Source organism: Chamaea fasciata, unplaced genomic scaffold (assembly GCF_029207755.1).
Source record: "Chamaea fasciata isolate MVZ Bird 193981 ecotype frontalis unplaced genomic scaffold, bChaFas1.0.hap1 SCAF_6, whole genome shotgun sequence".
Lineage (NCBI taxonomy): Eukaryota > Metazoa > Chordata > Aves > Passeriformes > Sylviidae > Chamaea > Chamaea fasciata.
In genome coordinates, this window is record NW_027094091.1 from 43,690,073 (window position 1) to 43,832,210 (window position 142,138).

General features: G+C 43.6%; 6 protein-coding genes and 2 non-coding genes across 12 annotated transcripts in view; 3 read left to right on the top strand and 5 right to left on the bottom strand.

Moving 5' to 3' along the window:
* Positions 1-2,838: 2,838 nt before the first annotated feature.
* Positions 2,839-87,336, top strand: SH3D19 (SH3 domain containing 19). Of its 3 annotated transcripts, none has more exons than XM_066186152.1 (20): positions 2,839-3,010; positions 21,715-21,754; positions 44,489-44,529; positions 51,550-51,592; positions 52,788-52,935; positions 53,161-53,362; positions 53,967-54,968; positions 65,815-65,922; positions 69,295-69,407; positions 71,593-71,651; positions 73,676-73,940; positions 75,139-75,207; positions 76,545-76,617; positions 76,933-77,063; positions 79,377-79,435; positions 81,039-81,226; positions 81,498-81,550; positions 82,047-82,233; positions 82,823-82,920; positions 84,207-87,336. In XM_066186152.1, the coding sequence occupies exons 1-20, from the start codon at positions 2,893-2,895 to the stop codon at positions 84,321-84,323; spliced, it is 3,114 nt and encodes a 1,037-aa protein (XP_066042249.1). In that variant the 5' UTR covers positions 2,839-2,892; the 3' UTR covers positions 84,324-87,336. The 3 variants fall into 3 exon arrangements, with proteins under 3 accessions (XP_066042249.1, XP_066042250.1, XP_066042251.1); XM_066186153.1 differs by having other exon boundaries at positions 53,970-54,968; XM_066186154.1 differs by lacking the exon at positions 2,839-3,010 and adding an exon at positions 50,627-50,667 and having other exon boundaries at positions 21,466-21,754.
* A 1,946-nt stretch (positions 87,337-89,282) lies between these two features.
* RPS3A (ribosomal protein S3A) lies at positions 89,283-92,862 on the bottom strand. Its single transcript, XM_066186155.1, has 6 exons — positions 92,755-92,862; positions 92,406-92,509; positions 91,088-91,275; positions 90,715-90,923; positions 90,029-90,138; positions 89,283-89,446 (listed from the first exon to the last, which is right to left on the bottom strand). Exons 1-6 carry the CDS (start codon positions 92,814-92,816, stop codon positions 89,325-89,327), a joined length of 795 nt encoding a protein of 264 aa, XP_066042252.1. The 5' UTR covers positions 92,817-92,862; the 3' UTR covers positions 89,283-89,324.
* Positions 89,715-89,784, bottom strand: LOC136291566 (small nucleolar RNA SNORD73). Its single transcript, XR_010721630.1, has one exon. It is a non-coding gene; the product is annotated as a small nucleolar RNA SNORD73 (small nucleolar RNA).
* Positions 92,863-94,990: 2,128 nt separating the features above from the next.
* On the top strand, positions 94,991-96,028 carry LOC136290653 (ribonuclease CL2-like). Of its 2 annotated transcripts, none has more exons than XM_066184995.1 (2): positions 94,991-95,085; positions 95,481-96,028. In XM_066184995.1, exon 2 carries the CDS (start codon positions 95,487-95,489, stop codon positions 95,907-95,909), a length of 423 nt encoding a protein of 140 aa, XP_066041092.1. In that variant the 5' UTR covers positions 94,991-95,085; positions 95,481-95,486; the 3' UTR covers positions 95,910-96,028. The 2 variants fall into 2 exon arrangements, with proteins under 2 accessions (XP_066041092.1, XP_066041091.1); XM_066184994.1 differs by having other exon boundaries at positions 95,005-95,091.
* A 12,715-nt stretch (positions 96,029-108,743) lies between these two features.
* Positions 108,744-111,746, bottom strand: LOC136290777 (small ribosomal subunit protein eS1-like). The gene is made up of 5 exons (XM_066185084.1): positions 111,266-111,746; positions 110,549-110,787; positions 110,176-110,384; positions 109,490-109,599; positions 108,744-108,907 (listed from the first exon to the last, which is right to left on the bottom strand). The coding sequence occupies exons 1-5, from the start codon at positions 111,744-111,746 to the stop codon at positions 108,786-108,788; spliced, it is 1,161 nt and encodes a 386-aa protein (XP_066041181.1). The 3' UTR covers positions 108,744-108,785.
* LOC136291567 (small nucleolar RNA SNORD73) lies at positions 109,176-109,245 on the bottom strand. Its single transcript, XR_010721631.1, has one exon. It is a non-coding gene; the product is annotated as a small nucleolar RNA SNORD73 (small nucleolar RNA).
* A 1,707-nt stretch (positions 111,747-113,453) lies between the features above and the next one.
* Positions 113,454-114,497, top strand: LOC136291255 (ribonuclease CL2-like). Of its 2 annotated transcripts, none has more exons than XM_066186158.1 (2): positions 113,454-113,554; positions 113,944-114,497. In XM_066186158.1, exon 2 carries the CDS (start codon positions 113,950-113,952, stop codon positions 114,370-114,372), a length of 423 nt encoding a protein of 140 aa, XP_066042255.1. In that variant the 5' UTR covers positions 113,454-113,554; positions 113,944-113,949; the 3' UTR covers positions 114,373-114,497. The 2 variants fall into 2 exon arrangements, with proteins under 2 accessions (XP_066042255.1, XP_066042256.1); XM_066186159.1 differs by having other exon boundaries at positions 113,494-113,548.
* Positions 114,498-120,201: 5,704 nt separating this feature from the next.
* PRAG1 (PEAK1 related, kinase-activating pseudokinase 1) overlaps positions 120,202-142,138 on the bottom strand; it is a 22,632-nt gene continuing 695 nt past the window's right edge. Inside the window, exons 2-6 of the mRNA XM_066186156.1 lie at positions 139,881-140,273; positions 136,920-138,745; positions 128,870-129,027; positions 124,839-125,572; positions 120,202-121,527 (exon numbers count right to left, since the gene is read on the bottom strand). Of these exons, the coding sequence (XP_066042253.1) occupies positions 120,490-121,527; positions 124,839-125,572; positions 128,870-129,027; positions 136,920-138,745; positions 139,881-140,237 (4,113 nt within the window). The 5' untranslated portion in view covers positions 140,238-140,273 and the 3' untranslated portion in view covers positions 120,202-120,489. The remainder of the gene's footprint in view (positions 121,528-124,838; positions 125,573-128,869; positions 129,028-136,919; positions 138,746-139,880; positions 140,274-142,138) is intronic.

Consider the following 142,138-nt stretch of genomic DNA (forward strand, 5'->3'; position numbering starts at 1 on the left):
GTTCTATTACTGGTACATCGGCAGTGTGAGTATGCCTATACATAATTACCCTGAAGAATTCTACCTACTAGTAAGGGGATGCCATTCAATCTCCTTTTAAGGGGATTGAGGATTATTTAATATTTTTTGCAAAAATTTCAGAAATAGGATCCAAGTATTTCATTGAATGCTGCCTTGCATTTTAATTTTGTTGAAATGGTGTGAAATTTTCTTGTTTCCAGGAGTACTGATGGGGAATTGTTTCCAGTACTGTTTACAGTAATATGTTGGTTACTGCTACCTGAATGTTATATCCACATATGAATTGTATCTTAGTTTGATCACTTCCTTTCTGGTGAAATCCATCTTCAAACAGTTACAGGTATTTTTTGAATGGCTCCTCTAGCCCTAAACACAGTCACTGTCCTGTGTGCATTTCCAGCTGGCAGAGCTTGATACATGGCCAAGTGGTTGTTTCAGGGACTTAATCACTTTCTAGAATTTGGTTATTGCACTTCCATTTTTAAATTGGACTTTCACGGTGATCGCTAAAGAACTCTTGATGATTGTCAACGTTAAGCACTCATGATCACTCTATACTGTATTACATAATATTTTTTGGGAATTTTTTCTTAGTAAGAGCTGGAGCTACTCCATTCAGCATGATTTTCTTAGGCCTAAGTTTTGTCCAAATGTATTTTTCAATTTTATATGCTTGGAAGCCTCTGTGTCAATTTCATCAACAGCAACAAAAGAAGCAAAAAAATCCAGTTTTTGAGGGCTCTTAGAATTTGTGTTATGTTCTATGGTTTATTTCTGGGTTTCCCTTCCTTATAATTTTACATTATACCAAGTTTCCTTTCTGCCGAACAGTAATGTAACACATAGTATAAAAAGGAGATATCGGGGAAGTGGAAAGTGAATGGTCCTTTTTGTTCTTTGTGGTTAGTGGAGTTTTTAGGACCTGAATACAGGTGCTGCATTTTGGCTTCACAGTAGAGAACCAGAATACAAACAGCACACAGTTTATTTTATGTGGAAGAGCCTCTTTTGTCTCTCACACATGCACATACCAGCAGCATGTACCTGTGACAGCAGAGCTCCACTGAAGAGCTTTGTATCCACACTAGATCACATACAAGCCATGTTGATCTTGCACTGAAATTTCTAAGGTATTTCCTTGGACTACCATGCAATCTATCCATGCAGAGGTCATCCAAAACATGAGGCTTTTGAGAACACATACCTGTAGTGGAAGGTTTCATTTGTCTGTTATACAGTCCTGCTGTACATTCAGTTTTATTCCTGGTCTTATATCTTTTTACAGTATAAAGCTTTATGTCCTTCAAAGCATAACTATTATACCACTTGAACACCAAGAGGTGCAGTGGAAAAAAGCTTCTGTTAAGGAACAATGATTATAAAGTCAAGCACTGAAACACTAAAAAATGCACAGACAATCATTTGTATTCATGCATTATATATTTTTCAGTTTTGTGACGACTTTTTTTCAACCTATACAATATGCTTTATTCACTATGAGCATAGAAGGTGCTCAGTGTGTCAGCACAGATATTGCTTAACATTAGGATTACTCACTGTTTAGTGGTATCTTCCTGTTCTAATTTGCGGTCATATACTTTATTGGTTTACAGTCCCTTATTCCATTGCTCTAAAGCTATATTTATCTTCCTTATATCCTGTTTTAGTACTATCTACGATGGAATAATATGTAAAAACATTTATGATTTGGTTTTACAGCTACCATATGAAGTGAAGAAACAATATAGTTTCTATTTAGATACCGGGCAACTGAGGTCCGGGGGGGGGGGAGTGGGGAAAAATTAGAGGTAAAACCACACACGTGTCTGACTTAAAACATGGCCATATTTTTCATATCACTTTAGTTATTACAGTGTTAAGTGTGTACCTCACTGGTTTCAAGTAGGTCCTAAGATAACTTCTTAAGTAGTTCAAACCACGGTAATGAACTCGGGCCAAGACACACATCCTCCTAGCAGTGAACCACAGCTGCTGCCGGTCAAAAGCCTGCCTGCCCTCAGCCAATATCGGGGCCACAATCTGCTGCACCTACAATTCCCACCGCTCCCAGGGCTCCCGACTTTCCGGCCACGCACAGCAGCTGCTCGTCTAACCTCGCAGAATCACACAATTGTTAGGAGGTCATCTAGTCCAACCCCCCCCTGCCCAGGCAGGGTCACCTAGAGCAGGTGACATAGGAACGTGTCCAGGTGGGTTTTGAGTGCCTGCAGAGAGGGAGACTCCACGAGAGCCTTGGGCAACCTGGTCCAGTGCTCTGCCACCCTCAACGCAAAGACGTTCGTCTTCATGTGGAGGTGGAACTTCTTGTGTTTTAGTTTACGACCATTGCTCCTTGTTCTGTCGCTGGGTACCACTGAAGAGTCTGGCACCATCCTCCTCTTGGCATCCTCTTGCTCGTCACGAGGTGAGGCAGACCTCGCACCCTCTCGCCGCCAGCCCCTTCTCCGCTTTAGCAGGAGGCCGCCGGGTCCGCACACGCCGCTCGCTGCCGGGCGGTGCCGCCCCGGGTCTCGCTCACGGGCCCGTCCCCGCCCGGTGCCCGGCGGAGCCGCCCGGCGGAGCGCGGCTGCCCAGCGGCGGCAGCCAGGTACCTCCCCCCGCCACCGCCTCCTCCGCCCCCTTTTGTGGCGGTGCCAGGCGGCCGCCGGGTTTCCTGCTGACGCCGGAGATCCGCGGATGGTCAGGAAAGGCCGCCTCTCCTCCCGCCTCGCTCCGCCGGCAGCAGCGCGGAGCGGTCTCCGGGAGAAGCGCGGCGGAGAGGGCGCAGGTGCGGGGCGGGCCCGGCGGCCGCGAGGGCCGGGCGGCCGCGCCGAGGAGAGGGCGCCGGCCATGGCGGCCCCCGCTTCTTGAATGCTGCCAGCCGCCCCTCCGCCGCCGATGGCCGAAGCCTGGAGGCTGGAGGAGGACGAGGAGGAGCTGCGGGAGCTCGGCAGGAGGCACCGGAGGGTCGCGCTGAGCTCGGCGGCAGGTGAGCGGCGAGGGCGCGGCGGGCCGTGGCGTCGCTTCCTTTGGGCTGGCCCTGGCCCGCTCCCCGTGTCTGGATTCCTGTCGGGGGCAGGGCGGCATTGGCGGTGCCGCCCCGAGGTGTGCCGGCCTCGGCGGCCTCGCCCCGCGGCAGCTCAGGTGCATCCGAGCCGCAGGCGTGTGCCGCGGGCCGCTCCCAGAGCCCGCTCCGAGCTGAACATAGTCATACAGTGGTTTAAGTTAGAAGGAGACTTAAAGATCACCTGGTTCCAACCCCCCTGCCGTGGGCAAGGACGCCTTCGACTAGACCGGGTTGCTCAGAGTCCCATCCAACCTGTCCTCGCTCAGGCATAGGGCATCCACAACTTCTCTGGGCAACCTGTTCCACTGTTTCACCACCCTGAAGCTAACACGGGCGCGTGCTGACAAGCACAGACACGTCCAGGTGCGTAGGGTGCCCTATCAGGAAATTAAATGCCCATTTTTTTCAAAGTACCAAGGTAGAGGAATATCTGGATAGCAAAGTTGTTCACATTTAGCCATTTCTGTGTATGTATGGACAGCAGGCCCTGGTGAATGGGCAAGAACCAGTGCATGTGAGAAGGAATGGAGCAAGGGAGTGATCAGAGGGATATGTCTTTGTAGAGAGACCTGGAGAACAACAAGCTTTTGTTTGAAATTTCAAAATCGAGTGGACCCTGGCGGCAGCTGAAATTATTTAATTTAGACATCATTGTTAATTAGGGTCAACATGCGTGTCACTGTCCTGTAGTCACTGAGGTGTGAATGCAGCATTTCTTTTTCTGTCAGTGTAAAATCTCTTCCAGAATGAATCATTTTCATAAGGTCTGTTTCCAGGTAAAATCTCAGCCATGCTACATAGATGAAGTTGAATTCCAAATATTCTGATTTTTAATAATTATGATACAATTGTAGCAATATAGCACTTTCTGCAGTTCATGTGAGTTTTCATCCATCTGAGCAACAAGAAATTGAGCATCCCTTTGTAGTTGACAAAAACACAGCAACATGGGGGATCCTAGAGGAAAACTTGCAACTGGCAGGCCCTGTGGCCTTCAGTGGCTCAAGTTATGTCAATGCCTATCTATGCAGGTGGAGGATTAGCAGGACCCTATTTAACCACTGTGGTTTGGCAAGGTCATCTGCAGGGTCCCGCCTTGTCTGGGGTAGAGTGCAAAAAAACCAGTGTTGGTTCCTGTATGGTTTCCTCAACAGCAAAATGTTTGTGCTGCTGGTTACGTCTGTTTTCTAAAGGTGTTTCTTCTAAACATTTTTACTGGCGGAAAACATGGAATTGGTTCTACAGTTTTTACAGGTATATAACCTTTGTCACCTTCTTGTGGAACAAAGCTTGTTCCCAGAATTTGTCATTGGCTGGCACAGTGCTATTAACCAATAATGAAAGGTGTTTTTTCAAATTTTACTAGTGTTTTTTTCCTGACAGCCACCCTTTGAAATGGGGCCAGCACTGTTTGTTTACCTTACTGGTGTAAAGCATTTGTGAATGAACAGCGTTCTACTTGAGCTGTCTCGCCTTCTTTCCATCTGTTTGCAAGTCTCTACGCTGGAAAACACCACTAAGACTCCCAGCGGAGTATTCTTAAGACATCAGTGGAGAATATCATCCAAAGTAGATGAGTTTTCTGCTCTTCCCTTACTTGACCTTTATTTACATACTTTTATTTATAAACCTATTGAAAATGAGTGGGGCTTTTTTGCATGTAATGTGCGGTTACACTGCCAAAATGGTAATATAAATAGGTGTTAAATAAGCCTGTGAGATATTTTGTTGTAAGGTTTAAAAATGTAGTGGCACCTTAGCAGACTGTCAATTTAAGTATTTCAGTCTGTTAAACTAATTGTGAATGCAAGCAGCTTTAATTTCTGCTATGTTCAGCCTGTGCATGGAAGTGCACGAGGGCAGTTGATCACCTTTGTCCTGCTGGTGCAAGGCATGTATGCAATGTGGGAGTGAAAGGTGAAGGTTCACAAGTGCTTCGAACTTACTGAACACTCAGACGCAGTTAGGAGTGGTTTATTGGAGAAGCAGAGCATAGGAGGCTCTGGAATGAAGAAATAGTATTTTCCCTTGAGGCCAGTCACAGTTGTCCTGCACCATGTAGTGTAGGATGAAGCCAGCTAGAGTAAACTAGCAGCTTGCTGCTGCTCTGGAGGTGTGATCTCCTTTGGGGATTTGCAATTTTGCTCTCTCTTGTGTGTCAGCTCTGCTGCTTGTCCAACCTGTTGGTGAGTGAATTCACTGGAGTTGTGGTTTGGAGGTAGCCTGGGCTGATGTACTGGGTGGCTGCCTCACTTGGAGCCCTTGTGCTGGCTAGAACCTGCACCAGCCTGTTCTGGTGCATTGTCTAAGCAGAGGGATATTTTTCTAGTTCTCTTCAGTGATTGGGAGTCTTCTGATTCAGCTCACTGAAATGGTTTTGGGTGAATGTTGAAGCTGGCACAAGGGAAAGATTAGGAACATGCAGACAGAGGGAGGTAAGTGCCTGTGCCAATCAGAAGTTGGTTTGGCTTAGATTGCTGTGAAACTGCAGCCTGAGAGCTGCTAGAGACCTACCAGTGGTTTGTTTGGTTTGTTCTTTTTTTAATTTGATTCACTGCAGGGTTGATTTATTTTTTTGCTGTATTGAGTTGAGGGCTTTTTTGCTGGTTTAATGAGCTGGAGATACTTACTTAAGCACTAGACTACCAGAGCAGATGTTGAAGCGGGGAAACTAGAAGGAATGAGATAGGCAGAACCATTTGTGTCCATGGGGTAGTTGTGGATAGCTCAGGTGACTTGTCTGACTGCCTGTGTGTACCACACTGCATGTCATGATCCCGTGTCATGGCATTATTTTCTCTGAATTCAAGGAAGTTTTTATTTGGCATGTTCTGGAAAACCTGTGAGAAGATATTAAATAAACCAATTTGAAACTCTTCTAAAAAAAATTATTTTCCCTTTGAGAAAATGCTGATTGAAAAAAAAATATATATGTTTTTTAGGTAATAGGGAGAAGAACTACAACACATTCTTTAAAAACTGAGAACAATGAAAGTAGCTGCATAGGTTCATTAAAACTGAATCATCTGGTCACCTGCTGTGGGGAAGGAAGCCACTTTCATTGGAAATTTTTAAGGTTTTTTACTGCGATATAAATAATGTGATAGATTTTTACCTCCCTTGTTGCTTACTTCTGTCACATGCATTGTTGTTCTGGAAAGTTATAGAGACCACAGGATCTTTACTGGATTTTTTTGTTTAGAATGTTAGTATTTTTACTTAGTTTGTTTTCAATAAAGTGGAAACAAAAAAATTCCAAACAAACCAGAACAATCTCGCTAAAATGCTATTTCTCCATAGACTTACAGGTTCTCTCCAGTCTAACTCTGGGCCTTGATCTGGTGTGCTTTCCTATTTTCACTACCTTTTTATTCTGTGACTACTGACTAAAGTGGACTTGCAGGAAATTTGATAGTGACTATAGTAAATTTTAGTTATAAACTGCATTGGTTAATTATCTGTCCTTGCTGTCACATTGGGGCTGGGTACCGCAGTATTCTGATATTATCTAAAGCACACAAGAAATTTTTAGCATATTCAGTATCTGCATTATTTCACTTTAAATTCTGGCCAGTGTTCCCTGAGAAAGAATAGCCAATTACGGATGTGGCAGAAATTTTCTTACTTAAAAATAAAATGAAATTACCAAATCTGGAAGCCAGTTATGAAATTTATTTGAGTTGATTGTGATTTTTAATTTAATGTGTGATTAAAAGTACAGGAGATCAAGGCATTGGTTTAATTTAAAATTATTCTGTTTTACTTATCACAGATGCATGTATGTGGTTTGTTCTCATACACTAGCTGTAAATTTTGCACATGAGTTTTGCTGTGCTGATTGAAACATCTCTGGGTTAAATTTTGTTGGGGTTTTTCCCCTTCCCCTATTTCTGTTTCTCCACAGTAGTTCAGAGTTTCCTGGAACTTTTTCAACTTTAGTGAGCAGTTTTAGATTATGGGTGAAATCATCTATTTTTGATTGGTTGGTTGATTGACTGAGTGCTTTGAGGTTTTTATGCCAAAACAAGATTTAGTTCAGAGTTGGATCAATTCATTATGCTCCCACAACTCCCGCATCAAACTGGCACTGACTTGTTTTCGAAGCCGAGAACAATGAGCTGTATCCAGTATAACAAATTAAGGTTGAATATTTCACTGCTCAACATGCTGAGAAGTTATGGGGGTACATTTCTGTAGTGTGTCTGATGAAGTTCAGTGAACATTAATTTGCAGGCATCATGGACTTTTTACAGATAAATGAAGAATTTAACACAACATTGCTCAGCAGTTGTTCCCATGTTATTGCAAAACTACGTATTTGGCCTTAAGAAGTAAAGAATAAGATGGTCTGAAATTCTTGGGTCTGAGACTGTTTTGTTGGTGATGTCCTTTAAGGTTCACTGGATCATAACAAGAACAGCTCAAGCTTAGTCCTTCCCAAGGGGTGCCAGCAACCCTGGAGCTGGGAGGGAAGCATGATGAGGAAAAGGGTAATTCGAAGACTTAGTTACTTAACCAACTCTTACATTTAAGAGCATTGTTCAGCTGGAAACTTCTTTGTCTGCATGCCTGTGTCCTTCAGTGCTGATCTGGAAATTGTTCTTGCTTGTCCATAGCAAGTGTAACTATTTATCCTCTTTTATTAAGAGAAGTGAAAAAAAAAATCCCTATGAAGTAGATCCCTTGTTTTAAATAAATTCATAAATCTGCCTATGATCTGCTGATCTGCCTATGTGTACACAGGAAGCCCTTAAAAAGAGGACTGAGAGGAGCATTCAGGGTAGGGAAGTAGGTGCCATTATTTTATTTATTTCTATGTTTAGTCAGTTGGCTCACAAACTCAAGAAGCAGTGGAGCTGAACATCGCGTTCCTCTTTTCCTTGGGATTCAGTCTGTTCTGTTTTGATAGCCCTGATGAAGATTTAGGAGCTTCAGTTTTAATAACTGCTTCAGGCTGCACCACAGTAAAACACTTAAAAGAGAAAGAGCACAAATAATGTAATTCTCCTGTAATAATCTCTGGCTGATGCTGATATGTTGTATCTTGTAAGTATTAAGAAGAGTACATGATTAGGCATTTTTCATAGCCCATTGTAAGTTACTGCTCACATTTCTGCTGTATTTCATAGTCTTTGACTGCAGCTTGCTTGAGGTAAATATAAAAACTAACTAAAGCCTTTCTGGAAGTTAAATAATATAGCCTATATGTGGAAACTCTCCAACGTATCTTGAAAATCAAGTTAGTGACAAGAAAAAACCCACTTGCAGTTATTTGGCCAGGTGTGTAGACTGAACCCCAAAGAATGTTGTGCTCTCTGAAGAAACAATGCTTATAAAAATGAAGGCTGGTCTTAGGAAAATAATTAAATAACTTCTGTCAGTGGGGTAATTTCCTAGCCAAGGAAACTGAAAAAGGGCAAATAATGAGTATCATTATTAAGTAATTAAATGGACCTTCTTCATTTAGGTTAGAGCCAAAGCAAGGCACAGAAGAATATAATTGCTTGAGGAGAGGTGAGCTTGTAGCCAGAGAATGACCCATAGATCTATGATTGCCCAAAGACCTTGCTATTACCTGTGTTGTAAGCAATCATTTCCTGTCAGGGCAACAAATGATAAGTCTGGGCTGTTGCATAAAGAATGGGGATAGACAGCAAGTGTAAAATGTGTCATAACCTCATTGCAAGAAGCTTTTACCATAGTGGTTGTTGTTTACAGATGGAAAAAAATGTAATATGTAAATATAAATAAATTTGTTAATATTTGCTTTTGAGAGTATAGCCTTTGCTGTCCCAAAATGGGTTCCTTCACCCAGTCTGCAAGAGGCCAGTCCACACAGAGTCAAGGTATTTGAGGTATTTAGTTCAGCTCAGAAGGGGGTCCTAACTGGCAAATTCACAAAGCCAATACTCCGATTATCCAAACTTTTCATTATTTATACATTTTGTCAAGCAAAGGCATTAATGTTTACTGTCTGTAATTTATGCAGTTCTCTTATTAATTAGTATTTCATTTCTGTTAGTTAAATTACTTTCTTGCTTCTTCGGCTAATCAGCCCACATGCTCAGTCTTCTTTTGAGTATGTGGGTTTCTTGAGTTGATAGCTGAAAGTCAGTGATTGTGGTCTTCCCCTGCCAGAATTGCCTTTTGCCTATTAGTTAGCACATTAGTTTGTTGAGTTGGCTTTGTTTATTCCTTCTTATCTGGTTCCAGCTGGCCTTATCTTGGACATTCTGCCCAGTGTCCTTGCAGTCTATCAGTTCAGCATTCTGTTGTGATTCTGTTTCTCAAGTTTTGTACTCTGAAGTTCTCCTTTTTTTTTTTTTTTTCCTTCTCTATAGCTGCAGTTACTGAGGCATGTCAAGCTGCAATTACTGAGACGTTAAATATAATTTATCTGTTTGGAAGCTGTGCATCACCTTGATTTAAAATCTGGAAACAACAGGGTGGTGGTGTTGATGCTCTCTATTAAAAGTTGATGTAGTTCTGTGTGTTTTGTTTCAATAAGCATCTCACATATGTGCCACATGAAATTTTATTTAGATAGCACTGAAGGAATTTGCCATGAACTTCTTTTCTTGACGTTAATTGTCTATAGTGAAATACAGTGCTTTAGCATTCTTTAGTTTCTTTGCTTTGCTGACTTCGATTTTGTGGCCATGGAAGTGTTGTCTGGAAGGGAGCTCTGGGGTCACCTAGTCCAGCCTCTGTCTTGAAGCAGGCCTGTTGCCAAGGCTAGATCAGTCCAGCCAAGACCTTGTGTCTTGAAGTCTCCCAAAAGAGAGGGATTTACAGCCTCTGCAGGCAATCTGTTTTTGTGCTTTACTTATTCCTATTGGAAGAACTTTTGCTCATCTACAGCCTCAACCTCCCAAGCTACATTTATGACCATTGCCCCGTTCAGTATTGTCCACTAACACCAGGAAGTGTTTGCTTTTGTGGTCTTGGTTGCTGCCCTACAAGGATTATGTACTGTAGCTAAATAGCTTATTTGCCTTCTCTTTTCTGAGGTAAAGGAGTTTGGTCCTGTCAGCCTTCTCATTGCACTGTCTTGCCTTGCCTTTTCAGATCCTCAGACTGTACAAAAAATGTAGTGGAATTGTTGTTTTCATTGCTGGCCAGGATTTTTTACTCTGCCCTTGAAAAACAGTATGCACAAAAGGCACTGAAACGTTCCAAGAGCAGATTTGGGTACACAGTATATCATCTGTTGATCTGTGGTTTATGCTTGGCAAACATCCTTCCCTTTAGAGAAGGACGCAAATAAGTTTTGTGGGAAAGCGTAGATTTAGTGGTTGATAGCACATACCAAGAAAAATTCCCATTTTTTTCCCTCAACGTTGTATAAATTTTGACGGACACAGGGTCTTATGTGTATCAGTATTTTTAAATTGACCACTTGATGTACTGCTGGTACACTAATTGCTTCAGGTGATGTTTTAAATCTGTATAAATTTGTATTGATTCTATGTATTATTCTAAAAACATCAATTTGACATTGCTACTTGAGAATCTAGAATCTTCTGACAGAAGTTAATGGAATGCTAAATAAGATGCTTCAGAGATGAACCTAGCTGGTTTAGAAATTCTTGCATGTGTTAATCTGTCCCAACTTTCCAGCTTTCTATGGCTGTATTTGGGTCCAGCCTGAAGGGCTGGATGACACCAAGGCTGAAAGTTTCACACTGGAGTAGAAGCTGAATGCAACAAATTTTACTGTTGATTTTTTTTTTCTTTTCCTTAAGATTTTAAAGAGGTTATAGCATTTATTTTGTGTGTGTGTTGCAACCTCAGCCTGCTTCTTCAGGCTTTTGAAGAAAATATGGTTGGATCGAAACATGCTAAAGGTTTCAAATGCTTGACATCATCATTACTCCTGTGGTTAATAGTGGGCACACACTCAGCCTTTCAGAGCTGTGCTATGCTTGTGTCCCTGCACACAAGCTGAAAAAACAAATGTCTTCAGGAAAGTATGCAAGAAACACCTCCTAGGATTCAATTCTTACTTCCAAGAGAGATTCCTTTCCCTTTGCAGTCAATTTCCTAGCAACTTCTGGGAGGCTCCATATGAAACACCCTGCTGAATTGCTGCCAATGGATTTATCTTTCACAAATTCAATTCCTTTTTTGAATCCACTTAGACTTTTAGTCTTCAGATCTTACATGGTAATAAGGAACACAGTCATTCAATACATGAAATCAGTTACTGCCTTTTACGTCCTAGTTGGTATTTCTGCTAGGTACTTACTGGTTCTTGAATTATGATGATAAATTTCTTATCTATATTCTGCTTTTTAATGTGGTCTTGATCATGGTGATTTAGCTCCGTAAAAACTTAGGTAAATTTTCAAACACTGTGTTTCCTACAAAAGGGTTTCTGATCCATTCTCCTTCTAGACAGAATATTGTATGCATAAAAGAAGCTGTTTGATTTTTTTCTTTAGTTATATCATTTAGATTCTATTTATAAGAGATAAGCTAAAATTAATATAATTTGTTTTCTTAAGGCGATAGTTTTGTATTCATCATGAATTCCTTCTTGCATTAAAACCCGAATGCTTGGTATCACAGATCTCTACATGAAAATTGGTTCAGGTTGTGCACATTTGTGCTAATTAATTTGCAAGTATTTTTGAGTGTACAGTGTGCTGTGATCTTATTTGTTATTAAAATACTGTTGGTTCATCCTGTTGGAGAGATGAGACTTAAGTTTCTGGAAACAAGCTCAGCATTTCAGTAACTTTCTCATAATAAATTACTCCATTGGTGTGCTGTATTCATTTTATAACTGCCTGCACTGTAAATGTAGGGTACAAAACTAATAGAAATGTGGGACTTGGGTTCAAAGTAGAAGTTTTATAAGAAGTCTCTCTCCTTCCACTAGTACTTGTAGAACAGCATCGTCAGGAGCCACAGTTCAACTGATGGCAAGTACACTTTGTCATTTGTCTTAAGCTTTCCATTCTTCACAAATATGTCTCACACAATGCCCAGCAAACTCCAAACTGGGATGATGAAGTTCACCTAAAAATAGAGTTCCTGAGGCTGGGCATGTGCCACGTCCTGCCTGGACAATGTAACACATTCATTGTTTAAGCAGGTCAAGTCCGTGCCTGGACAAGTCACTGCCAGCCTGGAACAAGTATCACTGAATGATGAGGTGGGATAATGCTGCAGACCTCATGTATTCAGCACTTATCGGCCTAACTTTATGTAAAAAATGAGGTTTTTTGTATTCTACTGTGGAAAGCTTGCTTGAGATCACCAATGTCATCTCTGGGAAATGCATGGTAGCAGCTGTCGTGACATCAGGCACATTTCATTCCTGTAATTGATGTCCACTAGCTTGATGTTTGTGGATCCATTATCTATAACTATTTGAAGTGTGTCATTATGGTATTTTGGCACCATAGCAATGCAGAGGTACTTATTAGTGTATTTACAGAGGCTGAATGCATCTGACAGGATCTGTCGGCCTTTTGGTGAGTGCACAAAATTGAGGAGAGGTCTAGGAGTACATGGGAGGGTAGTTATTTCCTCCAAGGTACCAAACAATTGGACCTGCTTCTGCCAGCATTACCAGAGTGTCCAGAAAAGCTGTGTTTATCTGTGGTAAGCACAGGATTCTTTGTTTGGAGGTTTTCTGAATGCTTAATAGCTTTACCATCCTTTTGTTTGGTCATTTTAAATTGTCATATGATTTTTGAAGCCTCTCATTGAATTGTAGGCAAAACTGCTTTGTGCTACCTTGAGTAGCAACTGAATGGATGAAATTTGCATTTAGAAGACTGAGAACAAGATGTAGTAGCCTCATGTCAAGCGTAGAAGCAAGTAGAGAATTACTTTTATAATAGCTGCTTTTTCTACTGTGTGTTTTTGAGGGGCTGGGAGGAGGAGAAAATACAATTGTCAAACATCTGGAAAAAACATATGAGGAGGCTTTGTGAAATACTGTAATGTTCCCAGAAATAAATACAGCAGTCAGCTTTGTCTATAGTACGAAGGCCATATGTGAAAAATGAAAGGAGTATATATCTGAGTGGTTGTTCAGAACACATTTCCTATAATTGTGACTTACAGCTTTCATTTTGTACACAGAGAGCTCTGGTATTTTTATTGTGATTTGAATATATTTTGTAAATTTTACTGTGTTTTCAATTTTTAAATAAAAAATAATACACCAAACCCTGTGTTGTGAGCCATACTTACTTTTGCTGAGCATGCTTGAACTTGCTACCAAGTGGTATAAAAGCCCTGTGCTTTTAGAAAACCCCAGGAAGGGTTGCCTACCACTGTTTTCATCATAGCTGGTGTATTTCTAATCAGTGAGTTGCTATCTCCTTGCCTGTTCTCCTGTCTTCCCTCTTCATAAAACATTATCTTCTTCTCTATTGGAGCTTGGGAGAGTATGTTTCACATTGGTTAGGCAAGTGGGCCTGTCTTAAGAAGGTCATGGCAATGGTGTCCAGTGACTGCATCTTTCTGTCCTCATCAAAGACACTGAGGACCTGTGGGCTTCCTCAGTATTCCTCTCCTGTTTGGCTCTCTTACCAATTAGTCAGGACTTTCAGTGTGCTCCCACTGTTGGAATTGACTTTCCATTTTGAATTCTCAAGTTGTAGTAAGATCCTAATTTAGTGTTGCTCAGCTAGGTCTGCACCCCTTCATTTTCCCATGGTCATAAAAGATGTGGCTACAGAGGGATCAGGTGGACAGCGCACATGGGCCTTCTGCACACGGTGACATTATGGTGCAAGGAATCCAGCTGTACGTACTGACTACTGGTCAGGATGGTCTTCCAGGACCAAAGAGCACATTTATGCAGATTTACATGCACATGTTAGGCCAGTAAAGAAGGACTCTGAGGTACCTTAAAGGGGATTTGGTAGATGTTTAACACTTACCTTGGAGCAGATGTGAATTAATTCAGTGCACACCTCAGTAAAATGTCTTCAGAATGCCAGGTGATTCATTTTTAAAAATTGGATGCCAATCACTACATTATTAAATAATATGCCTTAAAACATTACTTGCTTTAATAACAGCAAAGTGCTGGGCTTCCTGTTCTGCGGAATAGTGACAGAGAGTTGCTCAACTTTTAAGTGTGTGCTCAAAGCTGATGGATGAGGGTTATCTCAGGGTACAACAATTTATTTGTATATGCCACTATCATTAAATAAATCCATTGTTTGCACCTTCACATTAATCCCTTTTATGATGTGTCTAGGTCTTGTAATCTTTGCTTGATGATAAAGTACAAGAGTCCTTTTTGGGAATAATCCATTCTATGGTACTTCAGAAGAATCCAGTACACATGAGAAGCAATTGTTACGTTCAGTTTCCCAGATTTTTTTTATTTCTGTGTTGGGTAGAATTACCAATGTTACTGGAGGGAAAATATTTTGTTAATAGGCTAATTTCAATTGCACTTCCCTAGAAAATTAGTAGTTGTAACAAAATCAGTGAGATTTAAGACTGTTCTCGTTAGGTGAACTGGGTAAACATCTTGGGGATTCTTTAATCATAAATAGTGACAAAGGACCGCAAAATATTGCAAGAACAAGCTATGGAGTATTTCAGTGGTATCTCAGGAAAAAGAAATACTTTCATTTGCCTGGTACATGTCTTCTATTTTTAGAGATACTGCTTGCTTTTTTTTTTATGATTGAGTGTATTACAGTCCTTTCTCTTCATACATTATTTTCTTTCTTTCTGTGTCATTTCATCTCCCCAGTCTCCAAATTCCTCCCACAGTGCAAACCTATGCACTTACTTGCTCTCACTATCTTGCACTCACTATCATGTCTGATACCTAAATTGGAAACAATGTCACCTTTATTCTGTCAGTGGCTTCACAGGATGCAATAGTCAAGAAGGAAATTACTTCTTTGTTTTAAAGCCAAATTAGTTTCCCAAAATACAGGAGGGCGAATATCTTCTGAATTTCTCTTCAGCACTTTATTGTGAATCCATGTCTTGTCCACATTGAATATGACTTAGCTTCCAAATGCTTGATCCGTAAGATTATACTGGGGACTTTTGTTGTTGAGGTTTACCATCTCAACAGTATGTTGTGTCAGATGAACGTACCTCCATGCAGGTGTTCAAAGCTGAAGGCGCTTTTGGTGCTGGGTGTTCTGGTTCTCAAGCAGGGCAAGTTCCTGAGAAGGAAAAGAATAGAATAAATTCGGATCTTGCATACTGTGTATGAATATTTATAAGATAGTGTGTTAATACAGTCAGAAGAGCAAGTTTATTCACAGGTCTATTGCATTTATTGCATATTAGCAGTCTGTGACAGGCAGGTATAGGTAGGACTGAATGAGCTCTGTGGGCTAGCTGAGGAATATGCAGAATCTCTGCAGGCATGCTAAATCTCTGATTTGGGAAGAAAAAGGTAGTACAGTGGTCTTGAAAGATAATTTCCTTTTAATGGCAATGCTAGCAACATCAGAGAATTATTTTTCAGAAATGTGGATTTAACATTTCTGAAATGCCTAGAGAGGAATGTGTTTTGTGGTTTTAAGTCTTGTGTTCATCAAAATGTTGAGTCAATTGATACTTTCCTTATTAAAGTATAAAAAAATTAAGTAGTAGGGCTCATCTAGAGAAACTCCCGCTGTGATTCTGCTGGTGTACTGATACCTGTGTCTAGTTATACCTGAAGTACATAATCTAAGAATTACATTGCACTGCTCAGCTGGTATATCTTTCATGAAGATGTGGGGCTTTGTACTTTCAGGAGTTGCTAATTTTTTGCAAAAGAGCTTTAGAAGCAGCTGTATCCTAAATTTCCTTCTTAAACAACTGTGGTAGAAGGCAAAAGTGTGGTAACATATATATGTAGTGGGTGTATTTGATTGCTTATATTCTTCATTTATCATTTATGGCTTAAGAGCAAGCCCAGTTCCCAATGCTGAGTTTGGTCTAGGTTCTAACAGTGTGAACCTTTTAGAGAAATGATGAGAGCTTACACAGTCTGTTTCCTTTCTCTTTTATTTTCTGCGTCAGCCCCCACTTTTGCTAGCACATATGCTCACACTGATGCACACACACTTTCCCTGTTGCACTGCAGGAGAAATGTAGGAGCAAGAATGAGGGGGTGGAACTTCAAAGTCACAAAAACAAATCAACAGCAAATGAAGCATTGGCAAATGTGGCCTCTGCTGTCCAGTAAAATCCTTTTTTCACTTTCATGTTGTGCACTTAAAAGTGCACTAAATGCTTTAAATGTGATTATAATTTATTTTAAACCTTTTTAGCAAGGTAAAGATACTATAACTTAAAATCGTGGGATAATTACACGCTTTATGGTGGTCAGTAGGTTTCAAAATTAAATACTCTACTGCAGAGGTTCAGTATGTTCTCAGCTATGTGTTGGGGTCTGTTCCCAGCCATCCATCAGTTGTTTTTAAGAGTGGGGGGGGAAGGCATTACTACAAGTATAAAAAACTGCAGGAATGCGTTGTGCTTACAGACTCAGTTACTGTTTAGCACTAAAACTGACAGACTACTATAATTTCATTGTGGGGAGTGTTACAATGTTGTTTTCTTCCTGGCAGTGTACTGCTCTGGAAGTCAACAGCATACTGTAGAATTTAAAGTAAGTATAAAAATGGTCTGCCTTTACAATTAAAAACTCTGAGCATGTCCTGATTTTGTAGCCTTTAAAGCTATACATAAAATAAATTTTAGAAGTTTCTTCCAAGCCTCTCATTAATCTCTGCTTGAGGCTTCAGCCTTTTAAACAACTGATAAGGGACTCTGCTGTTAGAATGTTAAAATACATAAACAAATGTTCGGTTTTATGGGTTTTGTTGTATGACTGTTCCTAACAAAATTGACCAAAATTTATAGTGGATTCTACATAGTGGAATCAATTTGCATTGCTCTGATTCCCAACCTGAGGGAAGTGCTAAAAAGAAGGAAGGGTGGCTTTGAGCCACAATATTGCCTTAACAACAAAAAGGTGGCAGTATCAGTGGCAGTTATTGCTTGTCTCAGTGCAAATAAAGCAACTGGCATTGAAAATCCTGCACAAATGCAGATCTTTTTCCCAGAAAGTGTGCAATTCGTTTGAGTGAGGGCCCCATCTACACTGGCAATTAGAAATGAAAATTTGGGGTTCTTGGTGCCGCTGGCTGGCAGGGACTAGTGCACCATTTAGCTATGATCACCTGGGTCTAGATGTAAATGACTAAAATAGTGGCAGGAGCCATCACATTTCTGCACGATGCTTTGTAAAGCTGCTGTACTGGTCTTAGCATCTGGGTTTGTTAAGGCCTGACAGCCTTCAAAGCTCATTGAGGATTGATGCATTCCGATGCATCATCAGATGAAAGTTTTACCGCCTCTTCCAATAATTTGCTTATCTTGAAAACATCACTTCTCTCTATATTTTGATGTTGCCAGCACTGTATAAAAGCCCATGATTGGTTCCCACTGCTTGGTTTATCTGGAGGTTTGCCATTTTTACAGTAGCATGTCATGCTTTCTTTCCTTGTGAAGCCACTGCTGGGGCCATCGGGGGCTAAAAACTGCTGGGATTGAGACTGCTGGAATCGTCTTCCTGAAGTGTTCATGTCCTGCCTCTTCTGCTGACTGGTCAATTCAACAGGCATAGTTAAACTCGAAGATATAATATTTCTCAGGAATGGGAATGGTATGTGCTCCCCTTTCCTCCTTTCAGCTTTTAAGAGATCAAGCTGTGGAATGGGGTAAAAATTGGGAAGTTACCAGTCTCAGGAGGTAATTGCATTGGAGGTTCCCCAGTAGCTTTGCAGTTTGATGCGGCAGAATGTGTGTTAACTTTCCACTCATTTTTCAACCACATTTTATGTTTATACTTGAATTTTTTTCTAGTGAGAGCAAACTTTTCAGTTGAAGTCACTCTTAGCAACAAGATGCTTTGAAGAAGCTTGCAAAATAAACAGAGGAAAATAATAGCTGTACTTAGTGTGAGTTGCCTTTTTCCTTTTCTTTGCTTGTCTTCCAGAAACAAGAGTGATTGCCTTAAAAGATACTGTTTTCTGCATTGGTGGTCTTTTTGGCAAAAGCTTAAACTCTTCTGGGTTTGTGGAGCAATTTAAATGATGTTGACCCAGTTACTTTTCTCTTGACTGTTACGTTTATATTTTCCATGAGAAGAAAAACTGTTCTATCATATTAAAAGGAAACAACAAAAGAAGCTAATTTTCCCGAACTTGGAGTGTTAGAGAATCACCTTTTTTTTCTGAAAGCAACTGGAACATGTCATTTCTGTCTGCCACTCAACCTTTGAATGCTGAAAAAAGGCATAAAGTGTCCATACTACTGCTGTAATACACAGAGCACAATTTCGTAGATCAACACTAGATTTGCCAGACAGTTGTGATATGAAGAGCAGATCTTTTGTGCCCTGATGTTTTCCTTGATTCTGCTGTGCTCAGAACTGGGCAGCAGTCTTCCCAACTTCAGCCAGGAGTCTCTGACTTCTTCCACCTCGTCTACTCCACCTGCTAGCTGCTTGGCTTCTTGCACTATATCCTTATCCTGCTGCTGAACAAGGCTAATATATTTCTCTTGTATGGCTGTAATTTTATGAGGACAGCAGAGGTTTTGTGAATAGTAGATGTGAGTATGAAATGGAGAAAAATTTGAAGTATGGTCTGTAGAGGGTTGGAGTATGGTCAGTTCTTACAGACTGAGAGACTGCAGATCTCTGGCTATGCAAATTGTGGGTTGGAGGACAGGCAGAAAGCACTTCATTAACTAAAATAAACTCAGGATCCTACAATCTGGTTCTGTAGCTTGTGACTACTAGCTGCTTATGAATTCCTAACATATTTTACTATAGCTACATACACAGTAAGCAATTTTGTTACTTCTAGCAACAGAAGGATAGGGAGGACAGTACTGGTGTCTTGTGTCTGGAAGGTGGTATCTGTCACTGGAAGTGGCATTTTTTCCTGCTTGTTTCCCATGCCAGAGTGCAGACTGGTCTGTTTGTTCATTGTAGGTGCTAGTCCAGCAGCATTCAATGTTTGCTCTGATCCGACATGTGGTTTTGGCTTCCAGAGTTTAGAATTGAAGAATGTACAGTTTTCTGCTAGAAGGACATCATATCCTGTAGTGTTTTATAGCAATTTATATCTTTGATATAGCAGAAAATCTGTAGTGCAGGATTTAATTTTAAGATCTTTGTAACTATACAGTCTTCTTGCTTATTTCTGTTAGAAAAGATTACAAAGAGATCTCTCTGCTGTTGAGGTAACATGTATAGAGAAAAGAGAATCAGTTGTGGGCATGCACTTTTGAGACTCAGCTTTTTCAAGTCAAGGGTTTGCCTACAGAATGGAGAAATAATATCTGCATGTGTGTGCGCGTGTATTTAAAAAAAATTGTCTGTTTTTTCTAGGCTTTCGTATTCTCGTGTTTCTAGAGGTGTGTCATTATTTGAATTGATGCTTGTACCTAATGTCAAAACAGCATTTAAAAATTCACAGAATCAATTGGGTTGAAAAAGACTTCTGAGATTGGGTCCAACCTATGACCACGTCACCTTGTCAATCGGACCATGGCACCAAGTGCCATGTCCAATCTTTCCTTAAACACCTCCAGGGACAGTGACTTCACCACCTAATTGACTCCAAGCACCTAACGCAAAGATTGAGCTCTTTGAGTCTCTCATTACACTTGAAACTAAAACAAATTTAAAAGGTTAAGGTCACAGCAAACTTAATATGGTGAAGATTTTAGTTCTATTTTAAAATGTTGGCTCTTTGCTTGTAAGATTACAAATCCTGCTTTTCAAGAGGATTAATATGCATGTGGATGGTGTGCTCTCACTAAGTTTTTTAGAAAATAAAATGTGCGAAACCAAATGTAGTATTGAAATGTTGAAACAGGAATGAAAATAAAAGGGAAAAGGGAATCACATTGATTTCCTGAATGGGCAGGTTGCAGCTGTGTGGGCGGGCAGTGGTGGATCTGCTGACTGGACATGGGCTATGTGGGAGAGCTCCCAGATGTGCTTGCATGTGCTCTGACTCGGTGTCTTCCTTCTCACTGGTTTATTCACACCATCGTTTTAGCAGTGGGAGGGCTTTGTCTTAATACTCTTAGATTGTGCCTGCATACAGAGCAGGAGACACTGATAACAAGCAACAGATGGCCAGCAGATTTCAGTAGGAAGTCCGGTCTCATTTTTTTCAGTGCTCACAGGTAAGGCGGTTACATGCTAAGGATGGAAGGAGTGTGTGTTTGAAGAACTGCTGCTGCAACTCTGGATTGAGCTATTCCAGAGCTATACCATGCTGCTTCTGCTAGCAGAGTTGAATGCAGTGTGATGAAATGGAGATCGCTGTGAGTCAGGAAGACAATAAATTATAACTGTGTGGCTGTGACAGCTCAGTAGGAGCACCTATGGATGGAAAAAGCATTACATACTTCTAAGCACTGTTGACATGAGACAATTTTTTACCACTTTTCAATCAAATGAGCACATAAAGATTGGAGAGGAAAATACTTGTTTTTTACAGAAGATAAAACTGTACAAAACAAATGTGTGCTGTCAACAGAACAAATTTTATTTCAAATGTAGAGCATTAAGATTGAAAATACAATCTGTGAATGTGAATTTTTTTTTTTAGGAAGACTCTTCTGTATAGACGAGCTTTTCACTGAAGTGTTTATTAACACACAAAAAATAGCTTTCTGTTTTAAAATACACTCAGATCAAATTAGAAGCAAAATTGCCATGGTCAGTGGAGATTATGTGTAGCTGTAGGAATTACCTCCTGCTTGTAGAGTGGATCTTTCTGCATTAAAACATTAAAGCCCCTCTAATTTTAGAATATATACATTTTAGGTGGAGAAGAGTGTCAAGTTTTCAGGTAGTTCAAAAGTCATGCAGTGAAAGATATTCTGGACTTAAAATATAAATGATAATACATGAATTCTAATATCATAACACTGTGGTTGTTTTGTAGTGTTTGTATGATAATCTTAACTCTTGAGAGAGGTATTTTATATTTTCTTTGCATACTGGAGATGTATGTTTAGATTTTTGTGGGTCAATCTCATTACACCAAATAAGCTACTTGAAATACTTACAGGATAAACAAAACCCTTCCTAAAACCAGAAAAATCCAGTATTTGGAACCCCCAGAAGCTGAAGAGTTAATGGTGGGGTTGCACTGGATTCAGTGTATTTGCAGATGTTGCTGCAACCAACTGCTGATTTTTCTCCCATCCTGTAAGGGAACTCTGCCAGCCATGATTCATGGAATGATTTTTTTGCGCTGAGTAATCTGTGGTTTTTCTTTTTTCCTCTTCCCTCTCCCTTATTTTTGTCCTGAACTAAAGCACGATTCATTTCAGCTAAAGGGAGGAGAAGCTTCCAAAGCGTTAATACAAAACATTAAATACACTGTGTTTTGAGTGGAAGAGTTGTAACAAATGTTAAACTTGCAGTAATTTTACTTGGTCTTAGGCAGTCTAGTCCAGTGTGGGAAAACAGTTTTAGAACAGAATCAGCTTTTGGTTTTGCTAGTCATATGGTTTCACAGTTCTCTTAAAGACTTCTGTACTAGTATTGCTAAAGAACATTCAACTTCTGTGCTGATGTTATGCCTCCTTTCTCACAGATCGCTCAGAAAGAAATAAACCAGACTGCCGCTCTTCAGGGTAAGAACTGTATTTCTCTATTTATTCTTCCCTTCACTTTCTTTTTTTTTTTTTCCTTCCTTTTTTTTTTTTCTTTTATTGGGTGAACTAGGAAATTGGCCAGAAATATAAAAATGTCATTCTTCTGCTTCTCTGTTTTGGTAACCAAAATAATTTTCTGTTAAAAATGATTGGTTTATATTCTTTATGGGCAATTTTTTTTCAAGAAATTAATAGCATTTGCTACATTGTAATTGTGTACACTTGAACTGCAAATGCTTGTTTTTGTATTGTGCACAGAGTTGTTTGGTAAAACTGTGGTTTAAAGCAAGAAACCCCTCATGACTTTTGCTATTTTGAACAGTTTGCTTCCATAGCAAGGAAAATAATTCTTGGTTCAGTCAAAAATAGCAACATTTTATTATTTATTCCATTAACTCTGATCCCATCATACCTAAGGTTTCACAAGAAGCAAATTAAAGTGTTTTAGACAAAACACACATGCACACACACCAACACATTGTGTTTATTTAGAATTTCCATCAGAACTTTCATGATCTTCTAGGCTATTGATTTGCAAGGCCGTATTTTCCCTTAAGCTTCTGAATATTCTGTAGTTCTTCTTGTGCTCTGATTTTTAAATAATCTCTTTCTCTATTGCCTCATTTTCAAACTCTCTCTCTTTCAGTTCTCCACTGGGGAATAGGATTTTGTCCATGTCATGTGGTAGATAGTGGAGTTTTAATGAACTAAAGTGATAGAGGAGACCAGCGAACACTGGCTGTCCCATTCCTTTCTGAAAAGTCCTTCCAAAAATGCCCCTGGTGTCCAGGCTTTTGACATGACCTGACCTTTTCATTTGATTTTTACAGTCTACATTTTTTCCTTTTTGGTACATTTTTACAGTACAGTGGGCTAGCATTTATAGCTGGAAGAAGAGTGTAGCATTTTCTTACAGAACACTTGATGTGTTTTATCTGTTGTGTGATGCAATGGGAGAGGATGTTTTTCGCTTCCCTCCCCCATCACCACTGTAGCTGATTCCAGCAGTGTGATTAAGTTGCATTGCCTTTGTCTTTGAATACTTTCATCTGCTTAAAAGCTCAATCACTGCATGTGCTGATTTCCTTTCATACTTAAAAATACTAAACTTCTTTGTTTTCTTAAAATGATGTGGTTACAGTCTAAATGTTAGCACTTTCATTACATCATGTCATATTGCAATAATGTCACATAAATCCAAACCATTATCAAAAGGAAATCTAATTTTATCAAAATGTTTAGTTTAAGGTTGAAACACCTTCAATCTCTTCCTCTTTCTTCTCTCTAGTTGTTCTCACATTCCTTTTTGCTCTGGAATGTGTTTTAGAAGCTTGAATTTGGATCAAAAGCAAAGTAAAACTTGGGATTTTTTTCCATGGAATTGGAAAGTCAGATGTAGACCAGCTTTGGCAATAAAACACTTCCCTAAGTTGCCTGGACTACAGTCTCCAAATTCTCATGTGGAAAGCACAGAGTAATTAACAGTATAATGCTGATTGCTCATAATGTTGAGAGAAACGCAGCTTTCAGTAGTCTTTCATTCCTGTCAGTAGTGCACGTGCTTTCTGACCGTATCTATGTATCTTCTACTCCCTTCGCAGTCTCACTGGCCATTGTGTCATGAGCTGCAAGGAAGAAAAGCCACCATTTAAAGGGTGGCTTTTAATGGCATTTAATGTTTTGTGCATGTCTCACTGCTGTTCCTAGACTGGAACAGGAGCAGCCTGCCTTACTTAAATGATGTACTCTGCTAATTGATATTGCTACACTCAGTGGTTCATCTCTCATTATAATGGGAAGCATTATTCTGTGGTGACAGATTGCTGGACGAGATTCTAATCCCGAGTCTGGCCACATCATGCCCAGAGAAAGACCTGCAGTTGCATCAAGGCCAGAGCCCCTTGATAGAAGAACTGAGGGAAAACTGAACTATGACATATGCAAGGCTAAAATTGAAGTGCAAAGCACCCTTCTCTTGTTACATGGGCAGAATTTCCGAGCTGCTTGAATTCTACTGGGAACGGTTTAATGCCATTTTATGATGAGCTACTGCACTTAGGACACTGTCCTCTCTGGGAGCAGTTCATGACAAGGGAAGAAGAAAATACAATGGTTCAGAGGCATCTTGGCTACTTAGTCCTTAAACTGCGTGTTGAGGGATGCATATTTTAAAAAACACAATATACTGTCCCTCTCATGATCTCAAGTGGAACAAAAATGACACTGCAGCTCTTGAACTCAAGGTCTAGAAACAAGAGTTTTTGCACTAGAATTCCTATGAAATATTGGAGGTGGACATGGGGAGACCAGCTGACAAGATGAAGGAATAAGCAGTGAGCCTTAAGAAAGGTAGGTAACCTAAGATTAAATAGCAGATGCAGATGTTTCCAAGAGAGAGCCAGAGAAGTAGTTTATTGTTTCAGACAAAACTCTGGTGAGATCTTGCCCAGAAGTCTGTGAACTCTAAACACATACATGGAACACTGGGATAAGAAGAGACCAAAAGAAGGCCCAGATAACCACCACCAACTCTTCCTCCTGCATTATAAGGTTAGGTTTTGGTCTGGAACAACATCATTGTAATAATAAAAAAATCAGATAATATTATTTCTTGTGATTTCAAGGGTCTAAAGCTTGCCCATTCCAACCTCCTTTTCTTATGTATTTCTCGACCTGTGTATTTCTAGATGTGTTTCAAGTTTGTGCTTGAGTCTTTGCAGTATTAGGGATGAAAATTTTATATGCAGTGAGACAGGATCAGTTTTAAAACATACCTTGGACATAGTTCATTTGCAATGAAAGACATATTAAAAAAACCTGTTCTAGGTAGAGCAGTATATAAATGGTCATTCATGTAGTTACTTTATTATAGGGTGATGCCTTTTAGAAGAATTTTCACAGCAGTGTCAGGAACTCTGACAAATACTCTGGTTTGGTTATTAGCCCATCAGATGTTTAACATGGGAGAAATGCTACAGAAAGAGGGAGTATTCTGAGGATAATACAGGGATCTAGCACGGCATGGGGAAGAAATCTAGAGAGCCAATGAACCAAAGACCGTAGATAATTATTTAAAGGGAGGGAAACGGATATTAGATAACATTTACAAAGTGTGCATTATTATATTATCTTCTGTCTCTTTTGGTATGTTAGGAACCATCTGATATTCAGGAGAGTTTAGATACAGCAAGGAGTAGCAGAACAGGGCCCGTGTATCTGTTTTGTGTATTGCTCTGCACTTGTATTTTTTAAATATAGCACATTAGTAAGATCAAAATAAATGTTCACTGAATCCAAATAATACCTATTGCTATGTTAAATTTTCATCAAGAGACATTTAGTTTCATGACCTAATAGCCATCCTTCAATTGTTACGTTTCAGACACTATTAAAATATGTCTCTACTGGTAACAGTGGTCTGTAATTATAATTCTTGATTTTACTGTCAGGTCATGCTTGTACTGTTGTCTCTGATAGCCTCAGGTCATGCACTGCTGTAACACAGGTCAATTAGGTCAAAAGAAGTAGATCTTTATTCCTCTAAATGTTTTCAAACTGAAAATTATACGATAGCAATAGAACAGAAGATTTCAGGCGTCTGCATATTTGCAGTTAATCACTGAACATGAGTAAAGCTTGTAGAAGGAACTGGATTTTTTTTTTTTCTTCTTTTGGTTAAGGATTATGGATCAAAAAAATCCTGAAACACTGTCCTGTAATTTGATATAATTCATTGTAGTTGCCTTGATCTTGGAGATGAGAAGATGAAGGTAGCTAACAACTGCAGCAATTTATTGAGAGATTTAGTGTAGAGTATCAATCGCTTGAAGTCAAGTAAGAAATCTTGGTTTTTAGAATATCAGTGTCAACTGTGAAAAGTGGGGAGGGGGATGAAAATAATTAGTTCCTTTCTAGAAACAGATCCTAGGTTTTACTGCATATGGTCTGCATGCTGACCGTAATGTGCTTAAGTTCTTTTACAGCTGGTTGCCTTCATTTGATTGCGGTAAATTGAGCTTTTTTATTTAAAATGCATTAAGTCAACAATACAAATAGACAAAAGTCGTCTTTTGTTCCTTTATAAACAAGCATTTGTAGTGGCTGATCAAAGGGGCTACTGATCCCTTTAGTGAAGCTCTGGTAAATCAAGTGATCATTTTTATGAATGGTATTTTGTATCCAACTTTGGTTTTAGTTGTTCGGGTTTGTTTTTAATGTAGCAGAATTCCATTAGTGAAAGCTTCTCTGCATTTCTGTTTCTTCTGCTATATAGTGTTGATTTGGTGAAATTGTGTTTAAGAAATACCACAATAACAGTCTGACTATATCTTAAGAATGTGTTTTCTCAGATCATCTGTAAAGCTTGAAAAGACACTCTTAAATGAAGATCTTAAGCATTTAACAGAGCCTGAAGGGGAATCTTAAGGCACTGGCTTGAGAATGTGGTGGAACTGTCCCCACTTTATAAATAAATGAGATGGTTTTACAAACCAATATGCTTTTGAGGTCTTTAGAAAACAGACAGTAACAGCGTTCTCTATGTTGTAACCATTACAGTCGGTCATTTAATAGCTTCACAGGTTCATAGAATATCCTGAGTTGGAAAGCACCCACAGGGATCATTGAAATCCAGCTCCTGGCCCAGCACACAACCATCCCCAAGAGTCACACCATGGACCTGAGAGCATTGTCCAAAAGCTTCTTGAACTCTGTCAGCTTTGGTGCTGTGACCACTTCCCTGGGGAGCCTGTTCCAGAGCCCAACCATCCTCTGGGTGAAGAACCTTTTCCTAATATCAAACCTAAACCTCCCCTGACACAACTTCAGGCCATTCCCTCAGGTCCTGTCATTGGTCACCACAGAGAAGAGATCAGTGTCTGCCCCTTCTCTTCCCCTCACCAGGAAGGTGCAGACTGCAATGAGGTCTGCCCTCACTTTCCTCTTCTCCAGGCTGAACAGACCAAGTGACCTCGGCCACTCCTCACACAGCTTCCCCTCAAGGCCCTTCACCATCCTTGTTGCCCTCCTCTGGACACTCTCTAACAGCTCAATGTCATTTTTTTTTGTTGTGACACCCAGAACTGCCTGCAGCACTCGAGGTGAGGCCACCTCAGTGCAGAGCAGAGCAGGACAATCCTCTCCCTTCCCTGGCTGTGCCTGATGTCCCCCAGGACAGGGTTGGCCCTTCTGGCTACCAGGGCTCAGTGACTCACATTCAGCTTGCCGTGGACCAGGACCCCCAGCTCCCTTTCTGCAGTGTTGCTCTCCAGCCTCTCGTTCCCCAGTATGTATGTACCTCCAAGGTTGCCCAACCTGAGGTGTAGAATCTGGCATTTGTGTTTGTTAAACTTTATTGTTGGTGATTGCTCTGTCTTAGTCAAAGGGACAGTGTGGAGAGACTTCTGCTGCTTCTGTACTGAGAAGTCACAGAATGGTGGGAAGGTCATCCAGGTCATGTAATCAAACATCATGCTCATAGTGGGAAGATGTTGATACTAGATCAGGCCCACAATGTTTTTTTTATAGCCAAGATTTGAAAATCTCCCAGGAGTGAGAGATTGAGCTTACTTACTTTCAGCCCACTCAGAGGCTGCTTGTCTGTCATTTACTAACTTTATTTCCAAGTGATAGTGCTGTGGAAACACTACCAAAAGAAACAGTCTAAACACTGGATTACTTAATATCCAGGAGGACTGAATTCATTCACACAAACATCCTGAAGTACAGTTTTTCATCACTGTTGTTGAAAAACCTTGTGTTGTCTACTAACAATGTCTCAGCCTTGTCAATGCTTCTGTTTTACTCAGGAGAATTCCAGGCTTTTGCCCATCCAGCCAGTGTTACTGACTGTGGTAAAGATCTGAAGTTTGAGACTTTGAGCCTTACTGGCACTCCATCTGAATGGAAAGTGTTGTGTGTAGAAAAAAGAATGAATGTTGGGGGATGTTTTACTGTGATATTCTTATTCATTACATTTAGCTTTTGCAGTTTTTAAGGCTAGGGAGTATCAGGTTACTTGTGGTCTAAGCATGCTTTTAGGCTATGAAAATAGAAATGTCCTGCTTTTGTACCCTCCCAGTAGGTCAGAAGTTGTGGTAGTTCTGAAAAGTATCTAATGTCCTTTCCAAAATCCTTGGGGTGCATTTTCACAATTGCCCTGAGCTGAGCTAAGCCTGTGTTGCTCCAAGAAAGAAAGGTCTCATTCTCTCCTTTGGGCTGCTGTCAGTGCTCATGTGGTTAGTTGGATCAGAAGGCTGATCTCCAGAGGAAAAAAAATAGCTGTGTCCCCCTTCACAGATGAAGCAGGTTCAGCATAGGGGGGCAGAGTGATTTCTTGCAAGTTCCACAATCAGTCAGTGGCAGAACTTGAAGCAAGGGCTCTGAGTTGTGACTCTTCTTGTTGTTATCTTAAAAGTAGGGTCATGTGACTCTTTTTTTCATTCTGAGAGAGAAATTTTGGACTCACTCACTCAGTGCAATCCCACAGGTTAAATATAGATTTAAACTGGTGGAACTTGAGATTGGAATCTACTTAGGTGTCTTTCTTTTGTTAATCACGAGTTTCTCATCAGCACGTGCTTTCACATTGGAGCTGTTGCAATGTTAATTTCTACTCTGCTCAGTTTATACTTATCTGTAAATGAGGGGAAAAAGAATCACAGGTAGAGCTGAGGGATAAATGGCAGATGGGTTCAACTTAGTTTTTGGCAGTTAGGGATCCCTAGAGTATCTAGAGCCTGTTCCTGGGGGTGTTTGTTTTAATGTTGCCAATTCATTGCTGTTGTGTTGGGGATTTTTGGCTATTCATCTCACAGATAGCAGTAAAGTTTATTGTGAAGGGTGTATCCTAGCCAGCCTCCTAGATCCCTTATTCCTAAACAGAGAAGAGGGAGTTGTTTTAATGAAAAGAGTGCTCTGTTCCTGGTTTCTGCAAAGGGAATTCTGAAGGACTGTTTGCTCTGGTGCCCTGAACAACTCCTTCCATTGTCTGGGCTTTTCTCCAGTGATTATTCAAATTCATAAGGGAAAATAACGCTGCAAATGAGATGGTTGTTGAAAGAATAAAGAGAAAAAGGCTCACTCTCTGTCTTCACTGAAAGAATTTCACTGCTTCTTTGGGCATCTTGTGTACGTGAGCAAGTTTCATCATCCTGTCATCTTTTAGAATAGACTCCTATAGAAAATACTGAGGACCATCCAGACACACTTCTTTTGGATTAGGAGAATTATCTGGGGCATGAACAACCATGATAGACATTAGTTCTAAAAATGGTGGTTTCAGGAATGACACAATTGCACTTTTTTAAGCCAAAGTAAACAGTCATGGTTATAATTCTGCTTCTTTATAATTTTTTTTCTCTGCAAGGCATCTCAATGATGAACAGCAGATAAAATTTATGTGGTAGCTGGGAGGGAGGGCTGGGAGAGAATTCTTTCCAAAGGTATTTGTGATATTCTCGAAGAAAACAGAAAAGGAGGAGGAGCTGCTAAGGTGAAGCCTATAGGATATGTGTCAGGGCTGTGGTGGCAGACTCAGCAGGTTGTAAACATACAATGCAGAAGTAGTAATTGTTAGGTTGTCTCTGAATGAATTTCGTGTTGATATTTTAAGAGTGTTGGGGCTTTCGTGTATTTCCCTCAGGATTTGTGTAGGATTCTGTCTAGGCTCAGTATCTACATTTTCCTTTGCCTCTGGAATTTGAGTGGGTGAGCTCAGTTTGCAGTTATATTGTACTCGTTTCCATGGCCTCTCACTCTGATGTGCACAAATGAGAAGAGGTTGTTATTTCGTTCTTTTTTTTTTTTTTTTGTTCTCTTTTTTTGTACAGCTCACCTACTTTGTAATTTCATTGTAAGTTATTTCTTTGGTGTCTTTGTTCTTTATTCTAGTATAGGGAATCAGTTACCTTAAGTAGCGGCGTCTGATTTGGCAGGTTGAACATTGAAATGATTGATCAAGTACTCTTTTAAAGCATGTTACAGTTGCATTCTTACTACATCATGGGGGTAAAGTATTCCTAGTGAGGCCTGTCACATTGATAATTTCTTCCTCTTAAATGTATTTTAGTATCATGTACAGTATAAAGTGCAATTTGCCAGCTGTACTTTAGACTCTGATCCTGTCGTTTGTGAGATTGCATTTCTGATTTTGCTACAAAACTTCTCTGTTCAAAAGTGGTAATTTGCTCAATGGAGACATCACCATTTGAATTTAAGCCATGTTTGCTTACTGAGTTTGTCCTAGTTTTGGCCATCTGTGACAAATTGCAGGCTCAATTAAGCTAGTATTAGCCCCTAGTATAGACAAGGATGAGCTGCTTTTTCATCTGTTCAGCTACTTCAGCTTCAAGAAGAGAGCTAAGATCCAGTGATACAAAAAGTCATGTTGCCTTTTCCCTTGGGGGCTTACAACCAAGGCAGGTCACCAGCAGGTCTCATTCCACAGGCGGGTCCCCTGCTACAGAGGACAGAAGTTAGCCCATGCAACCCTAATGTGGAAAGTATTCATAGAGGTATGGTCTTCATAAGTATGCATAGCTGCATCTTAATCTTGCGAGCATTGTTACAAGAGGCTTGTCATCTGACTATGGTGGACATTGCCATCTCCTGAGGCTTGAGGCAAAGGTTGACTTCTAATTAAAGAGAAGGTCCAAATCTAACCAGGATGTTCCAACCACAAGCAGTAATTACTTTGTTAAATCTCTCTTTTGATCTCTAGCATAGTATCTGGCTGAAGCAAAAGAAGTACCTCAGTGATACCACATTTTTATTAGGCAATACTTTTGCTAATAAATGCTTAGTAAAAAGAAGCAGCCTTGGTTTTACTATTATAATTCTTTTATTTCATGTCATTTGACTTCTGCGTCCCTATCCCCTTGCACACCAGTATCCAGTATCTAGTATTAGAACCTGAAAGGAGGTTGTAAAAGTGAGAGGACTAGAGGAAATGACCTTAAACTGAGACAGGGGAGATTCAGATTAGATATTATAAAAAATAATTCACTATTATGGTAGTCAGGCATTGGAGTGGGTTGATCAGGGGAGTAGTGGAGTGACCATCCCTGGAGGTGGTCAAGAGACATCTGGATCTGGTGCTGGATTATACAGTTTAATGGTTTAGTGGTTCAGGGGTTACAATGGTAGTGCTGGGTTGACAGTTGAATTTGGTGATCTTAAAGGTCTCTTCCAATCTTGATGATTTTATGATTCTATGAATACAGTATTAGTTCAAACAATACTGATATAGTTCTGTGATTGGACCGGGTCAGGAAGTTTCTTTCCTCTCCCAAAAGCACAGTTTCTTTGGACAACTGTTTTTAAAACCATTGTGTTGTTTTCTTGCCCTGTTTCCACAGCCCCTTCTGAAAGAATAGGTCCATGAATAGCTAAAAGCATGTAGTGCTCCTGCCAGGTGAGGGTTGGACAACTAGAAAGAAAGAGAACAGTATGATGGGACAAGTACCTTAGTGACAGCTGCAGGAGAGGCTTTTTTGCCACACCTTACTGGTGCATAGGACAAAAGATTATTTGCTTTACTATTCAATCTGTCTTCTTCCTTCTAAGGTTACTGACAAGGAAATGAGTTCTGTTAAATTTTTACAGTGTGAACTGATGAGAAATGCTTTTTGTTAATAACAGCATTTATTTTTTTCCATCAAGTACAGATCTGAAATGATAACGCAGTTCTCTGGCGCAACTTGAAGCCATTTCCTTGCTTGTTATTTGGCGGAAGAGACAGACCCTCATCTTGATACAACCTGTTCTCATGTGGTTGTAGAGAGCTATAAAGTCTCTCATGAGCCTCTTTTTCTCCAGGGTAAACACCTTTAACTCCCTCAGCTGCTTGTCATGAGATTTGTACTCCAGACCCTTCACCAGTTTTGTTGCCCTTCTCTGGACACTCCCACCACCTCAGTGTCCATCTTGTAGTGAGTGGCCCAAAACTAAGCACAGAATTCAAGGTATGGCCTTACTAGTGCTGAGTGCATAGGAACAATCACTCTGCTGGTCCTGCTGGCCACACTGTTCCTGATACAAGCATGGAAGGCCACCTGGACATATGCTGGCTCATGTTCAGACACCATCAACCAGCATCCCCAGGCCCTTTTCCACCAGGCAGTTTTCCAACCTCTCTTCCCTCAGCTGTATCAATGCCCAGGGTTGTTGTGACCCAGGTGAAGGACCCTGCTTCAAGCAGGGTTGTGCTAGAGCACATTGCAGTGATTGTGTCCAGATAGTTCTTGAGTATCTCTAGTGAGGGAGACTCTAGAACCTCTCTGGACCATTTGGCACAGTCACCTGCACAGTAAAAATCCCATGTTCAGATGGAACTTCCTGTGCATTGGTTTCTGTCCCTTCGCCCTTGTCCTTCTGCTTGGCACCACTGGGCAGAGCCTGGCTCCATCCTTTTGTCACCCTCCCTGCAGATACTGAGACATTGATGAGGTCCCCTCTCAGTTTTCTTGAGGATGAAGAGGCCCAACTCCCTCAGCATGTTATTCTAAGGGAGATACTCCTGTCTTTTCATCATCTTTGTTGTCCTCCTCTGGACCTGCTCCAGGAGCTCCATGTCTCTCTTGCACCAAGGAACCCACAACTGGACACCACTCCAGATGTGCCTCACCAGGGCTGAGTGGAGGGACAGGATCACCTCGCTTGCCCTGCTGGCATTGCTCTCTGAGAGAAGTGATGCTTCATATTTGTTCGCCAACAGTAGGTGTTCATTAGGGTTTTTTTTCTAACTCATGCACACTTTTAGTGCCTACGTGTGTTTTGGCAGGCAGTGCCAAAGCTTAACCTCATGTTGCATGCTGAAAAGTCTCTTTGGCTCTTTTGAGCTTGGTGTTTGCTAGTTTTATATAATGCATTCTATGTTCTGTAGTGTAAGAGACTGAGCTGTCATTCCTTATAGCTTTGCTGCTTCTTGAGAAAGTTAAAATGGTGTTGTTCTGCTTTTAAATAGATCATGTCAATCAATTAGGTAGTCTTAAGGAAAAGATCACTATTACTTTTGGAGGCCCAGAGGCATTTTAGCAAGAGGCAAGAAGGTTGACTGATATGAGAAAAAGGACAGGAATGTTTTACTGCCTTAAGGAATTAAGGGCATCACTGAGAGTGGAGATTAGAAAAATTACCTGTTTATGTTATCTGAATCCAGGGCCTTTAAGTTGCACTGAAGATGGGAAAAAAGTAATACTTATTTTCTATGCCTGTCCCTGTAAAAATTATGGATCAAGGGTTAGAGGTCAGAGATGAAGTGGTTGTTATAAGAGAAGGGTAACTCCTCTGGTCCCTGTTTTTTCTGGGTTTTTTTTGAGTTGCTGGAGTAAACTGATACTTCGTGGCTCTCTTTAATTTCCTCTGCCTAATTTACCTGATGACACCCTGTGCATTGATTGGAGTGCATGGAGGAGCATGGGATAGAGCTATGTGTTTGAGGGATACTTACAGGCGAGGGAAGGGCATGGATATCTGTGGCTGTGAAAGGTTTTGGAGCAGTGTTTCTTATGGCTGTTGCTCTGACAAGGTCTGGTTCAATCTGTTCTACTAGGTGTTTGTTTCTGAAGCTAAATTTAGTAGAGTGGCAGAAAATGATAGTGATTATTTCTTCTGAGTTGTAATCATCCATTAGAGAATGCAATATTTACTGACTTGCCATGTAATTTGAGGTCCGTGATGTTGTAAGACAGCCAGGATATATGATTGAGGGTGGAAGAAGTTCCTTTTGTCTTGTAGTATGTTTGCATGGTGTCTTGCTCAAAGATGAGATCTCTGGAGAAATGTCCCTGGAGGTTAAAGGCCTTCTCTCGGTTGTTGAGGTAGGTATTTTGTTCTTACAGCAAATTCAGTGCTGTCCCTGCCTATCAGGCTTTTGCAGTGGGATAGATGCAGGTTTTTTAGGCATCAGAATGATTGAAAAAGTTTCTGTGGATCTGTGGGTGGATGCTCCTATTTCACTCTTGGTAAATAATTTGAGTGTGCGTAAACTTGAATGCTTTTCCCCAGCCTGGGCTAGCAAAGATGTTAACTTTACCTATATGCTATACCTTACCAACATTCTTATAGAATCAGAATTAAAAGACCTGAAAAATAATCTTTGACACATATCTTTTTGGAGTGTTTGACCTTAATCTCAGAATTGCTGGATCACTGTGAATGTATAAAAAGGACTGAAGTTTAAGGTCATGTTTAAACTCAGAGGTAAACATTGCAGACCTACAGATATGTGAATGTATGGTTTGTTGTGTAGTGCAAATTTCTGGTGAATCATTTTCCGTATTTTGTAACCAAAAGCTTTGTCAATATCTGTGGCATAGAAGAAAAGGAAGCATTTCAAGAAGGGCAAGGGAGAAGTGTTTAGGGAAACATGCCATTTCTCTGACTGAACTACATGCAGGGTGCCTTCTGGAAAGTCAGGTCCAGTGAAGGGTGTGGTTATGAGATTTTATTTGACAATTTCTGTGCACTGTGCATGCTGTAAAGGCCATTGTTACAAGTTCGTGGATCTCACATACTGTAGGGTGTAACTGGGTGAGTCAGCAGTACATTGCAACAAGATGTGATCATGCCTGAAGATAGTTTTACTTTTGTGAGATTTTAATGTAAGAGGGTTGAAAATCAGTGTTTCTGCTGCTTGTTAAATTACTTGCTTATAAGTACAAATGGCCTGTTTGAAATCAGTATGTTTCTTTATATGGATGACCTTACAGTATTCTAAAACACATCTCTTGGCTGTTGGTTCACATTTATGTTGTAGAACGGGTTTTGGGTTTTTTGTTTCTCATTTTTAAGCACTCAGTTAAAGCTTCACTATGTTTGGTGCATATGTATTAATATTTCTGTCATGTAGGCTGTCCCTTCACAACAAATGCCTTTGCTCTCAACACACATCTATAATTAAAACAATGAGGAAATTCCCTTTGTTTCCTCACTCAGCTAAAGGTTAAACACCAGTACATTTCATGCAACTTGTTTGACTCAGCTGGCCTTTAAAGAAGTTGAGTTAGGCTGAAGGAGCACAGAAATCCTGTGGCATGGGACTTGTCAAAGAACTTAGCAATTCTCAAATTCTCAAAGGCGGTCAACTGATTTTTTGGCACTGAGGTCACACCAGTACTAAATGCTTCTCGTAATCCCAGTTCTGTGGGTTAGGTTGAACTTTACATTTTCGATCCCAAACATCTGTCTTTTGTATTACAGTGCTGGAATCGTGCTGCTAATCTTTGACTAGGCAAGATCCAGATATTATTTCAACTGCTGAGTGTAGAACCTATTTAGTAGTGTTCCTGGGAAGTGAGACTCAATAATTCACCTGTCAGAGGCCTCAGTTGCCTCAAGGTTCCCCAGGAACTCCTTCCTTATTAATCCAGTTTCCTCTCAATGGATGCACAGTAATTGAAGCAAATGGGCATATATTTTACAGATTTTTACACAGGAAACAAACATATCTAGGCAAAATAAGAAACACCTATACCTTGTTGCCTTTGTCTGGTTACTGCTGTGATGTCTTTGAAGTCTGTATACTTGCAAGCACCTGAGTTTTCTCCACTGGATTCCTCACCTCCAGCATATGCATCATCTGGGTCCTGCTGAGTTCTTGCCCTTGCAGTCAACACCCTTTTGTTCTTGCTTGTTCATCTCTGGAGCAGTGCTCTTTTGTGTTTTTATTCTGAAGCTTCTCTGTTGTCAAAATCCAGCTGAAATATACCCATCTTTTAATTTCTTTTGGTGATTTCCCCACCCGTTCCCTATTGTTTTATCTTTGCTGATCTGCAGATAAGTGATTTAGTAAGGATTTAAGATACTCATTGCTATAAAAGTAGTGTTATCTATTTTGTTACAGTCATTTAATGTTTCTAGTCAGATGAGATCATTGACATACCACTTTTTCCCTTTACAATACTTTAAAGATAATCTTACCACTATACTCATATATTCTATGAAATACAGAAACTATTTGAAGAAAATCTAATATTCATACTTTTTAACAGTTAAAGCCCTGTAAAGACATCTTGAATCCTGTGGATCCAGATTTACTGATTTTCTTTATGCCTTTGTCCTGCTCATCCTTCATGATTAAACCAGGTTTTATTCATCTGTGATGTCAATTACAAAGGTTCTGGAGCTCATTTAGCCACCAGGTTATATTTGATGTACAGAGATGTATGAAGCAAGCAGAATGTCCTGTCAGTGGCGAGAGAAGGCTTTGATTTACTGACTGAAATGCAACTGCAAATAGTTGAATCAAAAAACCATTCTTCAGAAATAGCCTTTGTTTTGTACTCTATAACTCTAAAAGTAGGGCACTGTCATCTTTCCCCATGTGCAAATGCAGAAACTCTGTAGACTTTAATGGTAAAGTATTTCCATCAGCAGAAGCTGCACTTTACAGCTAAATTGTTCTATTTGAAAGCACTGGTTCTTCCCTTCTGTTTTTTAACTGATATCTTTGTGTCTGAATATAATACTGGCTGAGCCCAAATATCCTGTCCCTATCACTATAACAATTCAGTGATACTTTCATTTGCATTTACAGTGCTACATTGCTTTTATGCTATTATTAAAATTATAGGTGTTTTCTACTCCTAGAATTATTTGCTACCAAGATTAAATTGCCATTAATCATAAATGCTATTTACTGATTTTAATCAAAACATACTGGCAGGCTTATCATAACAGTGTGTGATATGTTGATAGATGGCATAGCGGGGAGGCTTTTTAGCTGTTACAGGAGGGCCAAAGTCATCTTGTAGCATACATTTTATTGGGAGCTGAAATCAGTCAATATGCAATGAAGACTGAGAATGACTTGAATCAAGCTCTAAGGATTTGCCTTTCTGAAGTGGCTGTGTTTATACAGTCATCTTGGGGTTAGGAGCAGTTCGGCTCGGGTTGTTGACTGAAAGAAAATGCTGTAGGAAGTCTGTCTAGAATGTCTGTAGCTCAGGATCAGGAAAGAGTTAGTTCAGGGTGCACACAAGCCAAGTGATTCAGATTCACAGAAAATTTGGGAGGTGTTTCAGCTTCAGGGTCTAAGCTGGACATTATTAAATGTGGAAGCCGTTGTAACCTCATGACTTGTAGGCTGCTGTGAGAATTGAAGTGTGAAATGTTATCATCTGCTGCCATGATTTGCTTTGACTTCCTGCCTGTGTTCTGCCTTAAAATTGAAGGTTTGGTTGCTAAAATACGATCGCAAAGTATGACAGTGACAAGCACATGAATATGTAATAAGTGGTTGAAGAAACAGCTAGAGAGCAATTCCTGAAAGGATTTCCCTATGCTGATCAACGTGAGCTGTTTTAATTAGCAGAGCAGCTGGATTTTAGCTGCTGCTTAACTACATCCTCACTTGTCCAGACAGTGGGAAGTCGTGGTTGTGGCATTCATTTAGTGATGCAGAAGCAGACATCCTCAGCATATTGATGAGGATTGAATTGTCACTGGACTTAATTACTGGTACAGGATTTCTTGCTTTTGGGGCTGAGCCCAAGAGAGAAGTGTAGTTGTGTGGGGATAAGTCTTAATTTCTAGACTATTGAGCATGTGATTTCTTAGGTGACTAGATCTTTTTTAGCCTCCTGTACCTGCAGGGCCAGGACAATACCCCATGATCTAGCAGAGAACATGCAAGTGTTCATTTTACAAAAAGACTGTGGAGACAGGCTGCTGCCAACCATGTTTTTTCTGGTGCTTGTCTGATCTCCTAGTAAGCCAATATGGATGATCGGCACTAACAGGAAAAAAAAATATACGGAGTGAATCAGCTGATACTGAAGGATGAGAACAGCTGACATGAGGTATAGCCAGCATTTGGTGATTTATTGTCAGATTACTGGCAGAGTCATGGACTTAAGGTTTGTTTTGTCAGTGGAGGCTGAGCTGCTTACCACAAGGACGGCTGCTGGCCTCCCCGTCCGTTCCCATTTCTTCTCCGGTGCCACCCTGCTGCTTGTGTGGCTCTGCAGCCAGCTGGAGCAGTTGGCCTGTCTGGCTGAAAACTAATCAGGATATTTGGGATGGGATTCTTTGTTGTTAACAAAATCACGTGGCTGTTCCAGCAGACTTGTGACCATGACAGCACCAGCACAAGTGAGCTGGTGGAAATGGTGAGCGTGGGAAGGCAGGAGTACTGGCTGTGTGCTGTCTGCTTCTCTGACATGGTGGGGAAAGTGCACCTGGACTCCGTGTGCCCTGCCAGCTAACTTACATTGTCAGCTAGAGGACTGGGGCTCCTCAACAGTGGAGGCATTGAAGCAGCTGACCACTGTGGGTGCATTTTCAGTGTAGATTGACTGCCACGGGATTAATACAATTCTGTCTACTGCACCCACATCATGAATTTGAGATAGATGAGAGTCTTTTCTTTTAGCTTTTGGAGTTTTTTGGTAGAACTAGTAAGTCCATCTTTGGCCTGCAGGTGGTGGTAAGTCTGATCTTTTGCACTACAGCTAATTTAGCTATAAAGTTGCTACCATCTTTATGTAATTCAGTCTGCAGTGAAATAATTTAGGTGACATTTAAAACATTTTGTGCTTGGAGTAATGTCTTCTAATAAGTTTTTAGAATGTTGCACTGTAGTACACTGGCTGTTATAAAGATGGCATGATTTCTAAGGTAACTGAGAGGAATATATGATACTTTTTATTAAACTAGTGTTTTGCCTCACAGTAATTTTAGCATGAGCTATTTTAAAATTCTTGGCTCACATTCCAGAAGTCACAAGACATTAAAAATGGCAACATTTTAATTCTTCTGTGAGTATAAAGCAGGGTCAATAACCATCACAATTAGACGTACATTTAACTTTTACACGGGTATGTGAACCTATGGACTGATACTTTATGAAAAGCTTCATATAACTTGACATAAAGCATTAATTTTGAGACCTTGGAATAGATGCTTCAGAATATTAATTTTTTAGAGCAAGTGGTCATTCTTTTTCATTATTTTTGTTGGCTTTTTTTCCCCTTTAGGCTTTTATGTATGTCTAGAATGATGTATAAAAAAAGTGCAACAAGTTCCTGTAGAATATCATTGTTATGTCAGTTTAGATAAATAAACTAAAGGTCCTGGTTCTGATAAAGGGAACAGGCAATGTGAAGGGCTGCTCAATTCCTGCTGAGAATCCCATGCAAGCCAATAGGAGGGTGTGGAAGTAGGTGATGAAGAGATGCTGAGACAGGCTAGTAGCTTGGGATGTCTTTTGTGTCCCAAAAGACATGTCTTCTGTAGAGCAGAAGACGACTGTAGATGGCCACGGGAGACCCTCCCGAGATGGCTGTGGGTAGGCTCACAGGCAGGAAGGGGACAGTCACAAGGCAGTCCTGCCTGTGATCTCCAGAGGCAAGTAAAATCCATCAGTCCTCTGCCTGTTCACACTCAACAGCCAAGCTGCCTCACCATCAGCCATTCCCACATGGGAGTGTGCCCATGAGGTGCCCTCCACTGGGCTGGAGACTCTGCTGCTCCTAAACCAGCTAAAGGACTGGGTGAGTGAAAAGACAGCCCAGAACCGCCAGGCCTCTTGGCTTAGGTAGCTGTCCTGCTCTGGGCAGACATAACTCCCTTCCTGCTCCCGTGGGGCTTTGTCTGTGTGACTTGAGCTTTATTCCACTTAAACAGCGCCTCCCCTTCTCCGCTCTTTGGGGACTGCCAAGGTGAGTGATGCTCACACAGTTTCTGTGTTGGGTCAGGAGTCACCCTGCAGGAGCAGCCTTTTGAGATACCTGGTAGCTACACTGAAACCGTGTTTGAAGAGAGAGTGCTCAGTCAAGGAAATGTCGAATCAGAGCCCCTGATGGGGGAGAAACCATGGTTTATGCACAGTAAGTGCACTTACTGCACTGAACAGTTTACAGCTCTTTGCCCGGCCTACCTTGTGGCAATTTTATTTTCCTAATGCACAGATCTGAAATATGCTTTTGAAGCATTTTCCTCAAGTATTTATATTTAGAAAACCTGTCCTTGAAACTCAGAGTAGAGCATGCCAGAAAGAGTGAGTAGGTGTTTAACAACTTGAAACACACCACTCCAGGTTCTTTATCTTTCAGAAATGGTGACCCATGGGACCCTTTTCATATTGCTGCTGACTTGAAATACTCAACTGCTTTCAGCATTAGCAGGCACAGCAACTTACAGATCCCCTCTGAACTTAGTGGGTTTTTCTGGGTGGAAAGTGGATTTTGAGGAGCTGGCAGGGGAAGCTCATCAAAGCTATTGCCTTAGCTGGAAATGAAACAAAGTTTGTGATATTTAAATTAACAGTTAGCAAGGTCTAGGATAAATGTGCAGATGTCAGAGGAGTTGCTCTGGTTGTCGACTCCTGCATGCTAAAAAGGTGGGGGGAGCGGTGGAGGAATGGATGACTAGTTTGCATCTTTAATTATTCCTTATTAGATATGACTCTGGTGTTGTTGCTAATGTTTATAAGATTCTTTAATACTTTGGAACTTCTTGCTGTCTGCATGGTTTTCTTCCAGCAATCTGAGTTTGGACTTAGCTTGTGTACATTGCAGGGAGGCACAGGAGCTGCTGTCTCTCATCCGCACAGCTAGTTATTGTCACACTGTCCCCTCGGGTCTCCTCATGTAATTGTGGGGGGAGTCGCATTTTGGATGGATTCATTTTTCCTTGGCATGTGCATTTGTGAGGATTTTTTTCCTGCCTTCTGGTTCATTGCTGTGCCTTATAAACAGGAGGAGGAGGTGGGAAAGAGGCAAGGGCCATGCAGTACAGTAATTGCTGCAGCTCCTACCTCATCAAATAGGAGGATTAAATTTGATTTGGTTATGTTAATTATTTGGATGGCTTGAGAGAAAACATGTCATTAACTGTGGAGCAGAGGAAGTTATTAGTAACCTTATCACTTCTCTCTTTGCAACACAGAAGAGACCAGGAATTGCTTCCTATGAAGCAGGGACAGGTAGGCTCAGCATAAGGTATGGGTAAAATCACCAGCTGCCCCAAGATCAGTATCTTATTTAAATAACTGGTTTAGTATATAACAAAGTTATGAAGTTTGCAGTTCCTTTACAGGGTTTCACGGGGGAAAAAAATAATGCATCTACTGTGATTTCTGTGTTTTTAAAGGGCTTAAATAATTGTAAGCTAGATGTGAATCAAACTCTCCTAGGGGCAGGAAATCACAGAATCACAGAATCACACAATGTGTGGGTTGGAAGAGACCTTCAAGATCATCAAGTCCAACCCAGCCCTAACACCTCAACTAGATCATGGTATCAAGTGCCACATCCAGTTTCCTTTTAAACACATCCAGGGATGGTGATTCCACCACCTCCCCGGGCAGACTATTCCAGTATTTAATCACTCTTTCTGTGTAAAACTTCTTCCTAATATCCAACCTATATTTCCCTTGATGCAGCTTGAGATTGTGTCCTCTCGTTCTGTCAGATGCTGCCTGGAGAAAGAGACCAAGCCCCAGCTGTCTACAACTACCCTTCAGGAAGTTGTAGAGTGATAAGGTCACCTCTGAGTCTCCTTTTCTCCAGGCTAAACAACCCCAGATCCCTCAGTCATTCTTCATATGGCTTGTTTTCCAAGTCCTTCACCAACTTTGTTGCCCTTCTCTGGACACGTTAAAGCATCTCAACGTCCTTCCTAAACTGAGGGGACCAGAACTGGACACAATACTCAAGGTGTGGCCTTACCAGTGCCGAGTACAGGGGAAGAATGACCTCCCTGCTTCTGCTGGCCACACCATTCCTGATACAGGCCAGGATTCCATTGACCCTCTTGGCCACCTGGGCACACTGTTGGCTCATGTTCAGCCGGCTGCTGACCAGAACCCCCAAGTCCCTTTCCTCCTGGGCACTGTCCAGCCACACCGTCCCCAGCCTATAACGCTGCAGGGGGTTATTGTGGCCAAAGTGAAGGACTCGACACTTGGACTCATTAAACTTAATTTTGTTGGACTCTGCCCATTGACCCAACCGTTCCAGATCTCTCTGCAGAGCCATCCTGTCTTCCAAGTGGTCGACACACGCTCCCAGCTTAGTGTCATCTGCAAATTTACTAATGAAAGATTCGATACCCTCATCCATGTCATCAGTGAAAATATTGAACAGAGCTGGTCCCAGCACAGACCCCTGAGGAGCACCACTGGTGACAGGCCACCAGCTGGATACAGCACCATTCACCACCACTCTCTGGGCCCGGCCATCCAGCCAGCTCCTAACCCAGCAAAGAGTGCTCCTGTCCAAGCCCCGGGCTGCCAGCTTTCCCAGGAGTATACTGTGGGAGACAGTGTCAAAAGCCTTGCTGAAGTCCAAATAGACAACATCCACAGCCCTTCTTGCATCCACCACGCGGGTCACCTGGTCATAAAAGGAGATCAGGTTGGTCAAACATGACCTACCTCTCCTAAACCCATGCTGGCTGGGCCTGAGACCCTGGCCATCCTGTAGGTGCTGCATGATGACACTCAGTATAAACTGTTCCATTATCTTGCCAGGTACTGAGGTCAGACTGACTGGTCTGTATGTAGTGCTTTGCCAAAAGGTTGTTGATGAGTGACCTGTTAATGGAAAGTGGAAAAGAAAAGCTGTCTTCTAACAGCTTGTTTTGCCTGGGAGCTCATAAATTTTTTACTAGAACCATGTTATCCTGGGTTCTGAATTACAGATAGTTGCATATTTGAGCTGCCTTGCTGCCCTTGATATATCCATTCTTCAACTTCACTGGGTTGGTTTCATGAGAGGTTTTACTTCTTTGTTCTTTTCATTTTGGTTTAAAAAGTGTTTTCTATGTATCCTCTTGGTCCTCATGCCATACGGAAAGCTTCAGTTTGTGTCTACATGACGACTCCTATGATTTCCATCCAAAAGGACTTGCTTTTATATGAAAGTGTTTATCAGATTCTGAGACAAATTGCAATGGGTCAAAGGGCTTTTGCCAGTGGAAGAAAGAACTTGTTCCTTTTTGTTCTTACTGATACGTGAATGTGCATTTTTCATAGATTTCCTAATTTCTGCCTATAAAACTTGAATAAATCCTGAGTTATTAGTATAGAAAGCTATTGCTGCTCCAGAAGATTTCAGATTCATGTTACCAGCCTTCGGTCTCCTTTCTGTCTGATAATAAATACGATTAAAACCCTAAAGATTGTAGTTATTCAGCGAAAATAAAGCAAAAGAATAAAGCTTCAAAAATGAACATCCAAAAGAAAGAGATTTGAGGTACGAGGAACTAAGAAAAGAGTCTGGGGTACATCTCTGAGGAACACACAACTACAAATTTTCTTAAAGATAAGGCTGTATTATGATGGGACACTTTGAAGAAAAATTAGAACCCTTTTCTGCTAAAAATGCACAGTGAAATATGACTGATAGGAATGTTTTCTAAAGCAGCCTTGCAAGCAGTGTGGATTGGGGCCAAGCCACATTTGAACTGTTTCTGAAACCAGACAAATAGGCATTGTTTATCCTAGACTAGCCAGACTGTTTCAGAAAACAGTTCCATCAGAGCAACATTCATTTCTAGTCTTAATTAGTTTCCAGAATGACTATAGAGGGAGGACATTTTTCATCCACATCCTTTTTGACTGTCTCTTTCTTCTCTCCTCCAAATCCCCCCATTCTTCATTGCACAGGAGTAATTGCAGCCATCATGTGCATGTGGAGCTAAACTGAGCCCTGACAGAGCTGGTGTGCTGCACACCAGCAGAGCAAGAGCAGACTTAAAATGCTAATGCACTCCCTGTACTAACATCCCTGCTGATGAGGTCTGGTGCTGGAAGGTTTCTGGAAAAGGCTTGATTAGTATACCTTTGTTTTGTTGTTGAGATACTGTATTAATTTGAACCAGATACAGTCTATTTATTTTCAGCCTTTAAAAAGTCCATTCAGCACTTCCGGAGGCTTCTCACCAATAAATATTCTTTACCTCTTGCATTTAAAAGAGAAAAACCCCTTCTTTTCTGAACTGGTTGGTTAGTTGGTTTGTTTGTGTTGTTTTAATTCCTCTGTAGCTTAGCACAAAGTGGACGAATATTAATACTGTGTTCTTCAAATTGCAACATTTCTGAAAGTGATAATCCCAGATTAGATTTGTTTTTTACCTGCAGAAATAGTAGGGACTGCTGTATCTGTTAAATAGGACATTCAGAGGAGAGGCATCAGAAACCTCAGTCTTACTAAGAAAACAGATGAGTTGGCAAAAGGAAACATTTTTCTGTCCCTGTGTATCAACAAATATTTGGTCATGTTGTCTTCCTAACCCCACCCAAGAAGTTATTACTGAAAAATATTATCTCAACTGGAAAGGAAGAGAAGTTGTTAAGTAATTGTTTAAGATATTTAGCAAAAGGGTTGTAGGTTTTTACTTCACTGTGTAAGTTTTATTTATTTATGAGAATGTTAAGTCATTAAATGCTTATAATCTGTGAATATGCACGCCCACTTGAGACAGAATGTGAACTTCAAGACAGAATTGAGAGAAGTAATGGATTTAATAACTAGCTTTCTATCTTTGCAGAGTCTTGAAGCCAAGCTGTAACCTGGTTTTCATTAAAAAGGGTTGAGTATGGTTGTATAGTCCAGGAATTTTTGACAAATTTCTGTAAGATAACAGCGTAGGGGAAAAACAGGCTTGGCAAACCCTGTACAATATATGGGGGATTTTTGCATGGTGTTACTTAATTGTTTTCTCTTCAAGATATTAACCATGTTTTAATTTTTTTTTTCTTTCAATAAGCCAAGGACCCTTGTCATCCATAAGAGCAGCAATCAAGAGATGTAAGTTCACTTTTCCTTTTTGAGAACTATAATGTTGTGAGATAGCTACATCTTTATTTTTAGTAACTGTTTAACTTGGTATGTGAAAACAAAGTAGCTGTAAGTACGTAAGCAGTAAACTGAGGGGCTGTAATTTCTTTCTCATTCTTTTAAAACCATATTTTTGTTCCTTTTTTTCCAGTTGCTAATGTTTTCTTATTTATGCAGTAACACATCTGTGCACAGATGTGATCCATCTCTGAAGAGCTTGGGTTAGACATTCCCAATTTTTAGTTCATTTGACAAAATAGAAAATTGTTTTATTTTAAGTAGAAATTTGTAGCAACTGGTTATTCACTGTACTAGGGATAGAATTAGACTCATGTACTAGGCTTGTTTTGGAAAATAAAAGATTGTTAATAAACTTGACTGAAAGTCCGAACTCCTTTTCCCTGATTTCAGCATTTAAGTCCTTTTCCCCTTTCCTTGCTCATGATGTTTCCAGGACAAGAGTTTCTTTAGATGCATCTTTCAAAGTGTTTTATGCTGTTACTTTCTTCCCCTTTTCAGTTTTATTTCCTTTCTGTCCATGACTTTATTTCACATTAATGAAACAACCCTCAGGATTCTGCTATGGGGAAAAATAAATTAGTGTATGTAGTACTGATTTGTTTTTCCTGTACCTATTAGTCAGGGACTCATTAGTGTGGATTAGACTGGAGGTAGTGAAAGGGCACCGTGAAAGCTTTACTCAGAGCAAGTCTGCATGATACTGTTGTTTAAATGCAACACTTTATTTGTGCTGTTGCTGCCACAGATGGAAGCTGGAAAACAGAGAGCACCAAATCACAGAGGGCCTTTTGTGGTGGACTCAGAAATGGATTCAGACTGCCTAAGCCCCAGTACCTTGCCAAACTGAGAAATCGTCTAAGACATCATTAAGCATTTGATGTCTAGATTTTTGAAAATGTAGTAGCAAGTGATTCTTTGTTTTGAGGCATAATTACATAAAAATCCAGTCAAGGAGCTGTGGCTCATGTTATTTACTTATTAACATGTGAATAACTGTGATGAAATACAAGTACCGTGTGAATTATTCAGATAATAAGCTAGCAAAATAATTTCCATGTACATAGCAAGACATTGTATATGAAACTGTAGGTTTTTGTATGCCAGTACCCAGTGCTGTTAGGGTGGACCTATATTCCAATGGATACTAAATAATAACTCCCCTTGCAATTAATCTGGAAAAAGTATGATATTCTCTGGACAAGTGTATTTCCCTAACAGAGTTAGAAATCTGTATTTCTCAATCCCTGATTCTTTGGGCTCTTACTCTCAAATTTTCAAGAAATGTGGTAAATATGTACAGGGTTTCAACTTACCCACTTGTGGACAATGCTGGATATCACTTTGTTTTGGTAAGTCTCTCCTTTTCTTGCAGCCAGAGAGAAAGAGGGTTTATTTTCCTTTGGCGCTCTGACCACAACTCCAGATAGAAAGACGGTGTTATTTTCATTTCTTTGACTGCTCCATAAGGTTCAGAAAAGTGAATCCAACGTAACTTGGAGGAAGCAAGTGTGTGAACATGAGATCTGCTTAGGAGTAATGTTCTGATCTCAACTCTTAAAAAGTTACCCCAGGATCTTTACTGATGGTCTCAGGCCTGGACACACCTCTCTTATCCAACTCCCACTGAAATCAGTGAAACTGTTTCCATTGATGCCAGCACAGCAACATGCACAAGAACGCCAAAGAAAGTAGAAAGAGGCAAGTGAAATGCTGCAGCAGTGAGACAAAAAGGGAACAGTGTTTTCACTCGCTTTTCCACTCATTCAGACCAGGGTGTTGTTAGGAAGCAGGGCTACAGAAGCAAGTCTCTTATCCTAAAACATTGGAGGAACCTGTGGGTTTGTTCTATTCTCATTCTGTCCTAAGTAAATACATGGCTGAATGAAGGATGTGTGACAGTTTGTATGCACTCTGAGACTGTGGCTTTCCATTTGGCAGTTTTGCAGCCATTTTTGGCCATTGCAGGTCGTTCTTGGCTGTGATTTTTGTTTGTTTTGCTTGGGGGCTTCCTAGGTTCTTTTGGCTCCCATTTTTTCCTAACCAGATCAATTCCATGACCTCATTCTCTTCCCCATCTGCACAAACATTTGGGCTGGCATAATGCAGGGAATGGTGCAGAGGCAGGAACATACAGCCCAAGGAAAGGTGTAGGAAGGAGTGAAGTGCTTTCATAAATCATGACTGTCAAATTTGAGTGAAACTACAGGCTTGCTCTAAGGGTGTAGCTATGAAGATTTCATTCAGCAGCAATGCCAGGCTCTATGGTGACTAACAGTTAGATCAGCTGTGGAGAGGGTATAGAGGACTACTACCCTGGAGGTGAGAAGAGGAATCCCTGTTACCCCCGGGTTATTTTTTTATCAGTTCCCTCCCTGAAGTTGCACAAAGAAGAACTGGAGCCAGGAAACAAAGGCAGGAAAGAGACTACTGTTAGGGGTGGCATGTTCCTTCCCCTGTGCTGCTGGTAGTCTGAGCCCAAGGTGAGCAGGTTCAGGGAGGTAAAGTGAGACAAAAACTGTACAGACAGTGGTTATCGTTTTATTACTGTGAACTCACTGTGGGGTCACATGAGTACTAACATTCATTCAAGGGGAATCAAAAATCCATGTTTGAAAGGGGAATTGGGCATCACCATCTCTTCAGCTACATTCAGGCCTTAAATCGGCCCAGCTGTAATGTCAGACCATCTAATATTTCCCTGAGGTGCCTGGAAACAGAACCAGAAAAAGGAGCAAGACCTCCCCCTTGTGCCAAGAAACAGATTGGGAGAAAACTCTCGTATTGCAGAGAAGCATGAAAAATTCTAATTAGTTTGAACCTCCACATCTTTTCTTCACAACCTTTCTATACAGAAATAGTCTAATCAGATGATTAGACTGATCTGATCAGATCAGGGTGAAGTCAAGGCTCTTTTTTCTGGTGTTGGCTTGAGGATTATCAGATCATTTTAGTATTCCTTGAAGAAGGATCTCTGCAGTCATGTAACACCTTTGATATTTCAAAGACCCCAGGCGTGGCCTCTTGCGTGGGAACATTCTGTCAATTCTTCAAACTGCACTAGTTTGTACGTAAGGGAGGGAGTGTTTGCCCACCCTTGAGGCTTTCCTTGAGATACTATAATGAATAACCTTTACTCCTAGGGATCTGTATAGTGAAACAAACAACTTCTTAGTCTAATAGTCTCCATATTTCATAGGTTTGGGAGAAATGTCTAGCCTGTTTTTAGAAAGCATTAAAAGAAGGTGTGTTTTTAAATATTAGCACGTCTTTTTTGTAGAAAGGCTTGGCCTATTTGAGGCTATCTTTCCAATCTTTAATGCAAAATTAAACTTGCTTTTAAAACACTCTGCAATGACAAGACTGTTCAGTATTTCATGCAGATTTGCTAATGGAAGCACACAAATGCTGTTATGGAGTGTATGCATTGTGGAAGCACTCAGTCCTCACAAGAGAACCTTATCTCTGAGCAGATCCATGATTACTTCAGTTGTCACTGTATTGCCTTAAAAGGTTGCCTGAAAGACTGTAATTTCTAGCCCAGCTCTCTTCCAGAGGCTCAGATCTGCATGTACGACTTCTGTTACCACCAGCTTGTCTGTAGCATTATGGGTTTGTGATATAATGGTGGTTGTACTTACACAGGCGTTCTGATCCCATAGCTTAAATTACCCCCTGCACCATAATCTGTATGTGTTTCAAATACAAATGACGTATTAAGCACACTTGAAAAGTAGGACCCTGAGAAGAAACATTAGAGGAAAAAATTTGAAACATAAGTATGCAGCACAACTAGAATACCCTTTGCCTCCACACATTTAAAAATAATTGGAAAAAGCCCACTAAATAGTTCTTCAAGAAATAAGTACAAAAGAGGAATCTCTAAGTCAGTGATGTGCCCTCTGTTTACAGTATTACCTTTAATCCTTTATGCTATATGAGGTTAAACACATTTAGATGCCTCATTGACACTAGGTAATAAAGTGCCTCATTGACACTAACAGAAATAGTTACAATGGTAGGAGTTGATTTGATTCCTCCTCACCCCCCCCCCCCCCCCAAGACCAATAAAGTTATAAGATGAAAAAGTGAGGATTTTATCCACTGAGATTTTCCTCTCCTCCCCCTTCTGAAGCTACTTTGCTTGTTTTACTTAAATACCCCTAAGCACAAGCTTCTGGAAATGCTAGTGATTCTCACCCCGAGCATTTCTCACTGTTGAAGTTGAGAAACCAACTATTTTCAGTTGTCAGTGTATTAACCAGCCCTGAAATACATTTCCATTGACTCCCCTGATGGAAGAGAGGTTTTTTAAATCTTAAAACTGTCATAATTTGAAATCTGAGGGAAAAATTAATAGTATGCTTTTTCAAGACAATCCACAAAGGGAAAGAAGAATGGACTTAAAGGATCAACAGACCACAAGGCCAGAAAAATGGCTGCAGGTTTTTTTCTTGTGGTTTTTAAGTCAGGCGTGTACTGTGTTTTAACAATTCATGTCTTCTTTCATGCACTTTTTAATTTAAATTCGTTTCTTTGAAATAGTGAAAGAATAAAAGCTGGGCAAGTCTGGGGACAGGGATTATTTAGAAAGTTTGTATTTTCCCTAGCATTTGTGGAATACCTGAGAGCAGAAGATGTAGTAGCTTTCATCTCTGTTTCTACTGTGGATTTAAGTCCTCTTAAGAGCTTCCAAAATAAAATATGTTCTAAAACTGCAGTTGTAAAATAATGTGACAGCGAAAGTAGAGGAGATGTTGACAGAAGAAGGGAAGACAGTGTCATTAAAAATAAATGTTTATATTAAATGTTTTTACACATGGAAGTAACTTGATTCCATTAATGCTTGAGAGATGTTGGGTTTTTTTCCCCCAGAAAAATGAGTACATTCTAAAAATCTACATGATGGCTTGGGCATTAGTCCTTTTAAGGAGGCATGTTTATATATATCAACTAGTAAAGTTATTTCTATATAAATATTTTAAATGTGTTGTTTTCAAGAGAGTTTATTTGTTTTGGAGCTTGATAGATTACATAGATACCTCACTGGATTTTTTTTTTTGCCTAAGTTAAGAAAGGAAAAGGGTGTTTCAGGCTTTTTGTAGGTTTTTCCTGTTTAATAACTTTGATAAATAGAAGCACATTTAGAGTCTCACAGGAAGCAAGAGCTTGTAGAATTTATCCAGAAATTAAGAAGTAGTGAAGTAAGGTGACAGGTTTATCAATTCAGTTTTACATTTCTCATTAATTAGCTTTTATTTCTCCTGCCCTTATTATTGGAATTGGGCTATAACCCAAGCCATTGTATTGACTACATTTACCAAAAGAACACTTTCTTCCATCAGCTTTGCAAAAATAATTTTGGATTTGAGGGGTCTGAGTCAGTTTGGGTTTTTTCCCTCTAACGTGTGTTACATCAGTGCTGTGTTGAGATCTCTGAAGAAGAAAGTGAAGGCAAGGTGTTTATTTGCTTAGTCAAACAATTTTTAGAGAACTAATTTAGATGTGAAACCATTTGAGCAAGATTTGAAATCTTGCTGGGATTGACCTGCCTGCCCATATTTCTGTGGAAGGTGAGAGTATAAATTATGGGATCCCAACTTCTTTGCACCTGTATCAAGTCCTCAGTGTAAATTATTACTTTTGGAAGGGAGAAAAGGCAGACACAAATAAACCAGAATTTTAAACTAGAAAAAGCATTCAAGGAGATTTGATTTCCCTCTCGTCATTCCCACTGTGTTTCCTTGTTGAGCCATGCAGTGGACATTTCCATGTTCAGTTATATTCTTCATGGTTCATTTATTGCAAGGAAAACTTCTAAGCAGCCACTGTTAAAATTGGCATGCGACTATAAATAAAATGTACTTTTATTTTCATTTTTTAGGACACTATGTTGTGAATAGACATTACAGTTATCTCCTTACAACACTGCCACATGCACTATCCTTGCATGACTAACCCATTTGGTCATGGCTTCTGGCACTCTGAAGCCTTGGTTTGTTCTCCTTCACCTCTTTGTCTTCTGTAACCCCTTCTTTTTTTCCTTTAGCACTCATGAATAGTGCACATCCAAAATGCCCTGTCGAAGAGGTATGTCTGACACAACACTGCAACTCTTCAATCAAGTATGCTTTGCTGATTTTGGCTAATGATGCTGTGATGTTGCACAATAAGATGCTACCACTTCCTTAAATTGCACTTGCTATGCATAAAAAAAATTCCCTTGAATAATTTGTTTTTCTCTCTAAAGAAATCTTAATGAAAATGCTGTGGGGCCATTGAAAAAAATTATTTGAATGTAAATATGGCAAAACCAGAAAAATGAAGAGGTCAGGATTTGCTTATTTTATGTAACTCAAAACACATGGTTTGGAAAAAAAAGTTTCTGACTCTTAATCCACAAGTGATTTAAACTTTAGCAAATATCTAACTGGTAAGATTTAATATTTTCTCTTTACATGAAGGAGGTTGAAATATCTTTTTAGGTTTTGTACCTTAGTACCTTTCCCTTCTATTAAACAAACATAAAGAGACATGGAATAAGATTAAAGAGCACATCTCAGAAATTATCTATCAAAAAGAAAACCCTGATGTTTAACTCTTCTTTTTGTTTAATTCATATGTTGTTTTAATGAAAGGAAAAGAAGTTCCAGCTATAGGGTCCCCACAATGCAGAATATAGGAAGGTGTGGGAATAAGGAAGACAGGATAGGACCAACTCTCTTGGTGGTAACTTGGACATAGAGAGACTTTAAATGATTATGAAACTCCACTCTGAATATTTAAAAAACTTCTCATATAGTACATTTTTTTTTTAACTTGGCCAGTCTTAAAATCTGGGATTTAGGATCAGATGCTCTATGATCTGCATTTCAGTGATAGTGGATTGGTAAGGGCTCTGCTATTATCCTCGTATTGTTGTGACAGTATGTTTTAACCTCTTCAAAACTTTTGTTTCTTTTCTTTAAATAGCTTCTCGGACCTCTAGCCATAGTGACCAACAGAGGGATAGAAGGTATGATGCTGTTATTTATATTGCGATTAGGTGTTACTGTAAAACTTGTTAGATTGTGTCACAGTATTACTTTTTTTGGCTTTCTTCTCTAGTTTTTTTCCTTCTCTCTATCCTTAGTATGTTTAGAGTAGACTTGGAAAAAATAGAAATACTTTGATTTTTAAGCACAGTGGGTTAGGAGTTTGAGAATTTCTCTCATCAACTTTTGTATGTGTCCTCAAAAAGGGAATGCAACCAACCATCAAACCTCTGCAGAACTGTTTTATTTTCCTGACATCTATGTACGGGATCACTTCACAATGAAAATAAGCACACTTTAAAGCCTCCTTTCAGTTTCTCAAAGGGTATTGAGAAAGGAGGTCACCAACCTGGATGGCTGGTGATCTGAGTCTGCCATTATTTTAGATGTGAAGGAACTGTACCCTTTTTTTTTTTAATGTTTTTAAAATAGTTTTAGAAGCTATGCTTCTCCAGCTTTATTTCTGTCAGCAGACATAAGCTTCTGTAAGCAGATACTTTACCTACTCACAGAAGTCCCTTTTCAAAGTGGAAGTTTTGTGAGATTCTGGATGGATCAGTGGTGCTGCAGGGTCCATGGCCTGGGAGCATGGGCCACTCCTGCAGCTGATGCTGTGAAAGAGCTGGTACAGTGATAAACCAGGAGTGCTACCTGTGGGTCTTTCACTGTCACGGAAGTCTCTGTGATTCTGGGTGATGGAAGCAAATAGGCCCTGTCCCAAAGGCCTTGTGAGGCTTGCTCTGCCCCACTTTAGCACCCTGGAAGGTTTCCCTTGGGGTCTAAGGATACACAAGTTTTTAGCTATCCAGTTTCAGATTGTAGTGGGCTAAGGGGAAAGACATGATTAGTTCTCATTATCCTATGAAGACTAAGACTTCTGCCATCTAATTGAGTTGAACTTGTGTTTAAGTACTTTAAGCAGTTAAATTATTTCACAGAAGCCAATAGACTTACTTTTTGGTTACGGCATTTAATTAGGGGTTTTGAGTGGAAGTCTAAGTGTTTGTTAGGAAGGTCAGGTAAGTTGCTTTGAAATCATGGAAAGACACCTTTAGTTAAATCAAAAAGACCTGAGCTATTTTTATTTCCCGTTCCAGGAAAACCTTGAACTGTTATACTTAAAAGAACTATTTGTAGATGTTTTTGGTAATTATTCCCTTTTGTCTTCATTTCTAGGCGTCCTGAAATTACAATAGTTGCTGCTGAACCCCTCCGGCCATCCTCCTGGTTTCCAGGTGCAAGTCCTGTCACTCCTCAAGGATTAGGATTCCCTTCTGCTTCATCTCATGCTCAGTGGAGGAGAAATGAGCATCTTCCAGCTGAGGTGAGCGTGAATTTACATGAGGCATTGTTTGATTTACAAGGTAAAAAGCTCATTGGATTAGAGAGGAACAGTTTTTGCTTGCTCAAACTTACATCACATTGAAGACTATGACAGGGTTCTTTTCTTCTGTATATGTTAATTTAGTATTTTTTTAATTCATATGCCAAATTCTTTTTAAAGTATCATATATGGATGTACCTTAATATTTATCTCTCTATTTTGTAGCTTCCGCCATCGTACGAGCAGGTGATAAAAGAAATCAATCAAGTGCAAGTCAATACAACAAATAACAATAATGCTGCTGCTCCTAGACACACCACTACTTCTGCAACACAAACTGACTTTCCAGAGGAACTAATCAGCCATTTGCCAGGAAGTAATGTAAAAACTAGTGTGCCTCCACACTGGGAATCTGCAGGCTGTCGAGGTGAGGCTGTTTTGGATTTTTCTGTGATGAAAACCTTACTCTGTCTCCTGAAGATGCACTTTTTTGTTGGTCTGTGTGGCATTTAATATGAATAACAGTTAAATTTCTGTGAATTATTACTACTGTAAATTTTTGTAAAAATCCTTGCTTCTGAAAAGCTACTATTGCATTCAGAGTATCATTAAATCTTGAAAGTTTTGTTCAATTAAGCCAAAATGATAATCAGGACTTTGGGGCCAGAGAAGCTCAGATATTTTATCAAAATAGCAGCACTTCATACATTCAGACTGAAAAGTGTGCAAACCAAGCTGGGGAATCTGCTGTAGTCTTCTTTGGTCTGGATTTTGTTTGCATGCCCCTCAATGCTGCAAGTTAAAAGGAGGTTTTGAACTCAACTTGTAGATACGAAGCATTTCAGCAATCTTCAGCTTATTCCTAAAGTTCGTATATTTTTCCATTCATCTTTTTAGGAACAGAACTGTATTTTTACAAGCACCAGTAGAAATATCAGTGAAAGCCATGTTTGTCATCCTGATGGCTGTCAAAAAATAACACAAATTAAATATTCTGGCATAGATAAGTAAAACCTTTTATTTTCTGTTAGCAGGGCAGAGTCCTCTTAAACCTCCTAGGCCTCCTGCATCTCTTCTGAGTAAGTCTCCTGCGGAAAATGAGAACCCTTTAATAATCTTCGAAAACCCTGAAGGTCAGAGGTGCCAAGAAAATCCCAATGCTGTGATATGTCCTGTGCCAAAGCCAAGATCAAGAAGCAATCTCAGACCTGTAGTCAAAAGTACTGAAAGTAAGATAGACAGTGGAGAAGAAGTGAACCGGTCTACTGCAAAACAGCAGCAACCTCCAATTCAGCAGTCACCTCTTATAGATGAAGAGAGCTTACTAGACAATCACTTGGTGATGGACAGCATGAGTACAGAACGGAGCCAAAATAGTATTGTTTCAAGGATCAAAGTTTTTGAATCCCAAGGCACTAATGATACCTCAGGATTATCAAAAAAGCCAGAAATTGCCCCTCGTTCATTTGTCCCAAGATCTGTTACTACAAAGAAGCCAGTGATTGCTCCAAAGCCAGGGGTAGGCAGAATTTCAGAAGAGTGGGATGCATGGTCTGAAAGCAAATCAACACCTTCCAAGGAATTGCAGCATCAGCCTGAGACAGTTGGGAGCAGTGTTGTAACCAAACCTGAATTGCCAAAGAAGCCAAAACCTGGCCTTGTTAAAAGTAGCAGTAGTGATTTTCTTGATGCAAGGAGTGGATCAGTTGCAGAAAACAGTGATGGACAAAAGAGGTTTCCTGTTCCTGCTCCAAGGCCCCTTGTTCCTAAAAAGTCATGTTACTCAGAAAATCCTGCCCTTTCTTTGGCTTCACTAAAACCGGTTGCTGCTCCTCCACGGCCTTCTGTATCTGCCCAAGAAAAAGTTTTAAAATCTCTGGGGGAATTGTCCCCTGCAGCCAACTCCTCAGCACCTGCTTTGCAAAATAAACTAGATGTGGAAGGAGATCTGATCAGTTTTGATGATGATGTTTTGCCCTTAAGTCCAGCTTGTGTAGTTAAAGATAGCACCAGTTCTGAAGCAGCAGTGGCAGGTAAGAAGAAATTTTTTTTAAACTGTCACTATGGTTATTCTTTGCAAGTGTATCCTGTGTGAGTTACATCCACCTGCCTTGTTGAGGTTTATGTGTGTGTAAAAATGTTTGGTTTTCTGTCATGTCAGGATCACTACAGAATTACATGGATTTTGAGGCTCGGGAGGTTTCAAGGCTATATAAATCTCAGAACTTGTCTGCTGGATATATTATGTGATTACTAAAATAATGATAGAAGACTTGATCTCATATGCTGGATGTCACCTCCAGAATGTGCCACAGTTCTCTCTGGGGAGCTTGGGACAGCTTATCTCTCACCATCTAATGTGACTAATTTATTTGAGTGCCTTAAGGTTTGTAGTGGAAACCCAGTCATCTGAAGAAGGAGCAGTGTTTGTGGTATATAGGAACACATGATCAAACATACCGGGGTGGTCTGTCCATCTCACCAATGCCTGCGTATTTTCTCTGTCCTGTCTTTCTGTCTTGTCTTGTCATGTGACTGTGTTCTTGTAAGACAGTTTCAGCTTCAGGGTTTTTTTAATAAATGAAAATAATTATTTCATGTGGACAGATCAATTACTAGAACGATGTGCCTTTCATAAACCTTGTTTGATACTGTTAGGCACTTGGGGTTAATTTTTTTAGTGCTGTTTTAGGTAGTTTAAGACACAGGTGGGTGTTGGTCTGTCATTACATTTTGTAGCAATAGATTTTGCCCTCTTAATATTCAATATGCCTGCTTTAGTTTACCAGCCCCATTGCAATCCAGGGAGAGTTCTGTTTTAAAGCAGAGGGTGTGTCATACAAAATGCTCGTTTAAGGAGTTGGTTATGACTTTCAGGTTTTTTTTTTAACCTCATCTATTTGGTTTGCGTGACCAGGGTTTGGTTTGGGGGGGCCCACACGGGTGGCTTTTCTGAAAAGCTGCCAGAAGCTTCCCCCATGTCTGACAGGGTGGGAGGGATCCCATCTGAAGCAGGGGAAGAGTGTGGGAAGTCCTTCCCTGAAGAGGAAGGAGTGACAGAGACAATGTGTGATGAACTGACCACAGCCCCCCTTTTCATCTCCCTGTGCTGCTTCAGGGAGGAGGTGAGAAAATTGCAAGTTGAGACTGGAAAGAGGGAAGGGGTGGGAGTATGTGTTGTTAAGATTTGGATTTGTTTCTCATTACCCTTCTCTGATTTGACTGGTAATAAAGTCAAGTAATGTTTCCCCAAGTCAATTCTGTTTTGCCATGATGGCAGCTGGTGACTGATCTCTCCCTGCTCTTATCTCAACCCAAGAGCATTTTGTTACATTTTCTCTCCCTGTTCATTGGAGGAGTGGAGCTACATAGAGTAGCTTTGGGGGGCACCTGATATCCAGCCAGGGTTAACCCACCCCGCATCATTTATCCTCTTAACATTCACAAAAGAGAAGTGTAGATGCTGTGTAGTTGTCACAGTAAATCAATATTAATGATTGTTCACAAATGCAATTTCTTCACTGTTCTTGAATTATATTGTCAGTTGAAGTTCCAGTTTGTTATTGTTTCTCCTCTGTATTGTCATAAAAGCCCCAAGGCAGATGTAGAAAGTTCCCTTAAAGTTTTAAATTGTTAAGATTGGTACATACAAACATAGTGTTCTCAGAAGAGCTTATGAAAGCAATGAAAATAAGGCAACAAAAGATCCTGCAGGAGAGGTGATTATTTCAACATGGATACAAGTCCATATTCTCTTGGGCTGACAGATTCCAGGAACACTGCAAAAATGTCACCAGAGCTGAAAGGAGGTGGGAGAACAGGGTGCCTGGAGAGGTGTTTTGTACTTATATCAAGGAAATGTGTGGCTAATGGTGTCTAGGTGGGAACAAAGGCATGATGATTGTGGCTGGAGACTGGAGTCGTGGAATAGACACTGTACATGTGGATGGTTTTAGAAGAAGAGCCATTTAGGGTAAAACTTTTGTAGTTTCAGTCATCTTATTTTGATTAATAGATGTAATAAATAGAAGGAAAATGTACCTGTTCTAAGTAGTAGGCAAGAAAAGAGAATATTTACATTTTGAAAATGCATAAAAAGGAAAATCATGTTTTAGCTATGTACACTAAAAGACAGACTTGCCTCCAACCTAGAAAAAAGTATATAACATTAATTCTTCCATTAAATCAGAGATTGAGTGATCACAAATGAAAAAAAAAAAAAAACTGAGAAAAATGGTTTTCATGATGGAGTGGTAAGAGTGTCATTTTTAACTCTTTCTGGTTGGTGCCCTAGGTGTTATGCTTCATTTAATTAAGAAGAAAATGCTTTCCATCCTCATGGTTAACAGAGGAATTATTCATATAGTAGTTTCCTGACTTAAGTCACCCGCCCATGATTTTATTCATTCAATGAATGAATAAAATGTCACCTGTGCTGCAATCACTTCTTGCCTGCTAAAGAGAAAAAAGTGTGGCAGCATTACCACCTTATTGCACTGTAAAGTTATGACTAATTCCAGATTATTGCTGGCATTTTTGAGCTCAAGATCATATCCTGTACCCTGGATAACTAATACTGTGCAATGTCTTGACAGAGCATCGACAAGAACAACACTGGCTCTCTGATAATGAGGCAACATAGAACACTAGCTATTTCTCACGTTCCCATAGGAACAGCTTAGGATTTGCAAGATGAATCCATGGTAAAATGTTTTGTGAAGGCAGGAAGAGAAGCTCTAATCTTGCTCCCAGTTCCCCAGACCCTTGCATTTCTTACATATTTGTCATTGTCATTGCTTAGCAAAATGACACTGCTCTGCTTGTTGTTATGGCAACCCTAAGAAAGGAAAAAGGCTTTTATGCAGTGGCGTTGGAAACCAAGCACCAACATCTTGTTTGTCAGAGAGCAGCATTACATCGCATAGTGCAGTGTTACCAGAGCTTCATTTTGTCTGGTGCAGCACAGGTGCATTAGGCCAATGTAAACAGAACTGGAGGGATCATTCCCTGCTGCTGCTGCTGACTCCTGCTGTGAAAGGAGGAAGGGGAAGTGTTCAGTGGATGATGAGGAGGGTGCGGAAGGCAAAAGTTGAAGTGAGCATATGAATGAAAAGGTGAAGCAGGCAAAACAAAGTTCAGAGTCTTCACAGCAATTTAGTTGACTAATGGAAGACATCAGCTTCCTCTAACAGAAGGCTACCACCTCCACAGTAAGTGAAAGATATTTGAATGCTATATATGTGCTAAGATCAACAGTGTTGGCTACAAACAACTTTAGTTTCACCAGTCTAAATGCCAGTGTTTAACTGGAAGTTCAACTACGAAAACTAGCTGAGTGATTCAAGTTTACCTCAAGCAATCTTGTGAGTTTTGTCAGTGTTTGACAGCATCTCCAGCAGCACAGCTGTCAGTTGAGTGAATTTACCCTTATCCAAACATCAATAATTTTATCCTTGTCCAACCTGTGTGAAGAGGGGAATCATTCTCATGCAAATAGAGACTCTAGATACTGAGATTTCTTTTAAAGCTTTCAGCAACCACTCAGAGTTGACGTCTGTAGGAGCTTTGGAAGCTGCAAAATTCAGAAGTGAATTGTGGCAGAATCTTGCAGCCAACTTATGATGCTGGCCCAAGGGAAGTGCCAGGAAGGAGAAGTCAGGAAAGACAGATCTGTAGAACTGCCTTGTCATCAGCCAAAACAGTTTTAAGTGCCATAGTTTTGGACTCAAAGGCGAACATTCAAAGCCATTTGTATCCTAATGAAATTACTTCTGTTTAAGTCAGTCATTCAGAATGTGAAGGCATCTGTTTGGGACTCTACACCTTTTGGTTCTAATGCTTTGCTGATAGTTGTGATATTTCGGATCATCTGGGTTACTTTTGCGTTTCTTTTATGGCTGATAACAGGGACTTGTGTAGTTCCTGGTGATTAAAAGTTTTGGTAATCTATCAGATGAGCTCAATTCTTGCTTACCCGTTTTTACAAAGGCTTAGAAATTAAATCCTAGTGCAAGTTTAGCTGTAAATTTCACAGCTTCAGAACACCCATGATTTTACCTGTAACTTTTATTAGTTGCTATGTCAAAGCATGTAGTATGTCTGTTTGCTAAATGTTACAAGAATGTATGTTTTGGACAAAGAAGATCAGGTAATGGTGCATTTAGAGCACACATTTACATTAAAACTTGGAGGTGATAATGCTGCTGTGTTTTTTATTCCTTTTTGCATGTCAAGAGCTCTTCTTCCTTCTCTCTTCTTCCTTCTCTTTGAAACAGCATGTAATTCGCTGATTGCTCTGTGCCTGACATAGCAGAACTCAATTTAAACCAGATGCTTCGAAAAGTAGTTCAGAGTGTGCCTTACCTTACCAGCAGGAGACTGCTCACGTTTTGATATCTTCATTACGTTCAGGTCGAACATTAGTACTACTGCATTTCTTAAATGTCTTACCTATCTGTCTGTCTGTTTAACTACTTTATTGTAATATAAAGGTTCATTTCTGTCTCTGCTGAGAAAAAAATCCAACCAAAGCAATGCTGCTATCCATTTACATGTATTGTTGCTTCTTGTGGCATGAATGGTGGCATTTGTGTGACATTATAGACAATTCAGAAAAACTGCTGCTTGAGTGACTTCAGTTTTGTCTGCTGTGGGGATATTGCCCAGCTGCTTGATTTTAATTGCATCCTCAGGACGGAAAAGAAAAAAAAGAAAGGAAAGAAAGAAAGAGGAGAAAAAAAAAGAAAAGGGAATACTTCTAACTGGTAGATTAGTCCAGACATACCATCAAAATAATGCAGCTTTTCTTCAGGTTCAGCTGTGTTTCCGATGACTCTTATTGTGGCTATTTTCAAGACACCTGTCTCATTTTTTACTTAGTGACACATTATCACCCCAGAAAAGAATAAGCTATCTCATCCATTTTAGTCTGCTCTTTGGCATAAAACCCTGTAAAAAGTTTTACCCAAGGACATGCTGCTACTGGAGATGGGGGGCTGTGCTGTGTCCTGTTGGTTCTGCTGCAAGGTTGGCAGTCTCCAGAAAAAGTGATAACAAGCATCCATTAACTCTTCAGTCACTCCAGATGCTTGCTTAGTGGATATAAATTGGAGCCTTCAAAGACTGTGTAAGTTGGCACAGGAGAAGGCCTTGTATCTAGGCTCAGGAAACAAATAAGGTTTTAAAGTCGTAGCTACGTAATAGATGAGTAGCCCTTTAGGTTGTCAAATGCAAATTATTTAGTTTGAGTTCCAAATCTATAGATGCTATGAAGTAACACACAAGTTATAATGTTCTTAATAAGATCTGTCTTCTCTGATAATTAAATCTGTTTATTTTACGATGTTTGAAATGCAGATGTCCTTTGTCCACAAAGTTTGTCAAAGAACAAAATGCTAATTTAAAAGAAAATGTTTATTAAAATCCCCCTTTTTTTTTTCCTGAAAGCATGTGAAATTCTTGCAAGAGAGTAGATAGGTATTTTAAACAACATTATAAATTACCTTGTCCTTCACATTTTCAATTAAAAAAGATTTTGTATGTCCAACTTCTTTCCATTACCTGCTTTGGAGATTTCCAGCTTGCCTGTTTTGGGGCACTTAAATCTTTTGGCAATAAAAAAATCATTTATTCACCTGGCAAGAATGAACAAGGCTGTGTTTCTTAATCTTCAGGGTAATTTGGGGGTGTATTTTAGTGGTCAACCATTGTATGTCCAAATACCCTCCGGCATCTAATTTTTGAAGCCAGACCAGGTTATGCAACCAATTTCTAGCAACATGCCCTCACAGCTGACCTGTTCTGGGCAGGAGGTTTGATCAGAGACCTCCTGAAGGCTCTTGCGATCTGAACTATCCTAGTCTTACTTCAACTAGCAAACTAGATTGGTGATAGAGGAGTAGCCTCCAAACTCTCCCGTAATAGCTCGTGCTGGTATGCGCGGTATTTTTGTGCCAAAGGCAGTGTAATTTCCATCACCTGTACTAGTACAGATGAGTGATGAACCAAATGGTTGTGATTTTAGATACACACAGGTGCAGAGTGTGGGCATTCCCACACTTGGAGGGAGAAGCGCTGAAAGCTCAGAAAAGGTCTCTCTGTATCTCTCTGTATGTACAAGTAGTATGTGTGTAGCTTTCTACCCCATGAATGATTTTATTGCAATTAAGTGTTAAAAAAGTCCAAGAAGTTTTGCTATTCTAGTAGTAGCTTTTATTTTATCTGCCCTCCAGCTTTCTGACTACATGGATGAGATTTCATTGCTCAGTTAAGGAGTTGCTTGCATTTTCAACAAGTACCTTTAAGTCAAATTTTCTTTGGCATATCTTGGCAAATTTTTTCCATGCTTCACAGAGAATACAAAACTCTATATAATTTTCTTTGCATTTGTGCACTTTTGTCGCACTGATGGCTAGGCTGTTTCTGCAAAGTGGATTTGCTTGCCTCTCCTCTAGTTTTAAGTACTAGAAGCAAGTCTCCTCCCAAATGATACTGCATTCCTTTTATTTGAATGAGCTGGTTAGTCACCTATTAAGAGAATACCAAGAACCCTGAGTGTCACCTGAACTTACTTTCAGGTTATGTACAGATCAGATGCTGAAAGAACCTGTGTCCCATTGTCTTGCTGTCTCTCTCTCTCTTTTTTTTTTTTTTTTTTTTTAATTTTCCAGTCTCTTAAAAGTTACATTCATGACCATATATGACAATGTTCCATTCAGAGGGAACTGCAAATTGCATATTTTGTGAAAGGTAGTGTAGTCTATATTATTCTCTCTGTGTCAGAAATCCATTTCTGAAAACAGTGAACTGTTAATTTTCTTGATGAAAAATACTGTGGAAAGCAGATTGGTAAAATCACTGATGCTGGAGTTTAGATACCATACTTGTCTAATACATCTCTTTATCATTGTAAATAGATTGAGATTTAAAATGTCTAAGTGAATATCAGACTTTTGACTCTCACATTCCACAGTGTTTCTTGAGCAGGAACCCCATTCTTTGAGGTGTTACCTGTCTGGTTTCCATTAAATCTCTGGCTATATTACTAGGAGGGGCCTGTTGTTGAGAATCTTCCCCCAAGTATGGGTTGATTATGCTTCCATAAACACCAGAGTGCTTTCACGGCACTAGATTTTAATAAAATCATTTGTTAATGAGGTCTGTTCCTGTTCTCTGTTCCTGGAAGACTCTGGTAACAATACTGTTCTGTGTGAAGGTAATGTGGGAGTTTTGGCTTTAACAGCTGATTTAGGTTTTTAAATTAAACCTTGAAAGTAGAAACAGTTGCATACTTCTGTGGTGACAAGTAATATCAGCATCCACACCTTTGTACTCCATTGTTCTCATGTGTATTGCCTACTTCATGCAGGACTGAGCGTCTTCACAACAGATAGTACTGTCTGGGCTTTTAGCTTTCCACTTACTATTTGTTTGGAGATTCCCCTTATCGCTGCTGAGGTATCTATTACCATCTTACTACCTCTCGCTTAAAGACTACCAACAGGTATTTCAGGAAGATACCCATCTGTCCTTCTTGCATGGGCAAAACCTACTGCTTCTTCTGTAACCTCTTTAATTTTAAACAAGAGTGGTGTATGTCAGTGGGGGGTAGGAGGTTGTTTCATCAAAACGGTTAAAAGAAAGGAAATTATGCATGGTTTATTTGAATACATGGCTCGCATTTGTCTTTATCACATAACCCTTTGAAACAGAAGCTCTAGAAAAATGAGACTAAGGAAGCCACAAACTTTAAGCGTTGTTGTAAAACTTTAATAAAAAAAAAAATCAGTAGGAGCCTGTTGCTATGTCTTATGAAAAATTACTTGCAGATTAATTTCCTTGAGCTGAGAAGCTTTAAATGAGTACATTAACAATTCTGTTTTCACACCTCCATGAATTATGCTCATACGATGCCCAATTGTTGTTAAACAACATAAAAATTTGATATGTTGTCAGTCCCATTGCACAAAGCAGCACACTCGTTTTCTCAGCCAATTTCTGCTGCAAGCCCAGCACTGGGGAATGGAGTAACACAAACAAGGTAATGAGTTTTAAACTAATTATGAAGTGACAACAGTATAATTGAACATAAGATAATGAGTGGAAAACTGACGTTCATCAAATGGTTTTCTCAGCCTTAGAAATTGCTTTTCTCAGATTTAAAAATTGTCAGATATATTGATGTAGAGAACTCTGCCAACTGCTGAATGGTCAAGAAAATTATTTCTATGCATAGCAGTGATTAACAGCTGACAAACAGATATTTCTTTAGTTTAAATCTCCTTTAAATTCACAAGACTACAGAACTGTGAATGTTTGGGGTATTTAGAGCATTTCCACATGGTCTCTCAATGTCTGTGTTTACATAAGATGGAGGCTTTGGAAAATTGTTTCCTTGTTTTTCATGCAGAATTTCCTTCACCTCTGCAGAACCCTACCCTGAGAGGTGCTCTGTGTGCCAGAGTGTTCCTTATGGTCATGCTGTGTCAAGGAGCCCATTACTTAGCCCTGCTCACCCTTCCTCTGCTCATCCTGTGTCTCCAGCTTCCCAATAGGCAAATGCAGCTTTGAGGCCTTGCTGCTCACCAGGGTCACTCCTCAAGTCTGATGTAGAGTTCCCAGATAACTAAAAGAGAACAAAGCCCAGTTCCAGAAGTTTTTTTTTCAGCTGCCCTTAAAGTCACTCTGAACACCAGCACAAAAGTTAAGGTTTGATAAATCTTCCTTTTTTTAAAATGCAATTTAACTGTTAGCATTGTAGCTAGCAGATGGAGGTATAAAAGAGTAAAAGAATATTGCAGGCTTGCTCCAATGGTGGGATTTTGATTTCTTGTAAGGACTGTACTTCCAGAATGCTTCCATCCCACTTGTGGTCTGTGTTTTCAGGTCCTCAACCAAAAACTCTTGCTGTGATGTGGCTTTCATTGAAGAGACCTAAACCCTCTACCCTCACGTGCTAATCTGTAACTTGAACAAAATGCTGTTTCACCCTTGTATTCTGAAACATTGTGGGTTCCCTGCCTAATTTCCGGATGCACTGGCAATCTTTGGGCACAGTGTGATGGAGCCATCTTTTGTCTAGATGGTAACAGAGTTTATTTTTAACTGTAGCCTGCATACCTTTATCTGTAGGCAAATTGTTGACCTGCCACGATCCTTTGTGCCTGAAGTGTACACTCAGAGGTGTACAAGCAGCATGACGTAAGGAATTTATTTGCTTGATTCCTGAATAAAATGTGATCTGAAGGTACCAGATGGGTTTCTGGGGAACCTGTAGGCAGGTTGACTTTAGGAGAGGCCATGGCACAAATCCACCCAGCACACCCGTGCGGGATGGATCTGCCTGTGAAGAAAGCCTTAAGCAAGGGGCTAGTGGGAGGTGGGCATCTGAGCAGGCTGAACATGCATGGGCCCTGTGGCATGTTGTCCCTGCTGTTGTGACAGCTGCGCACTGGCAGCAGGAGCCGGGGGCACTGCCAGAGGGGGCTGATGGCAGATGCACTGGCAAGGGGGAGCTGTGGCCACCGAGTGATATGCATGCAGGAGGGCATGAGGTTGTTCATAAATAAATACTGCATTTCTGGACTTTCATAAATCTTATGTGAATTGCCAGGCACAGATATATAGTGTCTTGCTCAGATTGGATTGTATCATTCAAAATTGTCAATAAGAAATCATGACTTCATATGACATAACTGTTTTTTCTAAGTGTTGAAGATAACATTTTATCAAATACAGATTTTTCCGACTTTGTCAGGAAGTGTGGCAGTAGTTTTGGGAAAGGGTATGGTTTTATTAAAGTAATGAGGAATTCAAAGAGATGCCCTGCATACTTCCTCTCTCAGACTATGACACTCCATAAATAACATCTCACTGAGCTACACATCTGAAAATGCCAGCGGAAGAGATCAGACTCAGTTGTTGTGGCGATGAATATGTGTCAGATTTATCACCCAGAGTCCTTTTCCAGTTTCTCCTGTACACTTTTATGATACTGTTAAGCATTGCCATTTTACTGCAGAATTTGATAATGTCAGAGAAAGAAGCAGCAGTTGTTAAGAAGAGAGAAGTATTGCTCTTTGACATGAAGGTGTACTTGAGAAAGAACACATTAATTTGGTCTTTATTTATGTACTAGTATTTTTACAGCTGCCTTCTACATGTGCCTATGTTCCCTTGCCCGTTAATAAGAGACCAGTGTTTAAGGTAATGAAGTATGGGAAACATTGCTCCTGTCTTACCAGTGGAATGCTTGGGCAGGCTTGTAGAGGAATGAGTGATATGGGCAGGGGCCGAGCTCAGGCACAACTCCCAGACCTTGGTCTGAACCAGTTCCCTCCATGTCACCAGGTTTATAACCAACAAAATGATAAAGAATCTTCAAAAGAATTAGTTGTTCTACATCAAGGACGTTTTGTAATCAGTAGTATTTAAATATTTTGTATGTTTCAGTAGGTACTTTATCTGCTGCAGTGCTGATTGTTTAGCTTTGGCAGGATTGCATTGATTAAAACTTTTCAGTGAATGTGTTCACAGCTACGTCAGTGCATTAGATCAAGTGCTTTGTAAACATTTCCCTAAAGCTATTCTGATTTCAGGTCCCTATTACCAAGCAATGCAGTTCCTCTTGTTCAGTGGCTCATATAATCCCAGAAGGTATCTGAAGCATGTTTATGCTAAGTCAACTATGAAAGCACATGTACAAAGAAGACTTGTTACTTACAAAGAGCTGCGTATGCTAATTGCATCAGCCTGAGCTATCTTTTTTTATCACTGTGTTGGGTGTGAAATATAAATATCCTCAGTAATGAAAGCAATATTTGGTAAGATTTGTGTTCAACAAATAAGTTTTAAAGATGTTGGGTTTTTTCCTCCTTTTAGATCCGTTTCAGTTCCTTACCAAAAATGAACCTGCCAAGGAACAGACAGCTCAACCAGCTTTAGCTCGAAAACCCACTGTGATCCGAATCCCAGCAAAACCTGGAAAACGTAAGTTCTTCTCCCAAATGTCTGAGAAATGTGTTAGAAAACCATTTCAGTTGGGACTTAACATTTAGTAACTGATTTGGTGTTTAGTAGCTAATATCAGCTGCCAAGGGAATCCTGTGGTACAGTTTGACAAGACAGAGGAACCAGGCTAAGGGCTGTGAGGGGAGGGGGAGGTAGATGAGCGTCGTGTTCCGCTCTCCCTGCTGAGCAGCTGCCTCACTGGGCTCCCTCCCTTGAGTTTGATGTCTCTCAAACCTGATGGAGCTGATGCGTATCAGAGGTGAAACTGAATGTAAGGGGCAGATCTAAAGGCTGGAAAGGAAGACTTGGGGGAGATCCTTGCAGCAGAAGTAAGCTTGTTTTCTCTGCTAAGCCATATTCTGGAGCTGAACCTTTGGCCAAATTGACTTTGGTCCTGACCTTAGCTGAGGTTTAGTGCTGCTCCTAAGCTTCCTTGTCAAAAGAAAAACATAGGTGCATTAAACTTGCCTTCAAATACAGCTTGCTTGGGATGTTTAGCATAGTTTTCATAGTTTAGATCAAAAAGTTCCCTTGATCCTTGCTAGTTTTGAAATCTGTGGCGATTTAAGCAAGAATGTTTAGGTAGCAGTTTGAGGGAATAAAAAAGGCATGTGAGAACTGGGATGCAAAAACCTATGTGTTTTTATGTCCGGCTCTTGACTATAGTTTTCTGAGAGTTACTGTATTCCTAAAGCCTGCCATCTCTAACATTTTACAGCTTTACAAATGACACTGACAGTGTCTCAGACTGGAAATTCATCAGAGAGCCACAAGGTCTTTGTATGCTGGAGTACGTACTTGCGGAATTCTGTTTGGCCTTATCTTTGATCCTCAGACCTTAGGGGAAAATGTCAAAAGATAGCTCTTAAAAATTACGTTTCAAAATCATGGTTTGCCACATTTAGTAGGTGTATAGTCAATTTGTAGTAACTGTATGTCCAGGTGGTATTTTTCCTCTAAGAGTTTCACTCATTATTTCCAATCTCCCCATCACCAACCCAATGTTAAAATACTAAATTTTCTTTTTCCCTCCATATGTGAGAAATGCAGTGGAAATAATTAAAAATGCAGAGAAGACTGAAGATATAGCTGTGAGGAAAAGTCTTTCTGTTAATACCTGATTAAAAAGGGTTTTTTTCTTAGAATATGTTTACAAACTACTGTAAAGAAACTATGACATAAATATTCTCTATGAAGGAAATTTTAATTAGAATTAAAAATAAAATGAAACAAAAATACAACCAACTACCTGATTTTTTTTTTTTCCCCCCTGAGATGGATTCCCTTTTGAACTTGTAGCTAACTGGTCCCTTGCTGCTCTCTAGTGGTAATTGAAATTTCCACAAAGGAATGGTGGTCCTGTACTTAGCTACAAACAGCAGGAGGTTGTGAAGGACTGCCTGCCTTATGGGAATCAGTGGCTGGAAGATTAATGGGATAGGGAGGAACAGAAGCAGATTCCAAGAAAGCAGAGTAGCCTTTTGTCAAGTAGGAGCTGCTGCAGAAATATAACCTGTTAAAAGTTATAAGAGGAGAACAGTACAACTGGGCCAAGGTATAAATGGATATAGTAGGATTTACATTGTAAAGGGGCCATGTAATCTCAGTGCAGTCTTTTGCCATGTTTTTTATGGAGATAAATTATGTCAGGAACCAGCAAAAACTGAAAAGAAAACCCCCAATAAACAAACAAAACAAAATAACACAGATTATTAAAACCCCCCAAACCAGCCCACCTAGCACTACCAAAAAGGGGAGAGAACTTTGAACTCCTTTGAAGTTTTCAGTTAGGATTAGCGTTTTTGTTGGGATGTGGTTAGAAAGGAAGCATTAAAATTCCATTTCAGTTATTACATTTAGAAATCACTGAAAATAACACCTGCCTTCTAGTTCTTGGGATTTTTTTTTCCTCTAGTTCCTTTAATTCTGACCTTAAAAAGAGTAAGGAAGAGGAAGTTAGGCTATCTGTGTATAGAGCAAGATTTGAAGTGGAAAATAAATGTCTCATACTTTTTATACCAGTAAGACATGATAAGAGAAGATTTCTTTTGGAATTACTGCCAGGTATTTTTTTTACTTTTCATCCATCCCAGTACCTTAGAAAAGTGATGAACTTCCCAGCTTTTTTCCCCCATGCCTGATCACTGCCAACACAGTAACTGTGAGCTTCTCCTAAGAATTGAACTGATCCATTTTTAAGCATCAGCAGTGTTTTACATAATAGTAATGCAACAAAGGTGTTGAAAATAAACAACACTTCTCCTTCCTATGTTTTGTTTCTTTGTTGAGAGTAAGTTTCATGAAATGAGCAACTGAAGGTTTTGTTTTGGATAGCATCTCTCCTCTTTTTATTTTTTTGCCATCAATCTATAAATGTCCAGGCTGTCTACATATATATTTTTATGTAAGTCCAAGTTCAGCTGGAAGTCAGAAGAGCTTAAGTGTCTGTAGTTCTTTCTATGAAATAATTTTCTTGATATGCAAACAGATTGTAAAATAGACGACATGGTTCCAATATATAAAGACAAAATGTTTGGTAGATATGCTAGCAAAAACTGTCCAAGTGCTTCCCAGGTTTCAGTGGCAGAGCCATTGAAAGCAAATGTCACATATTTAGAAGGGTTTTCTATTCTTTATTGAGCATTAGGACATCATCACTCTTCCCTAGTAAGATCTGTAGTGTTTCTTCTTCCATGTCCTAAACTTGCTTTGCTCTTTAAAGACTACCTGGCAGCTTCCACCTGTGTTTTCTGTCATCCTGAATTTTGAAACAGGCAATAACTTATTTACTTGCCATTACCTTTCTAGAGATTCTTCCATCCAAGTCTCCTGATCTTTCAGGGTTACTTGAAATAACCCTCAGCTGTTTTCCAGCCTGAAGGATATTCCAGGAGCTGACAGCTGAAAAAAAAAAAAAAAAAAAAAAAAAAAAAAAAGTGAGCCAGTTTAGAAATGTGATGATGGTGTTTCAGGGTATCCAGTAATGAATCTGGCATTCCAAGGGATAGAAACTCTTCTACTCACCTAGTATTCTATCACCAAATATTGCAGCTGAAACCCTGAAACTCTGAAATGACTTGCTGGTGTCCTGAGAGTAAAGTGAAGATCCATTGTGCAGGATAGGAAGTACTCCTGAATTCAACCTCAGGGTTACAATGTTCCCCTCATGTCCTTTTTCTCTTGACTGTTCTTTAAGTGGTTCTTCCCTTTGGCTGCTCTGGCTTTGAGGAAGGAAGTTGCATTCACACAAAAAATGCCCCAGACCAAGGTGGATTTCTTTACCTATTGTTGATCCACGTAAGGAAGGTATTAATTAGACTTTAATTTGGGATTTTTCTGGGGTTTTTACAGCTTTAAATGACATCCCACACAGCCCTCCGCCACTTCCTTCTGAAAAGCCTATCGGGAATGCATCCAATATCACAGTGGGAAAACCCAGCAGTGGTGACCTAGTGAAAAAAGGGGTAAGTTAGAACTGTTTTCCTGTATTACAGCTTTGTTTGCTTTTGTTAAAAGATCTCTTGTGATCCTCAAGCATTTGTAAAGTAAGTTGTTTGAAGAACCAGAAGATGAAAACAACTATTCAAAAATATAAGGCTTTTTTCTTATAATTCTGTTCTCTAATTAATTAGGTAATTTAGACTGCTGTCAGTTTTGAAAAGCACTCTGTTGATTTTACTAAACTTTGATCACATCTACCTTCAATTTTCTGTATTCATTATCTGGAATCAGGATATTCTACAACTTAGTGTCAAAAGCAATGCAAAGTGGCTCAAAGTCCAGTGGGATTTACATGGTGCAATGTTGTCAAAGTACTTTAGAAATTTATGTTTTTTACCTTCCTGCTCACATTCCTCTTGGTGTCTGTGCTAATTTGCAGGCAGAGGAAACTTTTCTGTAGGAGAATGAAGCTTGCTCTTTTTTTCAGCTCTTTCCTTCTAAATGTTTCTGCTGAGTAGAACCACCTATTTTGGGAGTTAAGGCTCTCCTCCTTGCTCCAGAGCACGTACATAATAATGGTAGGCATTGTAGCTAAATGACATTTGACACAGATTTTCAAAAGGGAATTAATATAAACTAGAAAAAAATGGCAGTAAAATTTCCAAATATTGAGTTTTCTGATGGCAAGAATGGCAGAGAATCTTATGAAAACCACAGGCAGCAAAAAGGTCAGATCAAATTAAAAGCCCTTACTACATGGACGCTGCCAACAAATGCCTGTGTAGCTACCTCTGCTATTAAAATAAAGGGTATTAAAACGTTGTGATTGAAAAGGCTGTTCAGAAAGGTTCCACCTTTTCTGGGTAATGCTGAAAAACATAATTTTTGAAATAAGACAATAAATTACATTATATGCACTGGAACTCCAAAATTTTTACAATGTCATCCAGGTTATTGTGACAGGCATGTATAAGCTTCAGAGGATGTTTTTTAAAAAAAGATTCTATTGAATCCACTGGAACATTGAAATCCTATCTTTGGAATGGTAAGAACTATGCTTCTAAAGCTAGTATTGTTTGTCAGTGGAAGTGATTAAACAGCAACAGCAAAAATTGACTATAAGCAGCAGTTGGCACAGATTTCTTCCTTTTCACACAGAAGAGGAAAATTTTTGATATGAGGATAGCATCCTCATCTGAAAGTGGCAGGTTGTTTTCTTTCTAATAGGGTTGTTTAATCAGAACATTAATTTGGGGACTCAGTCAAGGGTAAGATTTTGTCACAATATATATCTGTGTGCTATCTAGGTGGGAAAGATCACAGAAATGGTTTATGAGTTTCAAGCACATTCAAGCCCCTAATTAAGTAAACAGGACTGTTCAGACCTATTTAGAAATACTGGTTCAGAAAGGGTTCTTTTGAACCCAGATTCAGCACTCTGATTTACAGTGCTGTTCCAGAAGCAGCTGTGCTTGTTCCGCAGAGCTGGCAGAACTTTCTGGCACTGGGATGAAAATGAACAGCATGAGGCAGTAAGCATGGTCACTTGTGAATCCATCACTGTGGTCCAAGCCCTTCAGACATGGCACATGTCCTCTCTGACTGCTGTATAGTGGTAATCTCTGGTAGGGCCAGCATGGGCAGCTGGGAGGAGCGATGCCTTTATCTGCCAAAGCAAGATTCACTGAGACTTGTCTGTTAGATCTCTAGCAAACATATTTAGATACCTTCTTTAATGGGAGCTAATGGTATTTGCAAGAGACGCTGTCCTGTGCAAGTTGCATTAATGTCATGTTTTCTACTTTAAGCCTGTTCAAAGTGTTCCATGTCAAAGTTAAATCAAAGTTGATAATGCCAATTCATGTGGGCAGTGTAATTGTACATTTGTACGACTCTCCTGAAATTGGCTCCTATGTCCTTACTGCCATGTAGAAGGAAAGGAGGGGCTGGGTCATACTTAATGCACAATTTAAGCTGTGTTTCAGGTAGTAAATCAGGTTATTTACCCTCCATATTTCCCTCCATGTTCAAAAACACTTTAAAATGGCAGAATGCCATGTTGCTTACTACTTTACTCCCAGACCTCCAGAAATTCTTGTTTTTCATGTCCTTAGGATATAATTTAATATAAGAATTCTATAATTTAAACAAGATTTTTTATTTTCCTTAGGTTTAAAGAAATGTCTTTTTTCTTTTGAATGGTTGTAGGAGTTGGATCACTCAGAACAGAGTGGTGTGCCTCAGCTAGAACCTCTACTGCCCCCAAGGTGAGTGTGGTTCTTCAAAAGCCCTTAAAAGTTGTGTTTCTGAATTAATTTCCGTAGTTAGTCTCAGTGTAGACACTAATGACTCCAGCCATAGCTCGATAGTCCTGGTTGGGCACTATGCTCACTTAAGAAATTGGCAGGACCAAGTTGGTAGCTGTTTAATACTTGTTTATACATTGTGGTATGAGCAAGGAGATTATAGGGGAGCAGCTGTTTGACTTTTCAGCTAATGTACAGTGGCTGCTGACAGTCATTCCTTTCTTAGTATTTAACCTTTTCACCCACAGCACTTGCACTTGTGGTGGGCTTTGGGTGGTGAAGGAATGGAGGTAGCAGATGATGCTGCCCTGAAAAGGGCAGATGCTGGGCCAGCAGCTTCCCAGAAGCACTGCCTAGTTTATACACTTCAGACCTAAAATGCAGGTGGAAGATCACTGATAATCTCGGGGTTTTTTATTCTTGTGAACCAAAAAGAAAGAACGTCTGCAAGGGCAAAAGTTGCTGGACCAGCCTTTAACTCATGTCCGTCAATGCCAGAGGCACAGTGGATGGAGATCTGGCATTGACTAGCCAGTCCACTGTGGGTATCTCAATGTTTGCATTCTAAATCTGTGAGTTTGAACACAAGAGTTTGCTCTGTTGTGTTAGGACAAGAGAATCTTTCTGTTATTGAAATGAGTCTATCAATAATAGTAAGTATTAATTAACAGGAAAGATGTGGATGTGCCGTAAGGAAATACCTCGTTATTGCTCCTAACAGGCTTGTTCCTTCCCCACATTCAGTTTAGCGTAACATTCCTGATTCTTATGAGGGTCTCTGGGACTGCAGTAAATACTTTGTCCTGTCACTCTTCTGGTCAAATGGATTTTTTTTTTTTAAGTAAGCAGTAATAATTCACTGAATTGCTTGTTAGGGTCTTCTTGTTCAGTTGAGTTGCTTTAAAGATGTGTGGGTTGGTGTGTTTACAGATTTAAAGCAGTTTAACTTGGAGTATCCCTTTTTGTCAATGTTAAAAGCGCTTAGTTTTAATACGAGGCCAAGAAAAGGGAGAGCTGGATGATGAAGAGAAGTGGAAATTTTTTTTTAAATTTAAAAATTGTTCCATACTCAAATATAATAGAGAAGTCTTATCAGGAGCATTAGTAGAGCACTAGTATCATCTCGAGTGATGGGTGACACTCATAAAATATATTAGAATGATACTTCAAAGATCCACCAGTGCACACTTGTTGGGGTTGATAATTATTGCAGGTCTATGACGATTGCATGTGAACAAATAATTTTGCTGAATTACATTACATAAAAAAAGAGAAACAGTTGTAACAGAAACTTGCAGTAACTGGTTGAAGATATCCCAATAACAATCTGTATTTTTGGAATATTACTAGTAATATTAATTGCTACTAAATATTACTACTGTTACTTGCTAGTCTCTGATTTTGGTTTCTAGACTGCTGATCCACTAGTAAGAGTGTGGGACCTCCAGCATTGCCAGAGAACCTGAGTGTTTTCACCAGTGTTTTCTTTCTTTCTTGCGGTAGACATCTGTTGCATAAAAATGGTAATTCTGCTGTTGATGGCAGTGTGCAAAGTGGTGTAATATGTCATGAGTTTCATCAGGGTCACTTCAGGTAAGTGGCATCCCAAGGAATGGCCTAGGTTGTTTCCTCAAGATCAGCTTTCACAAAAGCTCTCCAATAGCAGAACTTCATCCTGCAGCAGCTCTTTCTAGAGGTGGATTGCTGGAACAAATCCTGCTTATTTTGTGGGCTCCCCAGAAAGCTGGCAGGCTGTTGGTGAGCAGACTTGGAAATACATAGTCACGGGATCTGTCTAAAGACTTGATCATCTGGTCCCAGTCAGTATCTGAAGAGTTCATGTATTCCTGAAAAGTTTCGAATACTACACACTGTATAGCCCAGGTTATCACAAATATTGTTTCCTTACCGAACACACTGTATCTAGGATGAGGTGGCAGGCTTATTAATATGCATATTTCTCTGATGGTTTGCATAATTTTTAGGCCTGTGGATGGAAAAATTGTACCTGCTCGACCTCCCCCACCTAAAAGTGTTCCTGGAAGGCCACCTCCACCAAAATTCTCTGCAGCCAAGACCTCCTCCCAGAAGGATGTTCTTTCACGATCCAGTTCTGACATCGCTTCTGATACAAAAACCAACAAGTTCAGGTTGGGACCCAAGAGAGCAAAAAGTGCGGTCTTTAAAAATCCAGATCCAGCATTACCTCCTAGACCTAAACCAGGTCATCCTCTCTACAATAAATACATGGTGAGAGTTGAGATACTCTAAGTACATTGTCTTTATAAAACAGTGCTGGTTAAAATAGTAGAGAAAAAGGTAGTTAAAGCTACTAAAGTAAGTTAGTAGCTTTATGTGGCTTTCAAAGTGCATCTATCAGTATAATCTTCCCTAGAAAATGCTTGTAGATAAATAGTAGTAAGTCCTGTAAGGCAATACTGGAGAAAGCAATAAATACATGTAAAGTATAGATCTATCTATGTGATGTATTTTGGTGTATATATGTAATTATATTATATATAATGCATAGCTCTTGGGGTTTCGGGGTTCTTTTTCCAGTCACCAGTTCTGAATTCTTTTTCAGTAAAATGATGCTGAATAATTGCGTTTGTATATTGGTTTATCCATGGATATCAAAATCCTAAGGGAAATTGAGGGAGCATTGGAACTTACAAAGTAGTTGACCTTACTTAATCAAGCTTGCAAAGAATGAGGAATGTAACGTTGGTGATCTTACATTTTCATCCTATTGATGCCATCCTTTTTCATTATAAAAATGGTTTTGGTATTGTATGTGTTATTAGGGAATTTTAAATACAAATAGATCAACACTGCAAATAAAATCAAGAAGTTCTTTCCCCAGAAACTTGAAACTGGTCAGTGACAGAGCTGGTGGCTGCTTGAACCAGTGCTGTTGTCAAAAAAAGCAGCCACGCAGCCATAGCATGAACAGCATCAATATTCCATCAGTATGAAGTGGAAACTTTCTGTTGCCACCTTTTTGATCTTTCACTTTTGCATTTAGAGTTTTGTGTATATGATTTTTTTTCTGTAGAAGATCAGTAGTGATTCCCTGCCCCAAGGTCTTACTGTCAATGAAAATTTCCTCCCAGGGTGTTTTTCTAGTGCCCTCCATGACAAATGAGTATGTTTCTGCATCAGGTTGTCTTTCTGAGTATCTTGTACTCTATGGTGTGATACCAGTTAGGTGTCTAGGACACTTTTAAAGGGGGTGACACCATCTGAGTTTCTCAGAGTGGCAGTTCATATCACCAGCAGTCTGTCCTGAATGCCTTCCAAAGAAACCTGTCTTCTTCCACTAGACTCCTAATTTCCTGTAGTAGGTAGTTTGAATAGTTCCATCATCTGACTATTATCACTTGCAATGAAAATTTGACGTGCTTAGAAGTGAAAAAAACTTTTCCATTTGCCCCTGTTTCTCTTCAAGCTACCTGTGCCTCATGGAGTTGCCAAGGAAGATTGTCTTCCCAGGAACACTGGAGAACTGTCCGGTAAGGTAAGGTGCTTTTTTCTGTTGGCTTAAGTATTCAATGAACAACACTCCTGTTGCAGTAAAGTATCAAATGTTTTAGTCTTCAGAGGTTACACTGAGAAATGTAATAGTGATTTATTAAATCCTTGTTTCTGTAATCAAAACAAAACAACTGCCAAAACAAAACCCAATAATGGTGATTTGCCTCATAGCACAGGGACATTCAGCTTATGGACCAGAGCAAGAGTAATTACTTGGAGTGCCAGAAGGGAGAGGAAACTGGTGAAGTTCCTCTGTCTCATAGGAAAATAATCACTCCCTTGGCTGAGTATCTGAGAACTGAGCAAAAGATAAGCGAGTACTTTATGAAGTGCTGTACATGATACATCAGTGAATTGGCTTTGACATATGGACTTGAAAGTATTTTTTTCTCTCTGCTTCTACAGATCCTGACTTGATGTTAGGACATGACCCTATTAATGTTAAATAGCTGGTGGAAATTATAGCAATGAGCAGCCTTTTTGACTATTATCAGAAGCCTACATAGCTGAAATAGATTTCTGTGCAGTATGTTGTTTTCTGTTGTAACTCATATTACTCTGGTCTTACATTTGTCTACCTTGGGCTTTTTCTGTTGATTTTGGGTTGGTTTTTTGTTTTGGTTTTTTTTTTTTTTTTTTTGGGGGGGGGGGTGTTTTGTTTTCGTTTGGGGCGTTGTTTGTTGGTTTGGTTTTTTTCTCTACACTGTCATTGTATCAGTACAGCCTAAAAATTCCTAGTGGGTGGGACAGAGAAGGTGGCTCAGCATTTTGAATATAATTTCTCTTTCTGAAGATGCCACAACAAAACTGTCAGCTCCCCTCAGTGTAAGATAGTGGCTTCCTTGCTTCTCTTGGAATGTTTGTTGGCATATGTGCTGTCCCTGCTGAGAGACATAAGAGTGTGCTGAGAGAGAGTTGGATTGGGTGTTCCCTTGAGCAAGGAAGAGTGACTGGTGGCACACAGTACCAAGCACCAGTGCAGAATTTGTCCACAGCCCTTGCAATGAGTGTTGCTATCAGTACTACAGATTTCTGGCCCACAAAGATAGCTGAGGCTTTTTCTATACTTGGAAAAGTTGCATGCCTTCCCTTGCTTTCACTAGCTCAAAAGAGTGATTTTGGTGAAATGTATTCTTGTTTACACTGGCAAAAGGCTTACAGAATTCAGACCTATAGTTGTGTGACCAATAACCATTTCCTTCTGCAATACCAGAACAATTCCGTGTTCAAAGTCAGAAAATTAATTAAAGAGTACATAACAGAGAATCTGTTAGTATCTTCATGATTGATAAACTACTTGCATTTATTTGTTGTTATCAGGATTCAAACCACCCTCCAAAAGTTTCTGACACAAGTGCACCTCATGCTCTAGTCCTGCATGATTTTCCTGCAGGTAAGTAAATGTGAATATTCTGGAAGCATGTTTTACTTCAAGACTTTAAAATAGAAATTTTCTTAGAAATTAGAGCTTAAAAATGGTGTGGAAGCTCAGTCTGCGAGGTGTGCACATAGAGTTGCTCAAATCAGTGGGTTAGCTGTAGATGGGTCAGTCTTTCAGGTAAAGCTGTTTGATTTATCAGGTAAAATTAAGACTTTTTAAAAACTGATTCTGTTTTTTTTTCTTTGGTATTTGTATTAAGAAGGTTTTACTTAGATAAAATCAGTGAGTGTGGCAAGTACTGTTAACTGAAATGATGTTGTCTTACAGAGCATGCTGATGACTTGGACCTTCGTTCTGGAGACACTGTTTGTCTTTTGGAGAAGATTGATGCCGAGTGGTACAGAGGAAAATGTGGGAATCGCACAGGGATATTTCCTGCCAACTTTGTTAAAGTGGTTGTATGTAGGCTTTGTATACATTGCTACATAAGATCCTTTTGCATTTGTTTTCTGGTTCTATTTTACTAAGACTCTTGTGTGTTTAACTCCATTATGTGTTTAGATAATCTCTTATCCCACTGGCAGCACGGAAGACTCATCAACTTGTTTGTGTGGTGTTAGAAAGATGCTTGATTTGGCACAACCAGCTTGTGTTATGGGGAGTAATTTGCTGTCAGTTTAAAGCCAAGTGAGAAAATCATTGCCCTTACCAGCTTCTCTTTGGAAACATAGTTTCTCAGGGTCCTCAAAGCTGATTATTTTTTGACAGCTGCATGTCAGAATCAACACTCAGTAAAAGATATTTGTGCCTCCCCCCAGCTCCCCATCTTCTGTTATTTTCTCGTCCATTGAACTTTGGTGGAAGCACCACTTTTTTAGCCATGTAGTAAACTAGGTCAGAGTAGCAATTTAGCAAAAAAAAACATGTTGGTTTTTTTTTCTTCCTACAATATTGTTTTTTCCAACAGGATCAATTTGCCTAAATGGTTTTCTAAGTGGCTGCGCAAATGGTTGTGCTGGCACAGTGCAAGGAGATTGTGTTGTTGCAAATGAGCAGCTTAAAGCAATCCTGTTCCTGAATGTGACACTTGACAGTGAGTGGAAGGCAAGAGACAGGTGCTGTTTTGAAGCCCAATGATTATTAATTTAAAAGGGATACAGTATAGTTCCCTGTAGTCAAATGCTGGGTCAAACCTTTTGCAAGCCTGAGTCTGAGACTGAAGTCCATTTTGTGACAGTGGAAAGGGCATTGGGCTGTCCATACCAGCCATATGGACATGGGGGAATGCCAGAGTGACACCAGGGTGCTGGGAAGATGCATGGCTTGTCACTAAAGACAGGAAGTATCTGTGGCAATACTTCCTGGGCCAGCACAGCTGGCAGAGCCCTGCTGCTGTATGGGCAATACCAAGGATCTGGTAGACATCAGAGAGGGTAGGGTGTCTGTTTAGTTTGTAATGGTGGTATTGCAGAAAAATTTTAGGATCTGAGAAGTGCTGAAGAGTAAAAACTCATAGTTAGTAGTAATGGAACCATGCTTCATTTACTTTCACAAGAAAGATTTGTTAGCTAAATTGATTGGCTGCTTCTACACAGACCAACAATTCCATTTAAAAGCTCTTGCTTCTGCTGATAGCTAATGAAGAAAAGATTTTATGTTAAAGCAGTGGAGTGAGTATTTGGGATAAAATTCAGCATTGATACAGACAGATACAACTTCATAAAAGCTAGGGAAGATGCATTTCTATTGAGATGTAAAAGATGCCCTTTGAGGGCAAAAATCTTTTGTTTCAGAATTGTTTTTTTTAAAAAAAGAAAAAAGAGTGCAGTACATGAGGCTAATTTACTTGAGTGAATTCTCCTATTAATTCATGTCAGATTTCATCTTGACACAAGGTCTCCATGCAATGCACTACAATGTGTTTTACAATATTGAGCTGGGTAGTAGCTTGGATCTGGACACCTAACAATAGTACATAGTTATGACTTCCCATAGAACCTTCAGAGCACCACAGATACCAGCTCCTTCAGCAAAAGCAGTGCAGAGATTATTTGTCCTAAAAGGCATTGTGATTTCCTCAAGTGCTTCACACAAACTAATGAAACATTCCTGTTGATTTTATGGGACCTGGCTGATGTAATAGTGAGCTGTAACCCAAAGCTCCTCACCAGGGCCTCTCAGCTCACAGTCCTGTACATCTCCTGGACATCCTTCATGTCACACAAAAATACAATTGAAATCCTCCTCCAAGTGATAAAGGACTTGAATGTTGTCTGTTTGATATATCTGCGTATTGATTTTTAAGGTGTACTTCTCCAATTCAAGTGAGATTTGTGAGATGTGTTTTTTGTTTGGAGAGCAGTTGGCTACCAAAGCACAGAAGGGATAAGTGTAAACAGTAGTTTTGTCTATTGTGGTATACTATGCTAGTAAATAATTGAGAACAATTACCAGTTGAGAATTGGGATCTAAATTCAACAACATGTAGTAGCATCTAGTCACATATTCTGTCAATCAGCCATGCCACAAGTAGAAACAATAAACCAGCTTCATAAAACAAAACATTAAATATTGTTCCTTGTTTGCATAAGATTAAAAAATGAGAAAACAGGCATAAATTTATATTAATGTGGTCATATATCAGAGCATGACAATGATTACAGAGTGTCACACATCTGAAAAACAGATTATTTTAACCAGTTTCAAATTTATTGTGGTTAGTTGCCATGAGCTTGTAATGGAAGATGAAATTTATTTTATTGTCTTAATAGATTGATGTTCCAGAAGAAGCCAACAGGAAAAAAATACCCTCTTCATCACAATCTATCAAGTGAGTCAGATGAATCTTATTTGCCTTCTCTTTATGTTGATTCACAAGGAATGAAAAAGAAGTATTAACTTGGGAGCTGGGGCTCTCTGCACTGAAGTTAATAGGGTTAACAATTTATTCACCAAAATGTATTGTAAAAATTAAATTATATGTTTCAAAAACCTGAATGTTTAAGATGTTTTATTAAGGCTCATATTTAGGTATAAAAAGACGAAACCCATACTTTCATGAAAACTGGTTCCAGAAACCATGAACCAATCTAATTAACTTCAGCAGCACTATACACTCCTCTCTTTGCTCCTGGCCTTGCTGCTTTCTCCCAGTGTCCTCACAGGATGGAACATGGTAGGGCTCCTACTCAGGTGAAAAAACAAGATACAATGGGACAGAACATAGAGGTACTTTAAGCAGAGAAATCTGTCTGTCCTTAGGGTGTGCAGCTGTACGGGTAAATCCAAAGTTCCCCCCAAATTATCAAATGAATTGCCAGCACTTTCATTTCTGATTTTCAAACAACTTGTACTAGTATTTGTGGGGAAGAAACGATTTTTCATGCTATTTATTTCTCAGTGATGTTTACTGGATTTGGTAATCATTCATTCCAGGAATTAAAGCAAATTCAGGCAGAGGCAGGAGCAACTAGTGTCATTGAGATCATTCAGTTGTTCTTTAGATTAACCTTGGTTTGTCAGGAACAAAACTTTATTTTAAAAAGCTGCTTCTGCAGCCAAGAAAGAAAAAGAAAGTTCTATCTCTATCCTGAAAGACACATCTTTGCAAAGATACTGAGTGGGGGATAGGGGTGAGAAGCAAGCTTCTTACTTTGTGCACTATGAATATATAGAAAGAATTAAAGCCTATTACTGCTTTTTTTCCAGCATGGCATTTCTGATTAACAAAAAAAATTCTTAAGTTTATTTCTTAAATTTAATTTATTAGGTTCTTAAATTATGAAATCAATTTAAGTCAGGGGAAAAAACAATTAGTTTCTTTTCAGTACTGTACCGAAGTATATAAAATTTATCAGATGCATTGATGTTTCTTTCTTTGATAAATAAACTTTTTCCCTTATAAGATTATAGGGATGGATTTTACAGAATAAAGTATTTTAAAGTAGATAAAAACTAGCTTCTTCCTATGGAACCTGCATGTATTTGAGACAAATGTACAACACTCAACCCCCACCCATGTTTGATTGCATCTAAATGGGATGCTAGCTTAAAAAATAATCAAACTCTTGACAAAATTGTATCAGGACACTTGCCTGGATATAGGCAAAGATATGAAACTGGATAGGTGACCCAGAAACAAGGGGGTTTATTGTTGCTTGGAAGGGAAATAGGGTCTTTTGCAAAATATTGTAGCAGCCAGCAATTGGGATGCAGAAATGGCATCTGGCTCCTCCAGACTCTCTACTCATCCTCCTCAGAAAGCAGAGATGAGAACCAGGGCTGGTGCCCAATTTTCCACCTGTTCTCTCTTCAGTGCATTTTTTATCATTTTAATTAAAATATCAATGCATATATTGAGCACAATGGTGTCTTATTATTAAGTGGACAGTAATAATAAAGAAACAAAGTAATTTTCTCTTTTGTTTGTTCAGAGGTCCAAGATGTATAGCACGATTTGAATACATTGGAGATCAGAAAGATGAGCTCAGTTTTTCAGAAGGTGAAACTATTATCCTGAAAGAATATGTAAACGAAGAGTGGGCCAAAGGAGAGCTCAGAGGCACGTCTGGAATTTTCCCCTTGAACTTTGTGGAAGTAATTGAAGATCTGCCTGGAACAGGTAAGAATATGTTCACAAAAGTCTTGAAGAGCATGGTTTTGTACTTAATGCAAATAGGTAGCATATAGGAGAAAATTCCAAAAGGACAATGATTGCAGAAAGGAAGTAAAACTAGAGGAAAGACCAATTAAAAAAAAAACCACAAAAAAACCCAGTAGGACTTTTTAAGAAGCTATTCTTAATAATGACTTCAAATATCTAAAATCTCTGTCGTTAGTAGCATTCTGAATAGACACTGCTCCTATTCTTAAGCTGTGCTTTACTTATCTAGGTACAGAAGCAGCAATGAAGAATAAGGTAGAGGTTTCATCTTCCCTTCCTCAGGTAATAAAAACCTTATAGGTGAGGCCCAGAATTTATGCACAGATTTACAGAGACTCTATTATTATGCGAGAGTAACTGCAGAACCCGACACCACTCCCACAACACACAGTGCTGCGTTGTCACAGCCTCAGTTCTGACACTTGGCCTAAGCTGATTGAATTCAGAGCTTCTGACAAATTAACATTGGTAAATTTTTAGCCTTTGTGCTGAAGGAAATTCTTGTTAGTTCTATTTTAAGTATTGCTGCAGTGATCTAATTTTGAATTTATTAATCCTTTCCCCTGCCACCCGAGATAAAAAGGAATGTGGCTGGGCCTAGATGAAATTCTGTGGTGGCAATTGCTGAAATGCCATTCTAGTCTACATCTGCAGCAGCACTGTTGTATTGGGAGGGTGTCGGGACACTCATGTTCTGTACAGCTGCTTTCAGCAGCATCCATCAGCTTTTGGGCTCCATTCACACTTCTAAAATTAATCCATCTCTTCTGTTGAACAGAACAACAGACGCTCGGTAGAGTGGTGTGAAGCGCTTCATGATTTTACAGCAGAAACCAAAGATGATTTATCCTTCAAAAAGGGAGACTACATCCAAATACTGGAGCAAGTAGATTTGGAGTGGTATAGAGGAAGACTGAATGGAAAGGAAGGGATTTTCCCAGCAGTTTTCGTTCAGACATGCTCAGGTACAGTGCTCCTACTATATGGCAGTTCATTATTTCTTGGGTCGTGCCAGTCATGACAGCTCTAGCAGAACACAATGGCATCAAGAAGTCACACACCACCAGAGTCTTTAATATTCTAAAGCTAAACTTAAGTTTTGAACCACCTTCTCTAATAATGGCAGTATAACGTTCTAGTAAGTGAGGTAAAACAGTGTGGGATGTTTTCCAGTGTGGTTTGGGGACAGGCAAAACAGGCCATTGAGCCACCTTTAGGAATAATTCAGGAGTATTGATGCTGCTTCATCTTAGAGCAGAAGGAGGGAAAGTCAGCATTTATTATGTGTCACCATTGGGAAGTTCAAGGTAAGTGAGTTTTAAATTTAATCTGCTTAGAAGCAGAACTGTGAGACTGTTTAATACTATAAAATGAACTGGTGGCAGTAGGGTTTTTTATTCCAGTAGGACAGTGATTTGTTACAGCAGTAGCAATAACATTTGGACAACTTGTAGCACAGCAGCAGGGAGAAAACACAAGAATGACAGGAAACTTCTTCAGAAACAGATTTATTTCACTCCAATGCAAGTAACTTCTCTTGTCCATATTCTGTAGCCAGGGTAGAGCTGTCACAGCCTGGAGGACGGAAGAAAGGAAAAGCCAAAGCTCTTTATGATTTTCATGGAGAAAATGAAGATGAGCTTTCCTTCAAAGTAAGTACCTCCCTTAGACCCATTTCCTAGAGGTTTCATCCTCCTAAGGAGTGCTAAAAAATAGGGTTCATCCACTGTGAAAACAGGTTTTAGACAAGAAAGATGAAGTGCATAGATATTAACAAAGATATTAAAATACATAGATATTAACACATTTGATAAGTGGTCTCTCTAAAAAACATTTTTTCCCTTATCACTCCTGTTTCCTATGAGCAAAAGTCTTCATTAAAGCACTGAAAAGTGGTCAGGAGTTGCAGAATTCTTGACTTCTCTGATCTAGTTAACGAGACAAGATAAACAAACCTTATTTTGCAGTACATTCAGTTCCTGATTGGTTGATGTGGTCAAGGGAGCCTCTCTTTGGACTAGAAAGAAAACTGAGTAGGAGGTAAAGGTGAGAGTGCCAGTGCTACAGGAGCCAGGCCTCTAAGGGAAACCCACTATTGCAAAATCTTGAACTGGCAACACAATACAGAGTTGCCATGGCAACTAGGGGAAAAATTAAATACATGCTGGATGCCCAGATCATATTAAGCATGGACAAGAAACAGAGTGCCCTTGATATTCAATCAAATACCTTGATTTAGGGAATCATGTTCTCAAAAGCAAATTTCTGAGAAACAGTAGAATTCCACAGGAGCTGAAACTCACAGTATTTTCCCTTCTAAAACTAGCAAAATAGTTTCAGCATTAGCAGGTTGCAATACTGAAGGGATAGATGATTCTTTAAAGCAGAAAAGGGGAATAGAGGTACTGAAAGAAAGGCCAGTACTTCAGATGAAATGTGCGGCATGGGACAGTGAGAACAAGAACCAGAACCAAACACAGGAGCTGCAATTTACATGGCCATACTGAGCTCTTAAGATTGCCTTTCCTTTTTTGGGGGAAAGTTTCCAAGTGCTAGAAAATACTGTGACTAAATTTAAAAAAAAAAAAAAATCTTTCCAGTGTTTTAAGAAAACAAACCCTGGAAAAACACCCAAACAGTAAAGCAAGGGGCCCATGAGCAGCCAGCACTTAACATACCTGGAGAGCCAAAGCAATGTGAGAAGTTATCCAGCAGTTCTCTCCCTCCGAAGGGGATTTTTAAGCATAGACAAGTATTTAGCCTAAGAGAAACTTCAGCTGGTTTTAGCAAACAATCTCCAAGAGATGTAACCAACAGAGGCCACATCTTACTCCTCTTCTCTTTGGTTAATATTAATTGCTTCTAAATAGGATCAGCACTGCATGCATTAACATTGCACAGTAAGCTGTCCTGACTCACATTACTCCTTCTCTTACAGGCAGGTGACATGATAACAGAGCTGGAATCTGTCGATGAGGACTGGATGAGTGGAGAGATACTAGGAAAATCTGGGATATTTCCCAAGAACTTTGTTCAGATTTTAAAAACACCATGAAGTGCTGCCTTTGTGCTACTCCCTGTGTGTGGGAGAGGTTTTCTACCCTAAAGGCACAGCAAAGACATCAGCAAGTGTTGATAATCAATGTTTTGCACTACCTTTTCTAGACAGTCATAGTAGTATCTTGAAGTCGGATAAGAAACTTTGAGTCTTTTGTGGCAGTGTATGTAATCATGTTTCATGAATGCTCAGAGCAAAACAAGCAGGCTTTTTAGCCATTTCCAACTAGGGAAATACTGTGGTGCAACACCATTTTAACTTATATAGCATTCTAGGATGTTTACTCTGGTATTACATTATCATGCACAAAGTCTGCATAACAGAAGCTGCTTTGGCCTTCTTCAACCTTCTTAAGATCCAAACTTTAAAAATTGTTTTAATATATAATTACAGCATTCAGTATGTCGATGAAGTTTGATATTCAGGTTTCATTACTGCTTGAGTTCCACATTAGGAGTAGAATCCACTTGTTTCATGACTTAGAGGATAAGAAAAATAACTGGTATTTTGTAGTAGAAAGGATCAAATCTAATACTGGTAAGAGGGGAAATGGAGAAATAAATCCTTCTGTAGCATCCTTCTATTCTTAGCCCAAGCTGCTCATACAGCAAGATCACACAAGTAATTTTTTTAAAAGTATTTCACCTCTTAATGAATTCTGTTTAAATTGCTGTGAATCATCTTAGACCTTCCTCGCTGTCCTCAAAATATTTGCAAGTACAGGTTTAGCATTTTCCTACTGTCCACTGCTCTTTGAGCACCACTGTACTTTTCTTTCCCAGCTGAAGTTAGCCACAGACAGTGTTTATTGAGCTTTCTCAGATCCCAGCCATGCAGTAGCTGCACTATTCCAATCATTTGCCCCTCCACTCCCCTCACGGAAGTGGAAAGCCAGTGTTCACTCAGTCTGCATTTTATTCGTCACCCAAGCACTGGAACATACTTCAGTAACGCTATTCCTAGCCATAGCATGAAGGATATTACACAGCCTTGGATTTAGTTTTCAGCAGACATAGGATTAGTTTCCAGGTTGTTGCCACATACCAAATATACTGAGCATCCTTATAAATGGTCTGTCGAGGCCTTAAGGAAAACATGCCTGGCAAGAGGTTACTCCAAGCAGCTCTAACCAAGGCACTTGGTAAAAAGTAGCAGCATACTTGACCAAGATGAATGTGATTGAGGCAGTTTCACATTATAGCAACTTCTAGTAGTCAATTCCTTTTTGTAACACTTGGCTTCTTACAAAATAATTAAACAGAATCCGGATTAACTGCTAATTCCATCACACCGGAATAGAAGAAATTATGCCGCAGTTGGTTCTTTCACTGCTGCCAGTATCCCATCCCTTCTGCACTGTATCAGAAAAAGGAACCAGTAGGCTGACGAGTTGCTGCTCCAGAGAGCTGCAGGTCACTGGGTATTGAGATACCTTCAACAAGACTTTCCCTCATGGGCTTGGCAGTTCAGGTGGCTGAGGGGCCAGCAGTTGGAGGTGGATGGAGGCTGGAAACCACAATCATCCTGATGGACCTCGAGATAGTTTTGACTTAAGTGACATCCTTGCTGACAACTTCACTGGTGTGAGCTCTGAGCACCACAACTACCTGCTGCTGTGAGACTGGTGTGCAACTGGAGCAGGCTGGGGAGGGTGGCCGTGCCCTCCCTGTGCACTGTGCTCTGGTTACCATCACAGCAGGCAGGAATAGGCACAGCCAGAACTGCAGACCTCCCCCAGCAAGGAATGGGCATCCGGTCCCAGTGGGAGATGGGAGCTCACCTGAAGCAAGCCTGAGGGACCTGCAGTGCAGACATGACCTCAGCACCATTCACTCAGCAGTCACTGCTAGGCCACAGATCTTGCAAAGACAGACACAGCCCCCCCCGCTTTGTGGTGTGTGTTTAAACCACACCAGCACCATTCACACAAGCGGGGGATGAAGACCACACAAAGTTTTCATGAGCTGAGGAACTGGACGTCTACTTCCATTAGGGATGAGCAGGATAAACAAAATGCTGAATTACGTGCTGTTTCTAGAAGGTTGGAAACACAGAATGGCTACAGCTGTTACTCAGTTTTAGCAGCCTCAGCAAGCCTGTCCGGAACTCAATCATGTGGAAGTCCACAGCCAAGGACAATCCTTCCCACTCTCCCAAGTTTTCCTCCTAGGACATTCTAAAAGTTCTCGCTTATTCCAAAAAAAGTCGTCTCCTAGAGAAATCCAAGGAATAGCCAGGTCCTTCAAAGACATACCGCACCAGTGTGGTGGTAGATGAGGCTGAATTATACGATGTTTACTTACTCTTTGTCTGGCAGTTTTCTAAGGTTTTGATAAAACTCTCAAAAGTAGAACTGATTTTTTAGTATTTTTTTTTTCAATTTCCTCTTTTCCATTTTTATAACTGTGTCTCGACCGGTTGTTTTTGTAACTTCACTGAATGTTTAAAGTCAGTGCCTGTTCACTGACAAGACCACTCTGCTGTATGTAATCTCCTCCTCCTTCCCTGTGGGGCAGGGCAGGGGTAGCAGCAAGGCCTTTTACTCAGAGCACCGAGTGCCATCTAAGGGCTGCTCGCATGGCTGCAGGCAGCTGCAACGGCGTCTGTGTGAACGCCGAAGCGAGGGAGATGCTCGGCTTTTCCAGGACAGGATTTCCCTAAGACAACGCCCAACAGCACCGTGAGACCGCGGCGTACAGATGGCAACATAAAATTCCTAAAGTGTACAAAAAAGCCGAGAATGAGGCGGAGTGCAAACCTTAACTGCAACGTAGGAGCAAATTTCAGCTGTAACCTTGAAACCCAGCTAGATCTCCATGCATTAGAATCAAAGCCTCACTTACCGAAATATTTTGTTTGACCCATTCTCTGGAAATATCTTCAGGAAGATGTCTTTGTTCTGTGTACAATGAACAGTGTCCTGAATAAACCTTTGTTAAGTCCAGTAAGTTTGTTATGGTACCTCTGTAAATTAAGAATGTATTTAACCAATAAAAGTTTTGTAATTAAATCATGAGGGCATTTTAATTGTCTTATGCTCTGCAAAGATGAGCTTTCCGGTTGACAGTGTGAGATCTCATTCTGCTTAAATATTTAGCCTAGCTGCAAAGTAACACCCCAGCCCCAGACAAGTAGTCCAGACCCCTCAGAGAATCTGGATGATTTTAACAGGTTATTCAAGCCTTTGGACTTGGGTGTGCCTCACACACAGCACCTACAGAACCGCCAGCATTTTGCTACCTGCAGCAAGCAGCTGTCACCACAGGTTATCACATACACACTCTGTGGTTCTCAATGAGACAACGCTGTGAGGAAGACATGGGCTGATCCTGCGGGTCATTTAGGTGTGCTCTGCTGATTGCTGCTTTCATACTTCATGATTTTTCAGCTGGTATTTGTTGAGACAATACAGAGGATGCACACTATTTTCCTTCCTGCTTTTCCCTCACCTGAAATCACATCACAAAGCCTACATTTACCTAGAACGCCTACATGGCAATGCACTGTTCCAAACAATACATTTAAAAGCCTGAAAAAAACCCAAGTTCTTGTTCTTTCCCCAAATGCTCTCGGACTAACTTTTTGGCAACATACAGAACTCAGATATGCAAGTAACAAATAAAACCTGACAGCTTCAAAAATGTGGCTGTCTGGGATTCCTGGAGGCAGGCGCCACCTGCCTCAGCAGTACAGATGGGAAGAACAAAGCAACATGATTCCTTCCCCCTGTTCCAGGGTTCTGGGTATTGTGCACTCACTACTCTTCTTTCCAGTACACCAAGTGGAAAAATCAGAATATTAAAACTGTAACTTGGAATCACAAGACAAAATCACATCACTTGCAGCATTTTGAAGGTCACAATCATTCTTCTCATTTTGCATACTGCTTGATCCCAACCAGAACTATCAACTAGGAAAATGTGAAAATCCCTGACAGGGTACAGTACAGCCTTCATAGGTAGCAGGGCCCCGCTCCTCTTCCCCAGCAGCTTTGTTGGAACAGTAACATTTTCACTGTTTTCCTTTATTTCTTGTCCTAAGCTCTGTGACAACTAATTGCAAGAGCCACCACTCTCAGTGAACTCTGCAATCTGCTCTCAGGTTTTAAATCCCTAACTTACTAACAATTTAATAGGACCAAGTCTAGGTTTGTTGCCTTATTCTAAACAAAATATGTCAATTGCCCAAAAAACTCATTTTAGCCAGAACAAATAGTCTTTCATTTTTAAGCCAACGTAAGTTGAACAAGCAGCAAAAATGCCCTTAGATAATGGAAAACAGTCTTAAAATTACGCCACAAAACATTTAAGAGCTTTGTCTTCAGAACACAGACCACTGCCTTTTTAGAGAATCTTTTTCCCCCCTCAAGTTCCACAGGTTCTCCATTACGGTCACCCCTCAGTTCTGACAGGATAAAATCCAACACCCAACTCCACCGCTTGAGCCATTCTGGATTTCTGCACTGCTCAAAATTAATGCTGCTTCCATCACTATAATTATGACTTTAACACCTTCAAACACCTTCTGAGCACCAGAGACCACAGCTGTCCCATGAGAGGCTGTATTAAATTACCAAGAAATTTAAACATAGGCACATTTTCTGAAGCAAGTAATCTGGATAAAACTGTAAGACTTCCCAGTAATACCAAATTCTGACCCAGCTTTCCCTGTGCAATTTCTGCCTTCCATGTACTCTTCGAGGCACCTCTTACCAATACAAGCTCTGCACACATACACAAGGTTTCTCTGGTGAGGACTAAAATTACTGGGTAAAACCAACAATAGGGAATCCACAAAACAGACAACCCACCTTCTTCCACGCATCTCCACAACAACTGGAGAAGAACATGAGTACTTATTTTTTTTAACCAAGGCCATAGGTTTACCTTATTGAAAACTCCTCCACACATCCAGTATCAATATTGTCCAGTAGCAATACAGGCAACCAAGCATTAGTTCTGTATATTAAAACCTTTTATTTTCCACCAATTTTCAGTTTCACACAGACTCTTGCACGGGCGGCTCATACCCATCAGCTCGCTCTACCTTAGTGCCTGCCTCATCCCCAGAGGGCTTTCCAGCACCGCCACCTTCACCATGCAGCTCCATCAGCTTGCCCACTGAAAAGAAGCAGTGACAGAAACGGTGAGACACAGACCTGTCCGAACAGTTTTAAATTGCTCAATTACTCATCATATACAAATTAAACCACCAGAACACTTTCTGTAGGTAGGACTAAGTCCATTGCAGACAGCCCATGCACAGTGATGCTCCGCAGTGGCAGTCAGACAGAAACACGCAGTGAAATACGGCCATGCAATGGAACTACAAACCACACCTTTTCCTAAAAGCATCTGGACTCAAGAGCCTACTGCTGAATTACACGGGAATGTCAGAAAAAGGTGAAATGGAATCATTCCACATCATCTGGGACCGAAACATTTTGTCATCATTCATTCCCAAGGCAAAGCTGTTAAACGTTCAGCAGCACTTCCAGGCGAGAATTCAAGAAGCTCCAAACTGCACGCTCGCCGCTTGGCTTTCCATCCTGGAGGCCACACATGGGGACAAGGACTCACTGTTTCCCTTCCACAACCACTTAAGCTCACTGACCCTGCTGTAACATCTTTATCCAAAAGCAAACACACTTAAAGTAACTCCTTTCCACAACCTCCTCCAAGTGCCTGAGGTAACAGACTCACATTCGAACTTGGGCTTCTTGAGCATCTTCACCTTGCGGACATAGACATCGTGCAGAGGGTAGATGGACTGACAGGCCTTCTCGATGTCCTTGCCAATGCTGTCTGGGATCCTGAGGAATCAGAGCACAACAATGCTAAAAGTTCTGCCTGCTTCTGCAGCAGCAACACAGGCTAAAAAAAATCCTTAAGAATACAAAATATTCTACAGAAGTTTACACCATCACTTGGACAATTTTCTTCAAGTACAGTTAGATTCTAAGACACCTCCCTTGCAATGTCAGAAGGGACACAGCGCAAGTGTGCTCATTTTGAGAGCAAGAATGCAAAACTTTTGGAACCAATCGGCACACTTTGAAAACTTTCTATCAGAAGAGCACAGAGCATTCACAGCTCCAACGGATCAGAATTACAACTTTAGTCTGTAGAAATGTGAACCACAAATCTTCTGGAGAGGGACTGTACATTTATGCAAACGTGACAGCGGATTCAGGTCAGACAAGATGCAGAGAGTAAGAGAAGCTATTTGCAGAAAAGGACGACTGGCTTTTCCACATGAGGGGCTCCTTGTCTGGCCTCTGACAAACAGCTCAGGATGCACCAGCACTCCCCAGGCACCCAGCAACAACCAACCCCCAAAGAACGATGTAAACTCTCGGGGAGAAAAAGAGAACACAGCCAAAGCTTACAGCTTATTGACAACTTCCTTCAGGTCGTTGGTCTGCACCTCCCGGGTCATGATCTCCATCATTTTCTTGCGGATCTGCCGGACCTGCTGGTGCTGGGCATAGGAGGTCTTGCGGATCTGGTTGTTGCGCTTCTTGGTGAAGCCCACGCAGAAGAGGCGCAGCAGGTACCCATCCGTGGTTTTGACATCCACGTGGGCTTCAATCATTGTCTGGAAGAGGAGGCACTGAACATTTACCCGCGCACAGCACAGGCTGCCCAGCCCCACACGCCCGACGCCGTCTGATGCCGCTCCAAACACGGCTGTGCCAGGCCCTGGCACTTCCCCCCTCCCTGCAGGCACCGGCAGTGATGCAGACCTTGTTCCTTACACACCTGCCACTTTTTGACCATGGAGCACATTTTGTCCCGTGTGAGGTCCATCCCATGGAAGTTGGTCAGACAGTTCTTGCCCTGAACGTCCTCAGTGATGAGTTTAAATTTGCGGAAGGCGACCTCATCGTTCTGCAAATCAGCCAGGCTCACCTCAAACACGCGGCCCTTCAGCCCGTCAGAGGCAATTTCTGTGTGATGCACCAGAATAAAACACCTTAGATCAACATTACAAGCACGTCCTTCAAATCAGATACTGAACTCCTGCCGGAATCCTGGTCTCTGATGTTTTCTAATGGTGATCACAGAGCCAGCAAGGTTGGAAATCTCTCCCTTTGGGAGGAATCTTTTTAAGGTAACAGTATCCAGGTGCGGGATATAAAGAGCAGCACACAGCAGATTCCACCACGTGTGATAATCTGGTTTGTTTCAGATATAAAGGGTTACAGAGTATTTGGAAATTATGGACAGTAATGAGAAAACTACGCATAAAAAGCCCCAAGTGCTCAGTAGAGATGAAGCAGCAATGAAGAGCCCTCCTCCAACGAGGAACCATTTTAACAAGACTGGCTGGTTCACACGTCGTTTGGCAGTGACCCTCATTTTATTTGTTTCTCGTGTTACAGTTCAAAGGAACAATCATCATCCTAACTTGGAGTACAACCAGCAGAGTATCATAAAGCTACTGAGCCCTTCTGCACGGCTACACTTCCAAATATAGGGTTATTACCTCTATCCAGACACCCCTGCATTCCTAAGAGAGGTCTCCTCTTCCCAAGGTGTGCCACATCATATAAAACCGAATTTACCCTCCAGTGATACATCAATGCTCACATCAAGTCAAAAATTATGGCTCTAACCTTTACCCCAAACCTTTAAATTTCAGAGATTTCAGTCTTTTGATGTGCTGCTCGTTATGATCGTATTAGGACTAAGGTCTCCCGTGGCACTGTCCCACATCTCCCCCTGTGACAATCAGAACTACTGCTTATGTCTTAAACTTTTTCCAACTCGCCGGGTTACCACAGGAAGAGCTCATTAGAAACCTCGAGCCCTTCCTTCCATGGTTTGCCATTCTTGTACAAACAAGGGCCCAGCGTATGACCTTCCCTGCAGCTAAACTCATTTATTTAAACAACTCGGTCAACTAAAAAAAAAAAAAATCTTCTCAAATCATCCAGCTTTTTTAGCTTCCAAGATCGTAACAGTACAAGCCAAACGCGTTTTTCAGCAGTATTTCATCCAGGAAGTTCTTTAACCGCTGAAGCCGGCACACGGAGCGAACACAATCCCCTGTACCGAGCCAGCCCCAACTACTCACTCGTTCCTTGAGTCCTGGTGACAAGCGTCTTCCCGATGTTTCGGATATTGAACATCGCCGGCGCTTTGACATCGTACCAGTCCTTCTTGGAGAAAGGGTCGACCCTTGAATCAAACGAAGAAGATTTTTAACCGACTTTCTCAGGCCGGGCTGCAGTAAGACCTTCCTCTCCGAATGCCCGCCGCCGCTCCTGCCGCGCCGGGCCCACGCCCGCTGACGCCATGACAGCATCGGCCCCGCTCCGGCCGGGCCGCCGCCGCCATCCGCCCCACATCCCCGCCATCCCGCCGCCGCGACGCCCCGCCCGGCGCCCCCGGGCCCTGCCCGCCCGCGCCCCGGCGGCCCTCACACTTTCTTCTTGGCGCCCTTCTTGCCGCCCTTGGTGAGGCGCTTGTTCTTGCCGACCGCCATCGCCCGGCCCGCGCCGCGAAAAGGGCGGAGCCCGCGAGCTCCCGCGAGATTATACGAGACCGACGCTCGCGCGAGACCTGCCCGAACAGGGCCGCCTCCAGCGCCGGGAGCGGGAGCGGCCCGCCCGGGACGTACCACGGCGGGACGGGACCAACTGCACGGGGGGGCGGGGGGAGCCTTGGCGCAGCCCGTGCCCGTGAGCGCCCCCGCCTGGAGCCCTGCGGAGCGCCCAGCCCGGCTCGCCCGATCCCCGCGGAGCGCCCAGCCCGGCTCGCCCGATCCCCGCGGAGCGCCCAGGCCGGCTCGCCCGATCCCTGCGCCCCGGCCCGGGACTCGCGGCCGGAGCGCAACGTCGCGCCGGAAATGGGGATGCCCGAGCGGGGCCGCTGTGCAGGCGGGCAGAGCCACAGCGACGGCGTTCGCTGCACTGAGTGTGCCCGGGCGAAAGGCAGGTGCCACCTCCTGCCCATTGTGATGTCTTCGAGCTGAACTATCTGTCCCCAGGCTGAATCTTTCACCTTTTGTAAACGTAACTGATGTCGTCTGGTATTTTGTACAATGGAAGTTGCTTAATGAAGAACTTCGTATTTCAAGCATCACGTAAGAGTATGTCCTACAAATAAATATGCATCGATAGACGAGGAATATGCATTAGACAGACGGGCTCATGTAAATTTAATGTATTTAAGATGTAACTTTTTACCCCATGGTGTGTTTGATTTGTCAAACCTCCACCTTGCATCACGTGCAGAATAAACAAGGTCTCCTGTCTAAACTAGACTCCGTGTTTTGAGAGCTCCTAAAATCGGCAGCTTTCCCAGGTCTTGGGGCGCCAAGGGGGCAACCAGAAGTTGGTGGTCTGGGCTGCCCCAAATGCCTCGGCCGATGGCTCCTCTGCCCACCGCACAGGGCAGGAGGAGGCTCCGCTCAGCCTCCCTGCATGGGCAGGGATGGGACATGAAGAAGCAGTGCCCAGGACAGCGCCAGGCAATTGGGACTCCCCTGGGACAAGAGGTGACCGCAGGCTGTGGCTCACCAATGAGCCTCACAGCAGCCTCTGGCAAGGATATGCCTGAGGCTCTGCCAGGTAGGATGGGATCCAGCACAGGTACCTGCACCATGCCAGCTAGAGACAGCCCATTGCCAAGCATCCAGGCTTGCTCCTCCTCCTGTGGACGCCATCCCTTTTGTACCCACACCAGGACAGCGGAAAGCAGAGTGTGTCCGAGGGTCATGATGAGAATCCCCATCCTCCTTCCATGCCCAGGGGCTGGGTATTGAGAGTCAGCAAGGGGACTGTGCTGACCTTTCACATCTGCAATGTTTTGGCCAAGTGCCCGAGCTGTTCCCACTGTAGGGACTGTGAAATCCTTTCAGGAGGATTTCTTCAGAGGCTGTAGAAATGCCACCAGAGCACAGGGCAGGACCCTCTGCACCTTCACTGTGGCCAGTCTTGGAAATGTTACAGCTCTCTTAGGAGAGGTGCTGCCCAGGACCCCATTCTCTCTCTTTGCCACTTCCCATCAGAGTGTCTCTAACGTCTTAGAAGAGGAGGATGGAGACCACTTGCACCCACTTGTGACAGCCTCTCCTGGGCACTGCATGCCTCTCCCTCTGGAGGGGACATGCCTTCCTTGGAGCTCCATTGCGATGGTCAAGGGAAAGGAGTATTTGATGGGCTCAGGCTGGCTCCTGGTTCTTTGCTTGTCTCTACATCAATGGAGCAGCTGGGAGCATGGGAGGTAGCGAGGAAAAATGTATCCTGGCACTTCCCGGGCGTATGAATTTGCCTGCAAGGGGACTTAGGGAAAAGGAACACACAGGTCCCTTAGCACTGCAGAAGAGCCACGGATGTGCCACACCTTTCAGGGGTTGTAGGAACATCTGCCAGCTTCCAGGTGATGGTGACATCCTGCCCTCCCCTCAAGGAACCACATATCTTGCCGTGCCACCCAAAAGGACCCAGGTATCCTTTCATGGGACAGGTGGCCAAGGCCAGAGCAGGCAGGGGCCACCCAAGGGGATGCACACAGGCAGTCACGTGGTTCGTTAATGATTACCTAATGACCTTGGGGGCCATGAGGGCGTGTGGGGCCTCCTTGGCACCTGGCTTCCTCAGACATCCACTGGACCTTGCTCTTTACCCTGCCCCTCCTCCTGGATCCTTGCCCATTGGGCACAGCTGGGGCCAGTATAAAAGAGGTGCAGAAGAGTGGGAGGGATCCTGGAAACCCCTGAGGCCATAAGGGAAACTGAGGCGCGCACACAGGTGCAGGTGAGGGGTGCATAGGGGGCCAGAATGTCTGTGGGAGGGGTCTGTGAGGAGCCCAGGCATCCAGTGGGGAAGGAAGGCTGTGTATGGCATCCGGGTGTCGGGGCACACGGTGGATCTATAGGGGAGCCAGGGATCTGAGGTGCAGGTATGGAGGTGTTCCATGGGGGACTGAGGCTTCTGGGGAGTGCCTAACTTTAGGGGACCTATGCAGCCAGGCAAGATCCACAGATAGCCCACCTGTCCAGAGACGGGCCTCCATGCATTGGGAGGGGATTTGTATGGGACCCAGGGATTTGGGAGGGGGAATTTATAGAACAACCAAGCACCCAGGGTGGGATTTCCAGTCGGGGGCCCAGAGGTCCAGATGGCCCTAACCCCACCTTCTCCAGGTGTCCATGGCGGGCTGGGTGCTGTGCATGACCCTGCTGCTGGCAGCACTGGCAGGGGTGCTGGGCGAGACCCGCTATGATAAGTTCCTGCGGCAGCACGTGGACTACCCCCAGACGTCCACACAGTCGGCACTTCGCTACTGCAACACCATGATGGCACGGCGGCAGATGACGAACCCAGTCTGCAAGTACATCAACACCTTCGTGCACGCCCCGGCCGCGGACCTGGTGGCCGCCTGCTCCCAGATGCCCAACAGGGACATGACTTACAGCACCACGTACCCCATGAGCATCACGGTCTGCCGCCATCGCAGTCGGAACCTGCAGCCGCCCTGCAATTACCGCGGCTGGCAGGCGCAGCACTATGTGCGCGTGAACTGCCAAAGAGGGCGGCCTGTGCACCTCAACAGCACCTCCACAACCCCCTAGCGAGGCCTTGCAGTGAGGCCCGGCACGGTGCTGCTGTGGGCCCTTGGAGCGGGCGTGGATTCTCCCTCCCATCAAGGGCTCTGTTATTTCCAGCAATAAAGGAGGTGTCAGATGCCTGAGCTCCAGCATCCGCTTCTTGGGGGACCCTGCGATCATACCCCTCCCTGGGTGCCCCCTGAGCCCCTTGGGTGACCCCAACCCTGTCTAAGCTGTATTTGGCCCCCATGTGCCTTATGAATCCCTGGGTTTTCCCAGCATCCTGGGTGTCCCATAGCCCCCTGGGGTGTCTCTGCCCTCTCCTGTGCCCTCTCTCCTTTCTTGGATGTCCCACAACTCCCACGGGTGCCCCATAACCAGCACCACCCTCCCAGCCCAAGGGCCCCTAATCTCCTGGATGTGCACCCAGCATTCTCCCCAGTGTCCTGACCCTTTGAGTGTCACATTGCCTTCCTGGATAGCCCGTAACTCTCACAGGGTTTCCCAACCTCCCACATGCCTTATAATCCCCCTGGCTACCCCCAAATTCCCCCATGTCTGCCCCATAAACTGTCAGATGTCCCATCTCCCACATGCCTCTGTCCCCATCGGTGACCTCTCTGGGGCTGAAGCTGCTCCCCCTTGGGGCCCCCACAGGACCGAGCCCCAGCTGGGGCCACACTGAGCCACCATCCCACACACACTGAACACAACACACACACACGGTGCATGTGAACCCCGCACTGTGCACACAACGTGCAGCCACACAACACAAGGCATTCAACACTCACACCCCTGCTCCTAGCACAGCACACAGCATTAGCACACACAGGGCACACATGCCAGCACATACACACAAGCATGCACACACATACAGAAGTTGTCTTCCTGAGTCCCATGGGATTTCAGTTTCACCTTGTGTTCTTCACCTCTTGTCCTTCATTCTCCCTGTCAGTACTTACCAGCACACTTACAAGCTCCTTCTGTCTGAGCCTTCTCTTCTCCAGGCTGAACAGTCTCTGCTCTCTCAGCTTCTTTTCTGATCAGACATGCTCCAGTCCCTTCCCCATCATCAGTTCCTTGCTGCACTCTCTCCAGTATGTCCATGTCTCTCTTGTACTGGGGAGTCCACCACTGGATCCAGCACTCCAGGTGTGTCTCAGTGGTGCTGAGCAGAGGAGCAGGATCACCTCCCTGCACGCGCTGGCAGCACTCTGCCTAATGCAGCCCACTAGGCTGCAGCCCACTAGGATCCTTTGCTCTGGTGCTATTTCTATGAGACCCCTGAGAAGTCCCATGGCACTGCTGACATCCAGGTGCTGTGCCGCTGCAAAAATACAGCCCAAATGCATCCAGAAACTGTAGCTGAGGAGGAAAAGGAGTGCAAAAAATGGTCTTCCCAATCCTTTTCCTCCCTCCCCAAGGTCCCTCTTGCTCATGTGCCTCAAGTAACTCAGGTGCTCCTTTTCTGAAATTCAGGTGAAAGGCATTTTGAGGGCCATCCATGGACTGGTGAACTCCAACTCTCAGCACTGGCCCAGTGAGGGGAGCACTACTCTGTGCACTGGGAAGGAACTGGGTATTTCAAAGGTATTTGGGGCATTTCTGGACCAGCAACTTACAGCACATTCACTTCTCCACCCTGCTCACTCCTGGCCATGGGAGGAACTGCCTGGCTCAGGCGGGAATCCCCGGGGTCTCTGCAAGTACAATGTTTTCTACCCTAAAGGCACAGCAAAGACATCAGCAAGTGTTGATAATCAATGTTTTGCACTACCTTTTCTAGACAGTCATAGTAGTATCTTGAAGTCGGATAAGAAACTTTGAGTCTTTTGTGGCAGTGTATGTAATCATGTTTCATGAATGCTCAGAGCAAAACATGCAGGCTTTTTAGCCATTTCCAACTAGGGAAATACTGTGGTGCAACACCATTTTAACTTATATAGCATTCTAGGATGTTTACTCTGGTATTACATTATCATGCACAAAGTCTGCATAACAGAAGCTGCTTTGGCCTTCTTCAACCTTCTTAAGATCCAAACTTTAAAAATTGTTTTAATATATAATTACAGCATTCAGTATGTCGATGAAGTTTGATATTCAGGTTTCATTACTGCTTGAGTTCCACATTAGGAGTAGAATCCACTTGTTTCATGACTTAGAGGATAAGAAAAATAACTGGTATTTTGTAGTAGAAAGGATCAAATCTAATACTGGTAAGAGGGGAAATGGAGAAATAAATCCTTCTGTAGCATCCTTCTATTCTTAGCCCAAGCTGCTCATACAGCAAGATCACACAAGTAATTTTTTTAAAAGTATTTCACCTCTTAATGAATTCTGTTTAAATTGCTGTGAATCATCTTAGACCTTCCTCGCTGTCCTCAAAATATTTGCAAGTACAGGTTTAGCATTTTCCTACTGTCCACTGCTCTTTGAGCACCACTGTACTTTTCTTTCCCAGCTGACGTTAGCCACAGACAGTGTTTATTGAGCTTTCTCAGATCCCAGCCATGCAGTAGCTGCACTATTCCAATCATTTGCCCCTCCACTCCCCTCACGGAAGTGGAAAGCCAGTGTTCACTCAGTCTGCATTTTATTCGTCACCCAAGCACTGGAACATACTTCAGTAACACTATTCCTAGCCACAGCATGAAGGATATTACACAGCCTTGGATTTAGTTTTCAGCAGACATGGGATTAGTTTCCAGGTTGTTGCCACATACCAAATATACTGAGCATCCTTATAAATGGTCTGTCGAGGCCTTAAGGAAAACATGCTGTCCTGGGTTGAAGTATATTCTATCACCATCTTCAAGAACTGTTGAAACCAGGTGAGGCAGTGCTCCCTGCCTCCTCCACTCTGGCTTATCTTCTGTTAATGGGCCATCAGCACCTTTGCTACACAGCTCACAGATAACCCCCTCCTGGACTACCTCCTGTTAATGGGCCCATCAGGCCTTATCACATGACTCACCATCCCATTGTGGGATGCTCCGCCCAGAGGGAGAAACCAAGCATTCCAGCCTGGATATAAGCTGAGACTCTGAACACCAGAGGGGCGCTTACCCACTGGATTCCCAGAGGACCCGAGCTACCAGACTTTTCTACAGGATCACTGCTTCAGGAAGACCACCTCATCTGGACTGCTTCCATCACTACGCTCAGGTTGTATTCTGACTCTGTCAGTGGTCTTTTGTATTATTGCATTGATTTTATTTTACTTTCTTTCCTTTTTTTTCTTTTTTTCCTATTAAATTGTATCTCTGACTTGGAGCCTCTCATTTGTTTTGCCTTGAAACTACTACATTTTTGGCACCCAAAGTGGGGCACAAGGCACTGAGAAAAGTCAGAATTACAATTTTGTATTGAAGAAGACACCTGTTCGCTATGATGCTCAACATGCTTACATGTGTCTTATATCTATCTCTCTATATTTTTCCACAACTGGGGTACTATCTGCCAGTCTTAATGCTCCTGCGTAGACCAGGGTATGGTACTAAAATTGCTTTAGTAGTCTATTATGTCCATTGCTTGATAAACTCTGAGGCAATGAACATTATTCAGAATATACACCCAGTTTTGTTTTCTTGTTCTGGTCTAGGATGCTACATCTGGGGCCTCAACAATTTCACCCAGCCCCTGTGGGGAGGGGTGAAGAATGATTTTTTTCCAGCTTTTCAGGCATGACACAGCAGTTTTTGAAAATATGGAATACCCTCTGGATGCCAAGGACAGCATGATGTTGTTGTTAGTCCTGCTTTGTCTTCTCTGCACGGCCCGCACCATGCTTAGAATCAAAACACTACATGGTGTGATACAGCGTGTTCTGAAGGAAGAGGAAGAGGGAAAAAGAAGCAGAGCAACGATATCAGTGTCTACACAGAGTGTCACAGAGGTGAAAGGAACCAAAGGCAAGGCAACAGTGTCCTCATCTACACAGACCGTCACAGAGGAGAAAGAAGCCAAAAGTGAGGCAACAGTGTCCACATCTACGCAGACTGTCACAGAGGAGAAAGGGACTAAGGGTGCCATCAGCATCTCCACACAAACCATCACCGAACCGGAACAGCCTAAACCAGTAGCAGTTGCCCCCGTTCAGAAGAAGAAATCAAGGACCAAATCAGTCCGCATAGTGACTGATGAGGGTGCAGCAGGACCTTCACAATCAGCAGAAGAGACAGAGCCAGAAATCATCACTCGCTCTCTATCTCTGGGTGAGCTGCGTGACCTGCGAAGGGAATTCACCCGCCAGACCAACGAGTCCATCCTGACCTGGCTGCTCCGCATCTGGGACGCTGCAGCCAATGACACCATTCTGGATGGAAGTGAGGCCAGGCAACTGGGATCGTTGTCCCGGGATGTGGTCATTGACCAGGGGATTGGGAAAAGCCAAGAACCTCTCAGCCTCTGGCAGCGACTGCTAACAAGTGTGAAGGATAGATACCTTTGTAAAGAAGACCTCCAAGTGCACCAAGGAAAATGGAACACAATAGAACAAGGTATCCGATGCCTGAGGGAATTGGCTGTGTTGGAAATCATTTTTTCAGAAGATGAGAGATTTCCTAAAAACCCAGATGGTGTCCAGTGCACATCACGGATGTGGTTAAGATTTGCACGGCTTGGACCCGAGATGTACTCACGTTACCTGGCAACACTGCAATGGAGGGAAGGTGAGGACAGGGTAGGTGTCTTGGCTAATAAACTAAGAATTTACGAGGACACTGTCACTGCCCCAGTTCGTACCCATGTCTCATCTGTGGAAACAAGACTGGCTGAGCAAGTCCGGAACTTGATTGAAGAAGGCCATCAGAAACTGAAAAAAGAACTTAAGGAAGAAATTTACCATATCCAGCCAGAGCCAATGAGAGTCTCTGCCATTAGGAGCAGGCGCTCCCCAGCCAGGGAGAGAGGATACACACCCCGAGGTAACCTCTGGTCTTTTCTTCGGGAGCATGGAGAAGACATGAGGAAGTGGGATGGAAAACCCACCTCCTCCTTAGCAGCCCGGGTACGTGAACTGAAAAGAGAAACACCTACCACAAAGAGCCCATCTAGAATCAATGTTGCTCCGGTCTCTCGTGCACAGAACTCCAGACGGTACAGGAATGACGATATGACTGATCCTCTTGAAGGAACCTCAGAAACATATTTACAAGAAGAGAGCAATGTATGCCATGACCAGGAATAGGGGGGCCCTGCCTCTAGCCAGGTAGAGGAAAGGGACAATCGGATCTACTGGACTGTGTGGATCCGATGGCCTGGAACATCTGACCCACAAAGATATACGGCTCTGGTTGATACCGGTGCTCAGTGTACTCTGATGCCATCAAGGTACGTGGGAGCAGAACCCATTTCCATTTCTGGGGTGACAGGAGGATCCCAGGAGCTGACTGTACTGGAAGCTGAAGTAAGTCTAACTGGGAAAGAATGGCAGAAACACCCCATTGTGACTGGTCCAGAGGCCCCATGCATTTTGGGCATAGACTATCTCAGAAATGGGTATTTCAAAGACCCAAGAGGATACCGCTGGGTTTTTGGCATAGCTGCTCTAGAGACAGAAGGCATCAGACAACTGAGTACCTTGCCTGGACTCTCAGACGACCCCTCTGCTGTGGGACTACTGAAAGTTGAAGAACAACAGGTGCCGATCGCCCGAGCAACAGTGCACCGTCGGCAATATCGCACCGACAGAGACTCTGTGGTCCCCATCCATAAGATGATTCGTGAGCTGGAGAGCCAAGGGGTGGTAAGCAAGGCTCGTTCACCCTTTAATAGCCCTATATGGCCCGTGCGTAAGTCCAGTGGAGAATGGAGACTGACAGTGGATTACCGTGGCCTGAATGAAGTCACACCACCACTGAGCGCTGCCGTACCAGACATGTTGGAGCTTCAGTATGAGCTGGAATCCAAGGCAGCAAAATGGTATGCGACCATTGATATTGCAAATGCCTTTTTCTCCATTCCTCTGGCAGCAGAATGCAGGCCTCAGTTTGCCTTCACCTGGAGGGGCGTGCAGTACACCTGGAACCGACTGCCCCAGGGGTGGAAGCACAGTCCCACCATTTGCCATGGACTGATCCAGGCTGCACTGGAAAAGGGTGAGGCTCCAGAACACCTGCAATACATTGACGACATTATCGTGTGGGGAAACACCGCAACAGAAGTCTTTGAGAAGGGAGAGAAGATCATTCAGATTCTCCTGAAGGCCGGCTTCGCCATCAAGAGGAGCAAAGTCAAGGGACCTGCTCGAGAGATCCAGTTCCTGGGAGTGAAGTGGCAAGATGGATGGCGTCAGATTCCCACTGAAGTCATCAATAAGATCACTGCAATGTCTCCACCGACCAACAAGAAGGAAACACAAGCTTTCCTAGGTGCCATAGGTTTCTGGAGGATGCACATTCCCGAGTATAGCCAAATTGTGAGCCCTCTCTACCTGGTCACCCGCAAGAAGAACGATTTCCACTGGGGCCCAGAACAGCAGCAAGCTTTCGCCCAGATCAAGCAGGAAATCGCTCATGCGGTAGCCCTTGGCCCAGTCAGGACGGGATCAGAGGTGAAGAATGTGCTTTACTCTGCAGCCGGGAGCCATGGTCTGTCATGGAGCCTTTGGCAGAAGGTGCCGGGTGAGACTCGGGGACGACCACTGGGATTCTGGAGCCGAAGCTACAGAGGATTCGAAGCCAACTACACTCCCACAGAGAAGGAAATCTTAGCCGCCTATGAAGGAGTCCAAGCTGCCTCAGAGGTGATTGGTACTGAAGCACAGCTGCTTCTGGCACCTCGACTACCGGTGCTGGGGTGGATGTTCAAGGGAAAGGTTCCTACCACACATCACGCCACCGACACCACGTGGAGCAAATGGATCGCCCTGATCACGCAGCGCGCCCGTATTGGAAACCTGAATCGCCCTGGGATTCTGGAAATTATAACAAACTGGCCTGAAGGTGAGACCTTTGGATTATCCTCTGAAGAAGAGGAGGAGCAAGTGATACGGGCCGAGGAAGCCCCACCATATAACGAGCTACCAGAGAGTGAGAGACGATATGCCCTTTTCACCGACGGTTCCTGCCGAATTGTAGGTGCTAACCAGAAATGGAAAGCTGCTGTATGGAGCCCCACACGACGAGTTGCACAGGCTACCGAGGGAGAAGGTGGATCGAGTCAGGTCGCAGAGCTTAAAGCTGTCCAGCTGGCTTTGGATATTGCTGAACGAGAGAAGTGGCCAAGGCTCTATCTCTACACTGACTCATGGATGGTAGCTAATGCTCTGTGGGGATGGCTGGACCGCTGGAGAAAGGCCAACTGGCAGCGCAGAGGGAAACCCATCTGGGCTGCTGAGATTTGGCAGGACATCGCCACCCGAGTAGAAAGGCTGACCGTGAAGGTTCGACACGTGGATGCGCATGTACCCAAGAGTCGGGCTAATGAAGAACATCATAACAACGAGCAGGTGGATCGAGCTGCCAAGGTGAAAGTATCTCAGGTTGATCTAGACTGGCAGCACAAAGGAGAATTGTTCCTAGCTCGTTGGGCTCATGATGCCTCTGGTCATCAAGGGAGAGATGCAACATATCGATGGGCTCGTGACCGAGGGGTGGACATTACTATGGACAGCATCTCCCAGGCTATCCATGACTGCGAGACCTGTGCTGCGATCAAACAGGCCAAGCGAGTGAAGCCTCTGTGGTATGGCGGACGATGGTCAAAGTATAGGTATGGGGAAGCCTGGCAAATTGACTACATCACCCTTCCCCAAACCCGCCAAGGCAAGCGCTACGTGCTCACCATGGTGGAAGCAACCACTGGATGGCTGGAGACCTACCCTGTGCCTCATGCTACTGCCCGGAACACCATCTTGGGCCTGGAAAAGCAGGTCCTGTGGAGACATGGCACCCCTGAGAGAATTGAGTCAGACAACGGGACTCATTTCAAGAATGGCCTCATAAGCACTTGGGCCAGAGAACACGGAATCGAATGGATATACCATATCCCATACCATGCACCAGCTGCCGGGAAGGTGGAACGCTGCAATGGACTGCTTAAAACTACCCTTAAGGCACTTGGTGGAGGGACCTTCAAAAATTGGGAACAGAACTTAGCGAAGGCCACCTGGATGGTCAATACCCGAGGGTCCATCAATCGAGCTGGTCCTGCCCAGTCTGAATCCTTGCATACAGTGGATGGAGATAGGGTCCCTGTGGTACACATGAGAGGTATGTTAGGAAAGACTGTTTGGATTAATCCCACCTCGGGCAAGGGCAAACCCATCCGTGGGGTTGTCTTTGCACAAGGACCTGGTTACACTTGGTGGGTGATGCAAAAGGATGGGGACACCCACTGTGTACCACAAGGAGACCTTATTTTAAGTGAGAACTGTGTGTAGGATTTCATTATATATATATATGTGTGTGTGTGTAGTTTAAGGAAGGTATTGATTTGGGATGATGTAGATGGTAATAGAATAAGGGGTGGATAATGTCCTGGGTTGAAGTATATTCTATCACCATCTTCAAGAACTGTTGAAACCAGGTGAGGCAGTGCTCCCTGCCTCCTCCACTCTGGCTTATCTTCTGTTAATGGGCCATCAGCACCTTTGCTACACAGCTCACAGATAACCCCCTCCTGGACTACCTCCTGTTAATGGGCCCATCAGGCCTTATCACATGACTCACCATCCCATTGTGGGATGCTCCGCCCAGAGGGAGAAACCAAGCATTCCAGCCTGGATATAAGCTGAGACTCTGAACACCAGAGGGGCGCTTACCCACTGGATTCCCAGAGGACCCGAGCTACCAGACTTTTCTACAGGATCACTGCTTCAGGAAGACCACCTCATCTGGACTGCTTCCATCACTACGCTCAGGTTGTATTCTGACTCTGTCAGTGGTCTTTTGTATTACTGCATTGATTTTATTTTACTTTCTTTCCTTTTTTTTCTTTTTTTCCTATTAAATTGTATCTCTGACTTGGAGCCTCTCATTTGTTTTGCCTTGAAACTACTACACATGCCTGGCAAGAGGTTACTCCAAGCAGCTCTAACCAAGGCACTTGGTAAAAAGTAGCAGCATACTTGACCAAGATGAATGTGATTGAGGCAGTTTCACATTATAGCAACTTCTAGTAGTCAATTCCTTTTTGTAACACTTGGCTTCTTACAAAATAATTAAATAGAATCCGGATTAACTGCTAATTCCATCACACCGGAATAGAAGAAATTATGCCGCAGTTGGTTCTTTCACTGCTGCCAGTATCCCATCCCTTCTGCACTGTATCAGAAAAAGGAACCAGTAGGCTGACGAGTTGCTGCTCCAGAGAGCTGCAGGTCACTGGGTATTGAGATACCTTCAACAAGACTTTCCCTCATGGGCTTGGCAGTTCAGGCGGCTAAGGGGCCAGCAGTTGGAGGTGGATGGAGGCTGGAAACCACAATCATCCTGATGGACCTCACCCACTTAAGTGACATCCTTGCTGACAACTTCACCGGTGTGAGCTCTGAGCACCACAACTACCTGCTGCTGTGAGACTGGGGTGCAACTGGAGCAGGCTGGGGAGGGTGGCCGTGCCCTCCCTGTGCACTGTGCTCTGGTTACCATCACAGCAGGCAGGAATAGGCACAGCCAGAACTGCAGGCCTCCCCCAGCAAGGAATGGGCATCCGGTCCCAGTGGGAGATGGGAGCTCACCTGAAGCAAGCCTGAGGGACCTGCAGTGCAGACATGACCTCAGCACCATTCACTCAGCAGTCACTGCTAGGCCACAGATCTTGCAAAGACAGACACAGCCCCCCCCGCTTTGTGGTGTGTGTTTAAACCACACCAGCACCATTCACACAAGCGGGGGATGAAGACCACACAAAGTTTTCATGAGCTGAGGAACTGGACGTCTACTTCCATTAGGGATGAGCAGGATAAACAAAATGCTGAATTACGTGCTGTTTCTAGAAGGTTGGAAACACAGAATGGCTACAGCTGTTACTCAGTTTTAGCAGCCTCAGCAAGCCTGTCCGGAACTCAATCATGTGGAAGTCCACAGCCAAGGACAATCCTTCCCACTCTCCCAAGTTTTCCTCCTAGGACATTCTAAAAGTTCTCGCTTATTCCAAAAAAAGTCGTCTCCTAGAGAAATCCAAGGAATAGCCAGGTCCTTCAAAGACATACCGCACCAGTGTGGTGGTAGATGAGGCTGAATTATACGATGTTTACTTACTCTTTGTCTGGCAGTTTTCTAAGGTTTTGATAAAACTCTCAAAAGTAGAACTGATTTTTTAGTATTTTTTTTTTCAATTTCCTCTTTTCCATTTTTATAACTGTGTCTCGACCGGTTGTTTTTGTAACTTCACTGAATGTTTAAAGTCAGTGCCTGTTCACTGACAAGACCACTCTGCTGTATGTAATCTCCTCCTCCTTCCCTGTGGGGCAGGGCAGGGGTAGCAGCAAGGCCTTTTACTCAGAGCACCGAGTGCCATCTAAGGGCTGCTCGCATGGCTGCAGGCAGCTGCAACGGCGTCTGTGTGAACGCCGAAGCGAGGGAGATGCTCGGCTTTTCCAGGACAGGATTTCCCTAAGACAACGCCCAACAGCACCGTGAGACCGCGGCGTACAGATGGCAACATAAAATTCCTAAAGTGTACAAAAAAGCCGAGAATGAGGCGGAGTGCAAACCTTAACTGCAACGTAGGAGCAAATTTCAGCTGTAACCTTGAAACCCAGCTAGATCTCCATGCATTAGAATCAAAGCCTCACTTACCGAAATATTTTGTTTGACCCATTCTCTGGAAATATCTTCAGGAAGATGTCTTTGTTCTGTGTACAATGAACAGTGTCCTGAATAAACCTTTGTTAAGTCTAGTAAGTTTGTTATGGTACCTCTGTAAATTAAGAATGTATTTAACCAATAAAAGTTTTGTAATTAAATCATGAGGGCATTTTAATTGTCTTATGCTCTGCAAAGATGAGCTTTCCGGTTGACAGTGTGAGATCTCATTCTGCTTAAATATTTAGCCTAGCTGCAAAGTAACACCCCAGCCCCAGACAAGTAGTCCAGACCCCTCAGAGAATCTGGATGATTTTAACAGGTTATTCAAGCCTTTGGACTTGGGTGTGCCTCACGCACAGCACCTACAGAACCGCCAGCATTTTGCTACCTGCAGCAAGCAGCTGTCACCACAGGTTATCACATACACACTCTGTGGTTCTCAATGAGACAACGCTGTGAGGAAGACATGGGCTGATCCTGCGGGTCATTTAGGTGTGCTCTGCTGATTGCTGCTTTCATACTTCATGATTTTTCAGCTGGTATTTGTTGAGACAATACAGAGGATGCACACTATTTTCCTTCCTGCTTTTCCCTCACCTGAAATCACATCACAAAGCCTACATTTACCTAGAACGCCTACATGGCAATGCACTGTTCCAAACAATACATTTAAAAGCCTGAAAAAAACCCAAGTTCTTGTTCTTTCCCCAAATGCTCTCGGACTAACTTTTTGGCAACATACAGAACTCAGATATGCAAGTAACAAATAAAACCTGACAGCTTCAAAAATGTGGCTGTCTGGGATTCCTGGAGGCAGGCGCCACCTGCCTCAGCAGTACAGATGGGAAGAACAAAGCAACATGATTCCTTCCCCCTGTTCCAGGGTTCTGGGTATTGTGCACTCACTACTCTTCTTTCCAGTACACCAAGTGGAAAAATCAGAATATTAAAACTGTAACTTGGAATCACAAGACAAAATCACATCACCTGCAGCATTTTGAAGGTCACAATCATTCTTCTCATTTTGCATACTGCTTGATCCCAACCAGAACTATCAACTAGGAAAATGTGAAAATCCCTGACAGGGAACAGTACAGCCTTCATGGGTAGCAGGGCCCCGCTCCTCTTCCCCAGCAGCTTTGTTGGAACAGTAACATTTTCACTGTTTTCCTTTATTTCTTGTCCTAAGCTCTGTGACAACTAATTGCAAGAGCCACCACTCTCAGTGAACTCTGCAATCTGCTCTCAGGTTTTAAACCCCTAACTTACTGACAATTTAATAGGACCAAGTCTAGGTTTGTTGCCTTATTCTAAACAAAATATGTCAATTGCCCAAAAAACTCATTTTAGCCAGAACAAATAGTCTTTCATTTTTAAGCCAACGTAAGTTGAACAAGCAGCAAAAATGCCCTTAGATAATGGAAAACAGTCTTAAAATTACGCCACAAAACATTTAAGAGCTTTGTCTTCAGAACACAGACCACTGCCTTTTTAGAGAATCTTTTTCCCCCCTCAAGTTCCACAGGTTCTCCATTACGGTCACCCCTCAGTTCTGACAGGATAAAATCCAACACCCAACTCCACCGCTTGAGCCATTCTGGATTTCTGCACTGCTCAAAATTAATGCTGCTTCCATCACTATAATTATGACTTTAACACCTTCAAACACCTTCTGAGCACCAGAGACCACAGCTGTCCCATGAGAGGCTGTATTAAATTACCAAGAAATTTAAACATAGGCACATTTTCTGAAGCAAGTAATCTGGATAAAACTGTAAGACTTCCCAGTAATACCAAATTCTGACCCAGCTTTCCCTGTGCAATTTCTGCCTTCCATGTACTCTTCGAGGCACCTCTTACCAATACAAGCTCTGCACACATACACAAGGTTTCTCTGGTGAGGACTAAAATTACTGGGTAAAACCAACAATAGGGAATCCACAAAACAGACAACCCACCTTCTTCCACGCATCTCCACAACAACTGGAGAAGAACATGAGTACTTATTTTTTTTAACCAAGGCCATAGGTTTACCTTATTGAAAACTCCTCCACACATCCAGTATCAATATTGTCCAGTAGCAATACAGGCAACCAAGCATTAGTTCTGTATATTAAAACCTTTTATTTTCCACCAATTTTCAGTTTCACACAGACTCTTGCACGGGCGGCTCATACCCATCAGCTCGCTCTACCTTAGTGCCTGCCTCATCCCCAGAGGGCTTTCCAGCACCGCCACCTTCACCATGCAGCTCCATCAGCTTGCCCACTGAAAAGAAGCAGTGACAGAAACGGTGAGACACAGACCTGTCCGAACAGTTTTAAATTGCTCAATTACTCATCATATACAAATTAAACCACCAGAACACTTTCTGTAGGTAGGACTAAGTCCATTGCAGACAGCCCATGCACAGTGATGCTCCGCAGTGGCAGTCAGACAGAAACACGCAGTGAAATACGGCTATGCAATGGAACTACAAACCACACCTTTTCCTAAAAGCATCTGGACTCAAGAGCCTACTGCTGAATTACACGGGAATGTCAGAAAAAGGTGAAATGGAATCATTCCACATCATCTGGGACCGAAACATTTTGTCATCATTCATTCCCAAGGCAAAGCTGTTAAACATTCAGCAGCACTTCCAGGCGAGAATTCAAGAAGCTCCAAACTGCACGCTCGCCGCTTGGCTTTCCATCCTGGAGGCCACACATGGGGACAAGGACTCACTGTTTCCCTTCCACAACCACTTAAGCTCACTGACCCTGCTGTAACATCTTTATCCAAAAGCAAACACACTTAAAGTAACTCCTTTCCACACCCTCCTCCAAGTGCCTGAGGTAACAGACTCACATTCGAACTTGGGCTTCTTGAGCATCTTCACCTTGCGGACATAGACATCGTGCAGAGGGTAGATGGACTGACAGGCCTTCTCGATGTCCTTGCCAATGCTGTCTGGGATCCTGAGGAATCAGAGCACAACAATGCTAAAAGTTCTGCCTGCTTCTGCAGCAGCAACACAGGCTAAAAAAAATCCTTAAGAATACAAAATATTCTACAGAAGTTTACACCATCACTTGGACAACTTTCTTCAAGTACAGTTAGATTCTAAGACACCTCCCTTGCAATGTCAGAAGGGACACAGCGCAAGTGTCCTCATTTTGAGAGCAAGAATGCAAAACTTTTGGAACCAATCGGCACACTTTGAAAACCTTCTATCAGAAGAGCACAGAGCATTCACAGCTCCAACGGATCAGAATTACAACTTTAGTCTGTAGAAATGTGAACCACAAATCTTCTGGAGAGGGACTGTACATTTATGCAAACGTGACAGCGGATTCAGGTCAGACAAGATGCAGAGAGTAAGAGAAGCTATTTGCAGAAAAGGACGACTGGCTTTTCCACATGAGGGGCTCCTTGTCTGGCCTCTGACAAACAGCTCAGGATGCACCAGCACTCCCCAGGCACCCAGCAACAACCAACCCCCAAAGAACGATGTAAACTCTCGGGGAGAAAAAGAGAACACAGCCAAAGCTTACAGCTTATTGACAACTTCCTTCAGGTCGTTGGTCTGCACCTCCCGGGTCATGATCTCCATCATTTTCTTGCGGATCTGCCGGACCTGCTGGTGCTGGGCATAGGAGGTCTTGCGGATCTGGTTGTTGCGCTTCTTGGTGAAGCCCACGCAGAAGAGGCGCAGCAGGTACCCATCCGTGGTTTTGACATCCACGTGGGCTTCAATCATTGTCTGGAAGAGGAGGCACTGAACATTTACCCCCGCACAGCACAGGCTGCCCAGCCCCACACGCCCGACGCCGTCTGATGCCGCTCCAAACACGGCTGTGCCAGGCCCTGGCACTTCCCCCCTCCCTGCGGGCACCGGCAGTGATGCAGACCTTGTTCCTTACACACCTGCCACTTTTTGACCATGGAGCACATTTTGTCCCGTGTGAGGTCCATCCCATGGAAGTTGGTCAGACAGTTCTTGCCCTGAACGTCCTCAGTGATGAGTTTAAATTTGCGGAAGGCGACCTCATCGTTCTGCAAATCAGCCAGGCTCACCTCAAACACGCGGCCCTTCAGCCCGTCAGAGGCAATTTCTGTGTGATGCACCAGAATAAAACACCTTAGATCAACATTACAAGCACGTCCTTCAAATCAGATACTGAACTCCTGCCGGAATCCTGGTCTCTGATGTTTTCTAATGGTGATCACAGAGCCAGCAAGGTTGGAAATCTCTCCCTTTGGGAGGAATCTTTTTAAGGTAACAGTATCCAGGTGCAGGATATAAAGAGCAGCACACAGCAGATTCCACCACGTGCGATAATCTGGTTTGTTTCAGATATAAAAGGTTACAGAGTATTTGGAAATTATGGACAGTAATGAGAAAACTACGCATAAAAAGCCCCAAGTGCTCAGTAGAGATGAAGCAGCAATGAAGAGCCCTCTGCCAACGAGGAACCATTTTAACAAGACTGGCTGGTTCACACGTCGTTTGGCAGTGACCCTCATTTTATTTGTTTCTCGTGTTACAGTTCAAAGGAACAATCATCATCCTAACTTGGAGTACAACCAGCAGAGTATCATAAAGCTATTGAGCGGAGCCCGCGAGCTCCCGCGAGATTATACGAGACCGACACTCGCGCGAGACCTGCCAGAACAGGGCCGCCTCCAGCGCCGGGAGCGGGAGCGGCCCGCCCGGGACGTACCACGGCGGGACGGGACCAACTGCACGGGGGGGGGCGGGGGGAGCCTTGGCGCAGCCCGTGCCCGTGAGCGCCCCCGCCTGGAGCCCCGCGGAGCGCCCAGCCCGGCTCTCCCGATCCCCGCGGAGCGCCCAGCCCGGCTCGCCCGATCCCCGCGGAGCGCCCAGCCCGGCTCGCCCGATCCCCGCGGAGCGCCCAGCCCGGCTCTCCCGATCCCCGCGGAGCGCCCAGCCCGGCTCGCCCGATCCCTGCGCCCCGGCCCGGGACTCGCGGCCGGAGCGCAACGTCGCGCCGGAAATGGGGATGCCCGAGCGGGGCCGCTGTGCAGGCGGGCAGAGCCACAGCGACGGCGTTCGCTGCACTGAGTGTGCCCGGGCGAAAGGCAGGTGCCACCTCCTGCCCATTGTGATTTCTTCGAGCTGAATTATCTGTCCCCAGGCTGAATCTTTCACCTTTTGTAAACGTAACTGATGTCGTCTGGTATTTTGTACAATGGAAGTCGCTTAATGAAGAACTTCGTATTTCAAGCATCACGTAAGAGTATGTCCTACAAATAAATATGCATCGATAGACGAGGAATATGCATTAGACAGACGGGCTCATGTAAATTTAATGTATTTAAGATGTAACTTTTTACCCCATGGTGTGTTTGATTTGTCAAACCTCCACCTTGCATCACGTGCAGAATAAACAAGGTCTCCTGTCTAAACTAGACTCCGTGTTTTGAGAGCTCCTAAAATCGGCAGCTTTCCCAGGTCTTGGGGCGCCGAGGGGGCAACCAGAAGTTGGTGGTCTGGGCTGCCCCAAATGCCTCGTCCGATGGCCCCTCTGCCCACCGCACAGGGCAGGAGGAGGCTCCGCTCAGCCTCCCTGCATGGGCAGGGATGGGACATGAAGAAGCAGTGCCCAGGACAGCGCCAGGCAATTGGGACTCCCCTGGGACAAGAGGTGACCGCAGGCTGTGGCTCACCAATGAGCCTCACAGCAGCCTCTGGCAAGGATATGCCTGAGGCTCTGCCAGGTAGGATGGGATCCAGCACAGGTACCTGCACCATGCCAGCTAGAGACAGCCCATTGCCAAGCATCCAGGCTTGCTCCTCCTCCTGTGGACGCCATCCCTTTTGTACCCACACCAGGACAGCGGAAAGCAGAGTGTGTCCGAGGGTCATGATGAGAATCCCCATCCTCCTTCCATGCCCAGGGGCTGGGTATTGAGAGTCAGCAAGGGGACTGTGCTGATCTTTCACATCTGCAATGTTTTGGCCAAGTGCCCGAGCTGTTCCCACTGTAGGGACTGTGAAATCCTTTCAGGAGGATTTCTTCAGAGGCTGTAGAAATGGCACCAGAGCACAGGGCAGGACCCTCTGCACCTTCACTGTGGCCAGTCTTGGAAATGTTACAGCTCTCTTAGGAGAGGTGCTGCCCAGGACCCCATTCTCTCTCTTTGCCACTTCCCATCAGAGTCTCTCTAACGTCTTAGAAGACGAGGATGGAGACCACTTGCACCCACTTGTGACAGCCTCTCCTGGGCACTGCATGCCTCTCCCTCTGGAGGGGACATGCCTTCCTTGGAGCTCCATTGCGATGGTCAAGGGAAAGGAGTATTTGATGGGCTCAGGCTGCCTCATGGTTCTTTGCTTGTCTCTACATCAATGGAGCAGCTGGGAGCATGGGAGGTAGCGAGGAAAAATGTATCCTGGCACTTCCCGGGCGTATGAATTTGCCTGCAAGGGGACTTAGGGAAAAGGAACACACAGGTCCCTTAGCACTGCAGAAGAGCCACGGATGTGCCACACCTTTCAGGGGTTGTAGGAACATCTGCCAGCTTCCAGGTGATGGTGACATCCTGCCCTCCCCTCAAGGAACCACATATCTTGCCGTGCCACCCAAAAGGACCCAGGTATCCTTTCATGGGACAGGCGGCCAAGGCCAGAGCAGGCAGGGGCCGCCCAAGGGGATGCACGCAGGCAGTCACGTGGTTCGTTAATGATTACCTAATGACCTTGGGGGCCATGAGGGCGTGTGGGGCCTCCTCCTTGGCACCTGGCTTCCTCAGACATCCACTGGACCTTGCTCTTTACCCTGCCCCTCCTCCTGGATCCTTGCCCATTGGGCACAGCTGGGGCCAGTATAAAAGAGGTGCAGAAGAGTGGGAGGGATCCTGGAAACCCCTGAGGCCATAAGGGAAACTGAGGCGCGCACACAGGTGCAGGTGAGGGGTGCATAGGGGGCCAGAATGTCTGTGGGAGGGGTCTGTGAGGAGCCCAGGCATCCAGTGGGGAAGGAAGGCTGTGTATGGCATCCGGGTGTCGGGGCACACGGTGGATCTATAGGGGAGCCAGGGATCTGAGGTGCAGGTATGGAGGTGTTCCATGGGGGACTGAGGCTTCTGGGGAGTGCCTAACTTTAGGGGACCTATGCAGCCAGGCAAGATCCACAGATAGCCCACCTGTCCAGAGACGGGCCTCCATGCATTGGGAGGGGATTTGTATGGGACCCAGGGATTTGGGAGGGGGAATTTGTAGAACAACCAAGCACCCAGGGTGGGATTTCCAGTCGGGGGCCCAGAGGTCCAGATGGCCCTAACCCCACCTTCTCCAGGTGTCCATGGCGGGCTGGGTGCTGTGCATGACCCTGCTGCTGGCAGCACTGGCAGGGGTGTTGGGACAGCTCCAGTACTCCAGGTTCCTGCGGCAGCATGTGGACTACTCCCAGATGTCCGCACAGTTGGGGCTTCGCTACTGCAACACCATGATGGCACGGCGGCAGATGACGAACCCAGTCTGCAAGTACACCAACACCTTCGTGCACGCCCCGGCCGCGGACCTGGTGGCCGCCTGCTCCCAGGTGCCCAATAGCAATGGGATGTACAGCACCACGTACGCCATGAGCATCACGGTCTGCCGCCTTCGCGGTGGGAACACGCAGCCACCCTGCAATTACCGCGGGCGGCAGGCGCGGCACTACGTGCGAGTGGCCTGCCAAAGAGGGCTGCCTGTGCACCTTGACAGCACCTCCACAACCCCCTAGCGAGGCCTTGCAGTGAGGCCCGGCACGGTGCTTCTGTGGGCCCTTGGAGCGGGCGTGGATTCTCCCTCCCATCAAGGGCTCTGTTATTTCCAGCAATAAAGGAGGCGTCAGACGCCTGAGCTCCAGCATCCGCTTCTTGGGGGACCCTGCGATCATACCCCTCCCTGGGTGCCCCCTGAGCCCCTTGGGTGACCCCAACCCTGTCTACGCTGTATTTGGCCCCCATGTGCCTTATGAATCCCTGGGTTTTCCCAGCATCCTGGGTGTCCCATAGCCCCCTGGGGTGTCTCTGCCCTCTCCTGTGCCCTCTCTCCTTTCTTGGATGTCCCACAACTCCCACGGGTGCCCCATAACCAGCACCACCCTCCCAGCCCAAGGGCCCCTAATCTCCTGGATGTGCACCCAGCATTCTCCCCAGTGTCCTGACCCTTTGAGTGTCACATTGCCTTCCTGGATAGCCCGTAACTCTCACAGGGTTTCCCAACCTCCCACATGCCTTATAACCCCTCTGGCTACCCCCAAATTCCCCCATGTCTGCCCCATAAACTGTCAGATGTCCCATCTCCCACATGCCTCTGTCCCCATCGGTGACCTCTCTGGGGCTGAAGCTGCTCCCCCTTGGGGCCCCCACAGGACCGAGCCCCAGCTGGGGCCACACTGAGCCACCATCCCACACACACTGAACACAACACACACACACGGTGCATGTGAACCCCGCACTGTGCACACAACGTGCAGCCACACAACACAAGGCATTCAACACTCACACCCCTGCTCCTAGCACAGCACACAGCATTAGCACACACAGGGCACACATGCCAGCACATACACACAAGCATGCACACACATACAGAAGTTGTCTTCCTGAGTCCCATGGGATTTCAGTTTCACCTTGTGTTCTTCACCTCTTGGCCTTCATTCTCCCTGTCAGTACTTACCAGCACACTTACAAGCTCCTTCTGTCTGAGCCTTCTCTTCTCCAGGCTGAACAGTCTCTGCTCTCTCAGCTTCTTTTCTGATCAGACATGCTCCAGTCCCTTCCCCATCATCAGTTCCTTGCTGCACTCTCTCCAGTATGTCCATGTCTCTCTTGTACTGGGGAGTCCACCACTGGATCCAGCACTCCAGGTGTGTCTCAGTGGTGCTGAGCAGAGGAGCAGGATCACCTCCCTGCACGCGCTGGCAGCACTCTGCCTAATGCAGCCCACTAGGCTGCAGCCCACTAGGATCCTTTGCTCTGGTGCTATTTCTATGAGACCCCTGAGAAATCCCATGGCACTGCTGACATCCAGGTGCTGTGCCGCTGCAAAAATACAGCCCAAATGCATCCAGAAACTGTAGCTGAGGAGGAAAAGGAGTGCAAAAAATGGTCTTCCCAATCCTTTTCCTCCCTCCCCAAGGTCCCTCTTGCTCATGTGCCTCAAGTAACTCAGGTGCTCCTTTTCTGAAATTCAGGTGAAAGGCATTTTGAGGGCCATCCCTGGACTGGTGAACTCCAACTCTCAGCACTGGCCCAGTGAGGGGAGCACTACTCTGTGCACTGGGAAGGAATTGGGTATTTCAAAGGTATTTGGGGCATTTCTGGACCAGCAACTTACAGCACATTCACTTCTCCACCCTGCTCACTCCTGGCCATGGGAGGACCTGACTGGCTCAGGTGGGAATCCCCGGGGTCTCTGCAAGTACAAGGGTTTGATCTCTGCTTCTTGATACCTTGGTTCTCCAGGGCTTGGGGGAGGATTCCACCTGTCTAAGGTGTTCTCTGGTAGCTGAGATCATCCTGGCAGCGATAGAGAAAAATATCACTGTGATTTACCCCACAAGCTTTGCACTACAGGCTCTGAAGCGCATGGGAGAGGTGGCATCCATCCTGGGGAGACAGCTCTGAGCTGCAGTCCCAGAGCAGCAATGCCTTTTATGGGATGCCCAGCATGTTGCGGCTACCTGAGTCTGCTGGAAAGTCTGGATGATTCCTGGCATCTCCCATTTGATGGCAGGGCAGCTCCACCACTTCAGCACATCCCATCCCATTATTGCACTCTTGGTTCACTCCTTTGCTGTGTTTTCCCTTAAGACACAGCTTCGTTTCTTCGGCGTATGTTTGTGTCTGTCCTTTGTGAAGGTTAAAGAGAATAAAATAGCCACAAAGGAATCAGGATCATCCAGAGGATGTTGTGGCCTTTGCCATAAGCAGCAGTGGGCCATTTACAGGCAGTGGTCAGCAAATCTGTAATGGCAGCAAGTAGTAAAAGGCCAGGGAGTGACTGGTGCCTGAAAATAAAGGAAGGGATTTTGCAATATTATGTTTTAATAAATCACTGCATTTGTTTCTTAATTTCATCCTCATTTAGGTACTTTCATGTCCTATCTAACACAGTCAAATGTAAAGTTGTGAGGTTTGTGGTTGATTCTGCTTTGTAACACAGAAAGTGATCATCTCTACTTTGTGGGTGGGAGTTAAGCAGCTTTCCTAAGGTCACAGAAAAGTCTGAAACAGGAGCTCAGTTCAGACCTCCTCAGCCTTTTTTAACAGTCTCCCTTCCCATTTATGTGATTTCTTTTTCTGAAGAAAAAAAAAGATACAACAAAAAATGTTTCAAGAAGAGCACTATATGCCTAAAACTTGTCTCTGAGTCATATCTGCTTGACTTTCATGCCCAGAGTTTGCTTTGAGAGTGGTCAGCCTGCTCTGCTCACTCTATTGTCAAACAATCAAATCCTTCACCAGAAACTGGCTGTTGCTTGTTTAGCACAGGGAAATGAAACAAGTAATGTTGACTCACACACTTCATTGTGGCTCACGAGGTTCCACCGCCTAGCCTTTGATGGTACAAAATGAGAGGCATGAGCAGTGTGTCAATATTTCCAGTGCTACTGTGGAAATTTGTTCCTGCTCTGTGAAAAGCAAGGGCATTTTTTTTTCAGAACCATAGCAGAGAATTGCTTAAGCAGGCACTGCAAAGACCTTCAGAAATATTTACTCAGAAAAGTCAAATATTAGCTCCATGGATTTGGCAGAAACGAGTCCTGTAAAACTAGGCTGTTGCTGCATGCCATGTGTGCCAAAACTGACATGGAAAAACTTCTTTCCAGTGTATTGCTTGGTCTTAAATACACCCTGCACAAATACAGCAAAACACAATTTCTGTGCAGTTCATCCACCTTTCTTGTGTGCTTGGACCACTGGGAAAGAGGCTGCCAGGCAGCCTGGGGGCAGCACGAGACAAGAAAACACCCCTTTCCCTCTCCACAGTATCTCTGAGCTCCTGGGGTCTGTGGTGCTCCTCCAGTCACTGCTCCTCAGCAGCGTCCCTATGGCACACGGACCTCAAGCTGTGCTCCCAGATACATCCTGCAATCCTCCTTCCCCCTGAGTGGGTGACACACTTGGTCCCCAGGATGCAGAGCCATCTGTGTCCCCTGCCACACAGGGAATGATCCATCCCCTCCACCATTCTTGCAGAGGTTCCTGGGCATGGGGAAAAGAATGCCTGCTAGGAAAAGGAGCTGCTGCTCATGGCATGGTGCAGACAGCAAAGAAAGGGGAGGCATGAGAGAGCAAAGTCCTCAAACTCAGCTGTGGCATGCAGCTGAGGCTTAGGTGTCACTTTCTCCACAACAACTACCCATCAGAAATCCTAATGCACTTCTCCTGTTCAAGCATCAACCCTAAGACCTAAAACCTAGGACTGTTCAGGCTGGAAAAGAAGCATGAGCTACCATAGGGGAAAGTACCAGGAAAGCCGTGAGCTAAGAATTTCTGTTTATATGAGACCAAGAGGCCACCCGCCCAATCTAAAAAAAAATACAGCTGAAAAAGACTATTGTCGGCCTCTGATCTGCTGGGAATGCTGCTGGGTGCCAATACCAACACCAGTACCAGGCTCAAGTGCCCAAACTCAAGGGAAAGAGTTTTGATCAAGTTAACATCCCACACCATGTGCCAATACCTGTAACAGTGTTTGTCACTAAATTAAAACTCAGGATGCAAAATGGATCGAATCTCGTGTTTTGTGAGCTGGTTGAATGTTTGGCTACCTCTTGAGTGCCACTGAGTACCCAGCTACAGCTTTGCAAGCACTTTTCTTGCAAATTATCTCCCCCTTGCCAGCACAACATGGATCTGTCATGGCCAGTCTCCGTCTCCTTCAGTGCTCTCCTGCAGAGCTGCCACCAACCTCTTCCCTACATTTGTGCTCAGAAACTGAGTCATCTCTTCATCTTATCTCAGAAGAACATGCTGGGCTCCTTCAGACAGGTTCTCCAGCTCTTCCTTTACTCTGCTAGCCCATGTGAGACCACATGCAGCAAGTCAGAGCCAGACCTTCTGGAGTGTTGTGTCCAGGATGATCCATGGGATGGACAGTAGTTCCCAAGACAAAGTTCCTCCTACCTGTACCAGAGGGAAGTGGACCCAAAAGTCAGATGCAAGAAAGGCAGTGTATAAAAAATTCCCAGCGGTTGCAGTTTGAGCCATGCCACATTCTTCCAGCAGGCAGGGACGTGCACAGCCTCCTCCCTAAGGGGATCAGGGGAAATTCATTGCAAATGGGTGCCCAGCCAAGGAACTATTCCCTCCCATCAGCAGCAACCATAGCCAAACAGATTTTAAAAAGAGAAAAATCCAGATGAGAAGCCTGGAAAAGATTCACAGAAAGTACACAAAGTATCAAGAAAACCTGGGGAGTTAAAATTCCCCAAAAGACCAGGCTGTGTCTAGAGGTGAATCTAGGCTGGAGGAAGGTGCTCATGAATTTCTCCCTGTTGGAGCTGGAAGGAGGGTAGCTCAAGTAGTGACATCCTGTCTCAGATAAGCTGATGCTGGGCTCTCTCCCAGTGTCCCAAACTTACTGCTTCTCCAAGGGCTGCAGAACCGATGTCAGGACCAGGGCAGCTCATCTCTGCCTCCTGTTGGAGTGGAAGAGTAAAAGAAGCCTGCAACCTTTGAAAAAAAAAAATTTTTTTTTTTCTCAGCAGCGCCACCTCTCTCCCAATCTGAGTAGCTGCTTTATTCCCTCTGCATGGAGGGAAAGAGACTAAAGGGAGCCGGGCCAGTTTCTGCACCTCTCATTGTGCTGCTCCTGCATCCCATCTGTTGGAGAAATGTGTTTGCAGCGCACCCAGCCCTGTGCATTTCTAATTCAAACACCAACAGCAATAAGACCCTGCCGGCCTGCAGTGGTCCCAGCCTTTCACGTGCCAGCTCACCTCTCGATAAAGGAGTTAAATAAATGTTAGACACAAGGGACAGGTGAATTACCAGGTGAAGGGAGGGAGCTGGAGGGATGGGAAAAGCAAAGCAACCTGGCTCTGACTTTCCCCCCAAGGCCTTGGAGGTGAATTGGGGATTTTCCATTTCATTAGCTTTACAAAGGGTAATTCCCAGCATCATTTTCATGAGCAGACCCACCCTGAGTTCTTTCTCACCCCTTCACATCCAGCTGTGGTCCTCCACTACAGCTGCACCACTAGACAGAAAGCCAGGCTGTATTAGTATCAAACGAAGGTAACAGGCAGCCGATATTGAACTGCCCACACAGAAAAGAAGGACTGATACATAGAAACAAGCAGTAATTTTTGTTTTGAAAGTTAGAAGCAAAATGGATGTCAAAACTCACAAAAGATGTGAATTTGAAAGCTCCTGCTTCTCCCTTGCAAAGGAGCATTATGTGAAATGCCCTTGCTCCTGAAAAGAACCAGCCACCCATTCATCCCTGTTTCCCACTCTAGAGTGTGGCGGTGTTCCCAGGCAAAAAGGCTCTGATGCTTTGGAGAGGTGGGGATCAGAGGACTGTCCCATAGGCATGGAAATCAACTTGGTACAGTGAGTTCATTAGAAACATGCACACACGCAGGCAGGAGTTTATCAGTCCACATTTACCATACCAAAAAAACAAAAAATCCCCCAAAATAGGGGCAGGTTCCCAGTTTTGCCTGCTCGCAAACTAACCGTGCTGAGGATGCTAAACATGCCTTGTGCACTCTGACTGGAGCGTGGGGCAGGAGCTGAACGTGCATTTGCAGCTGAGGTTCAAACCTCTCACATATGAAAGGGCTGTGCACCTTTAGCCGCAAGGCAATCAGGAGCCCTCAGCTGCCTCCGAGACACATCCAAGGTCAGAGCAGCTGCAGCAGCTTTAGTGTGTGCAAGAGGGAGGCTGGCTCAGCAGATGCTAAGTACTGGCAGCACAGCCAGTCCTCCAGTTCAACGCTGCGCTCCGTGTCCACGGCCCTCTCTGCAAACTTCATCATGAGCAGGGCACGCTTCATGTCCACCCAGTTCTGCAGCACCTGGCGCAGGGTTTCCTCATGGCTGAGGGGCTGCTCCATGAGGTCTTTTCGGGGCCCCCAAAGCAGGCACTGCAGCATCCGCTTGGCCTCGGTGATCCGCACACGCTTGATGGGATCTGCTTCCAGTAGTAGGTGGGCCAGCTGCTGGAGTCCCTGGGAGTAGATGGACAGGCTGGGTAGAGGAGGGAGGTCCTCAGGGCTGTACTCCTGCTCCCTGAGGTGCACCTTCTCCTCAAAGGGGTTGGGCTGGTGCAGCAGTTCATAGATGAGAATACCAGTCTGAAACTCATCAAACTTTTTGTACTGAGAAGCCGACACAATCTCCGGGGCCAGCCGGGCCTGACTCTTCTTCAGCTTGGAGTCTCCAGTTCCAGTCTTCTGCTTAGCTTTCAAAAAATTGCTGATGATGAGGCGGGGTAAGTGTTTGTCATCTTTGGCTTTCACACAGCTCATGGGGGGCTTGCAGGGCACAAGCAGGAGGTTCTCCAGGCACAGGTCACGATGGATGATGCCGTGCTCTTTGAGATGCTCCAAGCCGTTGCAGAGCTGGAGGAGCAGGAAGCAAACGCGACGTTCATACAGCTCCGGCTTGGCCTGGTGCAGCATCGCTGAGTCCCTCACGAAGTCGGCAGTGGTCTGGCTCGGCACCTCGCGGGTGATGACCACCACACAGTCGTGCTCACTGGCAGTGCGGGAGGGATGGAAACCATCTCCAGGCATGCCTTTCCCCACATCTGAGGCCAGCAGCATGCTGGAGGGGACGGAGGCCACAAAATGGCCACAGTCCTGCTGGATGTTGAAGTGAACCGGCACTGCAGGGCTGCAGTACGAAGCGGCTACCTTGGACTCCTGGGTTTTACAAATCTGTGAAGAGAGACGAAAAGAAAAAGTCTCAGGTGGTGACAGAGACAGGGCAGAGACCAGAAGTTGAGAGGTGGGATGCTAAGCTGTGATTTGCAGATGCTCTGGAAGACAACAGCAGAAGCAGGATGTGCACTGGTCCCTGGCTTGAGGATTGTTTTTGTCTTGCAACAGCCCAACCTTAGACACCAGATGTCTGTGGGCACGCGTCCTTTGCCGGGCAATGCCCAGTAACTGGAGGAAAGGAGGACAGTAGTCCTGCCATGAACCACTTCTGAAGATTTTGTTTCCCTGCCAACAGAAGCAACATAGCTTTTACATCACAGATATCGAGAGAAAATCCTGCAATCCAAGAGACTTTCCTGGAGGGAGAAAAGCAAAGCTTGTGGCAGAAGACATGCTGTCTCTACCTCTGGAGATAGTTAACACTCCTGAATGAGGCCCCATGCAATGTGAGGTGATTGGAAACTATAGAGCTGTTTGTGGTGAAGGGTGGAAGAGGCCTCCAGCACTTTCTTCCCACCTGATCCTTCTCTGGTCCCAAGCCCTGGAGCCACTTTCACATCCTCCTCAACCATTCCACTTCTTTGTGTCAGCAACTACTCTCAAGCCCCTGATCAATGGCTAAGGGAAACCAGCAACAAGCTCTACTCCTCAGCACAGGCAAGAAAACCAAGAAAAGAGAAAATGGGAGCTTACAACAGGCCTAGAAAGAAGTGAGAGTGCAGCAAACTCTGGGGAGAAAAATGCATATTATAATCTGGATTCTCTTTAACCTACATGACTTCTATCTTCATTTTCTTCTGTATTTTAGCTTTATACTGCATTAGAGACTCAAACCCAGGTTTATTATAGGAGTATCCATTAGCTTATGGGGCCTTCTGGCATTTCTATTATACTTTTTTCCCCCCTTTATTTAGCGATATGTTTATATGTCATCCACAGGAGTAAGCAACAGTCTGAAATTCAGCATAAAAGGTTTCAAAGCCTGGAGCGTGCCAGTGCCAGTCACAGCATGCGTGCAAAATCGTACAATAAATCAATTTTGCCTCTGAGTTAAAATATACACAAGAATAGAGAGGAGCTGAAGAGAGCTGCTTTTGTATTCCTCTAGCAAGGGTTTGAATGTAGGCATTTGCAGATAATTCACTCAGATGAGACAATACTGTGGAGATGGGGCATTTCAAATCACTATTTTCCTCTCTTTTCTAAACAAAAATACCCTGCCTTGGCTTATTTGTGGAAAGACAAGCTTTGGAGAGCTAGGCAGAATGCAGATGAATGCAGCGGGACCCAGGATGACGCAGGAGGTCCTCAAATGCAGAGCAGACCTTCCAGCCCTCTGGCTAACAAACCTGCTCATTCCTCCTCCCAAAGGAAAGACATGTAAGGCATAGGAAAGGAAGGGGGGGGGGGGGGGGGGGGGCGGGAATTCCTGGCAAGAGAGAAGTCTCTGGAAGAACAACTACAACTAAACGAGTACAGGGAAATCTTCAACATCCAGCCATTTTTCCTGACTTTGGCTGCACCAGAGGCATCCTCTCTGCTGAAAGCTCCAGCCTGGGCTGTCTTAGTCACAACAGCTCTAGTGGAGAAAGAAGCCAAGGCATGGAGCGTACCTTGGCTTAATTCCTCTAAAGCCATTTCCAAACTGTTTTATACCTAGCAATTTCTGTCTGTGCACAGCTCAGACTCCAGCTGCTGCTTCTAAACAGGCTCCTTGGCTCAAGTCTGATCCTCTGCCCATTTTGAGCTCTCCAAGTCTAATTTTAACTACAGGTCTGTGATCTCTTTCATGTCAAAAAATCTACACCAGAAGCCAGGAGGGGCAGCTAGAGATCAGCCAATTGTAATGTTTCACAATTATTCATTCCGTAATTTGGCTGCCAAAGGGATGGTGGCACACAGGAATTGTATCCATGCACATGGATAAACACATACACAACATCACTATGCTGGCACAGAGTATGGCCTTGTTGCAGTGGCTTTGACTTTGTTAAGATGCTCTGCAGTGTACCTAGGGCACAGAGTAAGCCCACTTCACACACAGGGACATAAGTGCAGTCCTGTCAAGAGGCTGAAATGTGCTGTTTCTGCCTTGGCAAGAATTCATGCACCACAGCCATAGAGCTGAGCTACTGAACCTCACCTAACAGGGCAGGCAAAAGCAAAGGTGTGGGTGTGCTGCAGGGAACTGCGGATTGAAAAGGAGTCTAAGAATTCACTACATAGTTCTTAGGCTTCAGGAAGAAAGTTGTGATGGATTCAGGTATAACACACAAGAAAAGCTACGGCTCTGAGTGCTGGACTAAGGATATTAGTGCAAGATCTCATCTAATTCGATTCTGGTTGGTTGCAGCCCCCCTGTTGGGTTGACTGTATTTCCTTTAGGATATGAACTGGCTTTTAAGCTACCACTTAACTGGAACATCCCTTAGGGATGTTTTAAAGCATCGTAGAACAACTCCTAGAGTTCATAATGGTGGAAACGATTCAGCAGAGATTTTTTTTCTTTTTTTTCCCTTCCTTAATGCATCTCTGACAGTGCTTTTTCAGGAATTACTTTAGGCTTTGAAAACAACCTGAGGAATAAGCAGCAGTGAGATGTCCTCAGTGTTAAGTCAGAACGGAAATTAAAATCTCTGTATTCAAGTAATAACATCGATCAAGAACCCAAAATCCACAGGATGTCCATGGAACCGGCTGGATAAGCTTACTTATCCAGGTTTCAAAGAGCTGAACTATTGCACCTCAAGTTTCCATTTCAAAACATGTATTCTGTGGAGTTACACGAAAATATTTCAGACCCGACCTTACACAGCATGTCTGGGTCAGCCTCACATTGTTTAATTGGGATCTGCAATATCTCATTGTCTGTACTTTCAAGATCATGTAAGCACTCAGTATCTGGGTCAGAGCTTCCACTTAAAAGGCAGGCAAAGGCAAAAATGCTGTCTTTTAAGCAGCCTTTCATCAGCTTGTGTCATCAGAGGCGAATGCCTCTGAGTTTACAACAGAGAATTTGCAAAAAGATGTTTTCAGAGAGAGAAAATGGTTTGATTTCAGACCCCTTTACCAATTAAGCTAAATCTGACTGGCATTTGTCACAATGAAAACTCCTTCTCCAAATTAACCTTCACCAGCAGTAGTGGGAAAGTGACAATTTTGGAGGGGGTTTTGCTTGCCTAACCTCAGCTGTGAGAAATACAAGCAGAGACAACAAGACATTGTATGAGACACGGTGTGCTGCTAGTGCACACATCTCCACCTAGAAGATGGAGATAAGCCTGGATACCTCCTGGCTGTGGACTTACCTTCACAGCATAGGTAGTAGAGGGGTCCTTGGAGCAAGTGGCACAGTAATAAATGGCATCCCCTGAGTCGCAGCAGGGCTTGTTGCAGGTCAGCTTGAAGAGAGACCAGTTGTTCTCGCTGAAGTGCAGCTCATTCTTCTGCTCACGCATGAAGCAGTCCTCGCACTTGGCGACCAGGCGGCGCAAGGACTCGGCGTACAGGGCCCCCAGCTTGCTGTACACCCCCTCCTTGTTGTCAATGTTGCTCAGGAGGTTGTGGAGGCTGGAGGCCGAGGACACCTGGCTGGACACACTGAGCTGTGAGGAGGAGAGGGACTGGAGGTTTCTGCTGGGGCCGCAAGCCCATGCGCTCTTACCAGTGCTTGAGCCCCAGTAACTGTTTCCTTTGGAGCTTTTCTCCAGGGACTCAGAGGAGGAGAAGGCACCAGGACGGCCCCCCAGGCTGGCTGGGTGGATGAAGGGAGGCTCCTCTCGGAGGCACATATTGCTCTCAGAATGGCTGACATTGAGCCTGGGGCTGGCAGCACCAGCTGCTTTGCCTGAAGATGCCTGTCCCCCAAAAAAGCCATCTGGAGAAGACACCGTTCTGATCACTGTCTTCTTCTGGGGCAGAGGGGGCGGGCAGCTGGGGGCAGAGGAGGGACCATCCTCAGTGGAGAGAGGAAGGAAAGGAACAGGGGGAAACACTTGGTTCTCAGCTGGAGGGGGCGAGTGGTTCAGCTCAGATGAGTGTCCTAGAAGACAGCAACACACAAGAAGATGCCATGAGTGGCCCTTGCAGGCTGAGAGTACAGGTCCTTCTCAAAATCCCTGCCACCTCCAGGGCCCTGGCTGGGAAGAAGGCAGCAAGCCAAGTTACATCTGAACCCAGTGCACAGTCTTCAGCTATTCACAACTGCAAAGTTTTACTGGAGGGGTTAGGGATTTAATCCAGTTTAATAGAGCAGGTTTGCAAAGCAGGCGGCAACCAGCCTTCCAGAGAAATGCATTTCCCCACCCTTGAAACCACTCCCCTATGAACTGCATATACAGTAGTAAAAAGGTAGTAGAGGGTAAATATTTAAGCTGTGATGTCATCTAAAGGGAGGTAAGAATGAAGCACTTGATACAAGGACAATCTTTTAAACACAGCCTCTCTCACCTGAGAGCTGCCACCCAGTGCTTCAGCAGCAGGGCATGATAAGGAGAGAGTGACTCATGGCACACAGCTCTGGCCCTCTGGCTGTACTAGAGCACTCCAAGTATATCAAACCTTCCTCTCTGCTTCACACTGGGGAAGGGTCGCTGAGCAAACCTGGGATTTTGGCAATTTCCATCTTGCTGAAAAAAAGTCTGGCCTTCCCCCCGCTGCCTGTTTCCCAGCTTATTGCCAGACCTCTTTACTCAGAGGGCAGGCTGGCCCCACTACATACCCCTAAACCCCAAGCAGCTCCACATGCCAACTGCACATGGATTGGGTTGGGTTGGCTGGCTCTTTTTGGGCAGCCATAGCAGCTGCTTTCCTATCCGGGCCAGACGGAAGATGGGTAATACACTTACATGCCATGAAAGAAGTGGGATATTAAAAAAAAAGTACAAAAATGTGATCTGACATCAAAATAAAGAGCAATAATTTCCGGTCATAGAACAAGTGAGGAGTGGAGGGGAAATTAAAAGAAGGGAGACAATAATTTAAGGGAATTTATCTATGCCACTTGAATGACCAATGGGACTCTGCTAACAACTTGCATGCAAGTGTCAACCTTGAAAGGTGAAAGGTGGGGGTTTGCTCCAAGCAAATAGTAAATAGTTTAGCAGATAGCAGGATCTATTGCTGTCTTTAAATCTAAAGATGCAGAGTGGTAGCAAATGATCCTTCCTCCTCACAAAGTTGCTGTTGAAGGTTCAGCTGCCAGCAGGCACTTCCTCACAGTTGCTTTCTGCCTGCTCCAGAGAAATGCCCTGGGGCAGTTTCCGTGTCAGCCTGCAGAAGACAGTTGTCTCCTCACAGCCCAAGTGACTCACCAGCAATCACGTACAACCTCTAAGTGCAGGGGCTCAGGTCCCTGAGCTCCCAGCCTGTCCTGGCGTGTCACTTGCAGGTTTGCAGCAGCTGTGCCAGAGCAGCAATCCCTGTTAGCTGCCCCACCACCTGAGACCACATGAGGTGAGGGCAGATCCCCTGCTTCTCAGCCACCAGAGTGGATGCTGGCACCATCTGGCCCTCTCCCTCCTCACCAGATTTTTGCAGCACTGGTCAATTTTCATTTGTCTCCTCCACTGCCAAGGCTCTCTGTATGCACCTCCTGTAATCTATCCTATCACACCAACATCACTGAGAAGTACCTCAGGAATGAGCAGCACAGATTTTAGTTTCCACAGGTTTGTCTCCCATGCAAGGCTGTTTCAGCAGCCGATTTCCGACAATATGCACAGTAACAGCTCTGTAGGAAACGTGAATCAGCACATGTCTCTTTTGCCCCAGTGCTTGGATGCCAAGCTATCTGACTCCTGTTGGACCCTTGCCCCAGGTGTGTGCCTGTGTTGTACACCCAGTTGCCCAGCAAGCGACCGCTCTCCAGTTTCAGCTGAGAAATATCTGCCTTAACAACTGAGATTCATGCGCCAAGCATTAACGAAAACCCAGACATCTGCATCATACTCTAATGGCCCACAGGAAAGATTCTCTCCATTAAAATCCTGTCAAAAGCCACAGGCAGGGATCATTCAGCATGGCACCTCTTGCCACCTCCATCCACAGGGCTTTGACAGAGGATACAACCAAGAGAAATTCTTCAGTGTGCAGTCCATGAGTACCTCACCAGAGGCATCTCTGCCAGGACATGCAGCTGAATCCCTGTTTCAAGAGTCAAGATTTACTTGAGAGAGTCTTAGGAAACAAACGTCAGCACTGGAATCTTTGGCAACCGGTCCACATGCCTAGCTCACAAATGCCAAACTGCTCTTAAGTTTTTTTTTATATGCAGCTGGGCTCTGCCCCAAGCAGAGGGTAATGAATTAAACTCTTTCACAACTCTCCTAAAAGTTCTCTGCACTTTCAGCATGGAGTCCTTCTGCGTGTCAAGGGCTTAAAAGCTCCCCTCCACTTCATATTTTAACATCTGACAGCACAGCAAATTAATTTGAGCTCACCTCACTCAGTAACTGACAGCACAGCTTCTTGCTTACATAAGCAAGACAAACTGCATTCGAGTGTTCATTTAAAAACTCGTCTTTCCCATGATGAGTTTAAACCGTTTCTTTTCTATTAGTGAAGGGAGAGAAATCCTCTTCTCCCTATCGTTTTTGACAGCAAATTACTTCTGTGCCTAGCAAGTAAAGATCCAACATATGCGAGTTTTTCTTACCCCTGTACAATTTCCTGGCAAGGTCTCACTCTCAGACTCCAAGTTAGTGGTGGAAAAATGGAGTTTCCAGAGCTCTGGCTCTTAATTTTATTGCTGTACAGTGTTGCTCTTGGAAAGACAGAACTTCCACTACATGAAGGTTGCTCTTGCTAAGGAAATACTTTCTGAGCTGCTGAACACGTTAGTGCATGTCTAAGTTACGCACTGATGAAAAAAAGTGACTTCATAGTAAGTATTTTTTAATCTCAGTTAAACGAGTGCAGGCAGATTTTTTCCCCTTAAGAAATAACTGAGAACACAATGAGAGGGAGAGAGCACCTCTAGAACAAAACTCCGTCTGGTACTCCTCAAATCTATGTAGGACTTCCTATAGCAGGGCTATTTGTGACATCGCGAAATGCATGAAGCACAAGCAGAATGGTTTTTATATGGAGGTTTTATCCAGACCAGAGGAGATCTACAGAGTGAATGATCTGAATGGAAGAGAAAAATTCTGTGATGTTGGTCTGACTCTGCCACGTTCATCACAATTCACCAAGAGGCAGAAGGGTAGGAGAAGTGGAAAGATGAAGGGTCACTGGGGGAGCTGGGGACTGGACCCTCGTGATCCCTGCTCCAAGAATGCTGTCCCAGCAGTGGGCCTCAGGCACACTGTTACCTCTCCCACACGTGGTGGTCACTTACTGCCATCGCTGCCGGTCTGTGTGTCCGAGTCGAGGCTGTCGCTGGAGCCAGCGGTGAAGCTGACATGGACGCTCCTGAAGGGTGGGCTCAGGCTCTCTGCAGAGCTGTTGCTGACTCTCTCCAACTCAGTGTTACTTGGGTTCATTTTCAGAGCGTGCCTAGAGAGAGTGAAAGAGAAGTCAGGAGGCAGATGGCAAAAGGATACCCTGCATGCACTTTTGCATGGAGACTCAAGCTGAGAGTAGCCTTAGTTTGCTCTCTGCCTATCCATACACTGCACAGTCTCTTATCACACCAGACGACCTCATTCCTGTGCACTTTTCTTCTTTCTCCAATACCTGGGGAATTACATCCCACAGACTCTGAGCAGGTTATAGGCTTGCAGCCCCCATGCCAAACTAGCTGTGCTTGAGCAGAGAGGGAAAGCTGGTGAGCTAAGCACATTCAGCCCCAGTCTGCACCTCCTTTGCCTAGAACATGTGAGATCGTGGACCACTTCCCATTTTGGCCACCGTCACTCGGAAGTGGGGACCCACCAGTGTTTGCCTTCAACAAAGCTCTCAAGGGAAGGAAGTAGCATCACTCCTCCCATTTTAGAGAAGGCAGGTCGAGGCTGGGTATGTGAACCTCATTCCTTCATGACAGAGGCATAGGTAGCAGATGAGTCCATCATCTCCAACCATGCATCACAGTAACAACCAACACCTTAAAAAAGAAGCAGTATCTCCGCAGAAAACATACATCGGCCAAACTCAGGACCTACCGCACAGTTTCTAATGTAAGACCTACAGTTTTCCATGCAGCTTCCACCTAAAGAAATAAATAAACCAACCATAAACTGGGATTATAACCTGCTAGGTAATGGTTTAATCGACCAGTTTAGGCAAGCAGGATTTTTTGCTAAGATAAAGAATTTCCTCTGTATTTTCTTCATGCTTCTGCCTTGGAAAACAACAAAACTGTTGAAATCAGGCAGCACAGAAGAGCATAAACACTCTTAGCATTGGTACAGTTCCCACTCTGCCAGCCAGAAAACAAGGGTTATCAGTCCACATTTTTTAAGTAAAACTGCCAATCTGCTGATAAAATTCAACACATTGATGAAGAATGTAAAAAGGTTAGTGGCAGACTTTTACAGAAGCAAAAGGACTTCCACCAGCTATCTTGGTGGAAGGTATCCAGCGTTTCCTAATCAGACGGCTGAATGGCTGCTGAGAAAGACAAACAAAAGACATGCACGACCGTTTTCTTGTGGCGCCCTGGTCACATGCACGGGACCCCTCCTCATCCAAAACTCCCAAGCACAGCAGACACAGATTTTTCTATGAAGATTGAGAAATGTTTCATTCCCAATCCACACAAAGCACTTACGCTTGTGTCCACACCACCACATGGAGAGCAGAGTGTATGAGAAGCCCGGAAGAAACTTCTGCCAGACTTCCTCATTTGCCTGAGCAGCCTTGGTCTAAAAATACTCAAGGGCTGATGAAAATAAGGCTATAAAACCCAGTTCAGGTATGCTTCGGCAGAGACACTGGCCTTCCACCAGTGATGAATTTATCACAGCAAGCCTCTTGGGGACAATTTAGAAAACTTCACACTGCACCACACAAGTCACAGTTTAAAAAATGAGAGAGGGAGAAAGAGAGAGAGACAGAGAGTTTGAGGGGTTTAGGTCTGGTATGACTAATGCTGTTGAAAGCAACCAACTGCACTTAAATATATTTTTTTACTATAAAGACATAACTTTATCCCACAACTTTCTCAGATGCTTAGCATTTAGGAATTTGGGTGGAAAAAACACAAGGGTGTACCCAAGCCAGTACACCGTCTGACCAGGCAAGAATCAAAAAACCATTCGAATCCATCAGAAACGAAGATTTAGCAAGATATCCAGTCTTGATTCACACAGACGAGGTGTTTTCTAACACATTCCTTCCCCCAGCCCCCCGCCCCGAAAACTCGGTGCATTTCTGTTCCTTTCCCATCACTCGACACAAACTCGCGGAGCTGCCTTACCATTCCCGCACTCAGAGAGAGATGAGACTTTGCTCGGCGCGGTGCAAGGTCCGCGGCGCACAGCCACACCTATCCCTCCAGGCAACCTGGGCGCAGCGCGGCGCCGGCCGGAGCCGTGCTGCTGCTGCCCCTGCTGCGCTCAGCGCTGGTGAAGGCAGACGCAGAGAGAGCCCCGTTTCCTCCCCGCACCGCCGTGACCGATGCAAAGCGCAGTTCCTGAATGGGCGCACCGAAATAGAAATTGTTTGCCGCTTAAACGACATCCTGCTCTTGTTTCAGATGTTACAGCCGCGCCAGCTAATCCCTCCTGGAAATACCTCTGCTTCACATCTCCCTCTTTTCCTATGAGCTGCTTGGAGCCCAGGGTGCAGCCTGCACAGATCAAAATACCGCCCACTCTACCAAAGAACTGCTACTGAAAACTTGCTAGGGTTAAACTCTCCCATTTCAGTAAAATTCCACCCCAAGAGTTGAACAACTCATTGCTCCAACAGCCTGTGGGACCTCGATTTACAGCTAACCCAAACATCCCCGGCTTCGCTAGTGTTCCTTCCACCTCACCTTAATGCAAGGGCACGGGTGGCTATTTTCTGTCTTGCCCTTTTCAGCAAAGGATATTGGAAATCACCAAAGGGTGTTGAAAATGGAGCACAACCCATCTTAACCCAAAGAAAACACTGGGTTTGTGCCCTGCACCACTGACTTGTAAATATCTGTGGACTACACTCTTCTTGAGAAATATGTAACAGTAGTTAATTTACATCAATTTAAAAATGCCTGCTCAGCACCTAAAACATAACCAGCAACTTCAAGAGCAGCACCAGAGCCTTCATCGTGTGCCTGTGCATAAAGAGCAGGTCACCAGAGTCAGCTCTCCCAATCTAATAATCTAAATCCACAGGATTTCACAGATTTTCAGTTCTCCAACTATTCTGGTAGCTTTAAATACACTTCAGTTACTCAACATCCTCCATGCAACAGTCTGACGTATTCGGGCAACCCTACCAGTTCCCTGTTTCCAAGTTTTCCCATCATAAGCAATTTCATCCAGCTGACTTTCCACATGATTTTTACAGTCCTGACTAAAACAAGTCAAGATTGGAAATAGGGGTCTTGTAAAAAAGCACACCAAAACAAAACACCCCCCACCCCCAACCCCCAGTTTGGAATTTTCTTAACATTGAAAAGGGACCCGGCTCATTTCCCTTGTCTCAGGTTGCACCTCTGGCCAGGGCCTGCTTCACCTTTCCTGTGTCTCAATTTGACCAGTAGCCTTGTGCTAGTCATTGATTTCACATTTCTTCACAGAAAGAAATGTGAAATTCCACCTAATGCTGCCGTGGGACTCCAGCATCACCAACTGCATGCTTTGCACTTCCCAGAGAGACAGTGGAGATGGGCACCAAAGCTTGGCTCCCCTAACCGCAGAAGACACACATGCCTTGGGATATCGCCCAGGAATCCCTGGACTTTGGACATACCTTCGGTGTGAATTTCCTGTCTGAGATTTGACACGGAGATCTGGTTACTTTCCACAAGTGCAAGGGGCAGGTTGGGAGAGCAGGAGGCCCCTCAGACAAAAAAGCTGCCAGGCTCGCACTCGCTCCTTTCCCACAGCCATCCCGCGGGAGCCTGTTGGCAGCACTGGAGGATGTGCAAGGCACCTCTGCCCCGCACAGACCCCTGCTCACTCTGCAGTGCCATCACGGGGGTCTCCCAGCCTTGCTGTGCCAGCAGGAGGAGGACACTCCTTCTAAGCACAGATGACAGGACTGAACAGATAACAGAGACGCTGAGCTTGATAAATCATGTGACAGAGGAACAGGGAGAGGAGAACAGAGAACGCACACAAATCACAACACAACAAACTGCACTCCAGGAGGTGTTCGGTGATAATGTCAACAAGACACCCCCTCCCAGTATAAAATAATGGAACTAATTCACAGAAGAGAAAAGCCAGACTGCATTATGGCATCAAACATAACATATGGCTAGGCATAATTATTACACAAGAGGAAGCATCATTGTACCGTATGCTCGTCTATCATGAAACGTGAATAATTATATCTTCCTCCTCTTGCCACTTGCTGTTTCTTCCAGCATCTCCCCCTGGTTGCAGAGGGAAGTTAAAACCCAGCATACAGGAGCTTACAACATTTGAAGCTTAGATTTGTACTTATCCTTCTGCTATCAGCTGGCAAATGTGGAGAAACCAAAACTGAGGTAAGGGGAAAAAAGGATTCTGAATAACTCCTAGCTTTGTTCAGAGGGATACACTGCTCCTCCCTGTACTAGAGGAGTGGTAAGACAGGAAATACACAGAAGAGTGAATGACATTAATTTTAAAAGAAACAAACTCTCCTAAAAGATAAGCTGATAGATCACAACCTTTTAAGCCAGTGTGTTTTGTCACTGGGGTACAACCTGACACTGAGCTCCAAGGAGAAACGGGTGCCTCGGGAATGGTGAGAAAAGAGAACTATTCTGCCTCAGGTACAGTTGCTGCTCCATCACAGACTGATTCCTAGCAAGGAACACACAGAACAGCCCCACCAGCCAGCACCACCTCCTCAGTGAAGAACAAACCTGGCTCTTTTCCTGGCATTCCAATTCCCAGCATTGCAGTTTTTCTGTAACACTCCTGTGCTCTGTGTCCTCCAGCAGTAGGGGTGGCAGCAGCACCGGAACAGGCAATCTTGGCACTCCTCAGGCTCTTTCTCCCTGGCTGTGTTCAGCAATGACAGGTGTGGGGAAGTGCTGTGCTGCACCTTTGCTACCCCACGGCAGCACACTCAGCAAATTTCAAAAGCTTTTTTTGGCACTGTCTTTTGAAGGTGGCACTAATTGTGATGAAAGCAGCTCAAGATGCAAACCAGCATCACTGTCTTCTTTATTTAAGAGGCACACAAAATAAATTAGCTATCAAGGTTTTGGAGGCTAGAAGAAACCATGAGGATCATTTAAGCCTGATCCTCTGCATAAGAGAGACATAAATTTCAGCAAAGATTCATTCCTTGTGCCAGGAAACTGAAGGCCATACTAGAGCATTTTACACCAAAGAGCTTTTAAATCATCATTGCACATACATGTCCTAGGGATTCTAGTTTCCCTGGTGCGCTCCTTCCCTAGCCAACTACCTTCCCAGCTTTTGGAAGACCAGCCACCATCTTCCCTTTCCAGCCTTTTCCCACTTAAAATTATACTTATTTGTCATTCTGTTTCAGACCAAGCAAACATCAAATATCTGTAATCTTTTAAACAAGCAGAAAAAGAACATTGTATGAAGAAACAGTTGCAAGAGATCCAGAGTAGCTTTATATAGGACAAAACAGGCACAAATTCATTATTTTCCTTTTTTGTGACAACTTTTAAACTCTCCTGAAATCACTCCTTCTGCCATCCTAAGAGACAGCTTACTTCCAAACCAAAGTTTCCTCAGTCCCTGGAAGGAATTTACCCTGTAAAAAAATTTCTCCTTTTTAATTGTTAAAGCCAAGATGAACAAAATCTACATACTCACTTTTTCTTTCTCTACTTTATAATTATTCAAACACACATGCAAGTTTTCCTTAAAATAAGCAATTAAATTTCATTGGAAAAGTCAAACAGGCAAACAATTTTCCAGCATGAGATCAAATGCCTTGCTGCAGCTTGAGATGTAGAAGGAAAAGGGCTGGTTATATGCCTTTCCTGCAGCTGAGATGACCCCCAGCCCCAAGGCTGTGCCACAGCCAGCTCTACACTGGCTTCACCTTCATCCACCAAAGGAGCCTTTGCAGCTGAGCCACCAGGGAACGTCCTGGGCTGAGGTACTTGTCTGTGTGAGGAGTACAGTCAGCCAAACGGAAGGATCTGTAGTTCTTCCATCAGGGACAAGCACAAGTTCACAGGCTGCCCAGCACCTGGAGAGTAGTGCTGAGGATGTGCCTCAGAGTCATCTTTGTGATTCTGCTTCTCAGGTATTTGGCTGCAGCCCAGGACGAACAGAGGGGATGTTCCTGCAGCTGCAACAACTGCCCAGGCTGACACAATGCAACTGTGGTGATTTTACCAGCTGGGCATGCAGCCATCCCTCCCACCGCCCTGGTTCCTGCGTTGACACGCTCTTGGAGCAGCCACAGCTTTGCTTGAGACAAAAACAAAAGCACCCTCATAGCAGAAAAACAAAGCAGGGCTTGCAAAACCTGATCAGAGTCTGATCAGATCACTCCTTACTGCTCCTCAGCTGGCTGGGCTTCGGTAGCTGAAGGCAGGACTAAGCTCTTTAAGTAAGGTACCCCACGGCTCAGCTGCAGGCATCAAGGCCCTGGGGAGACAAATACCTGTAGGCAACCTGCGCTGCAGCCACAGGGGGTAACCAACACCTACCTCAACCACCTGGGAGGGTTTACAGCTCTGTCAGAAATCCCAGCCATGGATGCCACGTATTCCCTGACCTCAGTTTCCCTGCATGCTTTCATAGAGGCTTTCTAGAACACAGATGCTTTCTTCAGATGACTCAAAAGCAACTGTTAGAACTGGCACAGCCCAATGGCACCAGGAGCATGAAACAGCCCCTCAAAGGGGCAGAAAATGCTCCACACTCCTCTGCTGTCATAACACCACACGGAGGACAAGAGCAAATACATCTATGTGCTCATTTGCTTGTGGACGTTTTGTTTCCTCTGACTGCAGCAGGCATGTGGCATCACAGCAGGAAGCCCAGCATTAAGGAGAACTAAAGCCACTTGTTCATCTCTTCCCTTCCCTTCCCTTGAGAAACCTAATTTGTTCACCTCTTGGCCAATTTAAAACACTAATTCCCTTGACTAGCCAATCCCAAAACACACTGAAAATTCAGTATCAACCTGGAGGTCAGTGATGCCTACACGTAAACTTGATCATGGACCCCAAGGCCAAGTTCTCCTCCAAACACCCATCCCTTCTTCTCTTGACTTTTAAATCAAGGAGCTGGAGTCAAATCTGCTGTGCAACACACAGTTTCAGGTAGCAAAACTGCTACACACAATAAAGCAAATATGGGACACCAGCAAAAGGTGAAAGTATCCTTCCCCAGTATGTTCAGACAACATAATTAATGGAGAGAAAAACAAATTTTCTCCCCCCATTTGACCTTCATTTTATTTCTTTTTTCCCTTTTTCTTGTTTTTTTTTTTTTTGTTTGTTTGTTTTTTGGGGGTTTGTTTTGTTTTGTTTTTTGGGGTTTTTTTTGGTGATGCACACTGCTGCATATACTAAATGCACACAAAGTATTCTAAGCCTAAGGTGTTTTTTTTTTTTTGTTTTGTTTTGTTTTTGGTTTTTTTTGTTTGTTTTTTTAAATTGCTTAGCAGGGCTATTTCCTTCCCAGATGGACAGTTCTCCCTCCCTCACTTTTGTTTTCTGGGGCCTGCAGTTGCCCTGCCTGCAAACCTGACTTCCAGGAAAGCGGAGAGCAGAAGGTTGCCTGAAGCCAGGTGGCTCCCACACATAACAAGCCTACAACAAGTCGGGCAAGCTCCAATTACCTGCTTGCAGGCAAGGAGCCCTCCCTGGGAAACTGCAGCTTTCAGAGTTTACCTTGAAAGCAGAAAGTCATTAGAGCCAAACTGAAAATGTTGATTTTGGAGGCCCTTGTTAGGAGCATCAAGAAAAGTTGCCCAGTTCCACCTACAAGAGAAGATTGCAACTCCAGGTTTTCTATGCTATTCAACATCAAGGAACTGCCAAGACAGAATGAAGCTGACCTGGACATGGACCTTTTTCTCACTTGAATATTGGGACTTAAAGCCATATCTTGCAGCCCTGAAGGGCCTTTACAAGTGCACGTGACATTCAAACCAAGACTTGCAAAGATCAGACAGCTTTTCAGAGTAAAAAGACAAATAGCTTTTCAGCTGTGCAGTTACCTCCCATGCTCCTGAAAGCCCACCTTTGGACAGAAAAGAAGGAAAAAGAATGGGAAGCACCTCCTAGTCAATGAACTCTTGCAGCAACCATCCCAATGGCAAAGGGTTAATAGACCACCATGCACACACGCACGAGGCTGTACCTAGACTGCTTTTTCGGCGGCGGCGGTGGTGGTGGTGCAAACTCCACACCATTGCTCTTGTCTTTAGGGAAATCAAAGGAGAAAGAAGATGATTTGGTCATTCCAGTCTGGCTTTCCAGTATCGGGCCATCATCCACAAAGTCGGCACCAGCTCTTCCACTCTCAGCTCCTACTGTCCATGGGTGGTTTAAGACCTCCTGCTCCTCCTCCTCCTCCTCCTCCTCCTCTATTCGGCCCTGCTTGGTCCATGTTGGGTTATAGTATTTCTGCCTCCTGTCATAGGAAGGGCCTGCCAGGCCTCTACCGGACTCCTCCACAGAGACCCCATTCACAAGAGTGCAGGGAGAAGGGGTCACCCCAAAGGCACCTGTATCAGCACAGCTCCTCGGCTGCAGCTGAGCACCAGCTCCATCGTGGCTGTTGTCATCACCAAACCTTCCCACGTGGGAGCTGACTGGAGCCACACGGCTCCCCTCACTACCTGGCTGGCTGTTCTTGGACATCTTTGGGGGGATGGCTGGACTCTCAATAGGTAAGGTCTTGACAGGAGCTGCCAGATGAAATCTTGAGTTGTTTTCACATCCCGATGCTTGAAAAATCTGTCCAGACTCAATAGCAGGTGATGAAGTCCCAAAATCAGGGTGGGAAGTGGGGCTGATACATGGCCACTGAACTCCTACTGCTGAGTCAGGGCTGCTGAGGAATATTGTCTTGTGATCATCCTCAGTGTGTGCTGTCATTATAGTTATCTTTGCTGCCACCTGGCCAGTGGAGTCCTGGTGTTCCTTCTCACCTCCCAAAGCCCAGCCACCATCCCTCCACAACCCATCAGTTTTCTCCTTGGCAGTGCCGTGGGCCAGCTTCTCCACTTTTGCCTGGCTGCCAACAGCCTTCACCTGTGCCTTCCTCCTCTTGGTGCTCTCAGCATAGATGGGATCACCACGAGCTGGCTCAGTGAGGCGAGGGCGCTGCGGCTCCACCAGAGCCTGCTGAGGGGTGCTTGAACCCTCAGTGCAGAGGCCTCCAGTGACAGAGGGCTCCCCAGGGAGAGGGAAGTCCTCATCCTCCCGGGTCAAAGCAAGGGCACCCACCTTGCAGCTCCCCGTGCTCTCAGGGAGGGCGGCAGGCTCAGTGTGGAGAGCCAGGTTTTTCCTCTCTGAACACAGGGAATAGGGAAGAGGATCACTCTGGTCTTTCGTGATGCAGAAGGCCACGTTCACAGCTCTGCGCTCCTCTTCGCTGAACTTGACTGCCCGGCCACTTGGCCTCGGAATCTCAGGAGCATCCCGCTGCCTCCATCCGCTGGGAGTGTGACTCTCCTCACACTGGGCTGCCTTTTCCTCTGTGCAAAACGGCTCCCACGGGACGGGGTGCTCTTTGTGGCAGTTGGTGATGGAACAGTACTCACCCCCTTCGCTTTCCAAGATGTGACCACAGTCACCCCCTGAAGGGAGGGCTGCTCCTTCTCTGGCTTGGGAAGAAGTGTTTCTGCTGCAGTTAGTGGTGCTTCTGTCCCCGAAGGCAGATGGATTAGGGCAGGGGACCTGATGAGGCAGGGCAAGCTTGTCTTTAACTCTGTCCTCCTGCTTGCCTGTCTCACCCACAAGTACCAGGCTGTGGATGGAGACATTTCTCTCCACTCGACTCTCCAGGCCACGCAGACCCACCATGGAGTAGCTGGGAGGACAGCAAGACAAGCAGTCGCTGGGCTGCTTGTGAAGGAAAGGCTTTCTCACGCCACCATTGCCAAAATTGTCAAGGCAGATGCACTGTGCATCTCCCGATTTCAGGAGGAGTTGCTTGCTAGAAATCATGCCCCAACTGACCTGCATGGGTCAAAAAGACAAATGCCCTGTTAGAACATGTATATGCAAAATGAAAGACAAAAATTTTAAAGAAACCCACAAACTGCAAAAATTAAAGCCCAGCTCTGCAGAACTACTCTGGAATTCACCATCTACGTTGCTGTGCTCACCCCACCACAAACCTTTCCTGGTAAAACTACACTTGTCGTATTTCCTGGACCATTTTTAATCCTTGAATTACCAACAATAGCAATGCACTGGAATAAGACATTCTCCTTTCTCTTCCTATGGGTTTGCTGCCAGAAACATGTCCAACCTGTCATCCTGTCTGTGAATCACTGTGCAATTAAAGATTCAGAGAGCGAAGGAATACTTGCACTTCTCTCTGCTTATTTTCATTTCATTTCACACTGCTCCGGAGTGTGTGACTCCAGAACATACCCAGACAATCACGGGTTATCCTGGGATAGCAGCTTGGCCACGCTCAGAAGTCGGGATTGGGAGCAGGCATGCCAAATCTGCACGCATATATCAAACACCATCAACAATGGCGGCTTGCAGTCATGTGCCCTTCACCCCTTGGAAGAAAAGAAAGGGACAGCAGTGGCAAGCTAAGAGAGCTGATGAGCGCTGACTCTCCTCTGGGGCATGGGGAAATAGGAGCACACCTATGCCACAGGCAGTGGGGCAGCAGCCTGTGCGTCACTCTGCTGAGGCACTGCTGGTATCAACTGGTCAGGGCAAGGAGCTACACCCACAGGGCATTACTGCTCTGGCAAAGATTGGTAGGAAGGAGTAGGAAGGCAGGGCACTTGTCTTCCTCACCCACAAAGACCATGGATCCAGTCAGCACTGACTGCAACCAGACAAGACAGCTTTTCAGTAAAACTTCCCAAGAAAATAACCCGCATCCTCATTTAAAAACCGGAAGTTCCTAAACAAACAATGTATTTTTAAGCTCCGCTGCACATGGCTTGTGAGTAAACAGCTCATTCAGCTTCACCCAAAGATACAATGAGAAACCAATAGATGGCTTAAAAACCTGAGTCAAGACCAGAAGGAAAAACAAAGGGAAGGAAACATTTGTAAGATATTCCTAGCACTCTGAGGATAGGTAAGTAACGGGAAGTCATGCTTTGACTGGATTAATCATTACCTGTGACAGATCTGCATTCATATTCACATCCGCCCACGCGTCAGAAACATCTGAGTTTATCATTGTTGGCTTCACAGCAATTGTTGGCTTCGAGAAGGGGGAAGTATTTACACCTTCGTCTTCCAACACGAGGCTCTCAGGCTTGGTCCTAGCTCCATTCGGGAGCACGCCGCAAGCTCCCACGTCTGGGGGTGTCTGCAGCTGATGGGAACTCTTTGGGTTGAAGCAGTTTTTGCAGGAGCCGGGCTTCCAAACGTGTTCCACAAAGTCACTGCACGCAGACATCTTCAAATCCTCGTGGGTCACACTGAGAGCCCACTGTGTCTTCTGCACTGCCCTCCGCTGCTCATCTTGCATCTGCTCCCGAGCCACTCGAAAGGATCACCTAGTCATCTGGAAAAGCACAACACTGTCTGATTAGCTTGATTATGCCCCCAAATTGGAAGATTTCTAATAGGACAGGTGATAATTACACTTACTCTGCCTTCATCACAAAGGCATATTGTTTACAAGGCTTTTTTCACATCTTAGCTAAAGCCCACCCAATCACTTGAAAAGCCTCAACTTCTAAGCATAGCTCTGTAACAGAGGGGACATCAAGCGAGCAGCATTCCTATGTGATTTAATTCCCTGCTTAATCAGCATGTATAACCAGCCTCATGCAAGGTTTAGATCAAGGGTAAAGAAAAGGGGTCTTGGAAATAGCTGTTCACAGCCCCACAAGCAGAGCCTGGCAGGAAAAATTTCTTCTCCAAAGTGTCATCCTCTCTCTGGAAAATAAAAAGGCCTGGAGGTACGAGGACCAGAATCAGAGACTGTGTAACCAAGGGGACCAGCAACAACCTTCCTTCACCCAGAAGCACCACTGTGATTACTGCCGTGGTACACAAAGGCTTCTCTCCCACCCAGTGAAAGGCAATCAGCAAGGCTGGGGCTGGCACTGATTTGAGCAAGTGTCTGGCAGAATGCTCTTATCTGGTTTGCCAAGAGCCACAAATAACAGTGTCAGCTCGCTGAAACGATTCATTGTCTGCAAGGGGAGAAACGTTTTGCTCTTGGATTACTCACAGACAAGGATTCCTTCCCATCTTCCTTCCCCAGGAGGCAAATGCCCCAGGAACAAGACATTCCTGCATTCCTGTGTCCCGTCCCCACCACCCCCTCCTGGCCAGGTCTGACTGCCCTCTAGGCAGTAGCTAGGTACCTGGAACTAACAACTTTGGAGATACCTCGGAGGGGGACTCCCACAAAGTTCAGTGGATTAGGAACGATCAGACAGAATGCAGCTGGCCGCTACGGGTGTCAGGGCGCACAATTCCCCCACGTGGGTCCACAGAATCCTTCCTCATCTAACCAAGTTTAGGTCGTCATACCCTGGGCTAGCTGATCCCCAGGCAAACTGAGGCCCCTTTCCTGAGGGTCTCCAAGTGAACAGGCACTTTTACACTCCAGTCCTGGAGGTACATGAGCAAAATTTACCAGCCTGATCCTTAAGCACTTCCTCCACGCAGGCATACAGAAACACCACCAGAGCTATGGACACTTTTGCAATTGCATGCACCCCTAAACCAGCTTGCACTGCAGTAAAGATTCTTGCCTCTGGGCTCAAAGATGCCCGGCCAGCCTCTCCAACAGCCACCCACACTGCATGGCACAAAGAAAGACAACTAAGAGCCTGGGTGGGACAAAGTGAAGGGGAAGAGACCCACTGACCCACAAGCATCACCGAATTCAAGTGCCACCGACAGGAAGGGTGTCTTTGATCGGCTAAACCATTAACACCTGCAGACTCCTTCTGTCTGGCAGGCTAATAAATTAAGATCTGTTTATTGAAAAAGTAGGAAAAAAGGGGAATATTGGTGGGATTCACCGATCAGATTGCCGTGTGTCTCTTTTTAGGGAAGACACTGTTTTAGACAGGCTTTTTCATGGACTTCATAGAGTCTGAATTAACCAAAGGGCAGCATATTCCAACACCTTCAATGAGGCTAACAGTATTTGCAGCGAAAACAGCTTTAAAAATATTTTATCCTTTGCTTCCTTATAGATCTAGCATGCAGTGTCCAGCATCACCCAAAGTTGAACAAGTGTCCTGATGTGAGAGCCAGCAAATTAAAAAGAAAAATCAAAGGGAGGGAAGCAGGCACCGGAGCCAGAAAAAACTCTTCACTTCTGGTTTAATATTAGGCGCTGCCAAATGCCTGTTAAAGACCAGGGTTTCCCTGTCTCCAGCCGTCATTTCTCGCTGCCCAGATCCC

Coding starts and splice junctions, on each gene's coding strand:
- LOC136291255 (XM_066186158.1), top strand. CDS start 113,950: ATGGCGGGCTGGGTGCTGTGCATGACCCTGCTGCTGGCAGCACTGGCA.
- RPS3A (XM_066186155.1), bottom strand. CDS start 92,816: ATGGCGGTCGGCAAGAACAAGCGCCTCACCAAGGGCGGCAAGAAGGGC. Junction 90,924..91,087: donor CCATGGTCAAAAAGTGGCAG/GTGTGTAAGGAA, acceptor CTCCTCTTCCAG/ACAATGATTGAAGCCCACGT. Junction 90,139..90,714: donor AAGGAAGTTGTCAATAAGCT/GTAAGCTTTGGC, acceptor CTGATTCCTCAG/GATCCCAGACAGCATTGGCA.
- SH3D19 (XM_066186152.1), top strand. CDS start 2,893: ATGCTGCCAGCCGCCCCTCCGCCGCCGATGGCCGAAGCCTGGAGGCTG. Junction 3,011..21,714: donor CGCGCTGAGCTCGGCGGCAG/GTGAGCGGCGAG, acceptor CCTTTCTCACAG/ATCGCTCAGAAAGAAATAAA. Junction 69,408..71,592: donor GTGACCTAGTGAAAAAAGGG/GTAAGTTAGAAC, acceptor GAATGGTTGTAG/GAGTTGGATCACTCAGAACA.
- LOC136290777 (XM_066185084.1), bottom strand. CDS start 111,746: ATGGGCAGGAGGTGGCACCTGCCTTTCGCCCGGGCACACTCAGTGCAG. Junction 110,788..111,265: donor CTCGCGCGAGTGTCGGTCTC/GTATAATCTCGC, acceptor TCTGATTTGAAG/GACGTGCTTGTAATGTTGAT. Junction 108,908..109,489: donor CAAGAAGCCCAAGTTCGAAT/GTGAGTCTGTTA, acceptor GCTTCTTTTCAG/TGGGCAAGCTGATGGAGCTG.
- LOC136290653 (XM_066184995.1), top strand. CDS start 95,487: ATGGCGGGCTGGGTGCTGTGCATGACCCTGCTGCTGGCAGCACTGGCA.